The sequence below is a fragment of the Sorex fumeus genome, unplaced genomic scaffold (assembly GCF_029834395.1).
Source record: "Sorex fumeus unplaced genomic scaffold, SorFum_2.1 ptg000007l, whole genome shotgun sequence".
NCBI classification, from domain to species: Eukaryota; Metazoa; Chordata; class Mammalia; order Eulipotyphla; family Soricidae; genus Sorex; species Sorex fumeus.
The window spans coordinates 9865571-10004466 of record NW_026606064.1 but is presented as its reverse complement, the minus strand read 5'-3'; the positions used below and the strand labels follow the sequence as shown (position 1 = coordinate 10004466).

Here is a 138896-nt window from a genome sequence, read left to right as displayed (position 1 = left end):
TCCGTGGACAAAGTTCACTAACAGACACATTCAAGGCAAAGGGGCAAGTGATTGGGGGGTGGGGGGGCTGAGAAAACCTGAGCTGTGCCCCTGAGCTGCTGACAGTCTGTCTGATATTTATAGCAACCCAGAGTCAAGTACCAGGGAAAGTGTGTTCTGGATTGTTGCAGATGTCCTCAGGGGGAAAAGAACACATCTCTATCAAAATTGTGTGGGATGCTTAACTGAAGCAAACCCGGAAGGACAAGTCAATGCATTTACAAAGGAAGCATCAAAGGAGGGCCAGGCAGCCCCTATGGAGAGCAGCATGCTTCAAACACGGATACTGTGGCCACAGAAGGGGCCGTGTCACTGGCTGAATATATCGGTTGCTTCTCTCCCTCTGAACCACTGTGTTTGTGTATTTACTTACTGATTTGGAGGGCTCCAAGCCACTGAGGATTGAGACGTTTCATTGTGAAGGCTATGGAAGGTGGGTTGCATTCACTCACGGTCAGAACAGAAACCTGTGCACCTGTGCCAGAGCGATAGTACAGTGGGCAGAGCACATGACGGCCCAGGTTTGGTCCCCTCATTCCATGTGGTCTCCCAAGCACCTCCAGGAGTGATCCCTGAGTGCAGAGCCAGGAGTATGCCCTGAGCCAGGTGTGGCCCAAAAATAACCCTCCCCCCCAAAAAATAGAATTGCGTGCATCTTCCCAGATCTCTACCATTGGGTAGTTTCGTCCATTTGACTATAATGTTGGACCAAGCTTTGGCCATTGGAGTAGTACCTGCAAATTTGATTTCATGCAATTTGAAAGAGCAGGCACAAGAGTCAGCAGTCAAGGTCATTCTAGACCAGCCAGTCTCTGTTTGTTTTGTATCAGTCTCTGGCCAATTGAGCACGGTAGATTCTAGCACAGACGTGCAGAAAGATCCAAACCAGGGAACCAGGGATATCGAGGCAAGAATAGATGATTGTTTAAAGGCTCTGACTTGGGGGAGCCAAGTTTTTTTTGGGGGGAGCCATGTTGTTATGTGGCAATAACTGATGCTAAAACACGCAATCAATGAGAATCTATTGAGAACCCATCAAAGGTTCAGAGAAATCATGAGATACATAGATAGATATAAAGATAAAGATATGATCCCTACCTGTTTGGAGATCCATGTTATTTATGGCATGACAGAAAAAGAGGGTCATTTTTTTATTTTTTTATTTCTTTTTTTTTTTTTTTTTTTTTTTGCTTTTTAGGTCACACCCAGCAATGCACAGGGGTTAATCCTGGTTCTGAATTCAGGAATTATTCCTGGCAGTGCTCAGGGGACCATATGGGATGCTGGGAGTTGAACCCTAGTCGGCCGAGTACATGCCCTACCTGTGCTATTGCTCCAGCCCCAGGGGGTCAAATTTTTTTTTTAAAGAAGTTTAAAAATCAAGATCTATTTAACCTAAATGGAAACTGTTTAGACCTCATTCCCTTTACAAGGTCAATTTCAAGTACCACCCTTTGCTCTTGTCATTCTAGAAAAATAGCACCAGAACAACTGAATAACAAAGAGGAGCTTTATTGGCAGTGAAATCACTTCAGTTGGGCAGGATGTCCACCAGCACCCACTGGAGAGCAGCTTCGAAGAGTGGGAGTAGGGGGTCTGGTTTGATGTAGACAGAATGACGTAGTGGGTTATACATATTCTAGTAGTACTTCAGGAAACGCATACATATTCATGAGAGAGAACTGCGCACATGTGCAACTGAGGAACGCGCAAAGAATACACATGCCCTGTGCAAAAATGGCAGAGAAATACCATTGGGAGTGTATATTTCAGTATGGTAATGAAGACCAAGAAGGATAGAGGCTGAAATGGGTCTTGCTGTTCAGTATCCACTGACCAGCACTGGTCAGACAGTCAATTATCACTAATTGACTGGCCTGGTCAATTATCACCACAAAGTAGTTTTTTTTTTCTTTTTGGGTCAACACAGCAATTACTCCTGGCTTTGCACTCAGGAGTTGCTCCTGGCGGTGCTCTGGAGACCATATGGGATTCTGGGAATCGAACTCAGGTAGGCCATGTGCAAAGCAAACACCCTACCCTCTGTACTATCGCTCCAGCCCACAAAGTTGTTTTTACGATTCCCTTTGGTCCATCAAAGCCAACATAATGCAAAGGGGTAGCTTCTAAAATAAGAAGCAGACACACCCTGCAAGCTCTAAGCCTCAAGCAAGTATGTTATGGCTTGTCCTAATCCCAAAGAGTTCTACATTTGGGGTGAGGGATGAAGAAAAGAGGCAAAATTGTAAACCACTTTGAAATTCTCGAAAGGCTTTGAAAGTATCTCTTGACCTCATCTCCTCAACCTGGCACTCTTAACTTCCGCTTCCTCTGGCTTATTCAGACCTTTGTTTAAAACTTTCCCATGATGCTTCACATTACATTAGGTGCTACCATTGGATGACAATATGCCACATCTCCCCCTCATAGCAGAGCTTACGATTACAGCCCCCTGGCCTAACATCCGGCTCTGTGGCTTCATTTAATATGAGCAATGTTAATTTGAACTTCAGTGAATGAATGGATCCACAGGGCGGGCTGTGAACTTAGATTTGGGGGGGGGAGGGATTATATCTTTATTTTCACCGATCTCTAACTAAGTCTTAAGATTCCTCAACACCACCCCCATCATAAATAAAAGGTATAAAGGATATATTATACCATTATATACACAGATTATTAAAATATCTCAAAGTATCATTTTTGTCACTCCTTTGAAATGATAGTTACGTAATGAAGGAACTAATAAAGAAGCATAGTATGGGCACATCATAATTTGTCTTTGTATCTTCGTAGCTCCAGAACCAGGCACCACCATGCTGAGACCACTCTCTGCACACATGAAGGTATCGGCAGAGGAACAAAGGCATATGGGTCCCGGGTCTGAGATCTCCAAGCCTGCTCGGATCGGGGCTGAGCATCCTCCACCCAGATCCTCCAAATTCCAATAGGTGGGGGTCACACCCACCAACTGGCCCCCTGGCGCTGTGTAATCCCATCAATGGCCAAGACTCAGAGACTATAAAACCCAGCTCCCAGAACCGCGCCGACATCTTATTATGACATCTTATTATCTCATTCCTACTTTGACAAACTGGCAGGCTAACGAATGTAACCTGCCCACATGGCAGAGTCTGGCAAACTTCCCGTGGCATACCCAATATGCCAAACACCAGTAACAATGATGGGTCTCATTCTCCTAAAGAGCCTTGAATATAGCACTTTCTTAAAAATCTCAGGGCTAGGATGAAGGAGACATTACTGGGGCCTGCTCGAGGCAATCGACGAATAACAGGATGGTCATGATTCGTGATCTTCGTACCTCCACTACAAATGTCCTTTATAATGCCATATCACTTTTACGCCATATTTAAAATCACATTTTTTGGAGAGGCCCGTGCATTTCAGGGGACCACCAAAGGGCTTCGTGGCATGAAAATCACTAAGAGATCTCTGGGTTTGGGTGAAGAGGTCGATTGTGATAAATTAGATGAAAGAGAAGTAAATATCGTGATAGCTGCTGAGTATTAACCAAGGAGACTAGGAAGGTGAGATGCGCAGTAAGATTGCCCCTCCTCATGCTTTAAGAGAAATTGTCCTTGGAAAGATGATGTCCAAAGACAGAGAATTTTTTTAGCATAATAAGGCATCGAGGAAGTGAGGGAATAAATGATTAGTCTTAAGACATGCATGCTCTAAAAATGCAGAAAATTTAAATTCTTTTTGTTTTTTTATACCCAGCAATGCTCAGGGGTTACTCCTATCTCTGAACTTAGGAATTAACTGCTGGTTGTGCACAGGGGATCACAGGGAATGTTGGGGACCAAACCCAGGTTGGTCGCAGGCAAGGCAAATTCACTACCTGCTGTACTATCACTCTGGCCCTGAAAATTTAAATTCTTAAGGGTCAGAGGCCAGAGCAATAGTAGACAGCAAGTAAGTCACTTGCCTTGCACACGACGACCCAGATTCAATTCCTCAGCACCCATATGGTCCCCCAAGCACAGCCAGGAGTAATTTCTGAGTGCAGATCCAGGAGTAACCCTTGAGAATTGCCAGGTGTGCCTCCCCCCCCCCAAAAAAAAATGAACAAAACAAAATTCGCTTATTCTTTGTTTGTTTGTTTGTTTGTTTGTTTTTGCTTTTTGGTCACTCCTGGCGATGCATGGGTGTTACTCCTGGTTCTGCACTCAGGAATTATTCCTGGCGGTGCTCAGGGGACCATATGGGATGCTGGGAATCAAATCCGGGTCGGCCACGCACAAGGCAAACAAACACCCTACCCTCTGTGCTATTGCTCCAGCCCCTGAACAAAACAAAATTCTTAAGGGCTGCATTGCAGGGTGGAACTCAGAATGAGGGAGGAGGCTGAATCCTGGTCCTCCCAGAAACACTCCCCACAAATCTCCATTAGCCAAAGCCCAAGAAGGTCACTGCCTGCCCCTCGGGGATATTTCTCAGCTAGTGATAAGGCCTAGGGTTTTCTGTGGTCAGGGGAGACTGGTGACTAATTCACTGGACAAAGGATGCTTTGTAACCTCCCAGGACCTTGAGTGACTACACAATCAGCTAAGACTTTTTCAGAAGAACTTGTCTGTGATAGCGCGCCCCGTTCCAGGCTCCACGGAGGAGTGACCATGTGTTTGGAGATAGCACAGAGGCTGCCCTGATCAGATCAGATCAAGGAACGATGCTGAATGGCAAGTGTGGGTGGCGTGAAGGAACAAAGATGAGAGAAGCCAAGAACTGGAGGATTTCGAGGGCCTTGGACCAAGGTGGGGAAACGGTAAGGGCACAGATGGCAGGACCTATCTTTTAAGATGAGGGAACTTTCAAGTGTCTCAGGGCAAAGTGCCTGCAGAGCTCCGGGAGTTGAGGGGTGGGATGGAGAGGGACCGGGAAGAAAATCAGAGGTGACTGATGAAGCCCCCAAGAACCAAGGCAATAAAGTAAAAAGAGAGAGACCTGAACGTCACAGGAGCACAGAGCCTGGCATGAAGACAAAGTAGGACAGAAGGCATCAGACGTGATAAGGGGCTCCCTTGGTGCCGGAGGGGGGGGGGGGAGGAGGAGGAGGAGGAGGAGGAGGAGGAGGAGGAGGAGGAGGAGTTTCCAAGAACAGAAAAGTAGGGCTGAGATGCATCCTCAGGCAGGAGCTGTGCAGGATCTCTGCATGTGGCCAGAGGGGAGGTGCCTGGTGATTGTGTGAGAGAGCGGTTCCCACAGCTGCTGAAACCGAGCCAGGGCTGCCGGGGAGGAGCCGGAGCTGGTGGGTGAAAGGGGAGAACAGTAGGGCTAGAGCCAGCAGCCCAGGGAGAGGGAAGCTAGCACCCCTGCAGGGCCAGTTCCCAGCTATTTCATTCCATGTTGTCAGGTTTTTTGTTTTGTTTTGTTTTGTTTTGCTTTCCCAAGATGATCCAGATTTGCATTCAAGAAGCCCAGGGTATTGAAGGGGCGTGTGAAAATTATGGAAACCTTGCCGTTGACTGTTCCCACCTAAAGAACTCCTGTCTGGAAGCCAGGCAAAGCAAGGAAACCCAGCTCCGCCCCCCCCCCCCCCCCAGGACAGACTCAGAGGTCCGTGAAAGCCTTTCTGCTTCCCCCACATCTGCCCACGCCAGCCAGAGTCAGGAACGTTGAGAATGTCCGGCTTCCAGAGCCAGAGCTTCCCGGGGGCACTGTGGGACAGGAATTCGGGGAGTGGGTTTCCAGAAGGAGCTGCTGCCTCTGAAGAGCCTGCGTTATAGGAGACGTAGTTCCCCGCCTGGGCTCGGGGCTAGGCTGCTCCCTTCCTGGCCCTTAACGACCCCACCCGGGGGCTTTTTCTGAGACCCTTTCCACTGACCAGATGTCAAAGCGGGGTTCAGAGAAATGAAGTCACGTGCTGGGTACCACTGGCTCATGAGAGCTGGGAGTCCTATGAGGATCCAACATGTCTATCTCACTCCCAACCTGCTTCCATCCCTGAATTCAACCAGCCTCACCCCAAGGATAGGAGAGGGTTAAAAATACATGTTCCTATCACCTGTAGTCACCAGAAAAAGAAACTAACGTGACATTCCCAAACCTCGCTGAGGGTGTTTTTGTTGTTGTTTGAGGGAGCCTCCCAGCTGGTGTTCAGGATTCTTGGCCAACACAGCTGGTCATTCAACGCAAGGGCCCCGGAGTGATGCGCTGCTTGGGCCCAATAGTGCCAGAAATTAGCCAGGTCACACCAGTGATGCTCCGGGAACCTGTGGTACCAGGGATGGAACTGAAGTCAGTTGTATGCAAGGCAAGCGTCTCAACTCCTGCACATAACTCTCGGGCACCATCTTTGAAGGTGTTTCTTTGGGTTTTACTTGGGGAGAGAGCATTTGTTTTTGTTTTGGGGACACCCTCAGTGGTGCTCCAGGCTCACTCTTCTTTGTCCTCCCGGCTCTGTCTTCAACGATCACTTCTGGTAGGGCTTGAAACCACATGGGGCCCACATCCAAAAGAACAAAAGCAACCAGTGTTGGTGCAGATGTGGCGAGAAAGGGACCCTCCTTCATTGCTGGTGGGAATGCCGACTGGTTCAGCCTTTTTGGAAAACAGTATGGACGATTCTCAAAAAATTAGAAATTGAGCTCCCATTTGACCCAGCAATACCACTCCTGGGAATATATCCCGGAGAAGCAAAAAAGTATAGTTGAAATGACATCTGCACTTCTATGTTCATTGCTACACTGTTCATAATAGCCAAAATCTGGGAAAAAACCGAGTGCCCGAGAACAGATGACTGGTTAAAGAAACTTTGGTACATCTACACAATGGAGTAGTATGCAGCTGTTAGAAATCATGAAATTTACATACAAGTGGTACTACATGTAAAGTATCATGCTAAGCAAAATGAGTCAGAAAGAGAGGGACAGACATAGAAAGATTGAATTCATCTGGGGAACATAAAATAACAAAATAGGAGACTAACACCCAAGAATGGCTGAGATTAGTACCAGAAATTTTGCTCCATGGCTTGGAGGCCAGCCACACATGCTAGGGGAAAAGGCAGCTCAGATAGAGAAGGGAGCACCAAGTAAAGGGTGTTGTGAGGATCCTCCCAGGATGGGAGAAGCATGCTGAAAGTAGACTATAGACCAAACATGATTGCCACTCAATGCCTCTTTTGCAGACCACAACACCCAAAAGGAGAGAGAGAACAAAAGGAAATGCCCTGCCACAGAGGCAGGGTGGGATGGGGGTGATGGGGGGTGGGTGGGATACTGGGACCCGTGGCGGTGGAAAATGGGCACTGGTGGAGGGATGGGTACTCGATCATTGTATAACTGAAACCCAAGCACAAAAATTTGTAAGTTTACAACTGTACCTCATGGTGTTTCACTAATAAAAATTAAAAAAAAAAAGAAACCACATGGGGTGTTGGGGATAAAACAAAGATCTACCTCATGCAAGACAAGTGCTTTACCTGCTCCACTATTTCTCTAGTGTCTGAAGGGGCTTTTAATTTTGAAAAAAAAAAAAAACAGATTTTTAATTTCCTTTCCTTTTTTTTCCCAGTAAGTAAGATACCTTATTTAAACACTGTGGTTTACAAATTTGTTCATAATACAGTCATTACATGCTTTCAATGTCTGAATACTGACCCTACCACCAAAGTGACCTTCCCTCCCCCACTGTCCCCATTTGCCAAACGACCCTCCAAATCTGTCCCCTTAGCAGGCACACAATAATTTATTTTATACTGCTTCTTGCAACTTAAATGGCTTAAAGAAATTATCAAAGATACTTCAGTAAAAGAAAGTACGTGAAAATTGTTATATCTCACCAGGGGGTTGTTAAATCCTTGTCTGAGGATTTACTGAGCTCTTTGTTGCTAATTGAGCCTTCAATGCTACTGTTCTGTTTGTTGAGTTTGGTTGGCTTCTATGTTACATTCCCATATAATTCGGTCTGCTCCTACTGGAACATCAGTATTGATGAATTTGGAGGACACATATGTGGCTGCGTGGTCCAGACCTGGGCCAATGAGTTGAAAAGACCCCTGAGTTCTCAGCCTGGACACCTGGAGTACCTGAAGGAGTACATGAAATTTTTCCCAGTTTGCTGTTTCTGCAGCAGTATTAGTGAGCTGAGCCATTGGCATGGCTGCCAGAGGTGGAGTATGGGTTCAGCTCTGGTGCTTCTGCAGGGCAGGGACTCCGCCCACCACCACCACCCCCCTTCTATGCTTTCCTTGTCTCTTTTTCCTTTGTTTCTTGGGCTTTTGGTTTGGGCCACACCCACCCAGGCTCTGGGGCAGGGAACATGCAGTACAATGGTGGGAATTAACACAGGTCCTCTGCAGGCAAAGCGTCTACTCTAGCCCTTTGAGCTCTCTCTCCAAATATCTTTAAAAACGATTTTTCTCTGTTTTAAGGAACACACTGTCTCACTCCCTCAGAAGCCCTCCTGAGCTCCTGGGAGTTGTCAGTCCAAGGTTGCCCAGGCTTCAGTGGGGAGGTGCTGTCCAGGACTCACCAAGGCATGCAGAAGTCAAACCTGTATTTTCTGCTGACCTTCTTTGCCTTTAGACCAAGTACTGGCATCGGGATTCCAAAGTCCAACAGTGCTGAAGGGTTTATCCTGGATGCCCAATAGCACAGCTCTTCATTGGTGCTCTGAAACGCTTGGCTTGCTTTTTGTTTGGTTGGATGGTTGGTTGGGTTGGGTTGGGTTGGGTTGGGTTGGGTTGAGTTGGGTTGGGTTGGGGGCCACACCAAGCAGTGCTCAGGAGTCACTCTTGGCAGGGCCTGGAGGACCCTATGGGGTGTGTGTGTGCGCACGCGCGTGTGTGTGTGTGTGTGTGTGTGTGTGTGTGTGTGTGTGTGCAAGGCAGGCATCCTACCCTCAAGACCCCTTTGGATCTCTTATTTTCCATCCTGTTTCCAAAGTTTGGAGGGTTTGAATCGTTTCCCCCAGCCCCTTTCCTTCTTTTGCTGCAGTGGTTGCAAAGACTTGGCTGTGCTGTACACGTGGCACCACAGACCCCACAGAAATGGCACTGGGCAGGCAGGGCGGGACGGGTCATGGAATTCAAGCCCGCAACCTCGTTGGCTCCAGCTTGGTGGACAGGTGCTGTCCCCTATCAGCTCCCCCCTGCTTGCCCCCACCAGTTGTAAGGATCGTGCATTTCCCGGTGTCCAGTACTGAGATGGGCAACTTTCTGGAGAAGATGAGGAGTTTCTCTTCTCTCTCTCCACATTTTCCCAAAGCACTTACATCCCAGTTTTACTAACTCCTTGGTCTACCTCTTCACCATTATGAGCACATAAATAGTTTAGATGTCTGGGCCAAATATTAGACAATAGTCTGATTTCTATTTCCTTCTTTTTGTGTTCTTCCCATTAATAATTACCTCATTTTTCATCAACTTAGGTTTGTTTTTTGTTTTGTTTTGTAAAAAAAAAACAACAATTGACTAAAATTTCCCCTGCCTTTAATATAATTTTCCACATGGCCAAGCCTGTCGAATCAGTTGTCAGTATCATTTATTTTCCTGGGGACAAACTCCCTAACCCTCTAGACCTTCCAACTTCCTGTATGGATCGAATCTGGTTGTTCTCTGGACCAACACACAGCGTTCTGACAGTCCCTTGGCCGATATGGGCGGAATTCCCTTCCGTCCTTTCCAGTGTTGGAGTTCCTATTCCTGGATGCCCCTACCCCCTCCTTTTTTGGCTCCCTGGTGTTAATTGAGTGCATCCTGCAGTGTTTTCCTGGGAACAGGTACTGGGAGGAAAGTTATTTTAAGACATTGCATGTCTAGAAAGATCTTTCGCCCTCACATTTAATTGATAGTCTGGGTTGGTATGGGCTGCTTGGTGGAAACACATTTTCAATCACAACGTGTCAGGGTATCGGCTCCATTGTCTTTAAACTTCCCGTGTTGCTTTTTCCATGCCCTAGTTAATGTAGTGCCCAGAGCTGGACCCAGGGTGAGGGGAGGAGAGCCCTCAACTCTGGTGCAAGAATTAAGGGAGCTCCCAGAAGTGCAGTGATTGAAACTTACACTGTGGCGGGCATATTTTTAGTTACATGGGGTGGGGAGGGGATTGCAGCCACTCCCAGCAGGACTCGGGGCTTACTTCTGGCTCAGGGATCACATCTCATGCTGCTTCGGGCACCAGGTGGGATGCCGGGAATCACACCCAAGTCAGACATGTGCAAGGTAAGTGCCTTGCCTGCTGTACTATCTCTTCAATGCCCCCCCAAAGGCTTTTTTAAAGATCAAAATGATGCCCAAAACTAGGATGAACAGTTATCTTAAATAAAGACAGGAACCTCACTTGGGAGCTTGTCACGAGCTAAATTTGGCTATTTGGTTCATCATTAATTATTTGCCATTATTTTTATCTTTGAAGGTGTGGGTTCATTCCTTTTCTCTTAATTGCTGAGGTGTCGGTGCCCCATTGGCTTCTGCACACAAGGTAGGCACTGCCCACCTACACCCTTCCCTGGTCTCCTCCAGGGCCAGCCCTCTCCCCGGAGTGGAAAGAATTGCCTTCTCCTCCTCCAGAAATGTTATAGCTCAGGATGTGGGGTGTAGCTCAGACACTGAGCAGCAAGCTCCACCTTCTAGAAATTCACGTCCTTTCATGATGGAAACTTTCTTGTATTACTTCTTTGACAATTTCTCTCCCTCCTTCCTCTATTTCTGGGGCTCTCGGGAAATGAATGTTAGACAATCCCCCCCCGAGATTGATCCCCTAATTTCTCATTCTTCCACCCATTTCTCTTCCAACCGTCCCTCCCCTCTCCCTCTCCTTCCTCTCCTACTGCTCTCTTCTTCTGTCTTTTTTTTTCTCCTGCCTCACCTCTCTCCTCTTTTCCCTCTCCTTTCTCTATCCTGTCTTTGCGCTTTTCTCCCCCATTCTTCTTTTTCTCTCTTCCTTCTCCTCTCTCCACTTATCTCCAAAGATAGTTCCTCTACTTCATCTTCCAAATGTTTTATCAGGGGCTGGAGCTGGACTATCGTACAGCAGGTAGAGCATTTGCCTTGCACACAGCCAAGCCGGGTTCAATTCCCAGCATCCCATATGGTCCCCCGAGCACCGCCAGGAGTAATTCCTGAGTGCATGAGCCAGGAGTAACCCCTGTGCATCACCGGGTGTGACCCAAAAAAGAAAACAAACAAACAAACAAAAACAAATGTTTTATCTATTTTTCTCTGTCAGCCTCACTTCCCACAGTCCTTTCCTGTCCCCTGATAGAGGTCCGGGGGCCTCTCTTAGCTTCTCTGCAGACTCAACTCTACATTTCATTCGACTCTTTTCCTCTCCCTTTACTACATCTGGCTTCCCTCAGAACAGAGTTTCTGGGCTGTTATGGGGGAAATAGGACCAGTTTCTGACTGGAGGATATGGGTGAAGACTGAAGGTCTCCCTGTTCCTGACAGACGTCCCAGCTGCCCCTGACACCAGCCTCCCCTTGCTTCCCACCCCCTATACCACCTGGTACTTGCACTACCTCTTTCTCCAGGTGGCCACAGAGGAAACTCACCTGCTCCCTGCCCCTTCCCATGTGTAAGTGCAGTACCACTTTCCTCCTCCCCCATCCTCCCTGCTCAGGCATCTCCCTTTCCTCCCCTCCCCCCCCACCCCGACCCGCACATCCCTGAACTGAGATCTGGGACCACAGATGCCTCCAGGTTCCATGGAAGACAGAATCCGAGCCTACTCTCCCTCCAGCCTGGACCATATCAGGCTGGACAGGAGCTGGACAGGCAGAGCAAGCAGGGGAAAGCTGTGCCAGCTGATGGGGGCAATGGGATGGAGAGAGAACTGGCTGGAAAGACATTTCCCAGGAAGAGATGCTGGCCAGGAAAGAAGGAAGTAGACCAAGAAAGGTCTTGAGTGGGCCAGGAAGTCTGGTGTAATCTTGGCACAAAGAGGGAGCAAAGGGAGAATAATCATGTGACCAGATTACACTGGGTGGGGGTAGGGGGTGCAGCATGGCTGCTGGGTGGAAAGAGGGGAGACTCCTCAGCCTACACACACACACAGAGAGAGAGAGAGAGAGAGAGAGAGGACACAGCGTATGTCCTGAGCAATGCAGTTTCTGTGTGAGGGGGGATAAAACTGCACCTGACTTGGGGGGCCCACACAGGACCCCTGACCTATTAAAATGGGGCAGGGGAGTGCTGGAGCAACAGCACAGTGGGTAGGGCATTAGCCTTGCACATGGCTAACCCGGGTTCGATTCCCAGCATCCCATATGGTCCCCTGAGCACCGCCAGGAGTAATTCCTGAGTGCAGAGTCAGTAATTTCTGTGCATCATCAGGTATGACCCAAAAATGCAAAAACAAACAAAAAAAATAGGGCAGGGGACTGAGGGAGGCAAAGAGCTCGAAGCCCAAGTTTCTGCTTTGGACACAGAGCCCACAGCCAGAAGGGAAAGGGACAGGGGAGAAGCCAGGATCACACACTGCTGCCACCACCTTCCTGGGCCAGGCTCTGTGTGGCCTCTAGTTCCAGGGCACTGAAGGCAGGAACCACATAACGCTGAGGGCCCCGCGCTGTCCCCCTGGACTCATTTTCCAGGTCTCAGCAGAGTCCTTGGAGAGCCTCCTCCACCGGGCTGGGGTGCAGTCCATCCACCAAGAGGCTTTTGGTGCTCCCTGTCCTCCGGCCTTTAACGCCGATGACCACAAACTCGCCTGTGTTCTTGACCACTACCGCCCAGGCCTCCTGTGCCCCACCCCAAGACTGGGGACCCCAAAAGATATCTTCAGTGGGGTTGACTCAGTTTCCCACTTGAAACTGGAGACTTGAGGACCAGTGCTCCTTCCTCTGTCCCTCATGATCCCCCAAACCAGCCTGAACTTTATGCTCTGGTTGTTGGGAAAGGGAAGAGCAAGGCGTGGAGCCCCGTCCCCGACTTAGCTCCTCGCTCCTCTCACATCTCCTCCCAAGATAGACCCCCAGGGCCACAAGTCCAGTGGCACCAGGTACCCCAGAGCTCAGAACAGTGGCACCCACATAGAAAGGCTGGAGGCTGCTGGGAGGGGGGAATGAGAGGAGGGGAGGGAAGGGGAGTGGACCAACGGTTGTCATGGCAACCAAGCTCCCAAGATGGAGGGAAGGGGAAAGGCAGCCCAGCTCCACAGTTACCATAGCAACCCAGATCCTTGAGGCCAGTTTCGAAGACAAAAACCCCCGCGCACACTCCTCACTTAGGAAGAAGTAGCCGGGCCTCCTCGTAGCCGGGCCTCCTCGGGATTCTCTAAAGGCCAGAGAGCCCAGTGCCACAGACTTTCAAGGGGCTCCACCTTTCTCTGGGAGGAGGCCCAGGGCTCAGTGACTCACCCATGTGTTCAAGAAGCACCCACTGTGCCAGGCCTGCTTCTCAAAGGAACCAGGCACCGCAGCCTGGTCGGGCAGGTTCACGGTTCAGCTGATTCCAGTCCTCTTGTCCCCAACACCTATCTGCAACCTGCCCTCCACTTCTCCGACTCGCCTCCGGGAGCCCAGGACTGAGGCAACTTGGTGTGCAGCGGGAGACCAGTGGCCTTGGGCACCCCATCTCTGCCCACTGCCCCTGTGAACATGAACACCCAGAGAAATGCTCCAGGAGGAGGGCGGGGTGCAGATCAAAGAAGGGGGAGAGGCTTTTCTACCGTGGGGCCATTTGGAGCTGTTACAAGAATGTGTATTTTCATCATCTAAACATATTAATCCTTTCCACCTGTATACAGGTTCACAGGTTCAACACCCACTACTTTGGGGGCTGGAGCAATAGTCCAGAACGTAAGGTGCTTGTCTTGCATGCAGCTGATCTGGGTTCGATCCTCGGTATCCCATACCGTCCCCCAGCCCCTCCAGGACTGTTCCCTGAGCACAGAGCCAGGAGTAATCTGTGACTTACTGAGCCCGAGTGACAGTACAATGAGTAAGGCACTTACCCTGCATGTGACCGACCTGGGTTCCATGCCCAGCACCCCTTATGGTCCCTCAAGCACCTCAGGAGTAATTCCTAAGCATCGCGGAGTGTGATCCACAATACCGAAAAGTGGAAGAAGAAGGCAAACAAAAAAGAAAAAAACATTGCCAACTGTCCGGGCAATGAGAGCCCGGCAAGCTACCGAGAGTATCTCGCCCACACAGCAGAGCCTGGCAAGCTCCCCGTGACTTATTCGATATGCCAAACACAGTAACAACAAAGTCTCCAATGGAGCCGTTACTGGGCCTGCTCGAGCAAATCAACGAACAACGGGAGGGCCTTTACCTTTTACCTTTACCTAACTGTCCGGGCATCTATAGTACAGGCTCCTGGGGTGCCTGCAGCTGGTGACAAGAGCTCCGAAAGCCAGTGCAGGGGTGAGGCATGGCCTCACATAAGCACGAATCCAGGGAGGAAAGAAGAAAAAGTGGGGGGAGGTGGTGGAGGGTGCACTGAGCAGCCTCAGTTCCCACACAGTTTCTTTCGAGGAGAAGGAGGAGAGCATTAAGGCCGAGAAGACTGCAAGAGCCAGAGCCAGGGAGCGGGAAAGTGGGTGTTGAGAGAATCCAAGACGTCCGTGCCCGTGCCAGGGAGCCGGAGTCCGAGAGCAGGGGGAGAGGAACTGCACACCCCTGGCCCTCCATCCCCGCCCCCGGGGGATTCCGGGGTACTCCAGGGCACTGATGCGGAGGCTGGGCGATCAGAAAGGAACCCTGCAGGGGGGTGGGGGCGGGAAAGGGGAGAGACACAACCCCTCCCCCTAGTGAGCGGGGTAGGTAGGCAGGAGACAGCGAATCACAGGGCGCGGCTACAGGGGCGGGGCGGGAGGGGGCGGGGCGTGCCGGTCCCTGCACTGACGGTCAGTAAGCGCGAGAGGGCGCTCCTCACCTCGCTGCTGGGGGAACCGAGGCCCAGAGAGGGGAACCGTCCCTGTCCCCCGCCCCCCCCCACCCCCCAGTCCCACGCCCCCTACTCATGACTCAATTTTATCTCTGGCCCTCTTGGAGGAGGTGGCGCTGTCCTTCCAGGGCCTCCGCGTTTGACGTGGGGAAAGGCAGGATGGAGAGAAGGAAAGGGGAGAGTCCCCGACGTCTGCCACCAACAAGATCGCAGGCAGAGATCCGGAGTTCCTAAGCGGGAGGGTCTGGGGTGCAGGGGATTGGGGTTTGGGGACGCTGGTAGTAGGCCAGTGTCCCCAAGTGCGACGCAGGAGGCACCTCTGTCGCCTGCCTCCCTGGTGCCCAGCAGGGTGGCCCCGGAGCACTGCGTGCATGAGTTAGAAGCAGCACTTGCCCTCCCCTTGAGCTGACCGCGTGGCCACACCCTGGGAGGGGACTCGCCCCAGAAACATCGTCTCCTTCAGCAGAGGGGGCGGTGGGCAGGACCCCCGTTCAGGTCAGGGTGGAAGGGAAAACAGGTCTAGAGATCGTGTATCCCCAAGGGGCCAGAGCCAGGGGGAGGGAGTTCTGAGGGGCAGAGTCAAGCCAGGGGTGTCCCGGCTCCCACCTGGTCCAGTCCTGAGACTGGAGGTTCCAGACAGGTCCCCCTGAAGAAAGGGACACCCCTCCAAAAGAGCTGGGAAGTGCCACACTTGGCCACTCCCCCTTTAAAGAATCATAGAGCCTCCAGCCTGACCAAAGGAATGGGACACACAGTCCCCAAGCATGACCTGAAACCTCCCCCCCTCCACCACGCTTGGGGGTGGTCTTCAGACCAGGGGGTGCATGAGATGCCTCCTGGCCAAGGCGCTGGGTGGGCCGGCAGAGTAGCCTTGCTCTGCCCTCCCCTGGGCGGGGCGGCACACAACCAGGGCATCTGCTCTGGTCGCGGCTGGCACCGACCATCCCTCCTGGGCTTGTGTGTGGCTGGGACCTGCCTTTGGGGGTGTCCACCACGGCCGGGTCAGGCATCCGGAAGCACTGAGACACAGATGTTCCAGCCTTTCTTGGATCCCGGCCTCGGCTCCTGCCTTCCCTAATTCCAATATTTGGCTGTTGCTCTGCCTAATTCATATTCCAATGTCAACACTGCATAATCTCCCCAAACACCCACAGCAGCAAGCTAGGGAAGGGAGAGCTGAGGAGACCGGGGGGGGGGGGGGGGGCAGGGGAAGAGGAGGTGAGTAGGAGGCAGGAACCGGCCCCATTGCCCCCAGGAAGTGGCTCCCCCATCAGACCCCACCCCATCCCCCTTGGCTCCCAGCCACCCTAGAAAACAAGATGGATGCATTCATCTGGGGAACATAAAGTAACAAAATAGGAGACTAACACCCAAGAATAGCCGAGGTAAGTACCAGGAGGTTCACTCCATGGTTTGGAGGCCAGCCACACATGCTAGGGGGGAAGGCAGCTCAGATAGAGAAGGGAGCACCAAATAAAGGGTGTTGGGAGGTTCCTCTCAGGATGGGAAATGCGTGATGAGAGTAGACTATAGACAGAACATGATGGCCACTCAATGCCTTTTTTATAAATCACAGCACCCAAAAGGAGAGAGAGAACAAAAGGGAATGCCCTGCCACAGAGGCAGGGTGGGATGGGGGGGATGGGAGGTGGGAGGGATACTGGGACCCGTGGTGGTGGAAAATGGGCACTGGTGGAGGGATGGGTACTTGATCATTGTATAATTGAAACCCAAGCACGAAAATTTTTAAGCCTACAACTGTACCTCATGGTGTTTCACTAATAAAAATTTAAAAAAATAAGAAAACAAGATGGATCCCAGAGGCACCCAGACACAGCCGTTGTTTCAAGAGGAGCCCCAGACCTATCAGAGAAGGGGACCCAGACCCCACCATGGTGACCGAACTGGGCTGGGGGTAGATCGGGCCTGGGGTCTTGTAAGAAGAACAGGAAAGGAAGCAAAGCCCACCCAGAGCACTAGTGGCCAGGTTTAGTCCTGCATTAACAGCTGCCCTCTGGCTGGCCGTGCACCTTGTGGGCCGCAGTTAACATCCCATCAGGCTACCGTGGTCTGCAGCACACTAGCACGAGCTCTGAGAGGGGCTCTGTGGGGAGCTGGGCATCCTAGGGAGCTGACCACACCCTCCCCGGGCCTTTTAGCCTCAGAACTGAAGCAGGGCCCCACCCTCCTGAGGCTCTCAGGACTCCCAGAGGCATGTGCCATGGGCACCCTGGTTGGACAGGGAAGGTTCTGAAGCACCCTGGGTACCCACTTCCCCACCCAGCCCCTCACTGTCCCTCCCCTCGCAGGAGCCACCCGCAAGCGCTAGCAACCCAATTTGCAGAGGAGGAAACTGAGACTCAGACTCCCGCCCATAGTCATGCAGCTGTAACTTTGCCAAGGTGGGCCAGATGCCCAAACCAGGCCCCCTCTGGTGTTCTCCTCTTCCCAACATGACTAAAGGTAGATCTGGGGCCCGGGGGCAGCCCTGTCATCTGCCTAACAGAGAGGACAAATCCTGGGGTGCAGCAGAAGGACCACCAGCCACCCCCTTTCGTGATCAGTTTCCCTCGTCCCAATAAACTCCCATATCAGTATGGGCCTCAGGACCCAAGCCCACCCCCAACTCTTCTGCCTCCCACCAATCCCCTCCCCGCCTTCTTTCCAAACCCCATTTCCAGGCTGCCTTCCTCCCAAACCCCTGGATCTCACTAAAAGCTCCCCCAAATTTGCTGACCTCCACCTAAATGTTCCCCAGGGCCTCATTCTTTTCCAACTTCCGGAGGAGCAGGGCAGATAAATATGCGTGGGATTTGCGTGGGGTTTGCATATGCTTAAAAGGGCCTGGAGCCCCGTTTCCCGAGGGCCGTGACCAACGCTGCCGTCCCTTCCTTCCTTCCCAGCTGTTCCTGCCCAAGCCAGAGGACTCCTCTCTCCCAAACAAACAGTGACAGCTCACGTCCCAGCTCTGTGCCGGCACAACCTCTCACAAGAGCCATCAAAGGAGCAGGGGGGGGGCGTGCCCAGGAAGAAGGACCCCACTTCCAGGCCCGCTCCCAAGCAAGGGACCCTGGCAGACGCCCCACCACCTCTGCGCTCGGGGCCAGGCTGATTAGGGAACTGCAGGGCCCCGAGTCCGTGGCCCCAACCCCAGGATGCATTCAGTGCACTCATTCCCAGGGGGTTACAGACAGGTCCCCCAGCCCCCCCCCCCCCCACTCAGTGAGATAGTGCTAGGCCCTGCGGTTCTTGGGGAGCAAGTGGGTTGATCCCAAAGAGAAGGGGAGGAGAGGCAGGGCACATGGAAATGCTGTTCTGATAGGGCCTCTGCAGGATGGAGGACTTGGAGGGCTGAGACAGTCCCTAGTTTAACCGCGATGAAGACTGGGCTCACTTAACAGAGAGGCCGCAGGGATGGCACATGAGAAAAATGTTTGTTTCCCTCCAGGGTCTGTGATTTTGTCCGCCCAACAGGTCACAGCAGGAGCAAGACGCCCAAGAAAGTACAGGCAGTGCACAGACGGAGTCCCCCCAGACCCACGGGGCTCGGGACAGTTGGGACACGTTATTGTCTAGGCCAGAGCAGGGAGGATTCTGGGGGCCCTGCAGTGCCCCAGTTCCATATGCCCGCCCCTCCAGGACTGGGCAGCCTGTAAATGAATGGGCGGGAGGGGGCACAGTAGGGAGTGGTGGGGACTGTGGCAAAGGGAACAGGGCCAGCCTGGTCCTCGAAGCAACTGAAGCCCAGGGGCCTCTGATCACTCCCCTGCTCCTGCAGTCGGGCAGAAACCGGGCAGAAAGGCATGTGGACCCCCCCACACCCCCACCCCACACGTCAGCTTGCCGTTGGAGAGAACGGACTTTGTTGGTAAAACCAGACAAGTGTTGAGGCCGCGTGGCTCCAGTCCACTTGATGCTACAGACCAGCCGCCGGCCTCATCAGGGTGTTCTCCGGGCAGTGAACCCTAGCTGGCACGCCTCAGCACGTGCGTGAGCACGTGGGGCATGGGCACTCCCGAGGCCTTCCTCTGTGCCGTGTTGGGGAGCCAGACCCAGCCAGGGTCACCGCTCAGCAGGGACACCCACAGAGGGCACCGTGGGCACTGCTCAGTGACCTTCAGGGGCGGAGCAGAGACTCCCCCCACGGGCATCAGGCAGGCTGGCCAACCACCTCTGCGCCTTCTGTGTGCCCGGGAGAGAAGCGGCATTGCTGAGTAGCTCACTGCGCAGAATCCAGTCGCTCGAAGGTGCTTTCAGGGGCCGCAGCAGAGGTACAGCGGCTCAGGCAGCGGCCTGGCACGTGGCCAGCCCTGGTTTGTTTCCCAGTCCCCCATAGGGTCCTCCCAGGCCCAGCGGGAGTGATCTCTGAGCACGGGGCCCTCCGGGGCAGCCGTGAGAGGGGCCAAAAGCACAACCCAAAGATGAGTTTACAGCCCTTGGCTGGACAAAGGTGGGGCAGGATGGGAAGGATGGAGGCCAGCAGGCCAGGAGATCTCCAGCAAAGGAGAAGCAGGGCAGGTGGATTTCAGGTCCAGAGGCAAGAGGGCAGGTCGCCTAACTAGACATCTCCAGGCTGACACCTTCGCCTTTCTCTGTTTCTGCAGTTAGAGCTCACACCTTTGGTTTCGCATGTGGTTCCAGCCCTCAGCATGTGGGCAGGTTCCAGGATCAGCCTCCAGGCCTGGTGCTTTAGCCCGGAGCTCTCTTGGGGGTCTTCAAAAGTCTTTCAGAGGCCACCCCCCAGATGGCCTTCAGTCCCTTCCCAGGAAGTAAACTTTTTGCCAAAGGCATATGTGGGGGTGACAGGTAATCGCTCCCCCCAACTCCTTTCGGCATGGTCCAGCTTTTCTCACCGGCCCCCGGCCCAAGCAGCTTCCTAGGAGGGCACACAGGCTGCTCCTACCTTCCTAGCCATCCTCCCCCAGGTGGCCGGAAGTGGCTCTCAAGAATGCCACAACAGGGGCTGAAGCGATAGCACAGTGGGTAGGGCATTTGCCTTGCATGCGGCCAACTCAGGTTCGATTCCCAGCATCCCATATGGTCCCCTGAGCACCGCCAGGAGTGATTCCTGTGTGCAGAGCCAAGAGTAACCCCTGAGCATCACCGGGTGTGACCCAAAAAGCAAAAAAAAAAAAAAAAAGCCACATCAGGTGGGGCCCAAAACCAAAAGAGGTGACAGCCTTCAGAAATTCCTGCCCAAGGAGGTCCCAATAAATACAGGTGCATTCCACGCAAAGCTGGCTGCCACTGAAGGCAAAGGAGTAAATGAGGTACAGCAATTAATTGAGAAATGATTCAGTGATAATCATGGTGTAGTCTTACATGGAAACCTGGGCAAAGCGAGGTATTCATGAGTCTTAATTAGGAAGATGAGTAGGTATTAATCTAGGGAATGTTAAGTGGGTAGCACGAACAGTCTGACTGGGGGAATGTCTTGAAGAAAACATTTCTCGTATTCTTCACAAAAGAGGAACTGTAACTGGGGACCAGGGTGATAGTATGGCACGGAGAGCATTTATTTCCCTTGCATGCAGAGGACCAGGGTTTGATCTCCAGCACATGTGGTCCCCTGAGCATTGCTAGGAGTGACCCCTAAGCACAGAACCAGGAGTAAGCCTTGAGCATTGCCCGGTGTGGCTAAAAATAATAATAATAATAATAATTACAATAAACTCGGGTGGAGCGATAGCACAGCGGTAGGGCGTTTGCCTTGCACACAGTCAACATGGCCGACCTGAGTTCGATTCCTCCGCCCCTCTCGGATAGCCCAGCAAGCTACCGAGAGTATCTCGCCCGCACGGCAGAGCCTGGTAAGCTACCCGTGGCGTACTCGATATGCCAAACACAGTAACAACAAAGTCTCCAAGGGAGACGTTACTGGGCCCGCTCGAGCAAATCGATGAACAATGGGAGAACCGTGACTGTGACAATAAACTCAAGAGTATAAAAGTAGCTCTCCTACGTCAAGAGTTTGGGCAGGCAGGGAAAGAGTGAAGTTATAAAAGAGAAACTGAACCAATGCCCACCTGCCTAAACTCAGAGGTCACAGTTAATATCACCTATATTATGACAGATGAGACCCAGGTTCTGGTGAAGAAAGACAGTACCTCCAGGGCAGCCATACTTTAAAATCACAATGTCAACCTCATCATGACAAAACCCAACACATGATTGGGGCTGGAGCAATTGTACAGAGCACAGGGTGCTTACCTTGTGCACAGTCAATCTGGGTTCAATCTCCGAGCCCCTCCAGGAGTAATTCCTGAGTGCAGAGCCAGGAGGAATCCCTGATTACCGCTGGGTGTGACCCAAACATCCAAAAACCAAAACCCAAAACCACAGATGAATATTCCAGAAAATAAAGGAACATTCCAGAAAAGAAGGGACCGGTGCATGTGAGTATATTCCGATCATGACAGACACACTGAGGCATTGTCCCAGACCAACACGCCCACTCACTCAAGGAAGATTGAATCCTGGACAGGAAATGAATTCTCCCTAGAAAAATCCATTTTTGTGAACTCAGTTTTTGAAAATATATCGTTGAGTTAATAGTATTGTATCAATGTGAATTCCTCTGTGCTAAGGGTTTGATGATGGTTATGCGAGAACTGACACTAGGGAACACTCCGGGAGGGATTTGAAGGGTTTTCTGTACTATTTTGGTAGTTTCTCTGTACATCTAAAATTATTTCAAATTTTTTAAAAAATGTAACAGAATGGCTCCAAAAACCCTATTTTTTTATAGAGAGAATTAGAAACTGCTGAGAATCTGCCACTCGGCTCCTGAGGCAGGTTGAAGAGCGTGACCCCAAACCCAGGCCCATCTGGAACAGGAGGACATGGCTTTGGAAAGAGGCTCTTGGCAGCCGTAAGTGGTCCGACAGGAACCTTGTGGGCCCAAGATCCAGCAGCTCCCTCGCATGTCTTCATAAGCTGGGCCCCTGCAGACACCAGCAGCATAGGAGAAGGACACCAAGACCGGGCAGGTCGGGGTGAGGTTCCTATAAGCTGAGGAAACCCCAGTAAGCTGGGAGGGGGAGCTGGGAGCAGGACGCCACTCAGAAACTCCAGACCGAGGGGGCTGGAGTGATAGCTCAGCAGGTAGGGCGTTTGCCTTGCACGCGGCCGACCCGGGTTCGATTCCCAGCATCCCATATGGTCCCCTGAGCACCTCCAGGAGTGATTCCTGAGTGCAAAGCCAGGAGTAACTCCCTTGCAATTGTCAGGTATGACCCCTACCCTCCCCCCCCAAAAAAGAAACAGAAACTCCAGAAGAGTCCAGCTCCTCAGAACCCTGATTTCAGATTCCAGGCTCCAAATCTACAGAGAGTGAATATCTGTCATTTAAAGCCCCACACTTCTGGCTTGTTCCTGCACCCTTAAGGGATGAAACATTTCCAGCTCCCCCATTCTCCCTCTCTTTCTCCACCTTAAGTCCCCATATTCCCGGAAGGATTCCCGTGGTTCAATGAAGCTGACTTGCTCTCCTCCCACTTGGCTCAAACCAATCAGTACATTCCATCTTCACAGCTTCCAAGTTTTGGCTCTGGAAAAGGTCCTTGGCCCAACCTGAGACAATGAGATGCAGAATATTTGCTGCGAACCCCAGGGAAGGAAACTTCCAGAAGAAATTCTCTCCTATTAGACCTGAATGAGGCAGGCACCTTGTGATAGAAGAGATGGAAGCAACACCCAGATGAAAAGAACCAAAGGGGAGAGTCACAGGTACTAGTCCATGCTTTGGCTGCTGGATCAAGCCTCACCTGAAACCCAGACCTAGACTTTAGGGTCCGGAGAACCACTCACTTCCTTTCCAATGTCAAGTGCTGAGTCTTGCCCACCAAAAGTAAGACCAGTTCCACAGAGACCAAGCAGTATCATGCATTGGGAATTTCATCACCTCTTAGCTCTACTTTCTTCTGGATTGGGTCCACCGTCAAACAGGCTCTGCACCCCGGAAGTCCAAACTCTGTTCTGCAGCCTCATGGTGGGGTTCGGAAGGGAAGCAATACCTGCCAATCAATGGCACCAGACACCCCTTCTCAGGAGTACCCTAAAGAGCTAGGGCAGACTGGCGGAGTGGTGGGAACGGGACGGTGGGTCCCACCCAAACCAGGGGGTTGGAGCGGGGGGGAGGGGGGCACAGTGACAATAGCCAGGGGCAACAAGGCAGGGGGGAAGTTCATGTGAACCAGGGCCCACCCCCACCCCTCAAGCTGCCACACACAGGCAGTCCCCTGAGGATCTCCGTGAAATGTGGCAGGGAGGGGAAGCGCAGTGGGGCAGAGTTCAAATCCTGCCTCTGCGACAGCTCAGACGGTTGCTCACTTTTAAAAGCCTGATTTCCTTGTCAGCTCGAGAAGAAAATTCCCTCCCTCCTTGGCTGCAGGAAAATGAGAGCTTCCATGTTGTTTTAATATAGTTCTTGCACGGGGCTGGAGCGATAGATAGCACAGCAGGTAGGGCGTTTGCCTTGCACGTGGCGGACCTGAATTCGATTCCCAGCATCCCATATGGTCCCCTGAGCACCGCCAGGAGTAATTCCTGAGTGCAGAGCCAGGAATAACCCCTGTGCATTGCCGAGTGTGACCCAAACAGCAAAATATATTAAATATAGTTCTTGCAGGGACCGGTCTCCCTACCAGCCTCCCTTGTCCTCATCTGGAAAATGGGGATAAATCCCACCTCATCTCGATGTAAAGGGCCATCAGGTCGATCGAATGATCTGACACTGTGTGGGGAGACAGAGCGTTTCATTACCTCGCCTCTGTCTCTCCCCACCCGCTGCCAGGCCTTCTGCTCAGTTCTGCAGGGAACAACTTGGTCCAAGTGCCCAGGTATCACCTCTGGAGGTGACCCCATCACAGAGCTATGGGTAAGTCGTCTCACTGAGCCTGGGTGGTTCAATGGTTTGGGTGGGTAGAATAGAGTTATTTCAGGAACACCCAAATGAGCCTCAAGTGACACCCAAGGGGAAAAAATTAGTAAGTGACGGTTGCTAAAACCACGCAGGTGAGAAGTGAGGGCGGGGGAGAGTGAGAGGGAGAGTGAGAGCCCAGAGATGGAGAGCAGGCAGGAGGAAATAGCAAGGCTCCCTGAAAAAGTCAGGGGCTCCCAAGTCCTGCTGCACCCACCACACACTTTCCCACGAACACGTGCGTAGACAGACAGACAAACACATGGAGACACAGATGCAGGCTCAAATACACTCAGGGGCATGCCCACAACCAGCACAAGCGCACGAGGGCATGCAGCTCGCACCCACGCATAAGCACAGAGAGAGGCACGCACACAGACGCATCCATGCACACGGGTGCTTGCACACACGTGCAAATAGAGCCTGCGGAAGTGCAGGCTCCCTCTCCCCACCATACTCCAGCAGAAGTCTGCATCCCCTGCTTCAGGAAAGGCATTCGTGGTTGTCCGGTCCCGGCCGGCAGTGTATGTGGTTCCAACGTCGTCCACAAGAGGGCGCGCAGGAGCTAGAAGTCGAGCATCCTAGAAACCGTTATTTGAAACCTTGCATTGAGAGGGTGTAGGGATCCACCCTGTCTATTAGGGATTTTTTTTGGGGGGGGGACACACAAAGCGGTATTCAAGGCTCACTCCTGGCTCTTCACTCAAGGCTCACTCCTGGCTCTGGGCTCAGGGATGACCCCTGGGGAGACTGGCAACGCTATGGGATGCCAGGGTTTCAAATTCTGGTTGGGCACTTGCAAAGCAAGTGCCCTACCCTCTGTGCTCTCTCCCCGGACCCCACACTTAATAAGCGAGAGACCTGAGGCCCAGAAACTGCGGGTTTTCGGGGGCTGGAGGGTGGGCGGTCGTGTCCAAGACTTGAGTGGGTGGGGGAGTTCTGTCGCTGTTTCTTTCCTGTTTGAAGAAAACAGGCTTGGGAAAATAAGGCTGGCTAAGGTCAGTTCTCACGGGTGCTGTCAGACACGGTCGTGACTAGTTTCCCGTGACCCTGAGTGGATGCTTGGCTGCTTCTCTGCCCCTCATCCAGGGTTCCTGTTCTCTCTGGACCACCCGGATAGAGCCTATCTATATCCAGGTCTTCAGATCTCTGCTCATAACACACACACGCACACATGCACACACCCACACCCTTACCCCCAACATTATTGTGTTGGCCTCATATTATTGCTCCTTGAAATGGCCTCCCTTCTTCCTTTATTAATATACTTGTCTCCTCTAGGAGGGTGAAAATGTCAAGGACCTGGGGTGTCCTGTCTGCCACGGCACCATCGCCAGCACTCCGGGGTGGGTGCCTGGTGCCCCGCGGGCAGCGCTAACAGGGCTGGGTGCCCAGCCCTGGCAGAAGCGATTCAGTTGTGTGCTGGTGCTGCCCTCTGGTGGCCACAGCGTCCCATCGCACCTGGCCTTCTCAGAGTTGCGCCGTCAACTCGCCGTTAGCAGGGGTGACACACCTGTTGGGTGGAGGGGCGGAGGACCTTGTCTCCAGAGTCCATCCCAACTGGAGTCAGACAAATAAGGGGCCCTGTGTGCAAAACCCAGTATGTAAATGGCCAGCTTCACACTTCATCACATGAACTGAGGGCCGGATCGATACAGCGGAGAGGGGCTTGCCTTGCTAGCGGCTCGCCTGGGTTCTATCTCCAGGATCCCATATGGTCCCCTGAGCCCACCGGGAGTGATCCTTGAGTATAAAGGCAGGATGTAATCCCAGAGCATCCTTGCGTGGTCCAACTACACCCCCGCCCAGCCCCGGCCCCGCATATATATATATATATATATATATATATATATATATATATATATATCAGATCATTTAAGTCATCACTGTAAATTCTGAGCAGAACTAGGGTGGCTCTGGAAACAGAGACGGCCGTTCTGAGTGTCCCATTTCACAGATGAAGACTGAGGCCCAGGACAGAGTAGTTCATTATCCCAGCTGGAGAGACCACAGAGTTGGGGACACGGCCCTGAGGACCAGCAGAGACATCCCTATTTTATGCAAAGCATGTGATCCTGGGATCTTGCATGAGGCAGATCGTGCATGAGTTCCCCCTAATTTTGCCATAGAAATGGATGCCAAGCAGATAGAAGGGTCGTGTGAATCCATCATATTGTGGAGATCCGCATTGCCGGCACTGCCTCTCTTTAAGTCTGGGGGGCAGCAGCAGCATTTTCTTGGGGGGCTATTCCTGGGGGGCTGAGGACAGAACCCAGAGTTTCTGCACACAAAACCCCCCTCCTCCAACCCATGGAGCTGCCTCCCCCACCCCTCTGGGCCTTAATTCACTGAGAGCCTGAAGTTCTTTCCCACCCAGTGCACACAAGTTCATCAGCATCTTCCTGCTGCACCTTCCCCCAAACCACAGAGCTGACATCCTGGGTGCCTCCTCGCTGTCCTCAACCCCTGGGCTGGGAGATGAGAAGGCTGACAACCCGTCTTTGATGGTAGAGGTGGGCTTCAGACCCCAAGGCACCTCCTGCTTGTAGGGGATGGAAGCTGGCCCCCAGAGGGCCCGAAGTTTGTGGGACTGACCCCACCCCTCCGCCAGTCCCGTCTCAGTGGACAATGCGTCCTTAGGGATCTGCTGTCCTCGTACCTCTCAAGTCATTTTGGTTTGGTTTTGTTTGGGAGTCAGACTCAGCGACGCTCAGGGGTTACTCCTAACTCTGTGCTCCGAAATTACTCCTGGCAGTGCTGGGGGACCATACAGGATGCCAGGGATCAAACCCAGGTCGGCTGTGTGCAAGGCAAACACCCTTCCCTCTGTACTATGACTCTGGCCCCTCAAGTTGTCATTTCTGATGTATAGACCCCCCTCCCCAGCATAGGTTGCATTGGAGGACGGTTGCCCTCCATGGTGGGGGCACCGAGGGATAAAGGGAAAAAAGGGGGAACTTTGTTTCCTAAGTGCCTGAGCCCATCCAACACCCATGACAATCATCTCTTTGCCCTTCTCTGGGTTTGCCCCAAGCTCTGCCGGAGCCTGGGCCAAGAGGCAGCCCCAGGGCCAGGCCTGGAAACTGGGCCAGCGAGCCAGGATGCGGGAACCTGCCCAGGGTCCCTGCCTGGATTCTGCCCTGGGTGACCTTGACCACGCCCCTCCCTGAGACCTCAGTCCTCAGCAGCTCAGCCACCACCTCTGTCGAATGGGGTCCTGGCACTGGTGCCATGTGAGAAGGAAACTCACCCTCAGGTGCTGGCATGGGGTGGGGGGGACCACCATGGCTTGTGATGGGGCCGCCTGGGGGTCTGGGAAGCCTACCCCAGATAGTTGGGTGCAGTTGGAACAGCGATTGGTGTGAAGGGTGCTGACCAGCCAAGCCCAGGTATCTCCCAGGCAACTCTGATCTCACCCAAGGCAGGAGGAGCTGGGGGTGACCCACCCACCCCACCCCTGCCTGGCACCAAGGACTTGGCCGAGTTGCCTGGTGGGGTCTCGGGAAGACATACCTCCTTCCATCCCTCGGGAGAGAGGGCCTGGTCATCTGTTTTGTTTTGTTTTTTGCTTTTTGGGTCACAGCCGGCAATGCATAGGAATTACTCCTGGTTCGTGCACCCAGGAATTACTCCTGGCGGTGCTCGGGGGACCATATGGGATGCTGGGAATCGAACCCGGGTTGGCCGCGTGCAAGGCAAACACCTACAGGGCCTGGTCATCTGGAATGCCCACTTCCCCTTGCTGAGCACTTCCTCCCCAGACCCTGCTTCTGCCCCTGGCCAGCAGGGGGAGCACTTCCTCCCTGCATCCAAAAGCCCCCAGTTTTGGGGCTGGAGCTATAGCACAGCTGGTAGGGCATTTGCCTTGCACGTGGCCGACCTGGGTTCGATTCCCAGCATCCCATATGGTCCCCTGAGCACCACCAGGAGTAATTCTTGAGTGCAGGGCCAGGAGTAACCTCTGAGCATCACTGAATGTGACCCGAAAAGCAGGGGGAAAAAAAAAACACTTTTTGATGCCACGTTCATGGCATGGTCGCCCCTTCCCAGGAGGAGTCCGTGCCGGTCAGGGCTGCACGCAGCACGTTCTTCTCCGAGCCACTGTGCCCACAGGTGGAGGGGTAGGCGCCCTGCTGGGGTGCTGCCCGCACCAGCTCACACATGGCGCAGATCACTGGGCTCCCTCTGCACCTGAGTGACCCCTCCCCACAGGCCCACAGGCCAGAGGCCTGACCGACACACCACCAGGTCTGAATGTGTCCAAGAAGTTCAGAAAGATTCCGCCCAGTCTCTGCCTAAGCCCATCCTTTTCCAGGTACCAGTCTCGGCTATGGCAACGCCCAGCGCCACGCTCAGCAGAACCTGGGGCCCAAGGACCCAAAAGGCTGACGGTGTGTCCCCGCATGAGGGTGATTACAGTGAGGCACTAACAATAGTGCGTAGCCTGGGTTCGATCCCAGGCACCGGATGCTTCCCCCCTCACGGCCCCCCCGCATCCCCCAAACACCATGAAGTACCACCACTGAGCACAGAGCACAGGAGTAGCCCATGAACACCACAGGGGGTGGCTGGGGGCCCCCCAATCAAAAACTAATAACCATAAAATGATGATAATAACAACCGCAGATGTTTGCAGATGTCTGTTACCTGCCTGGCCCCGGGTCCTTGGCTTGCCCATGAATTACCTCATTGGAGCTCATCTAATTCTGTAATAACCCACAGGGGTAGGTGCTATTATTAGCTCCCACTTTTCAGGTCAGGAAATGAGGCTGAAAAAGGTGAAACTTGCCAAGGTCGTAGCACCCAGCAGAGTCAGGGAACCTGGCAAAAAAAATAAAAAGTAAAAATCCCCTTTGGTGCACTTGGGTCAGGCCAGGTTTGCAATGTTATGGTTCTCTTTCAGAAATGGCGTCTTTTGTTTTTTGTTTTGTTTTGTTTTGTTTTTAATTTAATGCCTTCGTCTCTTTTCTGTTTGTGACACCTGCCCTGTTTGTTTGAAATTATGTCTATAAGCTAACAATTTTGTCTTCCTCTCTGAGACTAGAAATAGGATGTGGAATTTGGGAGCACAGAGTTAAATAGGTAAAGTGGACACGCCTGGCTGAAAATGAATTTTTTTTAATGAAACAACCTAGAAAGCAGGCAAAATTGCTTTCAAAATGTATATGAAAATTGCAAAGCTCCCCAGGGTACAACGACCTTATCGAGACATGAACTAATGACTGTAAACATTCATTTCCCACCAAATTCCTCTCAGCTGATTCACTTGGAACCTAGAAAGAAATAAAAAAAGAACTTTAAAATTTATCATAACTTTGTCAGGTAAACACATAATCGCCAGAGAATTATTTAGGAATTAAAAACCCAGAAATTTGGACGAGAGGAAGGTGTGCAGAGAGACGCCCTCAAGCAGTGCTCCACCTGAAAGACACCCTCAAGCAGTGCTCCACCTGAGAGACATCCTCAAGTAGTGCTCCACCTGAGAGATGCCCTCAAGCAGTGCTCCACCTGAGAGACGCCCTCAAGCAGTGCTCCACCTGAGAGACACCCTCAAGTAGTGCTCCACCTGAGAGACGCCCTCAAGCAGTGCTCCACCTGAGAGACGCCCTCAAGCAGTGCTCCACCTGAGAGACACCCTCAAGCAGTGCTCCACCTGAGAGACACCCTCAAGCAGTGCTCCACCTGAGAGACACCCTCAAGCAGTGCTCCACCTGAAAGACACCCTCAAGCAGTGCTCCACCTGAGAGACACCCTCAAGTAGTGCTCCACCTGAGAGACGCCCTCAAGCAGTGCTCCACCTGAGACACCCTCAAGCAGTGCTCCACCTGAGACACCCTCAAGCAGTGCTCCACCTAAGAAATGCCCTCAAGCAGTGCTCCACCTGAGAGACGCCCCCAAGCAGTGCTCCACCTGTCTGGGGCCCCGAGAGATATACAGCAGGGAGACTCAGTTCGCCTTGCACACAGAAGTCCCCCCACGTCATATCCCTGAGCCCCGCCAGGAGTGATCCCTGAGCTCAGACCCAGGAGTAAGCTCTAAGCACATGCCCGCCAGTGTGGCCCAAACACCAAAAAGAAGAAATACACTTGCCCTGCTTCAGCACCACCTCCTGGTGTACAGAACAGGCAAATACACGGTTAAAAAACAGGTGACAGAAATGCCCTTGTGTGTCTAGGTTGGGTTTTTTGTTTGATTGGGCTTTGGTTTTACTTTTTGTTTGGGGTCACACGCGCTGGTACTCGGGGTCTACTCCTGGTGTGCACTCAGGAATCACTCCTGAAGGGCTGGGGAGGGGGGGGGGCGGCGGCGAGGAACATGTAGGGTACTGGGGATTGGACCCAGGCCTGTCGCATGCAAGGCAAGCGCCCTACTGACCATGCTACCTCTCTGGCTCCAGCCTTCTTGTGTGTTTAATTGAAGTATAATCACAAACCTCTAAAAGCCCAGTTTTCAGGAGGTTTACTCCATAGCTTGGAGGCCAGCCGCACACTCTAGGGGTAAAGGCAGCCCAGTTAGAGAAGAGAACACCAAATAAAGGGTATTGGGAAGATCCACCCAGGATGGAAGATACATGCTGAAAGTAGACTAGAGACCAAACACAATTACCGCTCAATTCCTCTTTTGCAAACCACAGCACCCAAAAGGAGAGAGAGAACAAAAGGGAATCCCCTGCCACAGAGGCAGGGTGGGGCAGGGGGGATGGGGAGTGGGAGGGATACTGGGATTAATGGTGGTGGAGAATGGGCACTAGAGGAGGGATGGGTACTCAATCACTGTATAACTGAAACCCAAGCACAAAAATTTGTAAGTCTACAACTGTACCTCATGGTGTTTCACCAATAAAATTTTTTTTAAAAATCAAAAAATTAAAAAATAAAAGCCCAGTTTTGTTTTGTTTTATTTTCATAAAGTTGTTCACAATAATGGATTCCATTCAATATTTCCACACCAATCCCACCACCATTATTTCAAATTTCCCCACCACCACTCAAGCCTGCCCCACAGGCAGATGCTAGCTAATTTATTTTGTATTGCTTGTGATGAATAGCATGAGATATCACGAGGCCACTTTTGTATCTGCGGGCTCCTGGAATTCTAAAATTTTAAATAATTGGGATCTGGAGAAATCTCTGCAGCAAGCTGCTCAGTTCCAAGATTCATTTGTGAGTCTCTGGATCATGGCTATTAATGCGCTTCAATGATACTGGGAGGCAGTTCGTGGGTGTGACAGCCAGGACTGAGAAGGGGTGGGGAGAAAGGAAGGACTGGCCCATCCCTGATCCCTTGAGGCCTGGAGTTTGCAGTCACTGGTCCCACGTATGTGTGTTTTTCATTGGATTCTGGAGATTTGTGGTCACTGGGATTTGTAAGGGTAAAAGCCCAGTTTTTAAGTTGAGAGTTCACACACACACACACACACACACACACACTCACACACTCACACACATATCCAAATAACAATCAAGATAGCAACCATGACTGGGAGATGGAACATTTTCTTCACATCTCTTGAAAATCCATCCGTCCCTCCCCAGTCCAGCAGGGATCTGGGCTGACCCAGAGGGCTCCAGCACTGAGGATCGAGCATCCTAGGAACGCAGGACTCCACAGAGATGCAAACACTGCCTGCTCATCTTCCTTCACACAGTGAAATGTCAGGGGTGAGGGTGACCTGGCTCTGACATGTCACCCCACTGACCGTCAGGACTGACTCGGCTGACCTGGCTGGCCAGGCGGGTGTCCAGTTCTCCCCTCCGCGCTCCATGTGCATCCCTTGGGAAGCCGCAGGCTTGGTGGACGAGGATGGCCGTCCCCAAGTAGAGCCGAACAGTTGCTGGGTAACAGGTATAGGGTGCCTATGCACCCCTTCTGGAACTTCAGACAAGGTTCTGAATGGGAGGGGGATTGTTTGATTTGTTTAATTTGGGGTTTTTTTTTGTTTGTTTGTTTGTTTGGGGATTTTTGGTAGGGAGGAGCAGGCTGAGGATCACAGCAGCAGTCAGAGCTCAGGGATCATCACTGGCTCTGTGCTCTGGAATGACTGTGGCAGTGCTCAGGGGGCCCTACATGGCATCGGAGACTTGAACCCAAGAGGGCCACGTGCAAGGCAAGCACTTTACCCCCCTGTACTATCGCTCTGGCCCATGAAGTGTTTGTTAGAAGTCATCCACTTTGTTGATGGAACCAATCAGTGCTTTTAACCATATTAAACGACTTCTGTTTATCCATTCATATCTTGGAGACTCTTGGCCAAGTTTGTGTTGACAAGGACACCGACGCCTCCAACACCTCTTTTATCGCATGTTCCGAGGAACAATTCTTCTCCAGTGTCGAAAACGGCATGGTGAGATTCGTGCCTTCTTGTCTCGGTCAGACCAATGATGTCGTACTTGATCATTTGCGCTTGCACCATCAGGTCCTCGATGGATGCATCTGATGCTAGCGTACGTGCATTAAAAGTACAGACGATCATTTTTGTCTTCCTTCGTTGTGGCAGCCTAGCTTGGCCTTGAGATTTTATCGGCCTCTCCTTTCTCATCCTTCTCAGTGCTGCCATGTCGGTGAAGCCTTCAGGGTCAGGTGAATGAGACCAGTTGTAGTTACTGGTTTTGGCATATCGAATATACAACAGATAGCTTGCCAGGCTCTTCCGTGCGGGCGGAATACTCTCAGTAGCTTGCCAGTCTTTCCGAGAGGGATAGAGGCTTTTGGGGCGACCTCTAATCACCCTTGTAGGTGTTACCATATTTGAACCCTATCAAATATGGTACGACAATTCCGGAAGATGGGTATTTAGTGTCTTATGATGTGTCCGGAAAGCATCCTGGACTATGGCGACGGCTGGGTAGTGGAAGTAGTGTCCAAGAGCATTGATTCATTCGAATGCCTAACAACCCGAATCGGACGTTTACATTTGAATAGATGTGACTCACTGCCTGCAGTTTCTATCTTCGTTGTCTACGCACCAACATCTCATTATGATGAAAGAGAAATCGAAAAGTTCTACATGGAGCTAGAGAAGTTCTATAAAGAGACCACACCTTCTACAAGATCATTGTGGGTGATTTTAATGCCAAGATAGGACCGAGAAGATCAGCTGAAGAACTTCACATCGGGACCCATGGCCTAGAATGGAACGAACAGGGTGAGAGACTGTCTGAGTTCATCATGTCGACCAAGACCATTCATGGTAACTCACAGTTCCAGAAGGCAGAATCTAAACGATGGACATGGGAGTCTCCCGGTGGACAATTCCACAACGAAATAGACCACATCATATTCAATCGACGGTTTTGCCTGACTGATGTCGCTGTTGTCCCAAAATTTCGAACGGGATCAGACCACCGTCTCCTTCGTGCAAAATTCTACTTCACAGAGCGGGGAGAAAGGGCTGCAAAGTTCAAAAAGAGAACTCCCAGAATGACCACCAACTGGGAACTCTTTGGTACTATTGCGGCAACATGGGAAGATGCCATTGTTGACAACATTGACGAGGAATACGATCGACTGGTTCAGCACCTCCATGAATGTGCGAGGAACGCCAAGAGAGAGATAGCCACAAAAAAATCGCCTATCTTCGAAAACTCTTGAGCTAATTCGCCAGCGTGGTTTGGCGCATGCCTCAGGCAACCGCAAGCTAACGTCCGAGCTTGCAAAGCAGTGCAGAGATGCGATCAAGGAAGACCTCAAAGAGAGAAGAGCAGAAGTACTGGTAGATGCGGCAGAAGCCGGGAAAAGTATTCATAACGCCCGCCTGTCCTTCGCCAACTATAAGACCAAGATGACTGCCCTCCGACGTCCTGATGGATCCATCACATCCTCCAGACGGCAATGGAGAAGATTATCCATGACTTCTACTCAAATCTCTTCGATAGCCATGTCCACTTGCCGACATACCAAATTCCACAGGATGGGTATGTCGCTCCTAACGTTCTCCCTTCCGAAATCCGACACGCCATTTCGTTGGTAAAGAAGCAAACAGCACCTGGCCCAGACAAGGTCAGACCTGAACACCTGAAGAACCTGCCGTCAGTACTCATCAATACACTGGCTCGGCTCTTCACTCGCTACCTGTCTGAATGCAAGGTTCCGTCCCAATGGAAAACCAGCAGGACCGTACTACTGTTCAAGAAGGGAGACATCCATGACATTGGCAACTATCGCCCAATCTGCCTATTGTCTGTCATCTATAAGCTGTTCACTCGAGTCATCCTGAATAGGATTGGCAGAACACTAGATGAAGGACAACCATGCGAGCAAGCAGGGTTCCGCAAAGGATTCAGCACCATCGACCATATCCACACGGTAACCAAGCTCATTGAGGTTTCTCGGGAGTTCAAGATGCCGCTCTGCTTAACGTTCATTGATTTAAAGAAGGCCTTTGATTCTGTTGAGACGGAAGCGGTCATTGAAGCCCTAGCCAATCAGGGCATTCAAGCCCAATACATCAGGATCCTCCGTGAGCTGTATTGCGGATTCACTACCAGGATCTCACCATTCTACAAAGAAGTGATCGTTGATGTCAAGAGAGGGGTGCGGCAGGGTGATACCATTTCACGAAAACTCTTCAGTGCCACCCTCGAGAACATCATGCGACGACTGGAATGGGAAGGAATGGGAGTGAAGGTAGATGGTCGGCAACTACACCACCTCCGCTTTGCTGATGACATTGTTTTAATAACACCAAACATCAGCCAAGCGGCACAAATGCTGGCCGACTTTGACCGTGAGTGTGGAAAGGTAGGACTACAGCTGAATCTTACGAAGACAATGTTTATGAGAAACAGCCTTGTTCCTGACGTCCCATTCGCTCTCAATGGAACGACCATCTCCGAATGCAACAGCTATGTGTACCTAGGTCGAGAGGTCAACATGACAAATGACCTGGCACCCGAGCTGCGCAGGAGGAAGAGAGCGGCTTGGAACGCCTTCAAGAACGTCGAAGAAATAGCTAAGAGGACGAAGAACCTCCGGCTCCGGGCACATCTCTTTGATTCCACTGTTCTTCCTGCATTAACATATGCCTCAGAGACCTGGGCCCTACGCAAACAAGATGAGAACGCCATTCAGGTCTCCCAAAGAAGAATAGAAAGAGCTATGCTTGGAATATCACGTTTCACTCAAATGAGAGAGAGAATCCGGAGTTCTGACATCCATCGACGATCAAGAATCAGGGACGCTCTCTCATATGCCAAGGTGTCGAAAATCAGATGGGCTGGTCACGTAATGAGATTTAAAGACGACCGCTGGACTAGAGCTGTTACCGACTGGATTCCACGGGATGTCAAAAGACCGCGTGGCCGCCCACCTACCAGATGGTCAGACTTCTTCGTCAAGATCATGAACGATCGGTTTGAGGCCCTTCATGTTCCCGGAGTGAACAGATGCCATTGGGCTACACTAGCACGCAACAGGGACAAATGGAGACATTACTGGCGCCCGCTCGAGCAAATCGACAACTAACGGGAAGTTAAGTGATTAAGTGATTAAGTGATCTTGGAGACTTGGATGGTCCCCAAGACATTTGCTAACATGAACAAAACATCTAGGAAGATGTTTTGCCCATAGGTCTTATGGTATGAATTTTCATCTCTTGGGTAAGTAGCAATGAGATTTTGAGATCATATAGAAAACATATTTAGTGGGCAGAGAGCTAGTACAGCAAGTAGAGTGTTTCCTTTACCTGTGGACAACCTGGGTTCAATCCCTCACATCCCAGATGGTTCCCTGAGCCCTACCAGGAAAGATCCCTGAGTGCAGAGCCAGGAATAATCCCTGAGCACCATAGGTGTGTCTCATCCTGCGTGTGCGTGCGTGTGTGTGTGTGTGTGTGTGTGTGTAAGAAATTGTGAAGCTAGTGTTTCAAGTGTCAGTACTTGAGGGCCAGAGAGATAGTAGAGTGGATAGGGCACTTGCCTTGCACAAGGTCGACCCAGATTCAATTCCTGGCATTCCATTTGGTCCCTGAGCACCGCCGGGAGTGATTCCTGAGTGCATAATCAGGAGTAACCCCTGATGGCCCAGAAACAAAATAAATAAGTAAATAATAATTTTTAAAAATATATAAAGTGCCAGTACCATTTCCTTTTTGGGGGCAGGGTCAAGGGGGGGGGCGTGGGGAAGGGTGTTTGACTACACTCAGTTAGTGCTCAGGGTTTACTCCTGGCTTTGTGCTCAGGGATCACTGCTGGTGGGGTTCAGAGGACTCTATGAAGTTCTGGGGATTGAACGCCAGTGTGCCGCATGCAAGGCAAGCGCCCTGCCCACTGGCCAATCTCTCCAGCCCACCGATACCACTTACTTTCCTGCAGCACTGCACCGGGAATTCCAGTTGCTCCTTAGCCACAGGGACATTTTATTGCATGTTTTCATTTTAGTTTTAGTTCTAGGAGCTCAGAAGGTGTATCTCATCATTAAACCCATTTCTTTTTTCCTAAAGATTTCTGTCTTCTCAAACTCAAGAGTTAACAGCAGACATACTGACACTCTTGTTCTCCTCTGTTCTTCTCTCTCTCTCTCTCTCTCTCTCTCTCTCTCTCTCTCTCTCACACACACACACACACACACACACACACACACACACACCCCCCCTGGCCATGCCTATGTCATGAAGAGTGGCAGGGATGAAGAAATGGGCTGACCTTTAGCTCTTGCCAAAGCATGAATTGGCCCAAGATCTTACCTCAAACCTGAACTCTGCTCAAGAAATACAGATTCGGAAACATTGAAATTGGAAACTTTTGTTTTGAGGGGGGAGGACTTGGCTGGAGTAGTAAAACACGTGACTCTCAAAACGGTCCCTCAAAGCCAATGAAAAACAGGACCTGGAGCAGCTTAGGTGTTTGTTCTACTCACAGCCAAGCTGAGTTTAATCTCCAGCACCATATGCCGTCCCCCAAACCCCATCAGGAGTAATCTCTGAGCACAAAGACAAGAACAAGTTATGAGCACTGGGTGTGGCAGAAAGAAAAAAAGAAAAAGGAAGGAAGGAAGGAAGGAAGGAAGGAAGGAAGGAAGGAAGGAAGGAATTGATTTTTAAAAAGTGCATCCCAAATTTAAAAATCTGAGAGATATTATCACAATAAATGCACAGGAAGTCATTCATTTCAAACTGAAATGCTGAAATGGCAGGAGACTAGATTCAAAGCCATATAAAGAAAATCAGGGCTAGAGTGATAAGACAGCGGGGAAGGTGTTTGCCTTCACGGCAAAATCACGGCCAACCCGGATTCGATTCCTGGCATCCCTTATGGTCCCCTGAGCACTTCCAGGAGTAATTCCTGAGTGCAGAGCCAGGAGTAACCTCTGAGCACCAACGGGTGTAGCCGCCCCCCCGCAAAAAAAAAAATTTTAAAGAAAAAAATAGATGTAACCAAGGACTTAATGTCCCGATGGTGAGATATATAACAATTTTCACAAACTTTCTTTTACTGAAGTATGTATTACTCGATTAGCCATTTAGTTGTATCAAACAATAGCACTGTCCTGTCCTCCAGTTGTTCATCAATTTGCATGATAAACAGTATAAAAATTTTTAACCTGCTGAGGCCAGGAATCAACAAACGTGAGAGAGGTGGGCAATGGGACCCCTCTCCTTTCCCCTGCCTCACACACTGCCTGAGCAGAACCTCTTCTCCTGCCCTCAGTTGTACCATCAGCGCCTCCATCCTCAGACACCCGGACAGGAACTGAGTTGTACCGTCTGCTTTCCCTGGTCTGCCACCTATGACAGCCTACATTTCCCCAACCCTCAGCCAAGGAACCAATTCCTCATAATAAATCTCCCCTCATATCTTCTATGATTGGTTCTGTTTCTCTGGGAAACTCTAGATAATACACAGTTACAGTAGCCAGAGAGAAAGTATAGTGGACAGGACACTTGCCTTGCAAGGTGGCCGACCCAGGTTCGATCCCCAGCATCCCATAGGGTCCCCTGAATACTACCAGGAGCGATCTCTGAGTGCAGAGCCAGAAGTAAACCCTGAGCACTGCTAGTTGTGGCCCCCAAACAAACAAACATAAATTTTGAAAATTGAATGACCAGTGAAAGAAACCAATCACAAAAGACCATGAATCCACTCCATGAAGTGTACAGATGGATGCAGACTGAACGAAGTTAGTTTTCCTCTTTGTCTGAGAATAAGAGGGTTGGGATGTGAGATGTGGAGGTTTTGGCCAGGCAATGAAAATGTTTTAAAATATTTGTGACGGTCACACAACTTTGCAAATATGCAAAAAAAAAAAAAAAACAACCCTTGGATTGTGCACTTAATGGTAGTGAAATGGTGTGGTGTTCAATTTAATCATAATAAAACTTTTTTTAAGAGTTACTAGGGCCTTATCAGTGAGTTTAGCAAAACTGCAGAATATAAGATCAATATACCCCCCCAAAATCAATATTGTTCTATATACAGAAATAAACTAGTGGAAATTGAAAAACTTTTTTCAAGTACCATTTAAAATAACCGTCACTGTCACTGTCCTCCCATTGTTCATAGATTTGCTCAAGCAGGCCCAGTAACGTCTCCATTTTGAGACTTGTTCTTACTGTGTTTGGCATATTGAATACGTCATGGGTAGCTTGCCAGGCTTTGCCGTGCGGGCAAGATACTCTTGGTAGCTTGCTGGGCTCTCTGAGAGGGGTGGAGGAATCGAACCCGGCTCAGCCTTGCTGGCTGAGCTCAAGGCAAACACCCTACCGCTGTACTATCGCTCCAGCCCTGTTTTATCAGATATGAAAATAGTAGTTCCTGATTTTTTTTCAGCATTTCTGGTATGAATCACTCTTTTCAGACTTTTACTCTGAGCTTCTGTTTGTCTTTTTATGTCTGATCTGAGACTTACATGTATAGTATACATGAATATTTTTTCTATCCAACCAATCTGTTTATTTTAATTGGGGTTTTAATATTCACATTTAGAATGATTATCAATTATTTGAAGTTTATTTACTGCCATTCTATCTTTTTCTGTATGGTTGTTTGTATTTTGTTATTCTCCCACTTTTTTTCTTATAGTTTTCTCTGGTGGTTGTCTACATTTCTTTATTTTGTCTTCTACATGATTCTATTTCAGCTTTATTTTTTCATTTTCCAGTTATCATGAGAATTTCTCATAATTTCTATTTATAAAAAAATCTTTTTTGTGTGCTGGTATCAGCTCCTCATTTCTTGACTATGTCAGTCTACCCTTTCCTTACTCCTCTTTTTTTTTTTTAATTTTTATTAGTGAGACACCATGAGGTAGAGTTGTAGACTTACAAATTTTGTGCTTGGGTCTCAATTATACAATGATCAAATACCCATCCCTCCACCAGAGCCCATTTCCCACCCAATATCCCTCCCACCCCCATCCCCCCCATCCCACCCTGCCTCTGTGGCAGGGCATTCCCCTTTGTTCTCTCTTACTCCTCTTTTGTTTTTCCATTGTTATCTCACATTACTATAGTTTTTGTTTTTGTCATTATATTTCTTTTCTTTATCTTATACTCTTTTTCTCTTTTTTCTTCTTTTTTTCCTTTTTTTTTTTTTTTTTTTTTGCCACACCTGGTGGTGCTCAGGGCTTACTCTTGGCTCTACACTCAGGGATCACCCTTGGTGGTAATCAGGGACCATATATTGTGTTGGGGATTGAACTCAGGTTGGCCACATCAAGGGAAATGCCTTACCTTTCTGCTGCATTATCTCGTCATTCCTATATTTCTGTTTATCATTTTTTTAATTGTTGAGACTTAGTGCTATACTCTTTAGCCCTTTCCTTTCTACTTGAATAGTTCTTTAATTTTCCCACCAAAATGTCTTCAGGCTTATTGATTCAGGTGCGACCCAAAAAAAACTATGAAATAATTTAGAGAAATTTTTAGCAAACTGTGTGTCAGGTTGGGATACTAAGAACTGACAAACATTCTGGAGACAGATAGATCTTAATAAATGGAGAGACGTGTGAAGTTTGTGGGTGAGAAGACAAAATGGTGGAGGCTGATTCTCCCCAAAATTGATCTAGATATTAAAATGGATCTCAACAAAACCCCAGCAAGTAGTTTGGTGAAAGTTGGCAAGTTGATTCTTAAACATATTTGGAAAAGCAAAATATATATGCTAGTCACAGCATTGTTTAAAAAGAAAAATCAAGGGCTGAGGAGATAGTGCAGCTGGTAGGTAGGGCACTAACCTTGCATATGGCTGATCCGGGCTTGGTTCCCAGCACCCCACATAGGCCCCCAGCACCGCCATGAGTGAGTGATTCCTGAGTGCAGCGCTAGAAGTAACTCCTGAGCATTGCAGGATGTGGCCCCCATTCATTCATTCATTCATCATCCTGTTATTCGTCGATTGCCTCGAGCAGGCCCCAGTAACGTCTCTTTCATCCTAGCCCTGAGATTATATTCAAGGCTCTTTAGGAGAATGAGACCCATCATTGTTACTGGTATTTGGCATATTGGGTACGCCACGGGGAGTTTGCCAGACTCTGCCCTGTGGGCAGGTTACATTCGATAGCCTGCAAGTTTGTCCAAAGTAGGAGTGAGATAATAAGATGTCATAAAAAGATGTCTTGATAAGATGTCCCGCGGCCGCATTTGCAGCCGCGCAGTTCCAGGAGCTGGAATTTATAGTCTCTGAGTCTGGGCCGCTGATGGGATTACACGGCGCCAGGGGGCCAGGTGGTGGGTGTGACCCCCGCCTACTGGAATTTGGAGAATCTGGGTGGAAGATGCTCGACTCCAATCCGAGTAGGCTTGGAGATCTTGGCCCCGGAACCCGCATGGCTTTGTCCCTCTGCCAGTACCTTCATGTGTGCGGAGAGTGGTCTCGGCATGGTGGTGGCTGGTCCTGGAGGTCTTCTGCTGCCGGAGCCCTGGTCGGGGCGGGGAGGAAAGCTCAACCCGCTCCCCTCCAAGGGACCCCGGCGAGGAACAGCCAGGCGCAGGGGCAGGAGACTGCACTGGTCTCGTCCGGGAGCTGGATTTTATAATCTATAAAATCCAATCCAGTGGCCCCCAAACAAACAAAAATGATACTACTACTAAAAAAAAAAGTCAGGGGGTGGAGAGATAGTAGAAGTGAGTAGACACTTGTCTTGCGTGCAGCCAACCCAGGTTCAATCCCAGCATTCCATGTAGTCCTCATGCCCCACCAGGAGTGATCCTTTAGCACAGAGCCAGAAATAAGCCCTAAGCACTGCCAGGTATGGCCCAGAAACAAGGAAACAGAAACAAAACAAAAAGATTAATGGTCTAAATCCAATTAAATAACTTTTAGCTCAATGCAGCTTTAAAAGTGTTTGGTTCTTGAACATGATTGCCACTCAATGCCTCTTTTGCAAACCACAACACCCAAAAGGAGAAAGAAAACAAAAGGGAATGCCCTGCCACAGAGGCCGGGTGGGATGGGGAGAATGGGGGGTGGGAGGGATACTGGGACCCGTGGTGGTGGAAAATGGGCACTGGTGGAGAGATGGGTATTTGATCATTGTATAATTGAAACCCAAGCACAAAAATTTGTAAGTCTACAACTATACCTCATGGTGTCTCACTAATAAAAATTTAAAAATAAATAAATAAATGAATAAATAAAATAAATCTTTAAAAAAAAGTGTTTGGTTCTTGGCCCAGGTGGTACTTCAGAACTACTCCTGACTCAGTGCTCAGGGATCTTTCCTGGCAGGGCTTAAGGGACCGTAGGCAGTCCTGGGGCATCCACCCTGAGTTGACCACCTGCAAGACAGGTCTTTTACCCGCTGTCCTATCTCTCCAGCCCTAAATTTATTTTCTTTAATGTTAAAAATGCCATTCTTTCTAACAATACCATAAAAATTAGAATATAAAAGATCATTCACTCTCCATTATTCTGCCTAGTACTCATTTAAATTTGCATAAACGTTTCTTGGTTCCAAAAGAATAAAATGGTCTTCCTAAAGTTATCTAGCTCACACACTCTTAAAATGCATATGAACTTTTAGGCCATTTTCCTATTTGCTTAAATACGTGAGACCCAGCAATTACTTTTGCACATAAAATTAATAGCTTCCAATTAGCATTCATTATTGCACCATGTTGGGAAAAATAAATAAGAGCCACCACGTGGCTGAAGTAATTTCCATCTATAACACACAATACATTCTCTAGTTTGTATTGCTTCTGAAACGCTTCCCTATGTTTCTTTGAGCTGGAGGGGGGCGGTTGTGGGGGTCACAGCCAGCTCTGCTCAGCGGCTGTTCCTGGCTCGTGCTCAGGAGTGACCCCTGGTGGCGCTCAGGGGATCACACCCAGTGCCCGGAATAGAACCACAGTTGGTTGGGTGCAAGGCAATCCTTATATTGTGTCTCTGGTGCAGGACTGCTTCCCTAGGTTTGACCGGTACTTTTATTTTTTTTTGCTTTTTGAGTCACACCCGGCGATGCACAGGGGTTACTCCTGGTTCACGCACTCAGGTATTACTCCTGGCGGTGCTCGGGGGACCATATAGGATGCTGGGTATCGAACCCAGGTTGGCCAAGTGCAAGGAAAACACTCTACCCGCTGTGCTATCACTCCGGCCCCTTGACCCGTACATTTGATTTTGAAGCATTCCTCATACAGTCCTGACTGACAGAGACAATAATAGAGAAAATATGGCTGGTGAGGGGAAAACACACACACACACACACACACACACACACACACACACACACGGAATAAAAATAACCAGCAATTGTGCAGGCAACACTACCCAAAGTGACAGCACTCCAGTTCTCTTGCCACCAAGGTGGCTTTTGAGGTAGAGAGGCCGAGGAGCCTGAAACTGGGCAGGGTCACGGGGGAAGAATCTGACTTGTGTCGACCGTAGCTCCAGAAATACAATAGTTCCCTTCCATCATGGAGTTTGTTCTTTGTTCCTAGAACCTGCAAACTGGGCTTCTTTATGCTTATTTAAGACTACTCAAAAGCCCGCTCAGGGCCCAAAGGCCTGAGTGTACTGACCCACTAGCATCTGAACTGGACAGAGAACCCAGTGGGGGGCGAGCGGGGTACAGGCCAGGCCACAGCAAGCAGAAGGGCACCGACCACGATCATAATCATCCTGTTGTTCGTCAATTGCCTCGAGCAGGCACCAGTAACGTCTCCTTCTTCCTAGCCCTGAGATTTTAAAAGAGCCATATTCAGTGCTCTTTCAGGGTTAGGAGAATGAGACCCATTATTGTTACTGGTATTTGGCATATTGAGTTAGACACAAGAAGTTTGCCAGACTCTGCTGTGTGAGCAGGATACTTTCGGTAGCCTGCCAGGTTCTCCAAAGTAAGAACGAGATAGTAAGATGTCACGCAGCCGCGCACTTCCGGGAGCTGGGTTTTATAGTCTCTGAGTCTTGGCCATTGATGGGACCAACCTGGCACCAGCAGCAGCTGGTGGGTGTGACGCCTACTTACTGGAAGATGGGATCTGGGTGGAGAAGGTCCAGTCCCGATCCGAGCAGGTTTGGAGATCTCAGCCCCAGGACCCGCTTGCCTGGGTTCCTCTGCTGGTTCCTTCATGCATGAGGCTTGTCCGGACGTGTGGAGAGTACTCTCAGCATGGCTGTGGCCAGTTCTGGAGGTCTTCAGTTGCTGGGGCTCAGGGAAACTCAACCCGCCCCCCTCCAAGGGGCCCTGGTGAGGACAGTCAGGCGTGGGGGCAGGAGACTCTGCACTGTTCTCTTCCCCTGAGCACCACCAGGAGTAATTCCTAAGTGCAGAGCCAGGAGCAACCAGTGTATCGCCGGGTGTGACCCAAAAAGCAAAAAAAAAAAAAAAAAAAAGCAAACATAGTACAGTGGGTAGGGCTTTGGCCTAGCATGTGGGTGACCCGAGTTCAATCCCTGGCATCCCATAGGATGTCCCCCCCCACCCCCATCCCCCAGCCCACCAGGAGTGACTCTGGAGTACAGAGCCAGGAGTAAGCCCTGAGTACCGCCAGGTGTGGCCCCAAAACAATCATATAAGAAGGCAACCTTTTGCCTCCATCTGCCCTTCTGCAAACATACAGCCCTGTCTACACTTCCGCTGCCTGCTGACCTTTGCCTTTCTCCCACCCTGTCATCCTGTTCCTGGAATGCCAGCCCTTGGGGAGGAAGTAGGGCTGTGGGGGCTGAATTGACTCCCCGAACCGACTCTGGTCAGTCCCAGCCTCAGGAATTCCTTCTTCCTGGGAAACCAGATACCGCCACCCTTGCAGCCAGGACTCTGGGACTGCAACAGACCCAGACACCAGCCACCTGTGTCCAAGGGGGTCGCTGAAGAGTTCAGAGTTGATCTGAGAAGCGGGGTGGGGGGCGGGAGCTGAAGAATAAGGCCGAGTAGGGCGACTCCAGGGTCATTCTAGGCAGGAAGGGTGAAGGGTGAAAGTCCTTCCTGAGAGTGTGGCCGCCACCCGGATTCACGGGGAGACCAAGTCCGGCTTCATTGTTGCTGTGGCTATTTTTTCCTGCTTCACAGCAAAAAAAAAAAAAAATGGAGCCACGGGGCCAGAGAGAGATGCAGGGAATAAGCCACTTGCCTTGCATGCGGTTAGACCCTGTTGGATCCCCGGCACCACATCTGGGCCCCTAAGCACAGAGCCAGGCTTGGCCCAGCCCCACCCCACCTCAAAAGCAGAAAAAAAAAATACATCCTGGGCTCACTGACCTGGCCGAGAATCAGTACCCACCCCTTTGGCTAGAGGAAAGCACCCTCTGGACTGATGCCACCAAAGCCTGCACCAGCAGAGGAAGGAATCCTCTCAAAGGGCTTGAGAGCAGGGCTAACCCAAAACAGAGGACTCACGTGAATGTGTGTGTGTGTGTGTGTGTGTGTGTGTCTGTCTGTCTGTCTGTCTGTCTGTCTGTCCTCTTCCCATCACAGCAGTGAAAAGCTATGGCAGGACACCCAATGGAACAGAGGGGCTCCCCCAAGAAAGTGACGTCCACGCTGAGCACCAAAGGTTCCAGCCACATGCATGGAGGAGGCAGACGTGACCCCTCCCCCCAAGATGCTGATTGGCCAGCCAGCCTGCCTCCCCTTCCTCCGTTTCATCTCCAGGGCTGCCAAGACCCCCTGCCTGGTCCAAGACTGGAGCTGGGACTCCCCCATCCAGTCAGAGACTAGATGTACCTGCCTGATCCTGATTGGCTAAGAGTGGACATAAGACTAGAACTGGGCCAATCAGAGTGAACCTCAAGACGGCAGAAATGGCTTCTCTCCCCCAGTTTACTGAAGTCTGAGTGGCATGAGAGGCAGTGCAATGATTCTGTAGGCTATAGGGCTGCATACACGCTCCTCTACCTGTGTCAAAACCCAGAGCCAGAGCAAACCGTAATGCAAACCGTAACGTCGAAGCATCAGGGCCCCAGAGAGAGGACTGGGAGGGCTGAGTGCAGCCCTTGCGCGCAGAAGCTTGCAAGCCGATCCACCACACTGACTAGCCCCCAGGAGCATCACTGAAGCAGCCACCTGGCTCTAAACTGGGAATCACCCGAAGCTCCCCTGGGTGTGGTCCCCAACCAAAATAAACCCACCAGTATGGATTTGTGTGGCTTCATAGATTCTAACAAAGGGGAGGCTCAGGGAAGCTGGAAGTGGGGAAGAAGGTGTACCTGGAGGTCAGGGTGGCAGGAACATCTCTGCGTCCTTTTGTTCAGCATCACTTTAAACCTAGAAATGCTCTTCTTACAAAATGTTTTTAAAAAACAGTCTGAGTGGTCAAGAGAGAGTAGAGTGGGGAAGGACCTTGTACTGCACGCAGCCAACCTGGTTCGATCCTCAGCATCCCATATGGTCCCCGGAGCACCACTGTAGCACTGTGCTCCCATTGTTCATCGATTTGCTCGAGCGGGCACCAGTAACGTCTCACAATAAATTGTGAGACTTGTTGTTACTGTGTTTGGCATGTACAATACATCATGGGTAGCTTGCTAGGCATTGCCATACTGGCGAGATACTCTCGGTAGCTTGCCAGGCTCTCCGAGAGGGGTGGAGGAATCGAAACCGGGTTGGAATCGAAACCGGGTTGGCCTCGTGCAAGGCAAATGCCTTACCCACTGTTCTATCACTCCAACCCTGCCCTGGAGCACCGCCAAGAGTAATTCTTGGGTGCAGAGCCAGGAGTAACCTCTGAGCATAGCCAGGTATGGCCAAAGAGCAAAACCAAACAGGTATATATAAAAGTGTGTGTGTGTGTGTGTGTGTGTGTGTGTGTGTACACACCAGCCTGAATTATGGACAGTAGGAATGCTGGTAGTCAAGCTGATACTTTAAGAAGATCTCAGTCCCGAAGGAGGCAGGGGCAGAGGAATTGGGGGGGGTGAGGGGGGCACATATCTAAGCCTGTTGGGACAGGCTAGACCTTCAGCCAGGCTTCCCTGGATTCTTCAGGGACTCGAGCCCATAAGTTCTTCTTTTTTTTTTTTTAACCAGTCCCTCCCCTGCCACCTCACTTACCCTCTGAGATAAAAAGCAGAGTTCTGAATCTTAGAGACCTGTGAAACAGACTCACTTCCCAATTGCCTGCAGAGAAAAGCGATCTGAGCTCTTTGGGCTGGAGAGGCCGAACAGAGACGATGGTCAGCAGGGCCCGTGTCCTCAGCCTTCCACTTGGCCTTGACAGCTCACCAGGAGGATTCTGGGCCAAGGGCAAGAAGCTGTGGGTGAGGTACTGGAACATTCTTTGCCCTCCTACATCAGCCGAGATTGAACAAACTGTCCTGTCTCAGGTCCTGCTGGGATTTCTCCACGAAGTGAGTTTTTTCTGTTATTTTCCACACATAGCTATATCCGGTTCAGAGCACCATCACCATCATAACAGGTGATCCCGGAGACCAGAGAAGCAGCACAGCGGGGATCCACTTACCCTGCACGTGGCTGACCCCAGGACACCACAAATACTCCCTAATTCCCCACCAGGATCGACCTCCGAGCAGAGAGCCAGGAGAAAGCCCTAAGCTCTGCCGGGTATGACCCAACACCCCCCAAAAAATAAATAAATTTAAAAATTTTCTGGCCTGAAGCTGCTTCCCCGCCTGTCTGTCTGTCTGTCCTCCCGTTGTTCATTGATTTGCTCAAGCGGGCCCAGTAACATCTCCATTGTGAGACTTCTTGTTACTGTGTTTGGCATATTGAATACTCTCGGTAGCTTGCCAGGCTCTCCGAGAGGGGCGGAGGAATCAAACCCAGCTCGGCCGGGCTGGCTGTGTGCAAGGCAAACGCCCTACCACTGTGCTATCACTCCAGCCCTAGTAATTGTTAGTTATGAGTAATAATCTTCCCCACCCCACCCTCCAAAGAGGGTCTGGCGGTACTTAGCCCCCCTCACCCCCTTCTCCTCAGTGCCTGGAACAAGAGCCTTCAGGCTATTCTAACTCTCAAAAGCTTTGGAGGGATCCCAAGTTGGTGCTCAGCAGTGCACCTCAGATACCCAAACACAAAGCTCAATGACCACAGGAGTGAACCAGGAAACAACACGGATCTCTGACGCAGGCAAATAGGATTTCTCAAGAGGAACCAGGCCGGGGGAGACTCCCAGCCTTCTTCCTACCCGTAGAAAGGCCTGCCCCAGCTGGAAACTTCTTTGGGGGCAATTGGGGAGTGTTGGGTCACACCTGGCAGTGTTCGGGGGCTACTCCTGGCTCTATACTCAGGGGACCATACACTGTGTCACAGATCAAACTGGGGTCAGCCACATGCAGGTCAGAGAACCTTATCCATTCTACCTTCTCTCGTGCCCTGGAAGTTCTTTGTATGTCAAAAGCCTGTGCATCTCATGCTTTGAGATTTACCTGTTAACTCTCCCGACCACCACCTCATCGTTGTCTGGAAAAGGATCCCTCTCCCCTTCCTCCCTCCCTCCCCACCTTCCCCCCCCCCTCTGTCTCTCTCTCTGTCTCTCTCTCTCTCTGTCTGTCTCTCTCTCTCTCATAACCCTGTTGTTTTGTAGCTTGGCTCAGTTTTTTCATCAGGCAAAGGGCTTCCACTGACCATAAAAATAGGTACACAGCATCTAAGGTGGTCAGCACTGTGCTGAATAAGAACAGGACAAATGATATGTGTATGACAGATAGAGATAGAGATAGAGAAAGAGACAGAGATAATAGAGAAATAGATTATAGACTGATAGAAAGAGATAATAGAGAAAAAATGATGGATGAGTGGACAGGTAGATAACCGAGAAAGCACATGAGAGAGACTCTGGAATTACAATGCAAAGTCTGCCTTCATATTGTCTCATGAGCAGTGAACACATACACAAGAAGAAGGGGAGAGAGAGAGCAGAGTGCGTGTGTGTATGTGTGTGTGTGTTAAGGCCTCGCTGCTATACCAAAGACCAGGAAGAGGGAGCCCGGAGGACCACACACCCAGAGTTCAAGGCCTGACCTGGAACACAGCCCCTTCACAGCCACTGACTCGCTATGCTGTGCTGCCATGCAGGAGAGTGGGGAGCCCAGAAAGGGCCCAGCAGCTGGCGAGCATCCGGCCGTTTTCGATCATGTGAGAATACATTGGGTGGACAGTTCACAGTGGCCTTCTAGGAGAATAAGTTTGAGAGTCCTGTTGTCCATGAGCTCCAAGGGTCCTCAAGGCCAACTGATGCCAATTCAGGTTCCACCTGGGAGACTAGTTCTGGGCCACTTAGCCAGGTCAAATTTGCTGCTTCCTGACTTTTTTCTTGACTCCCAAGAAAGACAAGACAAGAAAACAGAAGCCCACCATCCATCAAGGGCTCTGTTTCCCAGCTTGTTACAGCTTCTGCCTGCTCCTCGCCAGCCCAAAATTAAACACCGGGTCTCCTTTCCACATGGTTTAAACAACCATTATTCCTTAAGAAAAGTTCAAAGCAAGGAGTTTGTGCAAAGTAGCTAGACTGAAGTCCCTTAAGAAACATACGAGACTGGAGCAATAGCACAGCAGGTAGAGCGTTTGCCTTGCATTCGAGTTCAACCCAACCAACCCGAGTTTGATTCCCAGCATCCCATATGGTCCCCTGAGCACCTCCAGGGATAATTCCTGAGTGCAGAGCCAGGAGTAACTCCTGTGCATCACCAGGTGCGACCCAAAAAAGCCAAAAAAAAAAAAAGAGAGAGAGAGAGAAAGAAAGAAAGAAATATACTCACCAGGGCTGGAGGGATAGTACATCAGGTAAAGCACTTACCATGCATGCGGTTATCCTGGGTTCGATCCCCACATATGGCCCCCAAGCCCTGCTTGGTAAAGGAAAGGGAGGGTTGGGGAAGGGATGGGGAAGGAAAGAGTTTTGGAAGGAAAGGGAAGAGAAGGGAAGAGTTGGAGAAGGAAGGAAGGAAGGAAGGAAGGAAGGAAGGAAGGAAGGAAGGAAGGAAGGAAGGGTTCAAATCTGGGGAACACACTGCACGGGCCTATTACAACCTGACAGCCCAGAAGGGGAGCTAATGGAGCCTGGGGTTTGCTGGAAGAGGGCAGACTGGAGATAGGGATGCATTTTGGCATCCCAGCAGCAGGGTCTGGTTTTCCCTCACTGATAGAGCCTCCCTAAAAGGGTCTGCCTGTCTCCTGCTCACCCCTGTCTCCGGCTCACAACTGTCTCCCACTCATGCCTGTCTCCCTCTCATACCTATCTCTGGCACGTGCCTCTCCTGCAGTGGCTGCGTATAGAAGCTCAGGAGAGGGTCAGCTCATTCTGCAAAGAAAGCCTTCCTGTTTGCATGCCAGAGAGCTGATCCCACAGGAACTCAGGGCCTCTCACAAACAAGTTTGCCCCGTTTGTCATTAAAGTCATTGTCACAGTGGGACCCAAGAGAGAAAAGACTGAAAGTCATAACCTTCCAAGCGCAACCCCAGGAAGAAACTGTTCTAGTCGGTTCAGACAACCATTCAGCCCCTTCTTTGCATTTTTCCTTCTGCCTCATCACCCCCAAGGGGGTCTGATTCCCCAGGAATTGATGATCTGATAACACAGGCCAGCAGGAGATCTGATCACAACCAGGAGGTATGAAGCTGTCTCAAGGGGGGGGGGGTCATACAGGCCTCACAGAGCAAGAGCCAGAGTGCAGGGAGGAGAGGAAGGGTCTTGCACGAAGTTTGCTCTGAGGCGTCCGCATACATACACACACACACACACGCACACACACACACTACATGCACACACATGTATATATACAGTCTGTGGACACACCTGCACAGGCATGTGTGCTCACATAGGATGTGTATTCATATGATGTGTTATGTGCACATGTGTGCAGTACGTGTATTTTACAGGTATGTGCATGTGTACCTGTATGTGAGCCTATGCATGGTACATGCATGTGTGTACATGTGCACATATGCATACATACATATCATGCATGTGGACATAACACCACATGTGTGTATGTGTGCGCACATAGGCATGTGCACATGTGTATCCATGACACAGCATGTGCACATACACATGTGTACCCACTACGAGCACATGCAAATGCAAATATACACAAGAATATATACATGTATTACACAATGCACACAATGCATATACATACAAGTCCACATATTCACAAATACACGTATGCACATATGCACAAACACACAGCAAAGGTTAACACAGTTACACAGTTAACAAGTGATTTTTTTTTTTAAGTTTTTTGGGTCACACCCGGCAATGCTCTGGCGTTACTTCTGGCTCTGCACTCAGGAATTCCTCCTGGTGGTGCTCAAGGTTATATGGGATACCAGGGATTGAACCCAGGTCAGTAGCGTGCAAGGCAAACGCTCTACCCACTGTACTATCGCTCCAGTCCCAACAAGTGAAATTTTGAGTGTCCTCTATAGTACGCATTTTTAGTTCTGGAGATAATAGACGTCCACAGAAGTCAGTCATCTCCCATAAGTAACCTCCAAGCACCTATGCTCAGCTTCCGCAATTACCTTTTTTGTTTCATTTTCAGTGAACCTTCTGAGGACTGTACAACAAACATCAAACACCTCTCCTTCATCAATGAAATGAGGCTAACAAAACCGTTTCTGAAATATCACGAAAAGATGGCAGTAGTCCCTACTCTCAAGCAAGCCAGGAACAGTTTGGAGCGAGACACGGTCAGTCTAGCCCACTGACCCGCTCCAGTGTGCAGCTGGAGCAGGAAAACGGGGAGCCGCGGGCCCACTAACCCTCAGGGCTGCTTCGTGACTGAGCATCCAGGGTTGCTGGCCGGGAGCGGGGCGCGGCGGAGGAGCCCCTGAGAGCTGGAAGCCTCGGGGCGGTTGTTGTAGGGGCAGCGCTCCGGGGGGTGTCGGGGGCCAGAGATGCAGCCCGGCCTCGGGACCTGCAAACTGCGGTAAGAGAGTTGGGGTGGGAGTGCGCGGCTCCCGGCGAGGGTCGCGAGAGATCTAGGGCTGGAGGAGCGGAGGGCAAGGTCAGGCGGGGGCGGGGTGGGCGCCGGCTGTCCAGCCCCGCGGTCGGGCGCGGCCCAGCAGGTGCAGCGCGGGGTGGGGCGCGCGGGCTGCCAGAGCGGAGGCGGAGGTGAGCGCGGGCGCTGGAGACCCGGACCTGGCGCGGGGCGCCGGGTTTTCCGGATGCGGGAGAGCGATCGGGGAGTGGGGAGGGGGAGGAGTTGCTGAATTCAGCAGTGGGGGGTGGATGTGGGGGGGCCTGGGTCCCGACCCCCGGGAAGGCTCAAACTGGGAAACCAGACGGACGCCGCTGGGCACGGGGGCGGGAGATGACTGGCGGGGTGGGCACGCGGCCTGGTAGAGGGGCACGGGCCGGGGGATCCCGAGTAGGTGCGCAGATCCGGGTGGGGTGACGGGTGCCACAAGAAGGCCTGGGGTGGGGGTGAGCCGAGTGGGCGGAGGCATTCTCAAGGCGGGTGCTTGCAGGAAGGGGTCCGAAGTGCAAGACCCCGCCGCGGCCGCCGACACGCGTCCGAGGCCCGGAGGCCGCCGGGCTGCCCACCCCCCCCCCCCCCCCCGGACCCCCCACCCCCGCGAGCCGGGGCCTTTTCCCGACCGCGGTGGCTTTAAGGGTGCCGCCAGGCGTGCGGGCCCTTTAAGAAGGGCTCGGGGGGCGTGTCAGGAAGTGAGTCGTGGCCCCGCCCCGCCCGGGGCAGCGCGGCCGCCAGAGAGCGGAGGCCGCGGGCGACTGACCGGGGATCCCGGGTGCCCACCGGGGCGGCGCGCGGGGCACGTGCAGGGTCCGCTCCCTGAGCACCGCCGGGCGCCGCCGGCCGCCCCCCGCGCCCCGCCGCGGCCCCCGCGCGCCTCGGCCTCTCCCCGCAGCGGCCTCGCCTGCAGGCCGGCCGCCCCTGCCCGGGTCCTGGCTTTGCGTCCCTCTCTTCCCTCTTGGTCCATGCCTCCGCCGCCCTCCCGGCCCCTTCTCCGCAGGCCATCGCGGTCCCACCCGAACGTGGCCCTTAGCTGGCCCCTCCCCGCTTCTCTGCTGGGAGGGGCAAGGAGGTGGGTCGTGGGGCTCAGCCCAGAAGCAGACCCTCTGGAACCCAGCGGGAGGTGGACAGGCCTCTAGGCTGTGGGGCACCCCCACCCCCTTGATCGACGTTGTAGCAGAAAGCAGAAGTGAGCTCTCTTAACTCCGGGGTGACCACCCCCTCCACCCCGACCCCTCCTCTGCCACCATGAACAGGGCCCCTCTGAAGCGGAGCCGGATCCTGCACATGGCGCTCATGGGGACAGCTGACCCCTCCCGAGAGGCCAGCGAGGCGGCGACGCCCTTTGTGCTGCGGGCCCTGCAGATCGCGCAGGTGGTCTGCCTCTACTGGGTCACCTCCATCTCCATGGTGTTCCTGAACAAGTACCTGCTGGACAGCCCCTCCCTGCAGCTGGACACCCCCATCTTTGTCACCTTCTACCAGTGCCTGGTGACCGCCCTCCTCTGCAAGGGTCTCAGCACCCTGGCCACCTGCTGCCCGGGCGCCGTGGAGTTCCCCACCTTGCACCTGGACCTCCACGTGGCCCGCAGCGTGCTGCCCCTGTCGGTGGTCTTCATCGGCATGATCACCTTCAATAACCTCTGCCTCAAGTACGTGGGCGTGGCCTTCTACAACGTGGGCCGCTCGCTCACCACCGTCTTCAACGTGCTGCTCTCCTACCTGCTGCTCCGCCAGACCACTTCGTTCTACGCCCTGCTCAGCTGCGGAGTCATCATCGGTGAGTGGAAGAGCTGGGGGGGATGCTGGGAGACTCTTATCAAGCCCAGCTTCCTCCTTTCCAGCCCTCAGGAGGCTCAGAGACAGGAAGTCACTTGCTTGAGTTCACTTAGCTTGGGAGTGGAGTGGGGGGGGGTCCACCCCATTATGATCCACAAGGTGGGATCATAATCTGGCTTTCATGCAGGGACAGTCAGCGGCACAAAGAAGTTCGGTGACTTGTCCAAGATCGCACGTGACAAGTGGCTGAGATGGGACCTGATCTCTGGCAGCCAGACTCTTCTCGGTAGCCTCCCAGGAGCTGCAGGCAGGGGCCTTCGCTCCTCCTCCGCCTGTGGTTTCCTCTAACTCATGGAACTCTCTGGCCTTGCAGGATAATGCCTGCGCTGATGGCAAGAGATACACTTTGACAAGTCTTAGTGGTCTCCCCAGACTTGGCCCTCAGAAATTGGCCACTTTTTCTTTTCTTTGTTTGTATTACTTTGGGGCCACACCCAGTGGTGCTCAGGACTCACTCCTGGCTCAGCCCTCAGGAGTCACTCCTGGCAGGGCTCAGGGGATCATAGCGGGTGCTGGGGATCAAACCCAGGCCTACCCCCTTTGTACTATCGCTCTCATCCTCAGAATAATCATTCTTGGTGGGTGACATCTCCTTTACCCCAGGTGGTCCCATCTCCCTGACCCTCCCGTATAGATGAGGCAACTGAGGCAGAAGAAGTTTAGAGAAGTCCAGTGATGTACTGAGGCCCACGCCCCTATGGCAGGCAGCAGGACGCAAAGCCCAGGCTCTGTTCTTGGCCTGTCCACCCGCCAGACTCAGCCTTTGGCCACACTCACCCACGCGAGAGCCTGTATCTGGGGACCCGACCTGGGGTGCAGTGTTGGAAATTCAGTTTTTCAGGCGCCTGCGTTGCCAGTGCTGTAAGCTGATTCCGTGGCTGTATTTCAAGTGCTCGGTAGCCGCCCAAGGCCTGTGGCTGGTGTAGTGGCCCGTGCAGGTTCTCGAATAGCACCATGGAAGCGGATGTCCCCTCGGGGACAGAGACAAAGCTCAGTGGCAGAGGGGGTGCTTTGCACGTTCCGGACTCCGTCCTGGGTAGCATGCCCAGAAGTTTGCGTAGGCAACACCATAGGTCAGAGCCCTCTCCTCACCGCACAGCCTGGTTCCAGGGGTTCTGCCGTGTGGGAGCGGGAACGTGAGCTGTAGATCTGAACCTGGCCAGGTGGTTCCTGCCGAGGTACAGTTGATGCGAGCTGGCCTACATCTGTTTCCATGCTGGCCCCGAGCTCAGGCTGGGATGCTCCAGTTGTGGGGAAGTTGCGTCCCTTGCCGCCTGGCCTAGAAAAGCATTTCCATCATGGGTCCCTTGCTGGGTCCAGGCCCGAGATGGGAGCTGGGCTGCGAGAGGGACCGCGGAGACCCCTGGCGGACCTCCCGCCCACAGGGGAGCAGGACCGGGGGTCCCAGGCCTCAGGCCTCCTGAGCCTGTGGGAGAGGAAGCAGCGGCTCTCACGGGAGAAACTGTGAGTTCCAGAAAGTGGTTGAGAAAATGTTCGGATGGGAATCCAGTCGCTGGCGATGAGATGCTTTCTGACAAGGGGCATCATCAACTACTGTAGGGACCAGGTGCTGAAATTGGGGCTCCCTGAATCCCCCCATTCTGCAGGGTCTCCTCTTCCTTACCCCCATGGGGAAGCCCACCTCCTCCTCCCCCAACCTCTTCCTTCCTTTCCTTCTTCTCCCTCTCCTCCACCTCCTTCTCTTCCCTCCTCCTGGCCACCAGAAAGGAGCTTCTTAGGAATCTCCGATCTCGTCTATCCCACCTTTTTCTTTTTTTTTTTTTTTATTTCTTTTTGGGTCACACCCAGCACTGCTCAGGGGTTACTCCTGGCTCATGCACTCAGGAATTACTCTTGGCGATGCTGGGGGACCATATGGGATGCTGGGGATCGAACCCAAGTCGGCCCCGGGCAAGGCAAACACCCTACCTGCTGTGCTATCACTCCACCTACCCCACCTTAAATCCACCTCCCATTCTCGTGGCCACCCCAGGGACTGCCTCCGTCCAGTCCTCATGCTGAAAAGCCCATCAGTCTGCGGCTGGGCTCAGGAGGAGACTCAAACCGAGGAGGGGCCTGAGTTTGGAGAAGATTCAGAAGGTGGGGTGAGGCAGGCAGGGGGGCCTTAAGGCAGGATGAGCGTGATCCCTGAAGATGCCCGCAGCGCATTCTAGTGGCCAGGTGGAGCAGGGACTGACTGCAGCCAACAGGTAGGGGAGCTCAAGAGGAGTCAGGTGGACTTTACCCCAGCCGACCAGCCTCCAGGTGGCAGACGCCAAATCTCTCTCAGACTCTCCTGGTTTTCCTCCTCCCCAGATGCTGTGGTGGGAGATATAGGAGGGGCACATCCCCTGCTAGTCCTCTGGGAAGGTGGGCTGTGGCTGTGCCATCCCCATGGACAGCCCAGAGCTCACCCAAGTAGAGTTGTGGAGGTTCAGTTTCACCCTTGGCAGAAACCAACGCTCAGCCTGAAATCAGGTGTCCCGGGGCTAAGTCTCCACCATTCAGACATCGCCTTTCCAGAGGCTCCAGGGTTCTCCAAGCTTCCCTATTGGTTTATGACCTCCTTAAAATTGTAATTAAAAAGTAACGGGAATGGCAGGCGCCCTGCTCACCTTGAACTGCAGGTAGACCTGGTGGATCCCCAGGCATCCCATAAGATCCCCCTGGACACTGCCAAGAGTAGTGCCTGAGGGGCTGGAGTGATAGCACAGTGGGTAGGGCGTTTGCCTTGCACAGGCGACTCGGGTTCCATCCCCAGCATCCCATATGGTCCCTCAGCACCGCCAAGAGTAATTCCTGAGTGCATGAGCCAGGAGTAACCCCTGAGCAGTGCTGGGTGTGACCCAAAAAGAAAAAAAAAAAAAGAAAAAGGTGGGATAGACGAGATGGGAGATCCCTAAGAAGCTCCTTTCTGGTTGCCAGGAATAGAAGGAGGTGGAGGAGAGGGAGAAGGAGAAGGTAAGGAAGGAAGAGATTGGGGGAGGAGGAGGTGGGCTTCCCCGTGGGGGTAAGGAAGAGGAGACCCTGCAGAATGGGGGGATTCAGGGAGCCCCGACTTCAGCACCTGGTCCCTATAGTAGTTGATGACGCCTTGCACGAAGCCGATGCCTTGCACGCAGTTCGATTCTCAGTATTCCATATGGTTCCCCACCACAGGAAGCTCTTGAGTGCTTGAGCCAGGAGGAACCCCTGTGCATTGCCGGGTATGACCCAAAGAGAAGAAAAAAATTAAGAAAGGAATAGTGCCTGAGTGCAAAACCAGGTGTGTCCCCAAACAAACAAACAAACAAACAAAAATAACAAGGAAAGAAACCCCCGCCTTCCTGCTATGGAATGGAACTGGGCGGATTCAGGACACGCAGACCCACTCAGCTCTCCCCTTCCCCTTCCTCTCCCCACTCCAGGGGGCTTCTGGCTGGGAGTGGACCAAGAGGGAGCAGAGGGCACCCTGTCTTGGGTGGGCACCCTCTTCGGCGTGCTGGCCAGCCTCTGCGTCTCGCTCAACGCCATCTACACCAAGAAGGTGCTCCCGGCGGTGGACGGCAGCATCTGGCGCCTCACCTTCTACAACAACGTCAACGCCTGCGTCCTCTTCCTGCCGCTGCTCCTGCTCCTGGGCGAGCTGCAGGCGCTGAGCCGCTTCCCGCTGCTGGCCAGCGCCCACTTCTGGGCCATGATGACCCTGGGCGGCCTGTTCGGCTTCGCCATCGGCTACGTGACGGGGCTGCAGATCAAGTTCACCAGCCCCTTGACACACAATGTGTCGGGCACAGCCAAGGCATGTGCCCAGACGGTCCTGGCCGTGCTCCAGTTCGAGGAGACCAAGAGCTTCCTGTGGTGGGGCAGCAACTTGCTGGTGCTGGGCGGCTCCTTCGCCTACACCTGGATCCGAGGCTGGGAGATGAAGCGGACCCAGGAGGAGCCCGGCCCCAAGGAGGAGAAGAGCAGCCTGGGGGTCTGAGTTCACCCTGAGGACCCTGCCCTGCCGGGCACGTGACCCGAGGGGGCCTCCCTGGACTGGACTGAGAGGGCGGGCCCCCAGCCCGCCCTAGGGGGTGACCGGGGGCCTGGTTTACAGAGCTCTTGATCAGAATCTGGCCGCTGAAATGCCTGTCTTGACCCCTTTGTTCCAGGATTTATTTTTGTCCTCCCACCCTGCCCCCAAGGGTGGCGGGACCCCCGCGGGAAGAGCCAGTTAGGTTCTCCAGAAGAGCTTCAGCTCTTAGGGTGGAGGATGGGGGGCAGCACCCCCTGGACACCCCCGTGCCTCGGCCTTCTACCTCCATGTGTCCTTCAGGGTTGGGGTCCATACTGGTGAAGTCGCTGGTCTGCACTTACTCTCAGGGCAGCTGGGGGCACCCCATCACAGGCCACCCCAGGGCATCCAGGGCGGGTGGGCAGCATCACCTGGGCCCTCAGAGCAGCCCCCCTTGGCACAGAATCACAGGCTGGGCCCCGGGAGGAGCCGCACACACATGCCTCTCTCCCATGTGGACCGGCAGGCCCTGTGGAAAGGGGTGAAGGGTCTGGTGTCCCCCTGCTAGCTCTGGTGCCTCCGGGCCCTGCTGGGCAGGAGCCAGGGAGTGGGGTCCACCACGAGCAGGTGCCCTTTTTCCCCATCATCGGCACATAGGAACCACACATGTGCTATGGTTCTGGCTAAGCAAGGGCATGAACCATGCCCCACCCCTCCAGGCACCCCCCACCCCCGGCACTGGTTTTCCTGCCCCCAAGGTGTCAGGGCCCCTCTGCCATCCCTGGCCCCTGCCCAGGACCTGGCTCAGGTGACCGCCTCCTGGAGGTGAAGGTCCAGGAGCTGCTCTGCCTTCTCCCCTCTCCAAATGCTTTAGCCCCCGACAGGGCCGAGGGACCCCGGCCCCCATCCCTGGGGCGGGGGGGCAGGTTCTACAACAGAACCGAACCAGAGCCTTCTCTTCGGAGGTGAGGATGCTTGTTCCCCACCTAACCACGGGCATCTCTCACCAACCTGTCCCTTCTGGGGGCACTATTCTACCCCTCTTGTGAGGGATAACTCCTCATGTTTCAAGCCAAGGCTGGGGAGGAGGGTGGGTTTTCTACCAGGACCCCCCAGAATCCAGCTGGTTTCTAATGAAGTTGGGTGGTAGGGTATGATTTCATTAAAAATCCAAGGAAGATTCTCTTTGTGTGTGTGTGTGTGTGTGTGTGTGTGTGTGTGTGCGCACGCGCGCACAGTGTGTATGTGATCATCAGGTGTTTCTGTGTGTGTGTGTGTGATCCATCAGGTGTCTGTGTGTGTGTGATCAGGTGCCACTGTGTGCATGTGTGTGTCTGTGTGTGTGTGTGATCATCAGGTGTCTGTGTGTGAGTGTGTGTGTGTGTGTGTGTGTGAGATCATCAGGTGTCTGTGTGTGTGATAATCAGTTGCCTGTATATGTTGTGTGTTGTGTGTGTGCACGCGCGCGCATGTGATTATCAGGTGACTGTGGCTGTGTGTGTGTGCGTGTGTGTGTGTGTGTGTGTCATGGCCTGAGAAGTGGAGGCCAAACAGGGCCCTTCTGAGCAGAGGGTGGACAAACCCAGCCCCTTCCAGGGAGACGGCACAGACACACCCACCTCCCCACCCTGCTCTTTTATTGCTGTTGACTTCCGGCTGGAGGCAGGCCTGTGCTGTGCTCACACTGTTACAGCTCCCCCATGATACATTCAGAAGCCTGCCCATGGGCCAGGTTTGGGGATTCTGTGACCCCACGTGCGTGTTTGAGTGGGGGTGCCAGCCACAGTGTAAAAAACTGGGACCTTGCCCAGAGCAGTGGCAGCAGAGATGGATGAGGAAAGGGGGGGCAGGGGGAATCTCCAGACCCTGCAGACCCACATGAGAACCAGGGAGGATGGACCTGTGACAGGCTGTTAGACCAAGGCTGGGGAGAGAGTTTGGGTCTGATAATCCAGATCTGTCAAGTTCAAGCTATGTGGGGGGTGGGACATGCAGAAGCGGGGGGCTGGGGATGTGGTGGGACTGGGAGAACACACCTCCCATGTGCAAGGCTGTCGGTCCCATCCCTGGCAGCACAGGGAACATCCACACACAGGTCTTTCCTGGGTGCCATGCCCCCTACACAGCAAAGCTCCCCAGGTGCCCTTTCTGCAGCCAGACTGGATGTGACCTTGGGGCTTGTGTTTTCAAAAGACTTCCTCTGTCGAAGTCCAAGACCTGAGACCGAGACTGGTAAAGGATAAGCTGTGGGTAAAAATAGCCTCCCCACCCCCACTCTGAGGGTTCGGGAGAAACTGAAGTGGGCAAGGCTTTTGCCCTATATGCGGCTGACTCAACTTTGATCCCCAGCACCCCATGTGGTGCCCTGAGCCCTGCCAGGAGTGATCCCTGAGTGCAAAGTCAGGAGTGAGCCCTGAGCACTGCCAAGTGTCGCCCAAAAAGAAAAGTTAACTTAAAAATAGAGCTGCTAGGAGTGGGTTTAAGACACTTGCTTTGCACAGTGTCAACCCAGGTGCCACATTTAGTCCTCCAGCTCCGCCAGGAGTGACCCTTGAGCACAGAGCCAAGTGTAAATCCTGAGCATTGCTGAATGTTGCTCCCTGCAAAACTCTCTCTCTCTCTCTCTCTCTCTCTCTCTCTCTCTCCACAATAAAAGAACCCCTGCTCACAAAAATCTGTATAACACCGTTGAGACAGCTTCGAATTACAACTTTTAAAATATTAATAACTAAAAATCCAAAAGGGCATTGGCATTCATTCTTCCCAGAAATATTTCTGGCGTGCCTCCCATATGCCAGGTATCCATCAGAGATGCAGAGGAACCACAGCCCCTGTATCCTTGGAGCATAGTCAGAAAAGAGGGACAGTCACAAAGAGATGCAAAATAAATAATGCATAATGCATGCCGCAGAGATAGGGCCTCCTTAGGGGACAGAAAGTGTGGGAATATTAAGTTTAGGGGAGCAGGGAAAAACTGTGTCAAGATATGACTGAAGAATTAAATCCAGGGGCCGGAGCCATCATCCAATAGGGATGATATTTGCCTTGACCTATTGTTCGGCCCCCGGCATCCCATATGGTCCCCCAAGCACCTCCAGGAGTAATTCCTGAGTGCAGAGCCAGGAGTAGTTTCTGAGCATTGCTAGGTGTGACCCGCCCCCTCCCCCCAAAAAAATTAAATCCAGGGACTTACATCAGTAGCACATGACTCTATGTGAGGTCCTGGCTGGGTTCTGATGCTCAGCACTGACAGAGAGGAAAAAAGAAAAAGAAAAGAAACACAGGTGGCAAAGGAGTCATCAGGGATCGGAACGTGCAGGCAGGTGGATCAGTGGGCACCATGCCCCCACCCCAGCGGCTGGAGTGTGGTTGATGGGGGCGGGGGAAGAAAGGGCCAGCAGGGCTGAGGGATGATGAGAAGCAAGATCAGCGGGGGTTGCAGCACTTGGCTTGGCAGTAGAGCCTTGCAGGTGTGAGTCCCTGGGTTCCAATCTCAGTGCCACAAAGACACTGAACAAGAAGTGATGGGCAGTAGGGGGTAAATGACCGTATTGCTTCCACATCTCTGGGCATTGACTGAAAACACGGCTAGAATAGCTAGAATGATGTGTTCCTGTTTTACCACCTTCCATTCTTCCCCGGCCCCTTGGCACTGCCCCCATCTCACCTCCCTTCACCTGGGAACCTGCCCTGACCAAAGAAATACAAGAGAAAGGAACATTCTGAACTTCTAAGGCCAGGACAAAGGACTTCCAAGCTGTGCTGAGAAGTCGGCTCCATCTCTCCCCCTACAATCTCCAGGAAGCTCATGTGAGCCCCTGGGGAAGGCACAGAGAGAGCAAGAAGCCGGGCAGCTGGCCCACGTTCCCGCCTGTTCAGCACTGCCCCCCACAGGGAGACGGGCAGGGGCACCTCCCATCCACCCACAGGATCTGGAGCAAAGGAAGGTCATGTAAACCGCTGCATGGATCCAGGGGGGTTGACTGAGTAAAGAGAGGGGGGCCTTGAGCGCAAGCTGGAGTTTCTTTTGGAATTTCAGGAAGATCAGAGATGCGGCCAGGAGAGCAGGGACCCCAGATCCTGTGTCTATGGGAGCAGGGCCCCCACCTTCCTGCCAGAGGGCCCCCTGAACGTGCCCCAACCGTCTATGGCTCATTGGGGTCTGATTGCTCAAGTTCCTGGGGCAGGATGTGATTGGACCAGTGGCCCCCTGCAGGCCAGGGACAGCCACCCACTGGCTCTGGAAACCAATCTCCCCAAGATACGGGGTCCACCTCCCCAGATGTGCCTTCACTCAGTCCCTGCCCCCACGGCCAGCCCTGACTTCTGTGAAAAAGCTAAATTCAGACCCTGAACTGACAACCCTGACCGCAGAGCCTGCTACCTGATGCCACAGGCGTGCAGGGAGCTTAGTCAGAGGCAGGTGGTATGTGAGTGTGGGGGAAGGAGGAAGGAATGGTGGGGCACCCATGATGGGGGCCCATAGACCATCTCTGAGCACCCAATGGGTATGTATTATCAATCACAACCATCCTGTTATTCGTCACTTGCCTCGAGCAGGCCCCAGTAACGTCTCCTTCGTCTTAGCCCTGAGACTTTTAAATAAAGTGCCATATTCAAGGCTCTTTCAGAGTTAGGAGAATGAGACCCTTTATTGTTACTGGTATTTGGCATATTGGGTACGCCACGGGGAGTTTGCCAGGCTCTGCCATGTGGGTACGTATTTTACATATATATATGGGGGGGGGGGCTAGAGCGATAGCACAGCAGTAGGGCATTTGCCTTGCACGCAGCTGACCTGGCCGAGTCGGGTTCAATTCCTCCGCCCCTCTCGGAGAGCCCGGAAAGCTACTGAGAGTATCTCGCCCACACGGCAAAGCCTGGCAAGCTACCCACAACATATTTGATGTGCCAAACACAGTAACAAGTCTCACAATGGAGACGTTACTGGGCCCACTCGAGCAAATTGATGAACAACGGGAGGACAGTGCTACAGTGCTATCTATGTGTATAGTCTCTTTGGATCATACCCCAGTGAGCTCAGGGGTTGCTTCTGGTTCTGCACTCAGGAATTACACCAGGCAGTGCTCGGGGAACCATACAGGATGCCAGGAATCAAACCCAGTTTGGTTGTGTGGAAGGCAAATGCCTTCCCCACTGTACTATTGCTCCAGCCCCACTAGTCACTTTCTAATCATTTCTATCACTTCCTAGGTTTATCCTAGTCCCTTCCTAGCTGCCCTTTAATCACTTCCTACCCATATCCTGATCACCTCGATATTTCCTAGCCTTCCTGTCACTTCCTATATATTTCTGCGCTCTGTCTCCTGCCCCCGCGCCTGGCTGTCCTCACCGGGTCCCCTTGGAGGGGGGAGGGTTGAGTTTCTCTCCCCCTCCCCGGCCCCGAGCAGAGCCCCAGCAGCTGAGGACCTCCGGAGTCAGCCACGGCCATGCTGGGACCACTCTCCACACGTCCGGACGGGCCTCATGCATGAAAGAACTGGCAGAGGAACCCAGGCATGCGGGTCCTGGGGCTGAAGTCTCCAAGCCTACTTGGATTGGAACTGGGCCTTCTCCACCCAGACCCTCCATCTTCCAGTAGGTAGGTGTCACACCCACCAGCTGCCACCAGCGCCAGGTTGGTCCCATCAACGGCCAAGACGCAGAGACTATAAAACCCAACTCCCAGAAGTGCGTGGCCGCATTTGCAGCCGCATGACATCTTATTATCTTATTTTTCCTTTGGAGAACCTGGCAGGCTACCAAAAGTATCCTGTCCGCATGGCAGAGTCTGGCAAACTTCTCATGTTGTACTCAATATGCCAAATACCAGTAACAATGATTGGTCTTATTCTCCTAATCCTGAAAGAGCATTGAAATGGCTCTTTTAAAATATCAGGGCTAGGAAGAAGGAGACGTTACTGGTGCATGCTCAAGGAAATCGACAAACAACAGGATGATCGTGATCGTGATTGTGTCCTAATCATTTCCCAGGCACTCAGCAGGAGGCTCTGCTCCTCTCAGCCTCAATTTCCTCTTCTGTATATGCCTGCAACACCCCTCTGATCACCACTGAACCGGCATGGTGATATCAGATCTGGCTGAGAGCAGAGTGATAGCACAGTGGGTAGGACATTTGCCTTGCATGCGGCCGACCCGGGTTCGATTCCTCCGTTCCTCTCAGAGAGCCTGGCAAGCTACCGAGAGTATCCCGCCTGCACGTCAGAGCCTGGCAAGCTCCCCGTGGTGTATTCGATATGCCAAAAACAGTAACAAGTCTCACAATGGAGATGTTACTGGTGCCCGCTTGAACAAATCAATGAACAACAGGAGGACAGTGCTACAGTGCTAAGCTCACCATCTGAGTTTGCACACAAGTACTACACTTCTCACATAGCACACAGCAAGGGGAAATGTAAACTGGCTTGCTTCCTTCCCTGCATTAGAAGTTTCTCAAGGGGAAAGCATCATGCCTAATTCAACCCCGGGTCCCCGAGGACTTTCTTGGAGCTGGGCCCAGCAGGCACATGGTCGCTTTTGCTCACTGAATGATTAATACCCTTGCGAGCAAGTGCAGAGTTTCTAAATCATCATTCATGTCTGCTCTGTGACAAGCTCCCATCTCTAAGGCCCTCCTCACGCCTGGTGGGGAGAGGGGTACCCGAGCTCTGTGTTTGAACCACAGGCTCCCCGCTCACTGCCAACTAGCCCAGTGTCCTAAACCAATCACCATCCTCAAATCAGAATTCAAAAGGCACTTGTCCCTGTTAGGAGTAGCCGGAAGTTAGGGAGAAGGAGGCCACATCAGGACATAAACCTGTACAGGGAAAACTAGTGTGTAGAGAAGGAAAAAGAAAAATCGAGAGCCAAAGGCATTTGAGGGGGGTAAGGAACTTGCCGTGTACACTGCAGACCCTGTTTTGATCCCCAGCACCACACAGAATCCCCAGAGCACTGTCAGGAGTGGCCCTTCGAACACATAGCCAGGAGTAGTCTCTGAACACCCCAGGTGGGGCTTAACCCTCATGACCCCAACAGAACAGAGATAAAAATCTCAGGAGCAGCAAACATGGTACATGATCTCACACCAGCCTTGCATGTGACACGCATGGCCCCCCAAACGCCATCAGTAACAACCCCAGTGGGAAGTGGGGGGAAGAGTGGAGAGGAGAGGGGAGGGGAGGGACTAACCCTCTTCTACCCAGTATGTGTTTTCAAGGGCTAGCAATATTAAAGCATCTCAGTTCTTTCTCCTTTCTGGGTTTTTTGGTTCTGTCTTTTGGTCTCACTCAATGATGCTCAGGGCCTACTCCTGGCTCAGTGCTCGGCAGTCACTCCCAACAGTGTTCTTGGAGGACCAAGTGGTGCTGGGGTCAAACCCAGGGCTCCCGCATGCAAAGCCACACTGCGGTTTGTTGTCTCGCCAGCCTTCTTCCTCCCTTTTTAAATTTCCAAGTGGCATTCTATTGTATGGGCACACAACAGTTCTGCTTATGCACTGATCTGGGCATGAACAATTGGGCTGTTTCTATTTCTTCGGCTGTTAATGCCAGATGTTCGCTTTGCTTGGTTCCAAGCTTTACAGCGTGGACTTAGGCATAAAGTTTTCTTTTGTGTCCTGCTGTTGATCGATATTAAATTCATTCCCCCGCCCATTGTTTTCTTTATTTCTTTATTTATTTTTGTTTTGTTTGGGTTCTTGGGTCAGACCCTGCAGTGCTCAGGGCTTGCTCCTGGCAGATTCAAAAGATCATACGGGGTGCTGGGGAATCCAACACGGGTTGGCTGTGTGTCAGGCAAACACTTTACCCACTGGATTGTCGCTCCAGCCCCATCAATATTAAAATTGTTGAGCTTCCTCCAAGTTGTTGCAAGTAGTTGTAGTCATGGGTCACTTAATTGCCAAGACACTTTCTGAGATATGTGTTACTAGATGGTTGTGTTAGAGATGAACACCAGAAAATGTAACTACACAAATCTAGGTGGGACAGCCTCCACCACACCCAGGTAATGCCACGTAAGCTTCTTGGGACCATCAAATGTGGCTAGAACCTATTCATTTTTGTTGGTGCATTCCTTTGTCTGAATACACCACTATTGATTTTTCCACTGATGAACACTGAGTTGTTTCTGGTTTGGTACAATTGCCAATGCTACTTTGTCGGCATTTTTGTACTTGTCCTATAACACCAGTACATGGATTTCTGTTGGGTATGTAGTAGGGGTCCCACTGCTGGATTGTAGTGTAGGTTGTTCATGATTCTTTCTGTGGGGTGGGGTAGAAAGCACCTTTTCAAGTATCCAGCCTTATTTTCACTTGTGTCTTTTCCCGTTTCATGTGTAAAGCTACTTAAATATTCTGAATTTGGGGCATTTTTTTACTTTTTTGATCCCACCAGTGATGCTCAGAGTTACTTCTGGCTCTGCATCCAGAAATTACTCCTGGCAGTACTTGGGAACGATATGGGATGCCAGGGATTAAACCCGGATCGCCCACATGCAAGGCAAAGGACCTATCCGCTGTACTATTGCTCAGACTCCAATGTTCTAGATTTAAAGGCTTTCAGAATTATAAGTAAGGGACCAGAGCATAGTACAGCAGGTAGGTACTTGGTTTGCACCTCAAAAAGACACACACAAAAAATTATAAGTGTGACAGTGATCTCTCCCATTCTGTGTTCTGCTTTTTCATTCTCTAAAGGAATGTTTCTGATTAACAAAAGTTCTGGTTTTACTTTTAGGCTGCAGCGATAGCACAGTAGGTAGGGCGTTTGCCTTGCACGCAGCCGACCTGGTCCGCCCAGGTTCGTTTCCTCCACCCTTCTCGGAGAGCCCAGCAAGCTACTGAGAGTATCTCGCCCGCACGGCAAGCCTGGCAAGCTCCCCGTGACATATTTGATATGCCAAACACAGTAACAAGTCTCTCAATGTTACTGGGCCCGCTCAAGCAAATCGACGAACAACGGAAGGACAGTGACAGTGACAGTTTTTGACCCACAGCTGCACTCAAGGATCACTTCTGGTGGGCTTGGGGGACTATATGGAATGCCAGGTTGACCGTTTTCAAGGCAAGTGCCCTACCCACTGTACAATCTCTCTGGACCGGAAGTTGCCGGTTCTAATGTAATTTGATTTATTGCTCATTCTTTTATGATTAGTGCTTCCCTTAAGAATTTTTTGTCTAGTCCTAAGGTCATCAGGATATTCTCTTAGACCCTAGCTTCTTAAACTGAGGTCACATAATTGAATGTGGGGGTTGTGAAAAATTTGTTCTTAAAATAACCATGATTTAGTCTCAGTAAACATTTGTTTTATAGACCTTTTTTTATATGCCTGAGGTTTCAGGTGGGAAAAGTTTAAGAAATCCTGTCCTGTACAGTGTTTTCAATTTTCCCTTGCTTTTTCTTTCACATTAAACATGTACTCCAGAGACCCGGAGCAGGTAGGTACTGCTGGGTGTGGCCAAAACAAAAACAAAACAAAAACAAAAAAACCAAGACTAAAGCAAACCAACCAAGTACTCTAGCAGGGACGGAATATTTGTGTGGGTGCCCTCAGGAAGGGGTCAAGTTTCAGTTTTGAAATTGGGCTGCCTGACTGATCTATTTTTATTCTAGAAACCACCTTTGCCTCCACTTCCTTGCAAATACCTCTTTGTCACTCAGGAAATATCCAAAGCCTGAGTCTGCAGGGCAAAGCTGGCTGAACCGAAGTCGCTGCTCCGTTTCCCAGTCTCACCACTAGAGGGGGCAGGTAACTCGCCAGGGATGTCACGCCACCCGCCCCCAGTGCTTTGAACCAATCATCAAATATTTACCCAAAGCTTCCTGCAACCAGAATGTGAAAAGTTACTTAATCCAGTTTCCTTGCAGGAGTGTGGCGAAAAGACAAAACAGGGCTGATGTCGTCTCAAATACCTTCAGCCCCGAAAGAAATCTCCCAGCACCTGGCTGATTTGTCTTACTCTCTGTGCTTCCCTTAACGTCAGCCGGATTCCTTTGTTCTACTTAGTGAAAGCCGGAAGCATTCTCACAGTAACCACCCTGCAGATGTGCAGTAAATGATGAGCTCAACAGACCTGAGATCAAACCTCACTCCTTATTTCCCTCATAATAGAGCCTCTCATCCCCTTAGCAATTTGCAGGATTCTTTGGCCTGTGTCTCCAGTTACATTCCTTTTAAGATATAAAAGAAAAAAATCACAAAAGCGAACTTTGCACCCTGATAGTCTATTAAATTCTAAGTTTACTTCCTGATTCTTGAGTGTTAACCCTGTTAATATACCCAAGCAATATATAATAATTTAATAAAACAAATTATTAAATAATTATTAATAATTTAATAAAACGAATCATTCGAATGCCTAACAACCCGAATCAGACGTTTACATTTGAATAGATGTGGCTCACTGCCTGCAGTTTCTATCTTCGTTGTCTACGCACCAACATCTCATTATGATGAAAGAGAAATCGAGAAGTTCTACATGGAGCTAGAGAAATTCTATAAAGAAGACCACACCTTCTACAAGATCATTGTGGGTGGTTTTAATGCCAAGATAGGACCGAGAAGATCAGCTGAAAAACTTCACATCAGGACCCATGGCCTAGAATGGAACGAACAGGGTGAGAGACTGTCTGAGTTCATCATGTCAACCAAGACCATTCATGGTAACTCACAGTTCCAGAAGGCAGAATCTAAACGATGCACATGGGAGTCTCCCAGTGGACGATTCCACAACGAAATAGACCACATCATATTCAATCGACGGTTTTGCCTGACCTATGTCACTGTTGTCCCAAAATTTCGAACGGGATCGGACCACCGTCTCCTTCGTGCAAAATTCTACTTCACAGAGCGGGGAGAAAGGGCTGCAAAGTTCAAAAAGAGAACTCCCAGAATGACCACCAACTGGGAACTCTTTGGTACTATTGCGGCAACATGGGAAGATGCCACTGTTGACAACATTGACGAGGAATACGATCGACTGGTTCAGCACCTCCATGAATGTGCGAGGAACGCCAAGAGAGAGATAGCCACAAAAAATCGCCTATCTTCGAAAACTCTTGAGCTAATTCGCCAGCGTGGTTTGGCGCATGCCTCAGGCAACCGCAAGCTAATGTCCGAGCTCGCAAAGCAGTGCAGAGATGCGATCAAGGAAGACCTCAAAGAGAGAAGAGCAGAAGTACTGGTAGATGCGGCAGAAGCCGGGAAAAGTATTCGTAACGCCCGCCTGTCCTTCGCCAACTACAAGACCAAGATGACTGCCCTCTGACGTCCTGATGGATCCATCACATCCTCCAGAACGGCAATGGAGAAGATTATCCATGACTTCTACTCAAATCTCTTCGATAGTCATGTCCACTTGCCGACATACCAAATTCCACAGGATGGATATGTCGTTCCCAACGTTCTCCCTTCCGAAATTTGACACGCCATTTCCTCGGTAAAGAAACAAACAGCACCTGGCCCAGACAAGGTCAGACCTGAACACCTGAAGAACCTGCCGTCAGTACTCATCAATACACTGGCTCGGCTCTTCACTCGCTACCTGTCTGAATGCAAGGTTCCGTCCCAGTGGAAAACCAGCAGGACCGTACTACTGTTCAAGAAGGGAGACATCCATGACATTGGCAACTATCGCCCGATCTGCCTATTGTCTGTCATCTACAAGTTGTTCACTCGAGTCATCCTAAATAGGATTGGCAGAACACTAGATGAAGGACAACCATGCGAGCAAGCAGGGTTCCGCAAAGGATTCAGCACCATCGACCATATCCACACGATAACCAAGCTCATTGAGGTTTCTCGGGAGTTCAAGATGCCGCTCTGTTTAACGTTCATTGATTTAAAAAAGATTTAAAGAAGGCCTTTGATTCTGTTGAGACGGAAGCGGTCACTGAAGCCCTAGCCAATCAGGGCATTCAAGCCCAATACATCAGGATCCTCCGTGAGCTGTATTGCGGATTCACTACCAGGATCTCACCATTCTACAAAGAAGTGATCGTTGATGTCAAGAGAGGGGTGCGGCAGGGTGATACCATTTCACCGAAACTCTTCAGTGCCACCCTCAAGAACATCATGCGACGACTGGAATGGGAAGGAATGGGAGTGAAGATAGATGGTCGGCAACTACACCACCTCCACTTTGCTGATGACATTGTTTTAATAACACCAAACATCAGCCAAGCGGCACAAATGCTGGCCGACTTTGACCGTGAGTGTGGAAAGGTAGGACTACAGCTGAATCTTACGAAGACAATGTTTATGAGAAACAGCCTCGTTCCTGACGCCCCATTCGCTCTCAATGGAACGACCATCTCCGAATGCAACAGCTATGTGTACCTAGGTCGAGAGGTCAACATGACAAATGACCTGGCACCCGAGCTGCGCAGGAGGAAGAGAGCGGCTTGGAACGCCTTCAAGAACGTCGAAGAAATAGCTAAGAGGACGAAGAACCTCCGGCTCCGGGCACATCTCTTTGATTCCACTGTTCTTCCTGCATTAACATATGCCTCAGAGACCTGGGCCCTACGCAAACAAGATGAGAACGCTATTCAGGTCTCCCAAAGAAGAATAGAAAGAGCTATGCTTGGAATATCACGTTTCACTCAAATGAGAGAGAGAATCCGGAGTTCTGACATCCGTCGAAGATCAAGAATCAGGGACGCTGTCTCATTTGCCAAGGTGTCGAAAATCAGATGGGCTGGTCACGTAATGAGATTTAAAGACGACCGCTGGACTAGAGCTGTTACGGACTGGATTCCACGGGATGTCAAAAGACTGCGTGGCCGCCCACCTGACGAAGGTCAGACTTCTTCGTCAAGATCATGAACGATCGGTTTGAGGCCCTTCATGTTCCCGGAGCGAACAGATGCCATTGGGCTACACTAGCACGCGACAGGGACAAATGGAGACGTTACTGGCGCCCGCTCGAGCAAATCGATGACTAACGGGAAGTTAAGTGATTAAGTGATTAATAAAACAATCTATATTGGGGCTGGAGTAGGCACAGCGGGTAGGGTGTTTGCCTTTCACACGGCCGACCTGGGTTCGGTTCCCAGCATCCCATATGGTCCCCCAAGCACGGCCAGGAGTAATTCCTGAGTGCATGAACCAGGAGTAACCCCTGTGCATCGCTGGGTGTGACCCAAAAAGCAAAAAAAAAACCCAATCTACATTTATCAACTTGAGGAAGGATTATAAAACCTAATGACTGTAATCATTAAAGAAATCAAAATCATTAAAGAAATAAAAAAAAACCAATAACAGTGGCCTGAGCAATAATACAGGGGGTAGGCATTTGCTTTGCACGCTGCTGACCAGGGTTCAATTCCCCACATTTCATATAGTCCCCCTAGCACCACCAGAAGTAACCCCTGAGCATCGCACCCCCAGACTTAGCAGGATTGATCCCTGAGTGCAGAACCAGGAGTAAGCCCTGAGCACTGCTAGGTATAACCCCACCCTACCACCACCACCAAAAAAAAAAGAAGGACGTAGGAATATGGACAGCTCATAGGCATATGAAGACATGTTTATGGTCACTTGTTATCAGGGAAAGGCAAATCAAAACGATATCAACTTACATAAGTGAGAACGTCATATATTAAAAAGTCAGAAATTTTAATATATGACGCAGATGTGGTGAAAAAGGAACCTTCATTCACTGCTAGAAGGATTGTCGTCTAGTTCAGTCTCTATGGACAGTCTGAAGATTTCTCAAAAAGCTAAGTCTGTAGCTTCTGGGTATAGGGAAATAGCACAGGAGTTAAGGCACTTGCCTTGCACACAGCTGACTCCATTTCAATCCCTGTCTCTGCATACAATCCCCTGAGCCCTGTCAGGAATGATTTCTAAGCCCAGTCTGGGGTAAACCCTGAACATTGTCAACTGTGGTCTAAAAGAAAACAAAAAAGTACAGTTTCCATATGACCCCACAATCCCACTTGACACCTATCCAAGACTAAAATGACTTAAATCATTAATTCAAAAAGACATATACACGCCTAGATTCATTGCAGTGCTAAGTACAACTGCCAGGATATAGAACCAACCCAGAAGCCCACTGACCGATGAATGGAGAAAGAAGCTACAGTTGAGGGCCAGAGAGACAGTACAGCAGGGAAGGTAATTGTCTTGCACAAAGTCAATCTGCATTTGCGGCCGCGTGACATCCTATTATGACATCTTATTATCTCATTCCTACTTTGGACAAACTGGCAGGCTACCGAATGTAGCCTGCCCACACGGCAGAGTCTGGCGAACTCCCCGTGGCGTACCCAATATGCCAAATACCAGTAACAATGATGGGTCTCATTCTCCTAAAGAGCCTTGAATATAATCTCAGGGCTAGGATGAAGGAGACATTACTGGGGCCTGCTCGAGGCAATCGACGATTAACAGGATGATTTGTGATTTGTGATTTGTGACAGAGAGGAAAGGCAGTTCCAAAATTTGAATGGAGTCTCTGACTAGAGTGATAGCACAGCGGGGAGGGCGTTTGCCTTGCATGTGGCCAACCCCGGTTCGATTCCCAGCATCCTGTATGGTGCCCTGAGCACAGCCAGGAGTAATTCCTGAGTGCAGAGCCACGACTAACCCTGAGCATCGTCGGGTGTGACCCAAAAGCAAAAAAAAAATTTTTTTTGAATAGAGTCATTGTGAATGTCCCACTGAGTCTAATCTAACCTGAGCCTGAGTCTAACCACTATCTCACATTGCTGCTCCCAAGAGTCGAACAAGAAAGAGATAAATGACATGAGGTCATTTCGCAAACATCAATTGTGCTTCTACTACTTCCATCTGCACTGATGCACAAGAAGAGGGTGGTGCGCTAGGGGAAAAGGCAGCTCAGATAGGGAAGGGAGCATCAAATAAAGGGTGTTGGGAGTTTCCTCTCAGGATGGGAGATGTGTGATGAGAGTAGACTGAACATGATTGCTACTCAATGTCCCTTTTGCAAACCACAGCACTCAAAAGGAGAAAGATAACAAAAGGGAATGCCCTGCCACGGAGGTAGGGCGGGATGGGGAGAGGGTGGGGGGTGGGAGGGATACTGGGATCCGTGGTGGTGGAGTATGGGCACTGGTGGAGGGATGGGTATTCGATCATTGTATAACTGAAACCCAAGCACAAAAATTTGTAAGTCTACAACTGTACCTCATGGTGTTTCACTAATAAAAATTTAAGAAGGGGGGAAAAAAAAGAGGGTGGTGCCACAAAGCTTGCTGGGTGTCAGGAAAGCATCCTGTCACACTTTCAGGGACTGGAAGGGAGATTCATTTCCTTAGCTCGGTCACTTCTGAGCAGAACATCAACCTGTGGAGAAATGGTAGGAGAGAAGGAAGGACGCAAACTCTCCAAGGTAATGCAGCCTCTGTGAACCCAGAAAGCACTGGGAGAGGGGATTTGAAAATAAAGACAGGGCAGGGCAGGTTTGGGCTCGTCCACCAATGTCTCTGCTCACCTGAAACTCGAGTCTTTGTCTGACTTTTAATCACATTTTCCTCCATTATCACACATCAAGCATTGATTTAGACCCAACTATACATAAGCCACAGATGTTGTCTTTTTGATGCTTCTAGTCAAATGGGACAGAGATGATTAAGAAATCCCACCATTGGGCTGGAGCAATAGCACAGCGGGTAGGGCATTTGCCTTGCACATGGCCAACCCGGGTTTGATTCCCTGTGTCCCATATGGTCCCCTGAGCACCGCCAGGGGTGATTCCTGAGTGCAGAGCCAGGAGTATCCCCTGGGCATCGTCAGGTATGACCCAAAAAGAAAAAAAAAGAAAAAAAAAAAAGAAATCCCACCATTGGGCCAGAGCAATAGTATAGTAGGTAGGGCGCTTTCCTTCACTCGGCCAACTGGGGTTCGATCCCTGGTATCTCATATGGTCCCCCAATCACCAGGGGTGATTCCTGAGTGCAGAGTCAGGAGTAAGTCCTGAGCATTGCCGGGTATATCCCAAAAGCCAAAAGAAAATAAAAAGGAAAGAGAAAAAAAATAAAAGAGGGACCAGAGAGAAAGTATAGAGGGTAGTGCGTTTGCTTTGCTGGCATCTTATATCTTATATGGCCCCATGAGCACTACCAGGAGTAATCCCTGAGTGCAAAGGCAGGAGTAACCTTGAGCATTGATTGCCAGGTGTGATAAAAAAAAAAAGACAGAGAGCAAGAGCAAGAGCGAGAGAGCGAGAAAGAGAGAAGAGAGAGAGAGAGAGAGAGAGAGAGAGAGAAGAAATTCCACTGCTTTGCAAAGGCCAGCAATAAGAAACAGCATGTAGTGATAGGGAGCGACTCCACTGGGGACCAGAGGGCAGGAACATGACCTGGATGGATGCTGCAGTAGAAGAGAGGTAGGGTGGGGAGTGGGACAAGCTCAAGGCTGGCTAGTCTAGAATACTTTGCTTCTGCTGCTACTCATTTAGCCTTCCCATCAGCAAGCAGCTGACCAATCAGAGAGCTCCACTGATTGGTCCAAGAACCCAGGGTAGGGTTGGGATGGGGACTTCCCATTCTCTAACCCTCATAGGGAACCCAGAAAGCTGTGTTTTGTGACCAGAGGTACCCCACCACTAGACAAAGAGCTAAAAGAATTCGTGTGGCAACATAATTGCTCCCTCACCTCTTTCCCTTCATTTCCAGCTGCTACTCTCCACCCCTACCCTGCTTTTTTGGCTCCACCATTTGCAAATGCCTAGAACTCAGCACAGATGGAAGAGTTTTTGTGGATAAAAGCATAAGGTTCAACGGCCAGGAGAGAACATTAAGCTTATGTTCGAGCATGTGTAAAGCCCTGAATTTGATCTCCAGCACTGCATGCTCCCCCTTGCTCACCCTCCAGCACCACCAGGTACAGCCCTGGTGGCCCCTAACATTGCTGAGAACGGTACCACAAGTGCCGGCACTTCTACTGGGAGTGGCCTCTATTATAGATCTACTATAGATTATAAGATCTCCCTCCCTTTTTTTTTCTAAAAGCAGAAGCTTCATATTCAAAATAATCTGGCTGGGATTATTTTGGTTTTAAGATCCTGAACTTGTGACAATTTCTTCAGTCTAGTGAGCATAACAGTTCTTTCCCTAAAACTCTTGAACTAAAATGTAACTAGGTTAAGTTGAGCGCAGCAGTAAACGAACAGTGTCCAGAAGGAGACTCTCGTAGGCTGGCATGTGCCACGCACTCAGAACTGGGAGCTGTCGTAGAACGACCACATGACGTTAAGAGCTGGAGGTCAATGAGGAGGCGACTGATAGAGCTGCCAGGTCTCCAAGCCACCGACTCAGAGGAGTGAGCCAACAGCAACTGACGACACTCCAGGGCAGCTTCGTCCAGGGACCGTCCGAGAACAGGACGCACGTCCTAAGTCCGCTGTCCCCTGAGTCTGCCCGCGGCCGGGACCTGGCGTTGCAAAGAGGTCCAGCGCCAGCCCAGGGTCCCCTGAGCCAACACCTGGGGGGAACGTGAGAGGGCGTGGCTACACGCCGCATCCCTCAGCCAATCGCCCGCCGGAGAAGCCCAGCCAATCACCGAGGCTCTCCGTAGCCAGAGGCGTGGCCACGGGCGGAGCGGCTGCGTCATAGGTCACCGGGCGGGCCGGGGGCGGGGCCCGAGCCGCGGGCGGAGTCAGCGGGGCCGCGGCCAGCGGAGTCGGGGCCGCGATGGCGACAGCGGCGGCTGCGGCGGCTGCTGCAGAGGCCGCCCCGGCGCCCGCAGCCCGCGCGGAGGGCGCCTGCTCGGTGCACTGGTTCCGCAAGGGGCTGCGGCTGCACGACAACCCGGCGCTGCTGGCCGCCGTGCGCGGGGCGCGCTGCGTGCGCTGCGTGTACATCCTCGACCCCTGGTTCGCGGCTTCTTCGTCCGTGGGCATCAATCGGTGGAGGTGAGGGCTCCGAGGGGGGTGCAGCCCGATTGCGGGGGGTGGGGGGCAGCGGCCGATCTTGAGTTCAGATGGCATCCTTAGCCCCGGGACACTCGGGCCTAGGGGAGGTGGGGCGGGGAGACGGGGACGTGGGCACCCCAGCCCGGAGATGCAGCCGGGAGACGCCGGGACCCGACCCGGTCAAGCCATTCGTCGGGCTTTAGGGATGAGCCAAAGCTCCACCTCTTGCAAAAGCGATTTCGGATGGTTGCGTCTCTGCTCGGGGCCTCTGACCCACGTGCATCAGAGATTCCGCTCCCCGGTTGCATTGATGCCACGCTGAGCCCTCGGGATGGAGAGTTGACCTGCCAACTGAGAGGCAGGACCGGGACTCGTGTTCCTGGGAGCGTGCAGGGTGTGGGAGAGAGGGTCGGGGCCAGAACTCGCCAAAGCGCCAGAGTTGGACTCCTCCAGGGCCTCTCAGCCTCAGGTTGGTTTGTCTGGCCCTTCCCCGAGCCTGGCTTCCCTTCCTCCACCAAGACCATTGGCATTTGGAGGTTCTAGACCTCTTGACTTAATAGATAAGGTAGGAGTCCCTTGCATCTCTCCTTTGTTCTAGAAAAAGACCCAAAGTGGCCCTTGGTAAGTGTCCTATGGACTTTCTAAGAAAAGAAAGAAAGAAAGAAAGAAAGAAAGAAAGAAAGAAAGAAAGGGCAGAGTCAAAGTCTCCTCCTCATGAAATCAATTTTGTTTTGTGAGGGTTGAGGAGAGTGTTACTGCTTTGTGATTACTGATTTGAAATTCAGCAACGATGAAAGCGCCCGCCACTGTTGGGTTGCTTGGATTGGTTTCATTGGTGATGGTGTCATTTGGTGTTTTTTGGGGGGAGGCCACACACCTGAAGTGATCCGGGGCTACTTCTGGTGGTGCTCAGGGGGCCTGCGCATTACTGGGAATTCTACCCAGGTCTCCACATGCAAACCACGTCCCAACCCTTTTTTGGGTGATTTTGCTTTGCAATTTTTTCCCCTGTATTTTTATGGATTCATCATGATGAGGTGAAATTGTGCAAGGTGGCTGAGCCTTGTGTCCCCTGATGTGCTCAGGAGAGGGGGCACGGACCTGCGATAGGGAGGCCCCTCCGCTGACTCCCAGAAGCTCCAGTGGGCAGGAGCGAGGGGAAGGCCCAACAACTAGGTCACTGATGCTCTCACACCCAGTGTTTCAAGCCTAGGAGTTTGAAACGTGGTGTCCCAGTCGTCGCTCTGAAAAGCACCAGCAGATGTCATGGGATTTGGGTTTGTTTGTGTTCCTCTCGAGGGCGTTTGTTTATGACCTTGTTGCAAGGATTGGCTGGGCCCCTGCCAGCTCCCCAAGGCTTGTGCACCCCATTCTCTCCAGGGTTTGCTGGGAAAGATGCCCGGGGCCTGTTAAATGCCCCCCTGCCCCTTGTATCCAGACAGGGGACAGCTACAGAGAGTCCTGGAGTGAGCATGCCCCTGCAGGGGGCCAGGCTGTGCTATTGCTCCTCTGCTGCTCCAGTTTCTATAGTTAGAAGGTTGGGTCTGACATTCACAATGGACTGTCCGTGACCACCATGGACAGTAAATCAAGCCCTTGCACTCTCCTGAGGACAGAGTGCAGACAGAATCCCGCCACCTGCCCACGTGGCACTGTCTGGAAGGAGATTCTTCTTTTAGTGGGTTGGGGCGGGGGGAGGGGAGGTGGGAGGAGGAACATGGTACAGCATCACCTTCTCCTCTGTGTTTGTGGAGATTTAAGTATCAACAAAGTAAACTCTGTTGCTGATTAAAGTCAGATTTGCTAAGAAGTCCAGGTTTACCCTTTTGTGGTTGTGCTTCTGAGCTAAAGGCGGAGAAAAGGCATTTGGGAGCTCACCCACTGTATTCCACCCAGAAGTCGGAGGTCCATGTGGGATACAGACAGTGAGTGAGTTCAGGAAGCCCCGTGGACCTGCCCGTTGCTGGGTGCTGGTGGTGCTAGGGAGAAGCCGCAAGCCAGCGGGGGTGTTCAGGGCAGTGGTGGAGCGCCGTGGAGACTTTGGTAGGGTAAGGAGTGCCGTCACTCTGTACATCCATGCCATAAACTTTTACTGTATTGTGGCCATGTTCCCTAAACTATAATGAAACACATATTTCTTGCAATAAAAAGAAGTAAGTAAAAGATGCCGGGGCCCCTTCCTCCCCTGATCCTGCTTCTAAGGTCCTGGGTTCTGGCTTCAGCGTTAAGGTGCTCCGGGCTCCTGTGTGCAGCCGAGCCCAGAAGCACAGCGTAGAGAAGGACAGATGTGAGCCCAGTCACGTGGGCTGTGCGGCAGCACATTCACGCAGATGCGAAAGGAGACCCCGAGATCAGTTGTGGTGGCTGTCACCAGGCCAGGGAACTGTGCACCCGCTGGAGCCTTCATCCTGGCCCGCTGTGGAGGGTTGGACCGCGGGCGCATTGCTGACGTGGCATGGCCGGGGGAGTAGACGAGACAGCTTACCCCAGCCTGTGGCAGACCCAGTGGCTGTTTCTGTTGATTTGTTCATCTGTCTGCTTTTTGGCCCCACCTGACTGTGCACAGGGCTCACTCCTGGGGAGCTCCAGGGACAATATTGAGGTGCCAAGGATCTAACTCAGGTCAGCCATGTGCACGGTAAGAACCCCACCTGCTATACTGTCTCTTCAGCCCTGTTTTCTTTTTCTATTTCCTCCCCCCGCCCCCTTTTTTTGGTTGACTGGCTATTTCTGGCTCCAGGAGAAGATGCTGCAGCCCCACGCCCTGGTTCTGCAAATTCTTCCCTCACCGCCACTGAGAATCTTCCTTAGCAGGGTGGGCTCTGGGCCATCTGGTCCATCTGTGCCAGGCTGGGGGGAGGCAGAAGCCCATGGTGATGATTCTCCTGCACTTCCTACATGGCCTCCTACGCGGGGGTTTCTGGCAGAGGAATCCAAAAATAACCCCTGCAATGCGCTTTTTAAGAGAGAACGAGGGCAGGGAGAGGCAGCCAGGAATATATATATGTGTGTGTGTGTGTGTGTGTGTATGTATATATATATATATATATTTTTTTTTTCCCTGTTAGTATAGATGAAAGGCTTCCATCCTCAGTGGTGGGGGGAAGTGTCTGGGCAGTGGTGCCCTGTGAGCCTTTTTGGGTCGTGCACCAGTTAGCTGAATGCTTTAGTATTTTTCCCCAGCCTTACTGCTTTCCCCAAGTTTGATGCATTTAGGAAGCGGTAATGCAGTAGGTATTCACGGTATCACGGTCCTCCCATTGTTCATCGATTTGCTCAAGCGGGCCCAGTAACATCTTCATCATGAGATTTGTTGTTACTATGTTTGGCATATTGAATACGTCACGGGTAGCTTGCCAGGCTGTGCCATGCGGGCGAGATTAAAGGAAGGAAAAAAAGAACTAGAGCAGCTTTTAGAATTTTGGGTTTTTGGTGGTTTTTTTTTTCTTTTTTGGTGTTTTTGTTTTGTTTTTGATGCCAGGGAGGGAACTTGAGGCCCCACCCCATATGAAGTAGGCCCAGCCCCACTGGGCCATATCCCCAGCCCCACGATTTTTGGATTTAAAAATGGGTACTGAGAACTGGAGCGATAGTATAGCAGGTAGGGCAGTTGCCTTGCATGCAGCTGACTTGGGATCGATCCTTCCCTAGCACCCCCATGGTCCCTTGAGCACTGCCAGGAGTGATTTCTGAGTGTAACACCAGAAATAATCCCTGAGCATCACTGTGTGTGCCCGCCCCCCACCCAAAAAAGGAAAAAAACAGAATAATAAGGGTGGGGTGGGACATGGGGTACTGAGACTGGGCCTTTGTATCTGTTAGCAGGTAGGTGTTCGCAAAAGCTTTAAGTCATTTGTTTCAGCCTTTTTTTTTTTTTTTTTTTTTTTGCTTTTTGGGTCACACCCGGCAATGCACAGGGGTTGTTCCTGGCTCTGCACTCAGGAATTACTCCTCCTGGCGGCGCTCAGGGGACCATATGGGATGCTGGGAATCTAACTCAGGCAAACGTCCTACCCGCTATGCTATTGTTCCAGCCCTATCAGCCTTTTTTAAAAGCCTTTTGGTCCTCTGAGTTCAGGTAGTTGGTAGAATAAAATATGAGCTCTCAGTCCCCATTGCTCCGAATGAGTGGATGAGGTGAACAGGTAAGAACAAATGTGTCTCTGGCCTCAAATTCCAGGAGCTAAACCCTGGGATGGGCAAGGTGGGTGGGCGGCTACCCCTGGGTACCAAGGACTAGGGGAGGCCCAGGAAAGACACCGAGTTAGATCCCTGGCACTGCTGGACATTTGAGCATACCCTGGGAGCCCCTAGTAGCACTGGGCCTGAGTACCCCGGCGTGACCAGGCTGGAGCCTTGAACCCTCAGATCCGGCAGGCCAAGAATTGCTGGGAGTACGGGGCTAGAGGGAGGGCAGTGGGGAGGGCATTAGCCTTGCATCCTCGCATCCCTGGGGATCCCCTGAACCCCGCCAGGAGTGATTCCTGAGTGCAGAACTAGGAGTCAGCCCTGAGCACTACTGGGTGTACCCCCTCCCCCCCCCCACATAATTGCTTCAAGTGACCCAGACCCCTGGAAGGCTCCCCTCTCTCAAGAAAAAGAAGGGAATCAGACTGGAGAGGTAGTAACAGGGTGAAGGTGTTTGCCTTACATGCAACCAACCCCAATCCTATCCCCAACATCACTTAGGGTTCCCCGACCCCCACTGGGAGTGATATCTGAGCACAGACCTTGCCCCCACCCCAAACTCAGAGCTCTCCTGGGTGTGTCCCCCCACCTCCCGCCCAGACAAAAATGAAGGGAATTGAGAACTCAGATCTGATAGCAGAGAAACTGGGATGACCGTGAGCTGTTCAAGCTGGTCCCCACACACGTCCTTTTCCTCCGCTGCTGAGGAAATCGCTTCTACTTGCCCCAAAAGACGACAGTCCCCTTCCTCTTCGAAAGAGAAGATCAAATATATTTCTATTTAAGTCTCATATCACATTCAACCAGGAACCATGCGTGTAGGATCTCCTTTTCCATAAAGCTTAAGCGCTCTCCATTACTTAGGATAAATTAATTTCTATTAATAGTTGGTACAGCCAGTCTGAGGCATCATGGTTAGATCATCTTGGCTTTTAGCGAAGAAACTCGATCGGGGCCACATCTGCACCTAGAAAAGGCCTTCTGGTCCTCCTCCTTCCTTGGATGATCAGCACACACGAGCCCCTCAGCCCAGCCTGCTCCAGAAAAGGCCTCCCCTCAGTCTAACGATGCCTTACCATCTACTCTTTTTTTTTCTTTTGGGGTCACACCTGGTGATGCGCAGGGCTAACTCCTGGCTCTGCACTCAGGAATCACTCCTGGTGGTGCTCAGGGGACCATATGGGATGCTGGGAATCGAACCTGGGTCTGCCGCATGCAAGGCAAATGCCCTCCCCGTTATGCTATCGCTCCATCCCCTCTCACCATCTACTCTGACCCCGGCGTGCTGGAGAGAGCTAGAGTACCCTGCCGTCCCGCGGCTGTGGAGTCCTTTATGTTTGAAAATTCCACTATCTCGGCGGCCTGCTGGCTCCAAGGCACCAAAGCCCTGGCACTGGGCTGTGTGTGCGAGTGCTCACAGCTCTGAATTGGGCTCATGTTGCTGAGCTGCCAAGGGGTGGCCTGCCAGCCCCATCCAGCTATCCCTGATGCCCAAGGCCTATCCATGGGCAGGGAGGGCTGGGCTCTCAGACCCTCGGGAGGCTTGGGACTGTCCTTGTCACTGTGTGCACCTCGCCTGGAACACCTTCCAGCACTGTCGCTTCCATGTTCCTTCGAGGGTTTTGTCGGTCGGTCTGTATGTATTTATTGGGCCACACCCGGCAATACTCAGGACTGATTCCTGGCTCTGCACTTGGGGATCATTCCTGGAGGGCTCAGGGGACCCTAGGGGGTGCCAGGGATCAAAGCTGGGTTGGCCGCATGCAAGGCTGATGCCCTCCGCTGTACTGAGCACTCTTCATTACTTAGGATAAATTAATTTCCATTAATAGTTGGTACAGCCGGTCCAGGGCATTATGATTAGATCATCTTTGGCTTTAAGGGAAGAAACTTGATCAGGGTTGACATCTGCACCCAGAAAAGGCCTTCCGGTCCTCTGCCTTCCTTGGATTATCAGCACACACGAGCCCCTCAGCGCAGAATCTTCCAACTCAGGCTCCCCTTTGGGGTTCTTGAAACTGTTACCTGGCACGCCCTGGCCTGTGCTTCTCTCCCTGGGGCTGCTGGGTGGAGGCTGGGGTGACAGCACGGTGACACCAGCGACCCCCCCGCAGTGTTTGACAAAAGGTGGAAGAAGCTGGTGTGTTTGTCATTTGTCGAGGCCATATTGGGGGCTAGTGCTGTGAGCTGGAAGAGAAGAGTTGAGTTGAGGAAGGGCCTCTCGGGAACAAGCCTGGAGGGAAGTTTCATTTTTTAGAGAAGCATTTCTGGAATTGGACCGAGCCAAGGAGCCCGCAGCCACTCGTGTGCACAGGCTGGTGCCTGATGCTCTGCCCGACAACAGCTTTCTGATATCCCAGAGCTGAGTCCCAGACCTGCCTCTGAGGAGCAGGGACCTGGTAGCAGAGGGAACAGTTGGCCGCTTGTTTGGTTAGTTGGTTGGTTTGGGGGCCACACCCAGCGATGCTCAGAGCTTACTCCTAGTTCTGTCTGCACTCAGAGATTACTCTTGGTGGTGCTCAGGGGCTCATCTGGGATACCAGATATCAGATACCGATCCCAGGTTGGTCGTGTGCCGGCAAGTACCCTACTCATTGTACTATCTCTCTGGCCCCTATTGTAGTTGTTTTTTCTTTTCCTCCTGGTTTTGGGCCACACACCCTATGATGCTGGGAGACAGGAGGTTACTCAGCTGTAGGCTCAGGGATTGCTCCTAGCATGATGGGGGCGGGGAGGAGGGAGTTGATGATGGGGTATCAGAGATCAACCCTGGGAATTCTGCCTACAAAGCTCCCGCCCGCTGAACTCTCTGAGTCTGGTTGTTGAGCGGTTGGCCCTGAGACATGCTGAGAGGCAATGAGGTGGGCAGGTAGGGAAATACAGGTGAGCCACGTGTGCCTGACTGGGGCTCAGGTCCCACCTCCCACCCCTCAAGACTCTCAGGGGTGACCAGATGTAGCCCTCAAGGCCCCTGAGCACAGCTGGGGTGGCCCAGGTGGTACCCAGGACCTCGGGGCCTGAGAAGTGTTGCATCCTCTGACCCTGGCCCTGAAACCCCGGCCAGTTGGGCCTCGTCGCTCTAGGAACAGCCCCGGGTAGGCCCCTGAGGACAGCTTGGGAGGTGCCCCCACAAGAAAAGCACTATGAAGGCGAGGGGTGGGGGTGGGGGGTGAGGGTGAGGAAATGGCTCAGAGGACTGGGGCACGTGGTTCGCATGCAGAATCCCCAGCCTCAGCCCCTGTCACTGCCGGATGTGGCCTTAACCCCCCGCCCCCCAATACGATGGGAGCCGGGCTGCCTGGTGTGAATTCTGGCAACTCCGGAGGGGTGCAAACTGGGCAAGTGATGGACTTCTCCTGGTGCCCCTTCCCTCATCTGTCCAGTGGCAGTCATGATGCATGTGCTTCATAGGCCGACTTGAGAATCCACTGAGGTGGTGTCCCTGGGACACAGAGAGTGTCTGGCTCAGTGTCATTTGTTGTCACTGTCCCCCACAGGGTCCGAGCTGGGAGTGGACCTTCCCTCCCTGCTTCCCGGCATCTAAGCAGCTTTGACTAGGGGGCCAGAGCACGCTCTGCCTACCCGAGGCCCCGGCTGTGCTCCTCAGCCCCACCAACCCCAGAAAGGAGCTCGGAGATGCCAGAGAACCTGCCCCTTCTTCAGTCCGTGACTTAGACCAGGGCCTTAGAACCCGCCTCTCTGCTGCCTGATTTATTAGCTTCCCTAAGGCCTGTTGCAGCCCACAACGGGCATGGTAGGACGTGCCTGGGAGCTGCAGATGGAGGATCCCGGTCCAGGGGGCTGGAGGTGGGCACGGCTCCCTCTGACACCTACCTGGCAGGGCCCAGGCCTCAGGTTGCAGGAACCTGTGCGCCTGGCTCTGGAAGTTTCCTCTGGAGAGGCACTGAGAGCCTGGGAGGTCCCCAGCTTTCCTCTGCGGGGCCTCAATAGTTCTCAGCAGCCGAATTCACTGAGGCAGGGGCTTTGGGGTGCACCCAGCTGCATGTGGAAGTGGCCACCCTCAGGAACGTGGTTGCCTATGGGGGAATGGCAGAGGCAGCTGAATGGGGCACAGGTTCCAGTTGGCAGTTGAGAACAGCTCTTTCGGGGGGGTGGGTGTGAGAGCCCTCCCCGCCCCAAGGGACCAAGCCCCGGCAGCCAGAAACCTCCACAACCCAACTGCCGCCATGCTCAAGGCCACTCTCCACACACTCGCGACAAGCCTCGTGCACGAGTGAACCTATTCCTTGACCACGCAGATGCGGCTGGGCAACACATCATAAGATAATCCCTACCCATTTTCCAAGAGCACCACACCACATTTGATGGGGTTCAAATAGTAGGCAACCAATCATAGAGGGGGATATATACACATATATTTTTTTTTAGATATATATACAAAAATTCACATCACTCAACCTTTAACAACGTGTTTGTGATATCCTAAAGAAGGCCTTAATGGCCCCTGCCAAAACAGAACAGTCTTCACACTGTTTCCTTTATGGATACTTTTTTTGTAGCATTTTCAGCAGTTTCTATAACAAACAATACAAAATACATTATTTCGGTTGTGCTTCGGGACAGGGATTTTGGGACTTGGGATGGAAACATCCCAAATATGGTGGTGGGAAGGAGTAATGGTGGTGGGATTGGTGTTGGAATATTAAATGTAATCAAATATCGTGAACTACCTTATAAAATAAAAAAAAATTTAAAAAGAGAGAGGAGAGCTCTTTGAAGCCTCTGGTAATCAGGGAAGGCTGTGGGCTGCCAGAGGTTCGGGGTTTCCGGGGCTCCCCCACCCCCACCCCGTTGTTGCCAGAGAGGGGCGGGAGATGCATCTTGGTGGCTCTGTCCCTGTCCCCAAAGGGTGTTGGGAGAAGGGGTGTCTCTAGGTGTAGGCACCTGACGACAGCTCTGCCCAGAGTAGCGGGTGGCAGTCTGCAGCAGGAGCCCTGGGTTCCGTCCCCTGCCCCCCAAGATCCCCCAGCACTGAGACTCCCAACCACCGGTGACCATAGTCCCCACACAGAACCAAAGAAAAAACCAAACGGGGCACAGAGTAACCGGGCTGTTGAGTGTCTTCCTATCTCGGCTGCCCGTAGACACGTGTTGAGTTACCCAAAAACTGCACTTGAATATCGTAAGCGGGTGCAGAGTAACACCGATGACGTTGGCTGCGTCTGGGGAGGGGATTAAAATTCTTTGGGGATCTTGGGAAATGACTTGCTCTGCACCTTGATTTTTAAACCCCATGAATTAGTCTTCTGTGAGTTGACTATGACTTTATTTCATTTAGAAATAAAGTACTAAAAGCTCTCTGCAATATTCATTTCTTTCTCTTTGTCTTTTTTTTTTTTTCTTTTTGGGTCACACCTGGTGATGCACAGGGGTTACTCCTGGCTCTGCACTCAGGAATTACTCTTGGCGGTGCTTGGGGGGACCAAATGGGATGCTGGGGATCAAACCCAGGTTGGCTGCGTGCAAGGCAAACGCCCTACCCTCTGTGCTATCGCTCCAGCCCTGTCTTTTTTTTTTTTTAATCGGGGGTAGGGGCATACACAGTGGTGCTCAGGTGCTACTCCTGATTCAGTGCTCATGAGTGGCCCTAGTTCCATGTGTGGTACGGGGAGGAGCAGCCAGGGTTGGCTGCATTGCCAGGCCTGCACCTTCACCCCTGTGCCATCTCTCTGGCCCTGCAGTGTTTTCTCTGTCCCTTTATTTGACTCTCGCCCTCTCCCGCCTTACACAGTCTGAAAAGTTAGCTCATGAAGCACCTCTCTCTGGGATTGAGAGCCTGATGGCCAGGGCTTGGTGAGAAGGCGCACCCACCTGTCAAAGAAATCTGAGACCTGGCAACCCAGCCCTGGCTGGACGGGGTGTGATGGTGGGGGTCTGTGCCTGAGCCAAAGCACGGATGCAGACAGGCAGGGCCCTGGGGGGCCCCCCCGGGAGGGAGGATTTTCCAGAGCCACTGAACTCTGTTTCCTCAGTGGCTCTCAGATCCCAGGCCACGGGGCTGCACTTGCTTTACTTCCGACCTGGAATCCGTTCTCCCATTGAATCCCTCCCACCCCCCCAAGTCCCTGTGATGGGTGGGAATTGGCACCCAGGCCTGAGGCTGAGACCAGGAGCAGCCCTTGTTCACCCCAGGTTCTCTCGGTGCCAGGCACTGAGCGTTCCAAATGTTTCCACGTATCACTTCATTCTCCTATTTATTACCTCACCCTATTTATTACGTTTTAGCAACTCAGGTCGGTAGGTCCTGATGTCAGTTGTCCACTGCAGGCACTGAGAGAAAACCAACAAACAAATAACCACACAGCTAATGGGGTTCGATCGTGAGCCTAAAATTATAGTTGGTGCTCATGAGTGGCGAAGTCTGGATTTTCTCTGAGCGGGGGGGGGGGGGGGGGGGGGGCGGGGGGGTGCTGACTCCTGGTACCCATGCAGCTGAGGGGGACTCAGGCCCTTGCACCCTGGCACTCTGGCGTGGTGCTGTTGCTGCTGCTGCCGCTGCTGCCTCTGCCCCAGCAGGCCCAGGCCAGCTGCTGCCGCCTGGCTTCTCACCAGGCCCTGTGCTCCGCAGGTTCCTGCTGCAGTCGCTGGAGGACCTGGACACCAGCCTAAGGAAACTGAACTCCCGCCTGTTTGTGGTCCGGGGCCAGCCAGCCGACGTGTTCCCCAGGCTGTTCAAGGTCAGTGTGCTGAGCCTAGCAGGCTGTGAGGTTGCCCCGCCGGGGTCCCCTGCAGCTCGCAGGATGTGACCATCAGAGACAGGCCGCTGTGACCCAGCAAGTCAGGAGCAGCGGCCAAGCCAGGCAGGGGGCCGGGGCCTATGGAAAAACCTGCCTCTGCTCACCCCTTGGCCCAGTCTCCCTGGGCGCAGCCGCTGGCTTCCTGAGACGTCTCCTTGGCTCATCGTTGCCCTATTTATTACGTTTTTTTTCCCCCCGCTTGCCAAGAATTCAAGGGTGAGGTTTCCTGTCTTGCTCTGCTCTTCTTACCAGCTTCTGGGCACAGGACCCACGCCCCGCAGTGCTCAGGGCTTACTCGTGAAGTGGCTAGGCTGGTCTGGGTCCAGCCCAGCAGCTCCGACACCATTGCTGGGTCCTTGACTCCTGAGCATGGAGATGTGTCACCCCCCGCCTCGGCCTCTGCAGTGTCCTCCTCTCCCTGCTCTTGGACAGTTCCATCATTCAGTCATTCGACACGTGTGTTGACTGAGCTGCTGTTCTGTACGGGACCCCAAGCTAAGTCCCAAGGGGAAGGGTGAGCAGAGAAAACAGTTTCTGCTCCCTGCTGCGGAAACCCGCAGGGGGTGGGGATGGAGGGGGCATCAGAACATCAGCTTCGTTGCCAGATGATACATGCTGGGATGGAAAAAGGCCGGTTGCAGGAGACTCTTCACTGAAGGAAAAAGTCAAGGAAGACTTCTTGGAGGAGGTCTTATACCAACATCTTTAGATTGCCCCATGCAAGTGAGCATTTGTCCCTGTCATCTGTTTGGCAGCTAAGCTCTGTGGTTGGCTTGATAGTGATGAGTGGGATGGCTCTTGGGCAAGAAGTGACCAGCCCTGCCGAGAGCCCCAAGCAGGGCAGAGTGAGGACCAGTCCATCATGTGTGTGGCCAGGCCGTGGACCCCCAGGGACTCAGGATGAAGGAGCCATAAGCAGAGACCAGCTGGAATATGGTTTTTCTCGTGCTCACGGCATGCCCCATGGCTTCCACGGTGCAACCTTCCATGGGGTCCCCGCTCCTCCCAGCAGCCCTGGGCAGTCTCCAAATGTCCACCAGAAGCCGCTAGATTTGGGAAAGGATCCTCTTCTTTTTGGCCCCACGGCCTCTCTCTGATCTCTCTCACCCCCGGCATAACCATTGCTCCTCCTTCCCCGGTTCTGGAGGGCTGTAGCCGGCCTATCAGCTCTGTTTGCTGCTGGCCTCTGTGTTGCCCTCAAAACCGCCTGGCCACTTCCCAGTGCCATGGAGAGCTGGGCAAAAGCCTGCAGAACCCTGGGGGCTCTGGCCGAGCCGCAGGAAGTGGCAGACCTGCTCCTCCAAGGGTCGGAGCTTCTCTGTGGGACTGCGACACCCCTGAGTGCTGGATCGTAGGTCCCCCGCTGCCCGCCACCCACTCTTGGCACAGGGCCACAGCAGGCTCATGGGAGCACTCAGAGGTTCCTGCCTCGTCCACCACTGGGAGGCTCCTCTGGTCCTCACCTCGCTTTCCCACCTCCTCCTACCTCTGAATTTCAAACCGTCCCTTTCCCCTGCCCACCACTGGAGGGTCTGCAATGCAGCCCTTCTTTGGGGGAGGGGGCCACACCTGGTGATGCTCAGGGGTTACTCCTGGCTCTGCGCTCAGGAATCACTCCAGGCGGGGCTCGGGAGACCATATGGGATATCGGGCATCAAACCTGGTCAGCCAGTGCGAGACAAGCACCCTCCCTGCTGTGCTGTCGCTCTGGGCCCTGTCACCCATCAGGCCCTCTTCGACCCACTGCTCCCTTCCAGCTCGGCCCTGGAATGCACCAGCTCACGTTCTCTCCCCGCAGGAATGGGGGGTGACCCGCTTGACCTTCGAGTATGACTCTGAGCCCTTTGGGAAGGAGCGGGATGCAGCCATCATGAAGATGGCCAAGGAGGCTGGCGTGGAGGTGGTGACCGAGAACTCGCACACGCTCTATGACCTGGACAGGTGGGACATGAGGCCCCAGGGCCACCTGATGACATCGGGGAGGAGGGGAACCCTATGGAGCTGGCACATGGGGTGTGGCGTTTCCTCGTGCTGGAAGAGAGTGGAATGGGTCAGAGTTGGGGGACTTCTTAATCAGTCGCCGGATTTGACAGTAAAAGAGGCTTTTCTGTTTATTTTGTTTGGTTTGGGGACCACACCTTAAGGGGCTGGAGCGATAGCCCAGTGGGTAGGGCATTTGCCTTGCACTCAGCGGACCTGGGTGACCCAGGTTCGATTCCTCCACCCCTCTCAGAGAGCCCGGGAAGCTACTGAGAGTATCTCGCCCGCATGGCAAAGCCTGGCAAGCTACCCGTGACGTATTCGATATGCCGAACACAGTAACAAGTCTCACAATGTTACTGGGCCCACTGGAGCAAATTGATGAACAACAGGAGGACAGTGCTACAGTGCTACAGGGGGCCACACCTTAAGATGCTCAGGGTTACTCCTGACTGCACTCAGGGATCTTTCCTGGTGGGGCTCAGGGGACCACATGGGATCCTAGAGATGGAACCTGGGTCAGCTGTGAACAAAACAAGCACCTTGTACTTTCTCTCCAGCCCCAGAGGCTTACTAGGCCTCACAGTCTGCTGCTAACCTGCTCACCCCTCTCCTACCCCCCTCCAGCTTTTGCTCCCTCCAATTACTCCTGCGCCCCTCTCCCACCCCTCTTGGGCTTTCACGTGTCCACCATTTCTTGCCCCCAACTCTTTTTTTTTTCTTTTGCTTTTTGGGTCACATCGGCGATGCACAGGGGTTGTCACTCCTGGCTGTGCACTCAGGAATTACTCCTGGTGGTGCTCGGGGGACCATATAGGATGCTGAGAATCGAAGCTGGGTTGACCGCGTGCAAGGCAAATGCCCTACCTGCTATGCTATCGCTCCAACCCTTTTAAATATATATATATATATATATATATTTATTTATTTTTCAGTTCTTTCTAGTAAACAGGGACCCCAAGGGTTGGTGTGTTTCCCAGAGAGGAGCTTGGTTGCATCTCCTTAGGCGAGGCTTGTCTTGGGATCGAACGGGGGTCCGCAGGGCGTCCTGAGACCCAGCAGACAGGCCCAGGTGCCTCGTGGTGCCTTCGGGCAGCTCCAGGGAAGCCAGGGTCTAGGTTTATCCCTGGCGCTGCCCCGTGCCAGCCCGCAAGGCATCTGCACCCGCTCGCTGGGCATCGTTTTCTCTCTCGGAAGGATGGAGGTGTGTCCTTCCCCTGGGCGGAGGAGAGGGGGCCTGAGAGCGTGAGGGCTGCTGACCACACTTCTGGCTTCCCAGGATCATCGAGCTGAACGGGCAGAAGCCGCCGCTCACCTACAAGCGCTTCCAGGCCATCATCGGCCGCATGGAGCTGCCCAGGAAGCCCGTGGGCTCAGTGAGCCGCCAGCAGATGGAGAGCTGCCGTGCGGAGATCCAGGAGAACCACGACGAGACCTACGGCGTGCCGTCCCTAGAGGGGCTGGGTGCGTGAACCCCCTCCGCGCCCCCCTGGGTCTCTGCCCCAGAACTAGCAGGGACAGGGCCCGCCGCCAGCCGCGTGTGCTGTGCTCCCCAGTTTGGCATCTGGGCCAGCTGCCGGAGGAATTCTCTCCTGCTTCGCGCCTCTATTTTTGTGCTTTCCCTCTGCGTGTGTGGGCACTGTCTGGTGCTGGCATCAGCGGGCTTCTTAGCACCAGGAGCTGAGCACCAGCCCCTGCTGCTTTTGTCACCCGCTCTGGTTATGGGGTGCCCCCTTTCTCTGCTTCCCCGCTCCCCACCTGTACTACCCCATCTCCCCTGACCCCGGGAGGGACCTGCATCCTTCTGGGTCTTTTGTCGGAACAGAGTGGGCCTTTCTCTATTTTTTTTTAATTAAAAAAATTTTTTTAGTATTTCTAAAAAAAATTTTTTTTAACTGAATCACCAGAAAATAGTTACAAAGCTTTCATGATTTTCAGTCATACAGTGATCGAACACCCATCCCTTCACCAGTGCGCATTTTCCACCATCAGTGTCCCCAATATCCCTCCCGCCAGCCCCACCCCATCCCACCCCCTGCCTCTGTGGCAGGCACCTTCCTTTTTACTCTCTCTTTGGGCATTTTTGTTTGCAGTACAGATGCTGAGAGGCCATTGTATTAGGTCCTTTATCGACTTTAGCACATATTTCTGGAGTGATCCCGCCAACCATCATTGACTTAGTGGTCCCTTCTCCATCCCAACTGCCTTCTCCCCGGCACATGAGTTGGGCTTCCAAACCATGGAGCCATCAGAGTGGGCCTTTCTCACCTGGAAACCGTAGCCATAAGAAGTCCAGGCTGAACGGGAGGGGAAAGTCCATCCCAGCTGGGCACGAGAGAGCTCGGGTGATCCTGACGATATGCAGATGTCAGCGTTTGATCCTGAAGATGTGCAGATGTCAGGCATCAGCTGGGCCCCGGTTACTCCAGGCACTGTGCTCGGAAGGATGGCAGTGTGGGGTGCCTGGCTGTGACCAGCTTCTCCCATCGCAGGCTTCCCCACCGAAGGCCTTGGCCCTGCCGTCTGGCAAGGAGGAGAGACAGAGGCATTGGCCCGTCTGGACAAGCACTTGGAACGGAAGGTAGGCCCCTGTACTCGTATCGTGGGTCTGGGGGTGGGGCAGGGTAAAGGGGCCAGGACCGGTCGTTTTCACATCACGGAGGATGGAAACTGCCTGCTGGTGACAGGGGTCAGTCACTTCAGCTGTCATGTGGGACGAGCGGGCATCACTGGCTGCACCTTTGCAGCCTCCCTCCCGGAGGCTGGAGCCATAGTACAGCTGGGAGGCATTTGCCTTGCATGCAGCAGAACCCGGTTCCATCCCCAGCATCCCATATGTTCCCCCAAGCACCACCAGGTGTGACCCCTGAGTGCAGAGCCAGGAGTAAGCGCTGAGCACCGCCAGTTGTGGCCCCCAAACAAAACCAACAACAGGAAAACCAACCTGCCTACCCAGTAGAGACTAAGATCTCCACGTGTGTTTTTTTTGGGGGGGGTTGTGGGGGTTGGGGAACGTACCCAATTCTGCATCAGGGGTCACTCCTGGAGGGGCTCAGGGCACATATAGGGCCCGGGGATCGAGCCCAGGTCAGCCATGTGCAAAACAAACTCTCTACCCACTCGGCCCCTCCCAGCCCACTTTTAGTTTCTGTTTTATTTTGTTTGAGTGCCACACCTGGCAATGCCCAGGACTTACTCCTGACTCTGCACTCAGGAATTTGTCCTGGTGGGGCTCCGGGACCGTAGGGGCTGCTGGGTTCAGACCCAGCTTGGCCCTACCTGCTGTACTATAACTGGGTGGGGGGGGTTCATCCCCAGAACTGCCAGATGTGACCTAAAGACAGAAGGCGGGGTGGGAGTGGGGGATCGGATGAGAGTCTGTGGTCCCAACTGTCTGCTGAATGTTTGCCCCAGTTTGCGGAAGGTAGGTGGTTTCTCCTCTACCAGATAAGGGGCAGAGGGGTCAGAGCACCTGGGGGTCCGGCTCAGGAGAGGACCTTTGGGCTCCCCTTTTGCGCTGCCAAGCGCGGTCCTTAGTCCTGGCTTCCGGGCTTGTTCTGTGGCCTTGGCCGAGCCCTGCCCGCCAGCCTTGGCATCTCCCTTCACTGACACCCAGGCCTCTCCTCTGTCCCTTGTTCCCACCGCCACAGGCCTGGGTCGCCAACTACGAGAGGCCCCGGATGAACGCCAACTCCCTGCTGGCCAGCCCCACGGGCCTCAGCCCCTACCTGCGCTTCGGCTGCCTCTCCTGCCGCCTCTTCTACTACTCCCTGTGGGACCTGTACAAGAAGGTGAGGCTGGAGAGGGGGCAGCACCCCCATCCCAGGTCGATGCCGAGTAGACTGCACCTGGGCCAGTGAGTCGCTGTAAGAAGGGGCTTTTCCATCTGACTGAGCCGGGCACTGGGGACAAGGCTGCAGATCCTGAGATGTCTGGAGGTGGGCCCCGTCCAGAGAGGCTGCCGGGAAGCCAACATCTGGGAGATGGAGGTGCTGAGGACACCCCCAGATTGTGGGTCTGAATCCAGTGCCAGGTTATTGGGGAGGGCAGAAAAGCAATCCAGGGGCTGGAGCGATAGGACAGTCAGTAGGGCGGTTGCCTTGCATGCAACCAATCTGGGTTTGATCCCTGGCACCCCATGTGGTCCCCTGCATGAACTGCCAGGTGTGATCCCTGATGGTTGAGACAGGAGTAAGCCCCGATCAGCGCAGGGCATGGCCCATAAACCAAATGAAAAAGAAAGAAAGGAAGGGAAGGAGGGAGGGAGGGAGGGAGGGAGGGAGGAGGGAAGGAGGGAAGGAGGGAAGGAAGGAAGGAAGGAAGGAAGGAAGGAAGGAAGGAAGGAAGGAAGAAGAAAAGTAAAGAAGGGAGGGAGGAAGGAAGGAAGGAAGGAAGGAAGGGAGGGAGGCAGGGAGGGAGGGAGGGAGGAGAAAAAAGAAGGGAGGAAGGAAGAAGGAAGGAAGGAATGAAGAAAGGAAGGAAGAAAAGAGAAAGGAAAGAAGGGAGGAAGGAAAGAAGGAAGGATGGAAGGAAGGAAAGAAAAGGATGGAAGAAAGGAAAGAAAAGGAAGGTAGGAATGGTGGAAGGAAAGATGGAAGGAAGAAAAGAAGGAAGGAAGGAAAGAAGGAAGGAGAAGGGAGAAAGGGAGAGGAAGGGAGGAAGAGAGGAGGGCACGGGGCCACCCAGGAGGTGCCAGCTGCTGGCTGAGCGGGAGGACTGGGGTGAGGACCAGGGGTGGGGACCAGGCCTGAGCCGAGCAGGAGTGCACAGCGGCCTTGCTGGGTAGGGAAGCTGGAAAGGGGACAGCACCCCCGGACTGGCTGCTGGCCACACTCTGCTCATGCCTGCGAGACTCCCCGCACCCAGGAGGGGCCACTCGGCCGCTTGCTGCCTACACACAGCACATCCATGTTGATGCTGTCCTGCGGCCACCTCTTGCTTTGGGGGGCAGGATTTAGTAGGTTTCTGGAGATTCGGGGAAAACCCTGATTCGCTAACACCTGATCTCTCCACTGCCCCTGGCTTCACAGCCCGCTGACCGCTCGGGACTCTCAAAGCAGTGAGCTGGGCCTGGCGCTGGGTGTTGCTTTTGGGGGAAAGGCCCTTGGCGGTTCTCGAACAGTGCCCTTCAATCTGGCCACGCCGGGGTAGGAGCCCGCAGGCCGAGGCTGTAAATAACCCAGTCGGTGGAGAGGTGGGTTCCAACCTCTCTGCCCCCATGCTGCCTGGAGAGCTTCAGGGGAAAGTGGAGCCAGGGGGCCAGCTGCCCGCAGGACCCTGCCGCAGTGCGCCCGCCAGGCCTGGGCTTCTCACCTGCCGGCTCTCGTTCCCCCGCCACAGGCCTGGTCGCGATGTGTCACCCCCACCACGGGAGGGACTTGCCGGGCAACCAGCCTTTCCCGGATGCTGTGGCTCAGACACCCCCCCACCCCCACCCCCGCCCCCGCAGGTGAAGCGGAGCAGCACCCCGCCGCTCTCGCTGTTCGGCCAGCTCCTGTGGCGGGAGTTCTTCTACACGGCAGCCACCAACAACCCCAGGTTCGACCGCATGGAGGGGAACCCCATCTGCATCCAGATCCCCTGGGACCGCAACCCCGAGGCGCTGGCCAAGTGGGCCGAGGGCAAGACGGGCTTCCCTTGGATCGATGCCATCATGACGCAGCTGCGGCAGGAGGGCTGGATCCACCACCTGGCCCGGCACGCCGTGGCCTGCTTCCTCACCCGCGGGGACCTCTGGGTCAGCTGGGAGAGCGGGGTCCGGGTGAGTGCGCACCCCTCGGGGGGCCCCAGGGTGCACGCCGGGCGGGCGGGCAGAGGCGCAGAGGTGGGAACCGGGCACCAAGTGGGACCCCCCACCCCGCCCCTGCTCAAGGTCCCTCATCCCCGCCGCAGGTGTTTGACGAGCTGCTCCTGGACGCCGACTTCAGCGTGAACGCGGGCAGCTGGATGTGGCTGTCCTGCAGCGCTTTCTTCCAGCAGTTCTTCCACTGCTACTGCCCAGTGGGCTTCGGCCGCCGCACGGACCCCAGCGGGGACTACATCAGGTGAGCGCGCGGATGGACCCCAGAGGGGACTTGCATCCGGGAGGGCGCGGAGGGATCCCAGCAGGGACTGCAGCTGGGGAGGGCAGGTACAGACCCCAGCGGGGACTGCATCAGGTGAGGGCACAGACGGAACCCAGTGGGGACTGCATCCCAGCAGGGAGCGGAAGGACCCCAGTGGGGACTATATCCGGGGAGGGCGTGCACGAACCCCAGGGGGACTGCATCCGGGGAGGGCACGGATGGACCCCAGCGGGGACTGCAGTCGTGAGGGCAGCGACAGACCCCAGCAGGGACTGCCTCCAGGGAGGGCGCAGACGGCCCCTTACTCTGGCTTCTGACCACCCCTGGGGGCTACCTCCTACCCCCAGGCCCTGGAAAGAGGTCTCCACCCACCCGGGGGTGCTGATGGCCGATCCCCTTATTGCAGGCGGTATCTGCCCAAATTGAAAGGCTTTCCCTCCCGCTACATCTATGAGCCCTGGAACGCACCCGAGGCGGTGCAGAAGGCAGCCAAGTGCATAGTCGGGGTGGACTACCCCCGACCCATGGTCAACCACGCTGAGACCAGCCGGCTCAACATTGAGCGTATGAAGCAGATCTACCAGCAGCTCTCCCGCTACAGGGGACTCTGTAAGCACCATCCCCCCGTCCCATTCCCCACCACCACCCCCAGGGCCTCCGGGGAAGTGGGGAAGCCTGCCCAGGTACTGCCCCTGGCTGCCCTGAGGGCCAATGTGTAGCCCTGGCTCTGCAGGACCGCATGAGTGAGACGGCCGCTCTGGGGCTCCGGGCCTGCAGGAAGCGATGCCCCCTCCGCGGTCCAGTACCTGCCCAATGCCATGAGTCCCTCTGTCTGTCTCCCAGGTCTGCTGGCCTCCGTTCCATCCTGCGTGGAAGAGCTCAGCAACCCCATGGCAGAGCCCAGCGGCAGCCAGGCCAGCAGCAGTGCAGGTGAGAAGCAGTTGATGTCTTGTGTGGTGCCTCCCCGGGTGCCACAGCTCTCCACCCTGGGGGTGGTGGGGGCGTCACAGAACCTCATGGGAACACGGAGCCACCTAGGCATCAGGCAGCAGCCCTGGGCAGGACAGAGTAAAGATCTGGAAGCAACGTGCTGGGGAAGTTTTTTCAGGTTCCTTGGCTTGGGGTGGTCAGTAACGCCTCACTGAGCCGGGACCGCCTTTCCCAGCACTGGGGGCACAGTCAGGAGAGGCCCAGAGGTGGGGAGGAGCCGAGCCCAGGTGGGGCCTCTGGGGTTCACCCCCCCAGGGAAGTGTATTGAAAGGGAGGGTCTGGCCTTGGGTTATTTGGAAGCTTATCCTGCATACTTGAGGGGCGGGTGGATGAGAGTGAACACAGGCATCCAGAGAGGCTGCACGCAAGAATATAGGCACAGGGAACACCGGGCAAGTCTGGCAGCAGCTCGGGCATTCTACTTGCCCACCCGCCTGACTGGCCAGCTCCACACTTATGCACTCCACTCGGATCTATCTCCAGACGCTGGCGGGCACCCCAGAGGGAACCGTCTGTCCTCAGATCCTGGACCACAGCCAGGCCGGAGCTCCCCTGGGCTGGAGCCCCCTGGGGTAGGACTGGAGGGTGGGAGGGCTAGCGCAAGTCTGGCCCTGCTCTCTAGACCCCTCCGGGGCGTAACTCAGGACCCCCCCTCAGCACCCTGGCGTGGCACTTACAGGTCATCTTGGTGCTGCATGCGGGGCAGGTGACCCCCTGACCTGCTTCTCTACAGGCCCGAGAGCAGTGCCTGGAGGCCCTGCATCCCCCAAACGTAAGCTGGAAGCAGCCGAGGAGCCCCCTGGAGAAGAGCTCAGCAAACGGGCCCGGGTGGCCGGGTCGTCCACCCCCGAGCCAACCAGCTCTGGCGCGGCTGTGTGAGAGTGAGTGAGGGTGGTTGGGGGGGGGGGGGCGGGAAGGGGCAATGCCGGAAGGCGTCAGCCGGCAGGGACGGGCACAGCATCTCCTGGCCAGCCACTGTGGCCAACCGGGAGGAAAGCTGATGGGCGCTGTGGGCTTATTGCAGAGTTTCATCTCAGAGACTCTCCATTCGCACCTCCCCGTCTCCCCAGATGCAAACGAGAGCTCCCAGGTTTAAAGAAATCCCAGATTTTATTTATTTATTTGTTTGTTTGTTTATTTATTTATTTATTTATTTATTTTACAGCGGTAGGGCGCGTTTGCCTTGTGAGAGGCTGGCCCGGCCGACTCAGGTTCGATTCCTCCGCCCCTCTCGGAGAGCCCGGCAAGCTACCGAGAGTATCTCGCCTGCACGGCAAAGCCTGGCAAGCTCCCTGTGACATACTCTATCTGCCAAACACAGTAACAACAAGTAACAACAAGTCTCACAATGGAGACATTACTGGGCCTGCTGGAGCAAATTGATGCTGTAGCAAAGGGAGGACAGTGCTACAGTGTTACAATGTAGGAGTATTGCTATTTATTCAGCCATTGATTAGGCTGATTGAATTGGGCATGAACGCCACAAATTCCCAGATTTTAAAGACAATTCCCGGATTAAAAGAGATCTCCTTGGGGGCTGGAGTGATAGCACAGTGGATAGGGCATTTGCCTTGCCTGCGGCCAACCCGGGTTCGATTCCCAGCGTCCCATAGGGTCCCCTGAGCACCGCCAGGAGTAATTCCTGAGTGCAGAACCAGGAGTAACCCCTGAGCATCGCCAGGTGTGACCCAATAAGCAAAAAAAAAAAAAAAAAAAAAAAAAAGAGAGAGAGATTTCCCAGGTTTTGAACAGACGGCCAATCCTCCCCTTTTGCCTTTTGCAGCTGTTCTTGCTGGCCATGGCCTCTGCCGTTTTATTTCTAGTTTCTTTGAGGCGCTTCTCTTTGTAGGACGGAAAGAATTTTCCAGTCAAGCCCTCTTCTTTCTTTGCCAGCTCCAGGGGACAGAGGAAGGTCGGGGTGTGGGCCCAGCAGACCTTGCCTGAGTCTGATCCCCAGCATGGCATGTACCCCCACATGCTGTAGCCTGGGTGGCCCCTGAGCTCCACCAAGCCTGAGCACTGGGTTGTTGAGCCCCCCAACTCCAGGCTTAGCATAGCCAGAAGTGTGACAGTGTGTTATTGTTTCGCCCTTTCTTTAAAAAAAAAAAAAACACCTTTTTATGTCAGTCACCACGATCCATAATACCATCAATAATGGGTCTCTGGGGCTGGAGCGATAGTGCAGTGGGTAGGACATTTGCCTTGCACGTGACCGACCTGGGTTCAATTTCCAGCATCCCATATGGTCCCCCCAGCACTGCCAGGAGTGATTCCTGAGGCATGAGCCAGGAGTAACCCCTGTGCAATGCCGGGTGTGACCCAAAAAAGAAAAAAAAAATAATGGGGAGTGCATCTAGTCTTCCAATATCACACCCTCCACCAGAGCAACTTCCCTCCAGTTACTTCAGATCTGTACCGGTCCCCCACCACACACAACCTCCACACGCCACCCCAGTCTCCCACCATATGACCTGAGTTCTGGAGATCAGTCCTGGAGCTCCCTGAGCTTCGGCACACCCCACGCACAAGAGAGGTCCCGTCTCTGCATCCCCGCCCTGTCTGACCCCACGGTTCTGTCCACGCAGCAGCAAGTCATTGATTTCATCTCAGGGACGGGTCGTGTTCCGTCGTTCACTGTCACCATGTTCTGCTCTTCCCGGGGAATCCCGGGAATTTCCCGGGGAATCCCATCCTGCAGAGGGAAAGTGGGCCTGAATGTGGCACTGTGGGACGAGAGGCCCAGGGGCTGTGGGGGAGCTCAGGCCGGGCTCCCTGCGGGGGTGACTGGCTTCGTGGGGGCCAGAGGAGACTGACACTTTCCTTAGGCTGCTTGTTCAACCCAGCCCAGCCTAGCCCAGCCCACCCTAGCACCACCCAGCCCATCGGAGTGCAACCCAACCCAGCCCAGCCTAGCACCCCCACCCAGCTGCCCCCCCCCCACCTGATCTTCCCTTTTGCAGCTGCTCTTGCTGGTGGTGGCCTCTGCCTTCCCCTCTCCTCTCGGCTGGCTTCTCTCCAGCCCTGTCTGGGCAGCTGCAGAGGACTGTCCTCTTGAGACCTCATTCCAGGCTGTCCCTTCTGAGCCCTGTCTGCGTCGTAATTGACACCAAAGAGCTGCTGGCGTCTTTCCCCACTCCAGGGCCCCGTGAGGTCACCCAGTGTGAGTGTCTGGCATTGAGGGTCTGGAGGCGGCCAGGCCAGGTGCCCGTGCCCTTCCCGCCTTCTTGTCATCGAGGCCCTGACAGGCAGGTTTGTGCCCTCTGGGAGCCTCATTGACCCGAACTCTTAGATCTGTAAGTTCTTCCTGTTTAACAAATCCATTGGCTGGCCCCTGACTCTTAGCTGAGAGGGCCCAAGGACAGAGAGGTTAAGTGTCTGCATTGGGGTTCTCCAGTAAGATTTTTTTCCCCTTGATTTCATGTATTTTGACGTGATCTTTGTGCTTGTTTACTGTGGTTTCTCTTTTATTTTCTTCCTTTTTTGTGTGTGTGGGGGTTGGACCATACCCAGCGCTGTTCAGGGATTACTCCTCGTGGTGCTTGGGAGACCACACAGAATACTAGGGACCAAACCCATGTTGACTGCATGCAAGGCAAGTGCCCTACCCACTGTCCTGCTGCTACTGTCCCTATGGGCTGTGACCATACAGTATTCTTACCACCCCACCCTCCCGCCCCTCCACTGCTGATTGGACTCTTGACTGTTCCTTTGTCATTGATTTTTTTGTTTTGTTTTGTTTGGGGGCTGTTCCCAGAGGTGCTCAGGACTAAATCCTGGCTCTGTGCTCAGGAACCACTCCTGGTGATGCTTGGAGGACCATATGGGATGCTGGGATCCAATTTCCATCATCACACACAAAACAAATGCCCTCCCTGCTGTACTATTGCTCCAGCCCCTTGACAGTTCTATTTTAAGTTTAAATTGTAGTGTGGGTCTGAGGCTTACTGTTCAGTTAGTCAGTGACCTCCAGTTCATCAGAAAATTGTTGCCTGAGGGAGGGGAGTATAAAACATGTGAAATGTGGGGCCTGAGCGATAGCACAGTGGGTAGGGCGTTGGCCTTGCACACGGCTGACCCGGGTTCGATCCCTGGCATCCCATATGGTCCCCCAAGCACTGCCAGGAGTAATTCCTGATCACAGAGCCAGGAGTAACCCCTGAGCATTGCTGGTGTGATGCAAAAAGCAAAAAAATAAAATAAAATAAAAAAAAACATGTAAAATGAGATAGCACAGTGGGTGGGGCCCTTACCTTGTGTGTGGCCACGCCCTGTCCAGTCCTGATCAATGAGGTGATCCCCCAGCACCCCCATACACAGACAGTGAGATCTGATGCCCAGCCGTGGGGATTTTAACAGTCAGCTCAGAAGGCAGGAGACAAATAACCTCTTAATCCCTAGACAGGGCCTGGGCTTGTCGCAGATGCTCGTGCGATCAGGAAACACGGCACTTGGGACCTGAAAGATGAGTCGGATGGAAGCAGCAGGGAGGCAGTTTCAGACCAGGAAAGTCTCTCGACAGTGATGTGGTCTTGTTCAAATGGGTGAACTGCTTCGTGCTTCCTCCCGTGTAAGCCAGGGGGGTGGTTGCAGAGATGAAATGATGGAGGCCGTGAGTCAGGAGTGTGTGGGACTGCCAGGGCGACCTCCGTGGGCTTTCTCACCTAGGAGACCCCGAGAGGCTCTGGCTTCGTGCGCCTCACGGAGGCGGCTGCAGATCTCGCCAACCTTTCCCTGAGCAGCACCGAGAGGGAGGGAGAGACCCCCTCACTCACCCCTAAATGCAGGTGTGCCTGGCACCGTCTGGCCTGGGGATTGGGTGGGGATGAGGCTGAAAAAGACCTGTTCCCTCCTCAGTGTGTTGGAGCAGGGGCAGGTGGGGGCGTAACCTCCGAAACCGCTAGTGCACCCAGGGCCTGTGCAAGGAAAGTTGGCTGTGGAGGGAGAACGTGAAGGGTGGGCAGGGTGGGGTTGGAATGCTGTGTTTTCTGGCAAGCAGGGCTACGCCTCTTGGCTTGTATCAGGAAAGCAGTCTGTCTCCGAGTACCCCCACACCAGCTCACCAGCTCACATCGTCTCCCAAGCCAGAGCGGAGGCACAAAGCCCGCTCCATGGAACGTGGGGGAGGAAGAATCTGATTGTCTGCTTGTCCTGACTTGAGTGAGTGACAGAATTCCCTAGCTTCGATGAGTCACAGATTACTGGAGTTTTTGACTGGGGGTGGTGGTGGATTGGCGGCGGGGAGGGGCGGGGGGGCTGAGAACCTGCATTTCTTTCTTTTTATTTTTTTGATTTTTCTTTTTTGGGTCCCACCCGGCAATGCACAGGAGTTACCTTGGCTCTGCACTCAGAAATTACTCCTGGTTGTAATTTCCAGGACCATATGGGATGCTGGAAATTGAACCCGGGTCAGCTGCGTACAAGGCAAACGCCCTACCTGCTGTGCTATCGCTCTAGCCCCAGAACCTACATTTCTAACTGGTCCCCTCTTCTCAGCTCATGCCACCCATTCGGAGACTGCCCTTTGAGAATCACTGACTTTATCACTCAATGGGTCAGGCCCCTGACCCCCTAAACAAAATGGGGGCTAGCAGTGTCCATGTAGTACACAGGGCACTCAGCCTGGCCTGGCTTATAAATAGCCAATAACCAGGGGTGATTTTATTATTGCTATTAGTTTTTAGTGGCTTTGGAGCCACACCTGGCAATGCTCGGGGGGTTACTCCTGGCTCTGCACTCAGGAATTACTCCTGGTGGTGCCCAGGGCACCATATGGGATGCTGGGGATTGAACCTGGGCCAGCCGTGCGCAAGGCAAACCAAACACCCTCCCCGCTTGCTTATCACTCCAGCCCCTGGTTCGTGTTATTATTAGCATTTTAAAATTTATGGTTATTATTTTTTGTTTTGTTATTTTGGGGTCACCCCCAGCAGTGCTCAGGGGCTACTCCTGGCCAAGTGCTCAGTGGTCATTACTGGTGGTGGTCATTACTGGTGGTGCTCAGGGGAACCACATGGTACCAGGGGTTGAACCTGGGCCTGAGCTCAGCCGATGAGACCCTAGAAGAACATCAAGTTCCAGTTGAGTCAGATCCCGGAGGGTCTTAAAGGTTAGGCAGGTGAGTCCTTTGGTGTCTTTCCGGTAAGGGGCATGGGGAAGCAGAAGGGTGAAATGACCTGGTGGGCATGTTTGGGGGAGTAAGGGAAGGAGGGGGCACCCAGGTGGCTGCAGCAGCGTGTCCAGTGGGGGCCAGGTCAGTGATCAGAAGGCCTGATGCCCAGGTTCCCTCTGCTCTCCTGGGGTTCACTAAACGCCGGGTTATAAGTGGGCCTTCGTCAGAGGGCTGGGCAGTTACAGACCCCCCTGCACGACCGACTTGGGGTGTGCACCCTGGTCTCTGGGAACCGGAAGGATAGTTAGACCTGTGTATTGTGCTGTGCATCTCCCGGGCCTAAAGGTGTCGCGCCTCACCTGTGGAACGGTGAAAAGAGTGTCTCATCCCCCAGTTCCGCCTTCACAGCAGAGCATCAGGGGAGGAAAACGAAACCCCCTGTGTGAAAAGTCTTCTGTGAACCGCAATGCACAGAGGAGCTCACCAGACTCTCTCGCCCCTGCTGCTCAGGGCCTGTGGGACTGGCAAATCCGTGACTTGAGTCAGAGCTAGCACACATGGCGAAACGGGCCGCAGAGCCATGACTGGGTGGCCTCATTCCAGCTAGTGTCCTGTCGAGGGACTGGGACTTGCTCCTTTCTCCCCTCTGCCCGCTTGCTGCAGTGATTTGACCCAGGCCAGCATGGGTGTGACTCGCATTCTTTAGTGGCCAGTGCACCAGTTTGAACCTTTGGCTGTTGAGTGCCAGCTCCGAGCTCTGTTTCTTTCTACTGGCAGTTCCAGGGGCAAATGCCGATGTGCAGATTAAAGACCTTTTTTTTTTTTTTCCTTTTTGGGTCACACCCAGCAATGCTCAAGGGTTTACTCCTGGCTCTGCACTCAGGAATTACTCCTGGTGGTGCTTGGGGGACCACATGGGATGCCGGGGATTGAAGATTGAATCCAGGTCGGCCACATGTAAGCTCTATCCACTATACTATTGCCCTGGTCTCCTGCAGGTTAAAGAGAACTGATGGGCAGGCCTGGTCTCTTTCCACACTTCCCGCCTCCCCACGCGAGCATCTGTCCTGCGCTGAACTTTACTGACCAGGGCTTGCCAGAGCACGGACCAGCCCCCACGTAGCTCTTGTTTCTTCTGCTACCCACAGTCCTCTAAGTTGCTGACGGCTCAGTATTCCACTGGGCTGGAATTGTGTACGGAGTTTTCTCTTTGGTCCAATTGTTCTGCCCTGCAGGGTGGGGTGAGGGCGGCTGGTACATAGTGCTCTGCAGGGAGAAAGTCAGAGGTCAGCTCTCCGCACCCACAGTTCAGCCGTTCCCGGGAGGCTGGGCTCTAGGGAGGGCCCGGAGGGGGCTTCATTGGTCAAGACCTGACTTCCGGCATCTCTGCCTGTCCCTTGACACTGTCGGCGTAGTACGTTCCTCCTTGATAAAACGCACCAGCGGACCAGTCTGGGAAGCGCCGAGCAGATATGAACCTTCGGCTGCTGCTTAGTTCTGGCCAGTAAAGGAGAAGCTGGGGGTCCTAAGAGATGGACCAGGGGTTCAGGCACATGCCTGAGGTGCGGCCAACTCTGGTTTGATCCCCAAACATCACCAAGTGCAGACCTGGAGGTCCCCAGCAAGACGGGGTGAGTGGGGGAGAAGAGAAGGGGCAGGTGATCCAGCACCCCAGGGCCTGAGAAGCACCGCTTGGATGTATCACCCCCTCAACTCCCTGATATTAGGAAAGATGAGGGGGCTGGAGCAATAGCACAGTGGGTTGCATGTTTGCCTTGCACGCAGCCGACCTGGGTTCGATCCCCAGCATCCCATATGGTCCCCCGAGCACCCCCAGGAGTAGTAATTCCTGAGTGCAGAACCAGGAATAACCCCTGAGCATCGCTGGGTGTGACTCCCCCAAAAAAAGAAAAAGAAAAGATGAAATTCGGGGTCCGTGTGTGCCCTCTGCACTTGCTAAGCATCCCTCCCTTGTTCTGTGTAATTGTCGGGTACAGGAAGGGAAGTGTGGCACTACCCAAGGAAATGGTCCCAAGCCTAGAGCTTGGTCCTGCCCCCACTCCCCTCCCACCTAGACACACACCTGACTGTCCCTCTGTACTTCCTTGCTGCTCACCTGGGAGCTGGCAGATGCTGGCGACCTCTGAGACTCGTCACAGGATCCAAGTTCCCTCCAGGCCTGTGCCGTAGGTGCCCCTTGGTGGGCTAGAGCCTGTTGCAGGTGCCCTGGTCACACACACCTGCAGGGTGGCCTTACAGAGCTAGTCTGCCTGTTAGCAGCTAAGGGATGGGTGTGTGAGGGTACCAGGCACATGGAGGGAGCATCCCGGCACTCGGGACAGCTGATATTCCATTAGCGGCTGGCCGAGAGTGGACCCCGAGATGGCTTTCTTCCAGTGCATGTTTTTGGAGCTGATTTCCCCGCCGGCACCTCTCTCCCCGGGATGCGCTTCCCTTTCCTTCCCTGCTGCTGTCATCACTTTCCTGCAAAGGCTTCCTTTGATTTCCCCAGACCCCTTTCCCTGCAGGCTTCAAGCCCTCGCTTGAGAACAAGGCCGGCTCCTTAGCTGCTGACAGGGCAGCTTGAACTGCTAGTTGAACAGCCGTTTGGCTCACCTTGTGGACAAGGACAAACTGGTTCTTCCAGACCTGGGGGTTCTGGGTCTGTGCTTTTGCATCCTTTATGCAGAGACTCGGATCCTAGGGCTTTGCTGAGGTCAGTCCCTGCCACCCCCGTCACAGGTCTTTTGCTCGGCTCCACGCTGCCAGTTCCTCTCCCCACCCCAGGCAGAAGTGCCAACGGCAGTAGGTGCCAACCACTGGCTTTAGTTTCTGTTTCTGTGGCGCCAAGGATCAAACCTGTGTCTCGTACGTGCCAGGCACTTACCACTGATCCGCAGGGCATTGGTTTCTGGTCTTTGGTTTGGGTTGGGGGCTGCATCTTGTGGTGCTCAGGGCTTACTCCTGGCTCTGTGCTGACCCCTGAGCATTGTTCAGGGGATCATTTGGGGTGTCAGGGATCTAATCCCATAGGATCAACTGGGTTGACCAGGTACAAAACCAGCGCCTTCCCTACTGTGCTGTCTCTCTCTAACCCAAGGTGTGGGTTCTTAAACCCTTTTTTGCAGTTATCCACATTTTGGGGAGCCTGGCAAGGGTTGAGCCTCCCCTTTGAAAATGACACCTATTTGGGGAGACTGGAGCGATAGCACAGTGGATAGGGCATTTTGCCTTGCATGCGGCTGACCCAGGTTCGATTCCCAGCATCCCATATGGTCCCCTGAGCACCGCCAGGAGTCATTCCTGAGTGCATGAGCCAGGAGTAACCCCTAAGCATTTTTGGGTGTGACCCAAAAAGCAAAAGCAAAAAGAAAGAAAGAAAGAAAGAAAGAAAGAAAGAAAGAAAGAAAGAAAATAACACCTGTTTACACACAGACAGAAAGGCGTATGCAGAAACTTCGTCTCCACAGACTGGCCTTTACACCTCTCCTTGGAACCCGTAAGGTTCAGAACTATTGTTCTGAGGGCATTTCTGTCCTCTCCCCATCTTGAGAGGGAGGGAAAGTAGAGAATATCTGGTGGAGGGATTCTCCCCACCCTCCCGCCATTTTGTTGAGGTTTGGCTTAATACCAGAGTCCTGAAAGAGACCCATATACAAAGTCTTAGTAATAGTTTGATGTATGTGCAGTAGAATGAGTGTGATTTGACGAATGACCATCAAAGTTGCTGGAAACAGTCATTGTGGGCACACATTAGAGTCTGGAGCGCCACATACTGATGGCATAGGTCCACCTGTCCCTTCTCACACTTGCTCGTGGTTTTACCCTGGGTCTAGATAAACACTTATCCAGATGAAACCTGTAGATTCCAGAGTTGTAGGTGCTGAGAGATGATTTTGGATTTTTTTTTGGGGGGGGGTTGGGGGTGGGGAGGGTGGTTAGGCCATAACTGGTGGTGCTCAGGGCTCACTCCTGGCTCTACACTCAAGGCTCACTCCTGGTAGGTCCCCAGGGGACCATATGGGGTGCCAGTGCCAGGGATCAAACCTGGATCAGCTATGTGCAAGGCAAAGAGCCCTGTTTGCTGTACTGTCACTGTTCAGTAATCACTTTAAAATCCCGCTTTCCAAATGCTGTCAAAGCCTAAGGCACTAGTAGGCGCCAGCATAGGACTTGGAGGTGAGGGAGTCAGAGGAGCACAATTCTGCCCTCACACGAGTATCTGACCCTAGGTAGGTTCAGTCGGCTGCCTTTACGGGGCGCACACTGGAGGCTGCTTGAAACTCTACACTCAAGAATCACTCCCAGAAGTGCTTGCGGGCGGGGGGCGGGGGGGACGGGGGGCAGGGCACATGCGGTGCCAGAGATTGAACCTGGGTTGGCCACATGCAAGGCCGGAGCCTATCCCCAGCTCTAGCTTTCTGGCCCAGTAAACGGCTTCTTGCTATTGTGTCTGCCTCCCAGCACTCTGCAAACAGGTCCCGGACCCTGCACTCTTTACTCTCGGACATGCCGGACCTCCATAGACAGGCCCAGCTTGGCCTCCCCATCCTCAGCAAACAAGGAGTTCGTGTCTTCCCTCTGCCCCACATTCAGGATATTAAAACCCTTGAATCGCATCATCCTTGTGTCTCTTCTCCCCTGTCTCCCAGCACTGTGCCAGCATTCTGTTCCCAGCCTGGGGAAACGTGCTTCTCTAAACCTCACCTCTGCCTTGCAGGTTGCCCTCCACTTCTCCATCTCTGACCGCAGCCACTGTGCATTGACCGGTCCAGGGCCAAGGTCTCGCAGGCCGAGTGAGCCTCAGGGAGGTCTTCTGCATCCTTTGTGACCCATAGCCCTGGATCAGTACCCAGAGGGCCTTGCAGGAGAGAGTTTGCTTGAGGCCAGCCGGCAGGCAGAGTTCAAGCTCCTGGGCACTCCCGGCATTGAGTTGGCATCAAGTCCCTCTTGGACTCTTCTCGCCCCAGGCAGACCCAGCCTCCCGGGGACGCCACTGTGGGAGGCATCTGCGGACAACTGAGCATCTCCCGAATGCTCCTTTTTTGGTTTGTTTTGGGGCTACACTCAGCGATGCTCAGAGGAATTAGCGTGGCAGTGCTCTGGGGACTCTGGGATGCTGGGCAGTGCACCCGGCTCGGCTGTGTGCAAGGCCAGAGCCCTACCCACTCTCCTATCTATCACTCCGGTCTCCTGAAAGCTCCTTCTTGTGCTTGTTCTCTTCCAGCTGCAGTGCTGAGGCGCCAGGAGCCCAGCTTGGATGCCCGCCCGAGCAGCTGCCACTGCCACGCACAACCGGCCACCATCGGGAGCACTGACAGAGGGAGCGAGCGCGTGTGCATGGGAGCGGGTGTGTGGAGGAGAGGGCTGCCCCTGTGCGTCTTTCCACCTGGGGGTTCTGGACGCCCCCTGGTCTGCTGGGGTACCTGACTCCACTGGCCTCCGGGCACCCTCCCCCCCATCCCAGGCTAGAGGTTCCGCCAGTGACCCAGGCTCTGGTCTCAAGAGTGTTGTCTCTTCCAGGGCCTGAGGTTCCAGAGGCAGCCAGAGCCATGCCCATTTTTCTGTTGGGCATCCTGGAGGCCGGGCATGCCAGCATGGGCGAATATGAGTGTGTGTGTGTGTGTGTGTGTGTGTGTGTGTGTGTGTGTGTGTGTGTGCATCTTTGTGTGCATTCCAGGCCTTACCACAAGGCCTAGTTTTTCTCATAGTTGGAAATTCCCCGGCCCCGCTCCTCCGACCCCTCCCTGGGGATGAGCACAGGCTGTGGGCAGATCCACACAGCCCCCCACCTCCACAGAGCCCCTCAGAGTAACTGTCCTGCTTGCAGGTGTGACAGATGCACCCCAGTCTTTCTGGGTGAGGCCCTGAGGTCAGGAGCAGAATCCCAGGTGGGGTGGAGGGTAGAGGGAGCAAGCTGTCTGGGATCTGAGTCCTCCCACCTCCGGCCACACGCCAGGACCCCATCTGCATGCTGGCTGGGCTAGTGGCTGGTTGCTGGGGACCAGGGGATCATGGGAACAGCCTGAAATGGACAGTGTGTCAGCCTGGGCAAGTCTTCCTTCCACCCTGTGGCCTGCAGTTGAGCCACCAAGTGACTTGTGTGTGTGCATGTGTGTGTTTGTGTGTGTGTATGTCTCTGTGTGTGTGCATGTGTGTGTTTGTGTGTGTGTATGTCTCTGTGTGTGTCTATCTGTCCATCTGTCCATCTGTCCATCCACTGGGGACAAATGTAATCAGATGACTCATTCCTCCCTGGACAGTCTCCTCCCATGTGACAGGGAGCTGACCTTGGGTGACCACCTCCCTGCCTCCCCGGGGACCTGTCTTAGCCACAGACAGGTCTGTGACTTGCTCAGACCCAGCCTGCCCCTTCACCATCTTCAGTCCAGAGTCCTGCAGGCAGCATTTTCTGAGCTGCCCTGCTCCTAGCTAGAAATCCCAGAGGACCTTGGGATTTCTAAGCCTTGACCAACACCGTCCTCTGTCCTCTCACGGACCATATCCTGGAGCCTGGGGCCAGGGGGCAGGGCATGTGGGCTGGGGACTACCCAGTTCCTTTACCGCCATCCAGGAGGAATGAGAACAGGGGGAACTTCTGCCAGGGGTGGGGGGGAGATAGAGGAAGCCTATCTGGCTAGGCTGGCATGAGAGGTGAGGCCACGTGGGGCTCAGGCCGAATCAGCATTGATGTAGTAGCACTCTCGGGTACCAGGATGGTTCCCTTCTGCCTTCCCAGTTGGCTCCTCTCCAAGGTACGGGGAACGAGAACACCCCATTTCTCTGGCACCCTGGCCCATTCCTAGTGGAGCAGCACTGAGAGAGGTTGGGGAGAGGACACGGCCTGTGGCCTTCAGCCCACACCAACTTCACGCCCCCCTCTGCTGGGGGTGCTCCTACCCCCCACACCCCAGCTCCAGGGGCCAGCATGGAGGTGAGAGGGTCGCCAGCAAAATGCACTTCATCCAGAGGGGTTCTCCCCAGTGCGTGAGCATTCACTCCAGCATAAACATCTGATTCTCTCCATCAAAGCTGTGCTGTCCTCATTTCGTGGGCTGGCTGGGGGCTGGGAAAGTTCAGGGTGAAATGGGGCCAAGTCTGGGGTCGGACACCCTATTTCTGCGGTGCCAGCAGCCTCTTGCCCTTGATTGGATTGGAAGTGCAGGGAGCAAGGCTGGGTGCCCCAGGAGTTCTTGGGAGCTGGCTCAGCTGCGCCTGAGCTGGGTGGCCCCTGAGAGACCCACACTGGAGATCAGTAAGTGGCTGTGCACTCTCTCCAGCCCCATGAGTCTCCCTCAGCCTCATATCAACCCCTTAGGTCTGCAGGTATGGAGTGTGGGGCCCCTGGCAAATGTGGCCCTGGCAGGTGTTCGGCCTCTGCCCGCAGTCCAGCCCAGGACCTGTAGACTGGCTGGAGAATCTGCCCTGGGTGCAGGCTACACAGATGCTGAGGGCCGGCTCCGACCTTAGCTGGCACTTCAGCTCTGGGTAGGGTAATCCTCGGGCATGCCTAGAGGAAGAGGCAGAGAAGGGAGAATTTTTTTTTTAAGTGACCTACATTTTTTTTAAATTTTTTATTAGTGAAACACCATGAGGTACAGTTGTAGACTTACACATTTTTGTGCTTGGATTTCAATTATACAATGATCAAATACCCATCCCTCCACCAGTGCCCATTGAGAAGGAAGAATCTTGAGCCTGAGATTCACATGACTCCGCCCTGAAGTTTCTTTGGGTGCCTCCCACTGAGAAGACCTGGGTCTCTTTCCTTTCTCCCTCTGGCTGCTTTGGGATGTGCCTTTGGCTTGGTCTTAGGAGGAAAAGAAAAATGCCTTTGTTCTTGAGCAAAAGGTTTGGGAAGGTTGGGGTTGTCACACACACACACACACACACACACACACACACACACACACACACACACACACACCCCCCTAGGATGCTCTCTAGTTGAAACACATTTTGAGGGATGCTTACTAGCTGCTCTTACTAGCTTACTAGCTTACTTACTAGCTGTTCTAGCAAGACTTTCTCTCTGGAAGGAAAAGCCAGAGGCCAAAGGTGTAGGTGCTGCTGTTGGTGCTGAGAGAAAGGAACCTGGATAGTAGAATGATGAGTGGCCGTTCCCTGGGTGCAGGGCAGGGAGAAAGGGGCAGCCCACGCCTCCCAGGGGCTGGAGCTGAAGTGGCTTCCTACTGCGCACGTGCAACAAGCTCCTGGATGGAGCTCCAATGAAGGAAAGGCAGAGCCCTGACCTGTTGGTAGCTCAGAGCTGCAGACAGGACTCCACCAGCTGAGGATTGGTTTCCTCTGTCCTTTCTTTCTTCAGAGGGAGGACAGAGCCTCTGCAGTTCTCAGGTGGAGGGAAAACGATGTTAGGTTTGCCCAGGGACTCAGTGACCCACCAAGTTTGCCTAGCCTTTGCTGGCAGCCTGAAGCATCCGGAAGAGTCTGTCAAAGGAGTTAAGTGAGCAATATGGAGTTTCCAGGGCCAGAGGTCCAGGTTTTGTCCTCTGCGAGGAGGATGGCCAGCTGGGAAGCCCAGAGGTCCTGGAGGGAACAGAAAAGCAACAACAACAGAAAGAAACCGGGGCTGGAGTGATAGCACAGCGGGTAGGGCGTTTGCCTTGCACGCGGCCAACCCAAGTTTGATTCCCAGCATCCCATATGGTCCCCTGAGTACTGCCAGGAGTGATTCCTGAGTGCAAAGCCAGGAGTAACCCCTGAGCATTGCCAGGTGTACCCAAAAAGAAAAAAAAAGAAATCAAATCTGGGGACAGGACCCAAGCAAGGCTTCCCTGGGGGATGTGGGGAGTGTGAGTGCAAAAGGGGTGCTGTGCAGAAAATGCAACTGAGGGGCCAGGTAAGGAGAGAGAGCTAGGCCGGAACGATAGGGCATTGGGGACAGAACTTGGCCTTGTGCACAGCTGACCCAGATTCAATCCCATATAGCTTCCCATATAGATTCTTGAGCACTGCTGGGAGTAATTCCTGAGCGCAGAGCCAAGAGTAACCCCTGAGCATCACCAGGTGTGGCCCCCAAACCAAAAACCAGAGAGCTGTGGGAAAGTCCAGACGGGAGGGAGAAGCTGAGAGGGTGGCCAAGAGGGAAGGTTGGGTTCAATCCCTGGAGGCCTTGGGGTCCAAGGGGACCTGGGAGCTTCTGAAGAGACCCTCTAAGAAGTACTTGGGAGAGTCCCCTCCAGGATGGGGACAGGCTGGGGTGAGGCCCGGATCTCCCCAGGAGGTAGGATGGTCCTGCTCACCCTCGCCACCTGAGAAGGACCTGTTTCTAGCCGCGTGTAAAACACCTACATAGATCTGGGGCGGCAGCTAGATGGGAGCCAGGACTGTGACCTCAGAAACCCCAGCGTCCAGGCAGCTGTGCCCCGAGCCCCGATCCACACCCACGCTTCCTGCTGGAATCCTCCATCACCTCCTTCCCCCAAATAGCTTTGCCTCACTTTGTCTTTTGGGGAAGAAGGAGGTCAATCCGCGCCCCTGGGAGAGGTCCCACCACGGGTTAGCCGATACCTGGGCGCAACACCCACCCTGAGGGGCACCCTCCACGCGTGCCACCCGTGGTGCGCTGTACAGGGGGACTAGGCGGGAGCCGGGAAGGGTCGGAGAGGCCCGCGGGGGAGTGGGCTGCACGGGACCCCGGCCCGCGGGAGCCCCGGCTCCAGCACCACGGACAGCGCCGGGGCGGGGCCGGGGGCGGGGCGGGGCGGGGCGCGGGGACCCCGGCGAGGGCCCGGGGGCGCGCGCGGGGGCGCTCCCGCCAGTGGCGAGCGCGGCGCGCGGTCCGGAAGCCGCACCCTACCCTGCGCAGGTGCCCGCGCCCCGCGCCCCGCGCCCCGCGCCCGGCCGCCGCCGCCTCTGCGCCGCGCTCCGCCCGGATGGCCAGGGCTGGGCCGGAGAATGGCCGAGCGAGACAGCGGCGGCCTGTCCCCGCCCGCCGCCTCCCCGTTCCTGGGGCTGCACATCGCGTCGCCGCCCAATTTCAGGTGAGCAACCCCCTCCTGCAGCCTGACCCGCCCGCCCGCGGACCCCACCCGGGCCGCCCCCGGCGGGGGTCTCCTCGCCGCAGAGCCCCCCCTTGGCCCCCCGCCGCCCTTCCGAGTGCGGGACCCGGAGGGGCCGCGCGGAATTGGAGGAGGGGGGCTCCGGGGCTTCTCTCCCACGCGTGGCCAGGCATCCGGGTTAAGGTCCCAGGACCACAGCGGCAGGCTGGGGGCTTGCCGTCCGGATCGGGTGGCGAGAAGGCGGGGTGGTCCCGCGGGTCCCAGTTTTTTTTTGGGGGGGGGGTTGGGGAGTCGACAGCCCTGAGGCTGGGGGCGTCCCGGGCCCCTCCCCCCAGCCCTGCCGAATCTGACTGCAGCCCCGCGTGCGCGACCCTCTGGACCAGCGCACCTGCTGGTCAGGTGAGCACAGGTGCAGGCCGGCCTTAGCCCTGGGCGGGGATCTGGTTTTGGAGATGCGGGGGTGGTGTAGCCGGGGAGATGGTGGCAGGAAGCATCGATCCGGCCTTCAATACCAGGACCCCCGACTCTGGCTCCCCTTCAAGCGCACTTGGTGCCCCCCATACCCAAACTGGTGTTTGACCATTGGAGGTGGAGCGCAGAAAAGTGGACAGTGGAGGTGTGTGTGGGGGAAATGCTTCCGCCACCCCCATACTCCTGCATTGAAGAAAAGACCCCTGATCCCCTCCTCCCTCCCCTCCTTCCCCCCCCTCCACCCAGGAGGCCCAGACACCCCATTGTTTCTCCATTTGAAGCTGGCTTTTTTTTTCTCCTCTCCTGGGGCCCCCACCAGCCAGACCCCAGCTGGGCTCAGCGCCAGCCCCTCTTCTGACCAAGGACCCCTGTTCCCTGCATCTCTGTCCCTCTGTCCCTGGGGGATTGCTAATGGGTTATGAGGACCAGACACTCCCCCAGGGCTCTGCTTGTCTGGAGACCAAGACAGGGCGGCAGATGGAGGAGGCCAAGCCTGAGGCTGCAAGGCCCCGGCCTTTGTGGTTCGTGCCACCTGCCTGTCACAGATGGGTCCCCACACACGCCTTCCTCTCAGGGAACCTCCTGCCCAGTGGAAGGGACCCGGGTTTGAATCCTAGCCCCAGCTCATCCTAGCCACAGGTCCTGCTTCATCCACCAGAACCTCAGTTGGTTCCAGAAGCTGACGAATCCAGGTTCCCCTGGAAGCAAGCGCTGTCCTCAGCGAGGGCGCACCCTGCCCCTTCCCTTCCCTGAGCGTCTGGAAAGCCCGGGGCTTGCTGGGGGACTCCCCAGCTGGACTTCCCTGGTGTGTGGGTTTGGGCAGCCAGCCGGTCTGAATTCTGCTGCAGATTTCAGCACCCATACCGCCCACTCCGACACCCGGCTCCGGCTCTCTTGTCTTAGGAGCTGCAGGGGGGCACCTGCCAGGGACCAGGTGCATGTCCAGCCCTGCCCAGGGTGTCCTCCACACTGAGGAGCGAGCTGGCACAGAGAATAAGGGAGACCGTGTCTCCAGCTGCCCCGGCCACCCCCTCTCCTTTCTCTGCTCCTGCTGGTTTAACGCTTCCTCAGGACAGGGGTCCTGAGTTCGAATCCTTGCTTGGCCTTCTTAGCAATGGACACCCCCAGACTGGGCACACAGACCCCTGAGCCTTGCTGCTCTGTATTGTCAGCTTTGCCCCTGATGAGACTCAGGCTGGATGAATGGGCCCAGGTGGAGTGTTCTGAGGCCCCAGTGATGGTGATGGGGGCCACCACCTTCCTCACTGTGTGTTACCACCAGCAACGTCAGGGGCTCCCCGGCCCCCAGCTCCCTCCCTCCCCCCCACACCTCCCTGTGCCCACCACACAGCAGTGCTCTTTCACTCTCCTGGGCTTGTTCTCAGGGCGACGCCATGCAGAGCCAGACTCGAACCCGGGGCCTCACATACCCAAGACCTGTGTTACGCCACTTGAGCTGTCTCCCTGAACCTCCTCCTGGTTGTCATTTATGAGTAAACGGGGGTGCTGGCCTCCAAGAGCTGTGGGTGCAACAACCAGGCTGAACCCTGGCAGGCACCATGCTAAGCCCCACTGGGTGTCCGGGCCCAGGTGCTCTCCCCATCATAAAGCTAGAGCAATGGGTTGGCAGAGCGCCAGTGCCCGTGGCTAAGCTGGCGGGACCGGAGGCCAGACCATGTGATGTCCAAGCCCCCCAGGAAAGAGAGCACCCCAACTGGGGAGAGGTGGAGGGCATGCGTGGGTCCTGCAGTGGTGGGGCGTGTGTGTCGTGGGCTTCAGTGAGGTGGTTTCTGCCCCAAGTTGCAGATGAGTTCTAGCCAGTTAACAGCCAGAGTCTGCTGTGAGCCGGGGTCTCTGCCCTCACTTCACTCTCCTGTTTTGTGTATTTGTTTTGGGGGTCACACCCATTGGTGATCAATCCCAGGCTTTCTTTTCGGTTTTGTTTGTTTTGGGGCCACACCCAGCAGCGCTCAGGACTTTCAGGGGGTCACCCATGGCTCTGCACTCAGAAATCACTCCTGGTGGGCTCGGGGGATCTTGTGGGGTGCCAGGCATAGAATTTGGGTCGGCCGCGTGCAAGGCAAATGCCATACCTGCGGTGCCATCACCAAACCCAGGCTTCCCAGACACAAAGCAAATACTCAGTGCTTTGAACTGTCTCTCCGGCTCACTTCTGTTTTGTTTGACTCTAGCAAGCTTAGAAACTCTCTGTAACTTACAAAATACATATTTAGGGGGTTATTGGCCATAGCTGGGCGTGTTCAGGGGCTACTGGTGGCTCTGTGCTCAGGTGTCACACCTGGTGGTGCTTGGGACACCTTAGGTGGTGACGGAGATCAAACCAGGGCTGGCCCCAAGCAAGGCAAATGTCTTAGCCCCTACACATAATATATCTTCGGCACTAATATACAAAGTAATTTGTAGCATTATAGCAACACTGTGTTCCCATCCTTCATGGATTTGCTCCAGCGGGCACTAGTAACATCTTCATTGTGAGACTTGTTACTATTTTTGGCATATGGAATACATCATGGGAAGCTTGTCAGGCTCTGTGTGTGGGTGGGATACTCTCGCTAGCTTGCCCGCTCTCTGAGAGGAATGGAAGAATCGAACCCTGGTCCGCCGCATGCAAGGCAGACGCCCCACCCGTTGTGTTATCGCTCCAGCCCTTTTTGTAAAATAATAAATTAATGAAAACTACACATTCATGGTAAAGGAAGCTTTCCATGGCGGATTCTGACGCGATAATGCATTGAACTGGTGGGGGTGGGAGCGTTGAGGGCTGGGACGGGGGCAAGGGAGGGCCAGAGGCCAAGCATGACAGTGAGGTGAGCGGCTCTCCCCGGGAGAGGCAGAAATCGGTTGCTGCAACCCCCTGTTCCCCTTGGACTTGCCAGGACATGAAAGAGGGTGCATGGCATCCCCGAGGACACACTGCAAGCAAGGGCGGACCTTGAGGTTCAGACATGGGGCATATGAACAGCAGTTGGGGCCACCGAGAGGCACAGGGGCCTTCTCACCTAGCTCCTCCCAACCCCCTTCATTCCTGGCCCTTCCCTGGTTCAGCCCACGAACTGTCACATGTTCCGGACCCACCTGGGTGTCACTCCCAGGGCAGAGATGTGGGCTGGTGATCCTGTGGGCAGCCCCGTGGATGGGAGACAGACAGACAGACACACCGGGCCTTCCCAGACAGGCTGCTGGGTGTGATGGTGACCCAGGCTCAGCAGATGGGGACAGTTCAGTTCAGTTTAGGCGGAAAAGTATCACCCAAGAGAATATGGGTGTGGAGGCAGTGCAGCCGGGGTGCGGTGGATGAGAAGAGCAGCAGCGCAGGTGTGCGGGGGGAGGGGGACTTTGCTGACCACAGCGAGCAGGGGTGGCTCCCCGGGCCAGGTGCGGGCAGGGTTTGCATGCAGAGCTAGCATCCGTGTTGCACCTGTTCCCCAACAAGCCCTGGGACCCAACAAGAGGGGCAGCAGGAGGGCAGCACCCAAAGGTCCTGATCGTGGGGGGATGGGCCGCTGGGTGGAGTGGATGGGAAGCCTGGGGCCCCTGGGAACCTGGCCATCCACCCAGGTAGGAGAGAGAAGAGGCTGGAGAGGAAGGTGTGATGGTAGGAGCCCACTGGGTGAGGGACTGGAGAGCCAAAGGAGAGGCAGGAGGCCAGTATGGGGATCAGGCACTCCAGAAATCAGGAGCTTTGCTGGGCAGGGCAGGGTGGGGGGATAACGAGGGGACCAGCTGCAGCTGAGGTTAGTGGTTGTGCAGGCAAGTGGGGAGAAAGCAACCTGGGGACTGAAGTGGGGGTTCCTGCTGCCAATAGGTTTGGGGTCCAGGACACAGAGGAGAGGGTTGGGCGCAACAGGAAGGGAGGGAGAAAGACAGAGACAGAGACACAGAGAGGGGAAGAGAGAGAAGAGAGGAGAGAGACATACAGAGAAGGAGAGAGGGAGAAGAGAGAGAGAGAGAGAGACCCAGGGAAACAAATAGCAGAGGGAAGGAAATGATGGCCGGGTACCAGGCGGGTACCAATGCCAGCCCTGCCACCTGTCCCACTAGCCCTGTCTTGGCGGGGACAGGATGGAAGAAGCTGTTGCTGCAGGAGCCGCTCCCCCCCCTCAGCCCCCTGCAGCTCCCCTCGGCCCAGCTCAAGTTTTTGATGAACCTCCAGAGTAAGGTCAGTGTGAGCCCAGAGTGATGGTGAGTTGTCCACACAGCTGGACATGGCCAGGGCAAGATTCCCACCTGATTTCTTGGGTGACCAGATCTTAAGCTGGTTGCTGGATTCTTTTTTTTTTTTTGCTTTTTGGGTCACACCCGGCGATGCACAGGAGTTACACCTGGTTCATGCACTCAGGAATCTCTCCTGGCGGTACTCGGGGGACCATGTGGGATGCTGGGAATTGAACCTAGGTCGGTTGCGTGCAAGGCAAACGCCCTACCTGCTATGCTATTGCTCCAGCCCCTGGTTTCTGGATCCTTAAGGCTTTGTCACAGTCCAGTGGAGCCCACACACCAGGTCGCTGCCACCACCCCCACTTTGGGTCTCTTCCCATTCTGAAAGGCCTTCTCTGTCTCCTGGTGCCAACTCTCGTGTCCATTTCTTCATTCTCAGCATCTCTAGGAACACCGACTGTGGGCCTTGCCTGGTTCTGGCATCAGACATGCACGCGACACTCACTGATGACCGTCAGCCAGGATGTCCGTACTTGTCAGTGTTCGGTGCCCGCGGCTCTTGGGGTCCTGGGCGTGGTACAAGGGTTGTGACAAAGGTGGAGGGTCCATACCAGGGTGACCTTGGTGGTGCCTGTTGTTGGTGAACAGCACTGCATGGGGGTGCCAAGCTCAGAACAGGACCCAGAGTGCGTGGCTGGTCTGTGGGATCCGGGAGAGAGTCGGGTGCAGAGAGCCGAGGAGAACCGTCTCCAGACTCACCGCCTCACACTGTACCCACAGTGGCACCTCTGTTGTTGTTGGGGGGCCACACCGCAGAGCTTACTGGCTTTGGACTCAGGGACTGCTTCTGACAGTGTTCAGGGACCATACAGAGGGATCGAACTCAGGTCAGCCGTCGGCAAGGCAAGCACCTTACCCGCTGTGCCATCCCTCCAGCACAGCATTTTCCCCTGACCCTGTGACTATTTTGAGACCCGATCGAGCTCAGGCTGCCCTCGGGCTCTTCCTGTGAGCTGCCGTTTCCCACGCGGCTCCCCAGATTCTCTAATGCTCATCCACAGGATGTAGGGCTTCCCAGATCCCGGGGTGGGGTAGTCACTCAGGTGTGCTGTGAGGAGGAACGCGTGTCTCTGGGGAGAGAGGCTTTCCCACACCCGGGTCCTTCCTTGGGAGACGACCCCACGCAGCGTACCCCAGATCCTTAGTCCTCGCTCCGTGCTGGCGTCCGGGTGCACGCCAGAGCAGACGCATCCGGGCCTCAAGCAGGGGTTACCTTTGGGGATGGATGTGTGAGTTGGACTCCAGCATGGACATGATCGGGAAGGGAATTCCAGGACAGAGGGACAGACGAGTCTACTTGGGGTGAGATAGAGTGAGCATTGGAGGGGGCCCAACTGGGCCTGCCCCCACCATGTTTCTGTCAGAACACCCCCGCCCCAGGGCCTCCACGTTCTACCTCAGAATCTACTTCAGAACGCCTCAGTTGGGCGTCAGGGGAGATACCCAAGAAGCTGAGTTGAGTTGCAAAGGGAACTGACGCAGCGACTTCCAAGGGAAGGCTTGGGGCGTTATTCTCTTCTTTTTTGCTTTTGGTTTTTGGGTCACATCCGGCTGTACTCAGGGTTTACTCCTGTCTCTGTGCTCAGAGATCACTTCTGGTGGGGCTCAGGAGACCATATGTGGTGCCAGGGATTGAACCCGGCTTGGCCATGTGCAAGGCAGATGCCCTACCTGCTGTCCTATTTCTCGCCCCGTTTCTTTTTTTTAATTTTAATTTTTTTTCTTTTTGGGTCACACCCGGCAATGCTCAGGGGTTACTCCTGTCTTTGCACTCAGCAATTACTCCTGGCAGTGCTCAGGGGACCATATGGGATGCTGGGACCCTAACCCAGGTCAGCTGCATGCAAGGAAAACGCCCTACCCGCTGTGCTATCGCTCCAGCCCCACCCACTGTCCATTTCTGAAGTTCCCTTCAGGCACCAAAGACACTGATGAAGAGAGACACGATTCCTCTCTCTTGTGGTTCGCCTCCAAGGGCAGCCCCTTGAACTGGTCCTTCTGGTCCTTGAACCCCAGAGTAGAATTACAGGAGTTTGGAACGAGTATCAGGACAAGAAAGACGAGAGCCAGTGGCCAGGCATTTGGGCCTCATCTAGAAGGCCAGGGCCTGCTGAGGTGGGGTATGGGGGCTCCAGGTGGGGTATAGGGGCTCTGGGCAGGGAAGTTTGGTTTCCCCAGAAGAACGTCTGAGAGGCTCTGAGTGGGGTGGAAGTAACAGGCAAGTACCAGGAAGAAACAGGAAGTTTCACTTTCTTTCCTTTCCTTTTCGTTTCCTTTCCCCTGTTTTCTTTTTGTTTGTTTGTTTGTTTGTTTTTGGCTTTTTGGGTCACACCCGGCGATGCACAGGAGTTACACCTGGCTCTGCACTCAGGAGTTACTCCTGGCGGTGCTCAGGGGATCATATGGGATGCTGGGAATCGAACCCGGGTCAGCCACGTGCAAGGCAAACACCCTACCTGCTGTGCTATCTCTCCAGTCCCTCCTTTCCCCTGTTTTGATTTTTTGAACCATACCTAGCAGTGCTCAGGGCTTAATCCTGACTCTGTGCTCAGAAACCACTCTGGTGGGGTTGAGGACACCATATGGGATTCCAGGGATCGAACCCAGGTCAGTCGTGTGCAAGGCAGGTGCCCTACCTGCTGCAGTATTTCTCTGGTCCCCTGGTTGGCTTGGGTGGAGTGGAGTATGGCATGTAGAGGGGCTGTTTGCTCATCTCGTGGACTGTGGCACAGGCTGACCTGGGAGCCACAGATGCTCTCTCAAGAGGGCCCGGGGGCAGCATGGCCAGAACCCAAGATCCCTCGATGGTGGCCGCCTCCCACAGGCGCAGTGAGGCCTTAGAGGTTCCCAGTGGCCTCTGGACGGGCCTCAGCTGGCTCAGATTTGGCCTCACTCAGCAAAAGCCTGAGCACCCCACCACTTACCTCTCCTCAGCATTAGCTTGGAGAAGTCAGTCTGCCCAGAGTGGGCCCGAGTGCTGACGGGCAAGGCTGGGGCATCCCTGGAACACTGACTGGCTTGTTCCCTGAGGAGGGTTGGGCGGGGGAGTGGGAGGGGGTGCAGCACAGAGGATGGCCGGGTCAGAATGCAGAGGGTTGGCTGGGAGCGCCAAATGTAGGCATTGCCGGAAGAAGGCCCTTGTCCTCTCTGCCAGGAGTGGCCCAGACCCCTGGCGCCCCCATGGAAGAGAGAATGCAGGGAGGAGCCAGCTTAGCTTGGATGAAACACAGCGGGACAGTTGGGTCCTCCTGCAGGACAGAATTGCCAAAATTCGGGGACACCTGCTCTTGGCCCGGGGACCACGATTAGTGGTCACTTGGGTGAGAGCCCTGGAAATGTCTCCCGGGGAGCCAGCGGGTCCTGCTGCGGTGGGAAGGGGCCTTACTGGGGTTTCAGGATTGGGAAATTAGGGCCACCTGTCAGGAGTCCTGTGATTCAGCTTGGGGGAGCCCCTTGGGTGAGGGGCTCTGTCCTCCCTCCTCCCCTGCTGATTGGGAGATGGAGGAGCCAGAATGGGACCTCGGGCCTCCTGCCTCGCTGGTGAGGGGCACCCCAGAAGTGCAAACTGGGGCGGCCTCCACTTGCCCTGTTGTAGTCAGGGTAGTCATATTCCTTGTGGCTGCATCCAGCAAACCTGGGTCTACCAGGATGTCATGCCTGCTCCTGCCCAGCTCCCCCCTTCCCCGCCGGACCCTACCTGGACCGAGGAATTAGGAGCCGGGGCCAGTGCCCAGGGTGCAGAGAAGACCCAGGGAGACCCTGTGGACCTGCCCCAGATTCCCTGAACCCCCAGACTGGGGGGAGGGGTAGGCTTAGGATGACCCCTGTCAGTTTGGTCTCTGGGAGAACACAGCTGGGAATATGGGGGGGGCCTTCTGGGAACTGGGGAAACCCAGGTGACCTTCACCCACCCTTGGAGCAACCTTGCTGGTTTCTGCGGAATCCTAGTTCTGCCTTGCAGCAATACAGCCGCCACCCCTAGCCTGAGGTAGGATCAGTGAGTGGGCCTGGAGGACTTCCTGGAAGGAGGGGTCTTTTTTTTTTTTAATTATTTTTAATTTATTGAATCACTGTTAGATACACCATTCCCAAAGCTTTTCATGATTGGGTTTCAGTCATACAGTGTTTCAACACCCATCCCTCCACCAGTGTCCATTTAGGACCACCAATGTCCCCAGTTTCCCTCCCCCCAGCCCCCTCAAGGCTACCTCTAATGGCAGTCACTTTCTTCTTTCTCTCTCCTTTTGATCAATATGTTTGAGCAATACAGATACTGCGAGGTCTTGGTGTTTGTCCCTTTGCTTACTTACAGCACACAGTGGATCTAGAGTGCCCCTGGTGGGGAGACTATGTGGGGAGACTGAGGCAGGCAGGCCTACATCCGCAGATCAGGGTGTGGCAGACACGCCCCAGAGCCTCTGCAGAGCAGGAGCTAGACACCCACAGGCCCTGCAGTTCCCCAAGTGTGGCCCAGCTCATGGCAGCTCTCGGTGATGATGCGGCTGTACTTTTAGCTGAGAATTGTTGGTTGGTCTCTGGACGCTCCTCGGGTCACCACTGCCCGCTGCAGCCCCCCACCCCCCTCCACCTACACCCTCCTAAAGGTCAGGGCTGGGTAGAAGAAGAGGCTTAGTGAGCACTGTCCACACCCCTGCCTGGCAGGCTCCCGGTCCTGGGCCCCACACTGCACTGACCACTGCTCCTCTTGCTGTGTTGTACAGGCTGGGACCGGGAGGGACTGGAAGGGGTGGGGGCAGGCCCCTCTGGCGCCCAGGTCAGCCCCAAAGGCTGCCCTAAATGGTGTCAGCCCTGCGCCCACAGCCGCCTCCCAGATTGAGCGGTGAGGGGGTGCAGAGGCGGCTCCGTGAATGGGCAATTTCTGATCAGCCCCCCGCATCTCCGCCAGGAACCCAGAGTGGATGCTGGCCCTTTAAAGCCGATCAGGGGCTGGCTTTTGGGGGGGAAACATCCCAGATTTCTGCCATCTGCTCGCAAGCCTGGGCCGGGGCGGGGGACACCCCCCCTCCAGCCCCCCGCCCCCCGTCAGGGCATCGGAAGGGCAGGTGGAGCCGAAGGCATCGAGCGCAGTAACCTGATCCTGCGGGGGAGGATCCGGCGGCCCCGCTCGGCGGCTCTGCGCGGCGTGCCGCGGCCCTGGCCGGGGAGGAAGCTGCCTGCAGCCGAGGGCTGGGCCCGGGAGCGCGGGGCCCGGCCGCAGCGCTGCCTCCTCTCCCGGCCCATCTATTTTTAATGAGGCGCCCGGGCCTCCGCATCGGGCAGGCAGGCCGCAGAGAGGCAGGCCCAGGCGGTGGAGGCCGGAGGCCCCAGCCCTGCCCCGAGGCCCGGGCCCCCGCACCCGTGTGGGCATGAGAGGGCGGCCCTGGGGCCCCGCAGCCCCCCAGCCGGGCTGGGCTCTCCATGCAGCTGGTGCTGAAGATGGATTCGAGCCCAGACAGTGACAGCTGGTTGGAGGATCAGTGGGAGCGCTGGTAGGGGGAGTGTGGGGCTGGGGTGGGGGGAGGGGAAGCGTTGTGGGGGCTGCTTCTTAGAGCTCGGGGATTCTGGGGACTCTGTTGGGTCTGACTGAAGCCTGCGGCAGTGAGAGGGTGGGCCTCCTGGGCTCCCCAGGGCGCCGCCCACCCTCTCTCCTGCATGACCTTGGACTAATGGGTGGGTGCTTGGACTAATCTCCTGGGCTCGTTTGAGAGAAGGTTTAGATTTTCCCAAACCTTGTAGGCTGGGGGAGGGGGGGGTGCAGGGGAGGGAGGTACCCAGAGCTGGATGGTGTGGGGGTGGGGGGCTGGAGCCCATAGGAGCAGCTTAGAGCTGGAAGAAACTGAAATATTTCCTCTGCCTCCTGAGCTTCCTGCCCCTCCAGAGCCCCAACCTGGGGCCTCCCGGGAGTCCTTTGTAAACCTGTGATTGGAGAGAGTGAGGATGCAGGATGGGGGGAGTGGGGAACGTCTCTCCGAGGAGAGGCTGATAGTCCTCCAGGAACCCCAGATTTCCCTTCTGATGCTCCTCGGCCTCTGGAGAAGCCCAGTGCACTGCTCTGAGGCTGGTGAACCCTGGCCGCAGGGACTGCACCTCTGCCTGGGATTGTCAGGGCAAAGCAGGCCTTGGCACCCGCCCTGACCCGGGAAGGCATTTCTCTGGCAGAGCGGCGGCTCTGACCAGCTGGGCCTTCTAGGCACGGCTTCCCGCTTGGCAGCCGGGTGGCAGATCCCAGCCGGGAGCAGCTGGAGCACCAGCCAGCCGAGGACCGTTCCTGGGCATGGAAACCCAGCTCTTTGCCCTGGCACTGGCCTGGCTGGCCTCTAGGTTTCCATCTACTGGGTGCTGTGAGCTGCCTGTCCCCCGAGCAGGCAACGGGACTGTAATTTGACTTCCTGTGCCCACAGGCTCACGCATGACATCAGCCTAGAAGAGTTTGAGGATGAAGACCTGTCGGAGATCACCGATGAGTGTGGCATCAGCCTGCAGTGCAAGGACGCACTGTCCTTACGGGTAAGGACCTGGGAGGGGGGGCTCGGGACGGAGGGCATCCAGGTCTGTCAGGGGAATCGGGGGATGCAGGAAGTGAAGGACAGGAGGGGAGACAGTCCACAGCACACCTTGGTGCAGCTTCAGGATGCTTGTTTGGTTTGGGCCCAAGCTGCTCCTCCCGCCAGCCTGGCCTCACCGCGGGAGAGGGCCGGAAGGGTTTCCAGATCCAGGACAGGCGCCCGGAGGCGCTGAGCTGGGGCAGCGCAGGCTGCCCTCCAGCCTTTGGGGAGTGGCCCTGGCAGAGGGCCTGGGCAGGGTGGAGTCTGGTGGACTCTGCAGCACTTTGGGGGCAGGGAGGAAAAACCTGGGCGCTCCTGTGGCTGCCACTGCCCCAGACCACGCCAGTCGCCTGGACCCTCCCGGGCACCTAGTGGAGGCTGAACCTGCATTGCGGCTGCCTCTGGCACCTGGTTGTGTCATAGCCGGGACACCGGGACCTCATCTGCCCGGAGGTGCCAGATCCCGGGGAGCCTGGGCCCCCGTGGTCTTCTAGAACTGATAGAAGGGGCAGCCAGCCAGGAAATAGAAGCCAAGCTTTGGCCTCTCAGCGCCCGCAGAAAGGAAGAAGGGCCGGTAGATGTGCCCACTTAGCTAGGAGACACTGCGGTGTGTGTGTGGGGGGGGGGCAGGTGCGTCTCCCTGTTAACCTCCCCTTCCCCTCCCCCCCAGAGATTCATTAAACTCTGCCAGGCAAAAGGAAACCAAAGGGTGAGGCTAACCCTCTAGTGCCCAGGACCCCTGCGTGCCACCCCAGCCAGGCCAAGAAGGGACCAGGAGAGGCAACCCCGGGCTTGGAGCCCCTGCACCAGCTGCAGATCCCCCGCCCCCCACGCACACGCAGAGCCTTGGAGAGGGGGGGTCCCTGCCACCTCTCAGCCCCGGGATGGTGGGATCATGACCAGAGCCAGGGGGTTTGCAGGGACTCCTCCTCTGGGGGAGCGGGGAGGCAGGTAAGGGAGAGGGGCCGCGGGCAGGACCTGGCCAAGGTGCCAGGAGTAGGCGGCAGAACTGGGGCGGAACCTGGGTTTCCAGCAGGCAAAGGTGGGCTGGCCTGAGGGGGGGGCGGGGCAAGAAAATCTCTTGTTGATGGGGAAGGCGGTCAGTCACCGCTGGGTTCAGGGCGCCCCACGTGACCCTCCCCTCCCGCGCGCCCTGTCCAGCGCCTTGCACAGGCGTTCCTGTCCCTTCGCAGCAGCTCCCTTCAAATACTCCCCCACTTCCATCCCTTGTGGGCCCCCGATTCCCTGGCGACCCTGCGTCCCCATGGCAACAGCGGTGACCTCACTCGGTGCTTGGCTTACACCCCGGGTGAGGTCACCGGCCGTTGCCAAGGGAACGGGAGGGGGCAGAGTCAGGAAAGGGGGTGTGATGGGGGAGAGGTGTGGACGGTCCGCGGCGCCTGCGGCAGCAGGGATGCAGGCGTTCGCCAGACGCTGCCGCGCGGGGCTGGGGGAGGCGGGGAGCAGCGGCCGCCGCTCTCCCCGCGCGCGGTCGCGGGATGGACTCGCCCGGCGGGGGCGGGGCGCGCCGAGGCCACGCCCCTCGAGGGTCCGCCCCTCGCGAGGCCCCGCCCCCTGACGCCCCTCCGTCGGCGCCGCGCAGCCCCCGCGCTCTGGGCTGCTGTCTGGGGGCGGCGCGGGGAGCCGGCTGCAGGCCGAGATGCTGCAGATGGACCTGATCGACGCGGCGGGGGACACTCCCGGCGCCGAGGACGACGAGGAGGAGGATGAGGAGGAGCGCGCGGCGCTGCGGCCGGGAGCTGGGCCGCCCGAGGCCGCGCCCCGCCAGGAGCCGGCGCCCCGCGGCCAAGGCCAGGGCCAGGGCCAGGGCCAGGGTCCGGGCGGCGGGGACACCTACCGGCCCAAGCGACCCACCACGCTCAACCTCTTTCCGCAGGTGCCGCGGTCTCAGGTGAGGGGCGAGGGGCGTGCAGCGGGACTGGGGGTAGGGTGGGTGGACCCCCGGGAGGTGTTCGCGGGCGTGGAGGATTTGGGACCCCAGATGGAGCAAGGAGAGGCCGTGGGAGAGGGACTTGCAGGGACCGAAGCTTCCCGAAGGGGAGGACCCTGGGAGGTCTGGGGCCTTCTCCAAGGGACGGGAGCCAGGTCCAGCTTGCAGGGCTGGTTGGGGGTGCGGTGTTGGGGATGCCGGAGGAAGGGGTGAGATCTGAGTTAGGAGAGGTGAAGGGAGGGGTCTGGTCTGGAGCCTGAAACCTCAGGCCGCAGCTGCATTTTCTTCTGGAACGTAGGCTTCCTGGCTGATGCAGGGCCTGCAGTGATTAGTGGGTGGTGGGGGATCTGGGCTAGTTGGAGATGGGGCGGTTCAGGAGGCAGTGGCAGTGGGCTACTGGCCACAGATGCCGGAAGGCAGACATGGGTTGGCGGGGAGGGCTGTGCTACTGAGTTGGGGGCGTAGGGCCCCAGGGCTGGTGGCTGCATGCCAGGGAGGGTTGAATAGCAAGGGGGACAGCCGGCTGTGGCCTTTTGTCTCTGGGCAGGGCAGGAGAAGGCTTGGGGGCAGCTCCGGGAGGCGGGCAGTGGCCAGCGGTGTTGGGGCTCCACGGAAAAGTCTGGTCCTTTCCCAGCATCCTCTGGAGAGGGTTTTGGCAGCCAAATATGTGAATTTTTCGGGTGTTCTTAGGGAGCGGGGTTCCCAGGGGGCTGAGACCCAGTGAGGGGAGGACCGGAATTTCCCGGAAGAGCCACTGACAGTGACAGATGTGACATCTGTCCTTCCTGTCATGTGCTACTGGGGGAGGGGGCCCGTGTTCTGGATCTGTCAGCCGAGTGATTCATCCAAGTTCTCCTGGCCAGTTGCTCAGTAGCCCCATCCTTGTCCTCTTCTCGGGCCCTGCCAGGATGCCCCCGACCATCCCGGGGCTCGAGGGAGCAGGCGCTCACTGTGGACACCAGGGTCCGGACTGGGGCTCAGGCGCTGTCCCCGATGTCTCCTGCTCCTCCTCACACTCCCACAGCCTCCCAGGCACGCAACCCCGTGTGCCAGCATTCCTAGGAACATCTCTCTGCCGCCCGAGGAGGGGCTCAGTGAGGCCTTGGCCATCAGGGGTGGCCCGCTGGGGGCAGGGCTGGGGCGTCCTGGTGCCGGGCACCGTGAGCCGCCCCACCACAAGAGCCCTTTGTTCCTGCCCAGGACACGCTGAACAACAATTCTCTGGGCAAGAAGCACAGCTGGCAGGACCGCGTGTCTCGTTCCTCGTCACCCCTGAAGACAGGTAAATGGGGACCCTCTCCGGGGCCACCTCGTCCCAGCCAGGGAGTCATCCCCACAGTGTGGGGCTCTTGTCTGTGGGTCCTGCTCCTGAGCAGGCCCAGCAGGGCCGGGGATGACCCTGGGAGAGAGGCCCAGCCCCAGAGGGTGCGCCTGGGCTTGGCACTGGTGTGACCCGCGGAATGGAAGGTCACCCAGAGCCAGGCCTGTGGGCACCGGTCATGCCCCCTGACTTCTTGCTGTCCTCTAGGGGAGCAGACCCCTCCGCACGACCACATCTGCCTGAGTGATGAGCTGCCCCCGCAGGGCAGCCCTGTGCCCACCAAGGACCGCGGCACGTCCACCGACAGCCCCTGCCGCCGCAGTGCCGCCACCCAGATGGCACCCCCAAGCGGTGCCCCCGCCGCACCCGCGGGGGGCCGGGGCCATGCACACCGAGACCGCATCCACTACCAGGCGGACGTGCGGCTCGAGGCCACCGAGGAGATCTACCTGACCCCAGTGCAGCGGCCCCCCGACCCCGCAGAACCCGCCTCCGCCTTCCTGCCGCCCGCCGAGAGTCGCATGTCCATCAGCTCCGACCCCGACCCCGCCGCTTACCCCTCCACCACGGGGCGGCCTCACCCCTCCATCAGCGAAGAGGACGAGGGCTTTGACTGCTTGTCGTCCCCCGAGCGGGCCGAGCCGCCGGCCGGAAGCTGGCGGGGGAGCCTGGGGGAGCCACCGCCACCCCCCCGGGCCTCCCTGAGCTCGGACACCAGCGCCCTGTCGTACGACTCGGTCAAGTACACGCTGGTGGTGGACGAGCACGCCCAGCTGGAGCTGGTGAGCCTGCGGCCGTGCTTCGGAGACTACAGCGACGAGAGCGACTCGGCCACCGTCTACGACAACTGCGCCTCCGCCTCCTCGCCTTACGAGTCGGCCATCGGCGAGGAGTACGAGGAGGCGCCCCGGCCGCGGCCCTCTGCCTGCCTCTCCGAGGACTCCACCCCCGATGAGCCCGATGTTCACTTCTCCAAGAAGTTCCTCAACGTCTTCATGAGCGGCCGCTCGCGCTCCTCCAGTGAGTCGGCCCTGGGGGCCTGGGTGGAAGCACCCCGGGGATGGGGGAGCCCCATGTGGTTTGGGGTATCTGGTTCAGGGACCAGAGTGATAGGACAGCGGCTAGGGCGTTGGCCCTGCATGTGACCGACCCAGGTTCGATCCCTGGCACCCCATATGGTCCCCTGAGCCTGCCAGGGGTGATCCCTGAGTGCTGAGCCAGGAGTAAGCCCTGAGCATCGGCAGTGAGGTCTCCAAACAGAAGAAACTGGCTTAGTGCCTAGTTCATTCTGAGTTCACCCCCCTGCCCCCACACCGCCACCAGAGCTGGGCTCCCCTGCTCCAGCCTGCACCCCCACCCCCAGGTGCCGAGTCCTTTGGGCTCTTCTCCTGCGTCATCAACGGCCAGGAACAGGAGCAGACCCACCGGGCCATCTTCAGGTAAGGACCTCCCTGCCTCAGCCACACCCGGGCTGGCTCAGGCACTGTACCTGTCCGCTCTGACCCCGGGGAAGGGGGTGGGGGGCGGAGGGCACCCTCACTGGCATGGTCTCTGGGGCAGAGCTGCTGGTCACTGCCCGAGGGGCCTGGGGTGCCTCATTCCCCACCACACCCAGCTCCCACGTCCCTGTGGAGGAAGGTGTCCCTGGCCATTTCCATCAGCTTATCAGGGGGCAACTGCCAGTCTGATGGCACTAAAGGGCACTCAGAGGCATTGTGTGTGTGTGTGTGTGTGTGTGTGTGTGTGTGTGTGTGTGTGTGTGTGTGTCTCCCCGGAGCACAGGGAAGGGGAGGGCCTGCTGGCGGGGAGGACCTGGGAACCACATGCTCCTCACATGTCCCTGCGGGGACAGGTTTGTTCCTCGGCACGAGGACGAGCTGGAGCTGGAAGTGGATGACCCGCTGCTGGTGGAGCTGCAGGCCGAGGACTACTGGTACGAGGCCTACAACATGCGCACCGGCGCGCGGGGCATCTTCCCGGCCTACTATGCCATCGAGGTCACCAAGGAGCCCGAACACATGGCAGGTGCGTCCCTTCCCCACCACCCGGTTTCCCCCAGACCACCTCCCCCGCTGCCCACCCCACACCCCTTCAGCCGGGTCGGGATGCCAACGTGACGGCCCTTACGGACGCCGCCTCCCCTCGCCTTGTGCTTGCTTTCCAGCCCTGAGCAAAAGCAGCGACTGGGTGGACCAGTTCCGGGTGAAGTTCCTGGGCTCCGTGCAGGTGCCCTACCACAAGGGCAATGACGTCCTCTGCGCCGCTATGCAAAAGGTACCTGCGCGCCCTCCCGCTCTCTCGCCTCCTGCTCCCCGGGATTAGGGGAGTCCCCCGCAGCCCCTGACGTTCGGGTCCTTTCCCCCACCACCCTCCAGATCGCCACCACCCGCCGGCTGACCGTGCACTTTAACCCGCCCTCCAGCTGCGTCCTCGAGATCAGCGTGCGGGGGGTGAAGATCGGCGTCAAGGCCGACGACTCCCAGGAGGCCCAGGTCTGGTCCCGGCCCGGGTCCCCCTGCCCTCCCTCCCTCCCACTGGCCCCAGCCGCTGGCCCCACTGCAGGCTGGTGACCACGCTTGTCGCCCCTCCCTGCTTCCTCCACAGGGGAATAAATGTAGCCACTTTTTCCAGTTGAAAAACATCTCTTTCTGTGGATATCATCCAAAGAACAACAAGTAAGGGGGACGGGATGCAGGTAGCACGTGCTTGGGGGGGGGTGGGAGCGGGGGATGGGGAGAGGCAAGAGCCACTGCAGCAGGATGTAGTCCCTAGAGGTGCTGGATGCACGAGTCTCCCCCCCCTTTTTTTTTTGCTTTTTGGGTCACACCTGATGATGCTAAGGGGTCACTCCTGGCTCTGTACACAAGAATCACTCCTGGTGGTGCTCAGGGGACCATATGGGATGCTGGGAATCGAACCCGGGTCGGCCGCGTGCAAGGCAAACGCCCTACCCACTGTGCTATCGCTCCAGCCCCAGAATCTGTCCCCCTTGTTGACTGCTGTTCTCTCGCAGGTACTTTGGGTTCATCACCAAGCACCCCGCCGACCACCGGTTTGCCTGTCATGTCTTCGTGGCGGAGGAGTCCACCAAAGCCCTGGCAGAATCCGTGGGGTACGTGTGTGTATGGACTGCCCAAGGCCCTCCGCCCGTGATCCCCTGGGTCCTGCCCGCGGAGCAGGAAGCTGGGCAGCCCCTCATGGAGCTGGCACCTGGCTCCAGGGATTGGGTCTAAGTGATGGGAGCGGGGCCTCTCTGGCTGGGGCTGGGGGCTGTGGACCCCTGGGGGTACCGCCCCGGCTGACTCCGTGTGTGTTTGCAGGAAAGCCTTCCAGCAGTTCTACAAGCAGTTTGTGGAATACACCTGCCCCACAGAGGACATCTACCTGGAGTAGGGGCATGGCCCACTCGCCCACCCCCTCCCCAAACCCCGCACCACACCCGGTGCTGCTGGAGGCAGAGGAGGGGTGCCCACCACCGCTGCTGTGGAAGTGGAAAATGGGGGGGCCACTGGCTGAGGGTGGGGGAGGGCGGGGTTGGGGGAGAGGCACACGCAGTTTATTGTAATATATGGGAGTAGATTCATCTATGGAGGACCGAGCGGGCTGCTCGGGGGTTGAGGGGCACGGAGTTGTGGGGGAGGGGTGGGCCATGAAGGACGCGCCCGTCCAAGCCACCCAGGGGCCTGCCCCATCCCGGGCCTCGGGGCTATCTGGCTGTTGGCTCCTGCCCTGGAGAAGCCTTGACATGCCACCTAGGGTGCCCCCACCCCGCCCCCAACTCCCAGTCTCACCCCTTGGGCTCCTGGGCTCAGGGAGAACCCAGCCCACCCCCCCCTCCCACCTCCCCTAGGCCTCTGCCAGAAGGAAACACTGGCAGGTGGAGGCCAGGCCTGGTTCCCAGCGCTGGCACCCGGGTGCCCGCTGGGGGCTCCCCTGCAGCCTTCCTGGCATGCTGACCCTGGCAGGTGGAGCCTCACGGGGAGGGCGCGCTGCCCAGCAGGAAACGGCAGCTTCTGGACTGGCCCGGACCCATCATCCTGGTCCCGCCCCTGGCGACAGCTATTAAAGTGCCATTTCCTGTCTGGACCCCAGCAGTTGTGTGCGTGCTCATTCGCGGGCCCGGGAGCAACCAAGCGCCTGCTGCACAAAATAACTTTATGGTGGGGGCAGGGGGGATGCATCTCGTCACAGGTTTGCATAGTAGTAATAGTCGGCCATGTTCGGCCCGTCCCGCTTGCGCTGCTGGGCCCGTGAGAGGAGGGGTCGAGGCCCTCGGGGCCAAGGGTGCTTGGGCCGAACCCCGTAGTCTAGAGGAAGGAGAGAGGTCACCTGGGGAGGAGGTTGGGCATCCCTTGAGGTGCCCTTGAACAGTGGGGGCTGGGGTGGCAGGCCCCTGAGGCTGGAGCTGGGTACCCTCCCCCAGGACCTGTGGGGTGGGAGTGGGGACCGGGGCTCGATACTACCGTCCACCAGGCCGGAAAGTGGGTCTGAGAGCTGCAGGGGGGCTGCCAGTTCCTCGGGTTCGTCCTGCTGAGGCCTGTGGGAGATGTTGGGAGTGCTTAGCCCTGGGTCTGAGGCCACTGCCACCTGGTAAGGGGGCGGGGGGGGGGCCCAGGTGGGCCTCTGGGGAGGTGGCCACACCCCTACCCTGTGGGTCCCCAGGAATTACATCAGCGGCTGGGGGCGGAAGAGCGCAGCCGCCAGGACAAGGTACAGGAGGAAGAGACTCAGCCCGGCCCTGGGGTACAGAGCCCCCAGCACGGGGAGAACCATCTCCCGCTCTGTCTCTGACCCAATGGAAGCGGAATCTGTTGTGGGCCCCCCCACCACCTCAGAGCACCTCACAAAGGGGGTCCATTCCGTCCTCTCCTCGGGAGCTGCGGGGCAGGGCAACCCGCGTTGTGGGTCACCGGATTCCAAGCTTGTTCTGAGGCCACTTCACCCTGGGACTCCTGGAGCCGCGGCACGAGCCCAGCCCGACATGCGGGCCCTCTGTGAGGGAGTCTTTTTTTTTCTTTTTTTTTGCTTTTTGGGTCACAGCTGGCGATGCACAGGGGTTACTCCTGGCTCTGCTCTCAGGAATTACCCCTGGCGGTACTCGGTGGATCCTATGGGATGCTGGAGATCGAACCCGGGTTGGCCGCGTGCAAGGCAAATAAATGCCCTACCCGCTGTGCTATCACTCCAGCCTGAGGGACAGTCTTGACCCTTCCTGAGGCCTAGCTGTCCCCTCCTTAGGCTGCCTTCCTATTCCGTTCCCCACGCCCCCTCCCCAGGTTCTGATTCTGTAGGCAGGCCTGGGTGTTTCAAGCCCCTGGTTCGTGAATCAGAACCCAGGGAGGGGAGTGCACTTCGGGACCCCCCCTCCTAGAGCCCCCCAGCCCTCACGATCTCCGATTGGCTGCCCTGGTCCTGACTGACCTCCAGGACTGTTGTTACTCCTAGTGTGTCCAGTCCACCACCCCCTTCTAAAGCTCCAGGAGACCTTCTCATGATCACTCCCCTTCTAGGTTCTGAACAGCTGTCCCCCCAAAGCTGCCAGCACCAAGCACCCCAAGTGGCTCACCTCCAACCCCCTAACTCGGCCCCCTCTTCACTGTCCACACCCAGTATCCAGGGCCTTGTGGGTTCTGCTGAGTCAGCGCCCCAGTTTCTCCCACTGTGAGATCGACACAGCATATCGGACCCCTGATCCCTACTGCTGACCCCTTGCCGTGGCCTCGAGCCTGTGCTGCTGGCCAGTGGCCAGTGCTGAGCCTCACTGGGCTCCTCCTGGTGTGCCTGGCAAGAGGCTGTGTGGGTTTCCCCACTGGACGCCTGCCTGCACAAGGGTCTGCTGCCGTCCCTGGCAGGAAGCACCCTTCCGGCCCTCCCCTCCCCCCACCTTCGGGCCCACGAGACCACGCAAGTTAGACCTGGGTGTTGGGGGGCCGGGGTGTGCCCTCACCCTGGGGCCTGAAGGTGAGGCTGGCTGGACATCACTGCAGACAGCCCCTGGGGGTTCGCAGGGGTGTGAGGGACCCCGGCTTGTACTCTGCACCTACACCTTTCTCCCACTCAGGCTCCAGCCCTCAGGACTGGCCCTGGCTGGCTGATAGTGACTTTCAACCCACTGAGACCCTTTCACTCTCAACTAGAGGTCAGGGCTGGAGCAGCAGTACAGCGGGGGGTGAGTGTCTTGCACATGGCACGGCAACCCAGGTTTGATCCCTGGCATGCCATATGGTCCCCTGAGCACCGCCTGCGTGGTCCCTGAGTGCAGAGTCAGCAATAACCTGAGCATTGCTGGGTGTGGCCCCCAAACAAGACCAAAAAAAAAAAAAAAAAAAAAAAAAAGCAAAACCAAACATCAACTAGAGGTGGGGCTGGAGTGACAGCACAGCGGATAGGGCGTTTGTCTTGCACGCGACCAACCCAGACTCGATTCCCAGCATCCCATATGGTTCCGCAGCACCACCAGGAGTAATTCGTGAGTGCAGAGCCAGTAGTGATCCCTGTGCATCACTGCGTGTGACCCCCCAAAAAAAAATCAACTAGAGGTGACTGTCTCTCAGCACAGTCTCCCGTATACCCCATTCTTCAGGTTCCACGGTGAGGCCCAGATACCACCGGTCACAGCCATGAGCAGCAGCTTCTCCCTCACTAAGGAACTGCACCCACAGCCAGGACAGACTGAGGCCCAAGGACAGGCTATTGGGGACATCAGCAGAGTTTGGGCACAGGGCAGAGAAGCCACGTGGTTGGATGCTGCCAGAGTCAGTTTTATTAGGGAAGAAGGGCCCAGGAGTGGGCCCGAAGGATCCAGACACACCCTGCCCAGAGCAGAAGAGCATGTCACCGCTCCCTCCCTGTACCCGTCCCCCAAGATGTCCGTTAGCCCCAACTGTAGAAATAAATTTTCTGCCAGGTGGGCAAGTATTCCATGAGCGGCCCTGCAGGGAGAGATCAAGAGGGACACATTCAGGGTGGAGGGCGGATTCCAAAGCCCTGCCGAGCTGCTGACAGCCTGGCCGAGGGGAGCCCTGAGGAGGCCGATCCTGCACCCCGGAAGTGGTCTTCTGGCTCTGGCCTTCGAGGCCGCAGAAATGCTGACAGCCCAGCGGGGTCTGACGCTTCCGCTTCCGTGTGGACTCCCTCCGTCTCACTCGCCCCGGGCCACTCACCCACCCGCCCGGCCTCCGGGCTCCCCCAATGCTGCCTGGGCTCCTGATGACAAGGAGACATAGACGGGCAGGGACGAGGGTCACGCATGAGACAGGCACTCAGGCTCATCATCACCCCCACCCCACACTTACTTGCAACCAGGCCAACGCCCGGGACGTGGTTGGTCAGCAGCCGGAGCAGGAGGAGGATTCTGGCCCTGAAAGTGGGAAGAGGGCAGGCTGAGTGTGTGTGTGTGTGTGTGTGTGTGTGTGTATGTGTCTATTCTGGGCAGGCTGAAAGTGTGTGTGTGCGTGTATTGTGTGTGTGGATTCTGACCCTGAAAGGGGAACAGCAGGCTGAGTGTTTGTGTTTGTATATGTGTTGTGTGTGTGGATTCTGGCCCTGAAAGGGGGGACAGAGCAGGCTGAGTGTTTGTGTGTGTGGATTCTGGGCAGGCTGAGAGAGAGAGAGAGAGAGAGAGAGAGAGAGAGAGAGAGTGTGTGTGTGTGTGTGTGTGTGTATTCTGGCCCTGAAAGGAGGAACAGAGCAGGCTGTGTATGTGTGTATGTGTGTGTGTGTGTGTGTGTGTGTGTGTGTATTCTGGTGTATTCTGGGCAGGCTGGGAGTGTGTGTGTATTCTGGCCCTGAACGGGGAAATACAGCAAGCAGAGAGAGAGAGAGAGAGAGAGAGAGAGAGAGAGAGAGAGAGAGAGAGAGAGAGAGAGAGAGAGAGAGACTGCAAATGGAGGTGCCTGCTACAAAGCTGTCCTGATCTGCCACAGAAGACCAAAAGTGGCTGGTGTGAAGCCAGGTGCAGGGCAGCCTCCCGCCCTGCCTTGCTCTGAGCCCCATGTTGGTAAGACCAGAGGAGCTGCAGGTGGGAGGGCTCCTGGAGGTGGGCAGACCTGCCTTTGAGGAGCCTCTGAGGCAGCTGGGAAGGCTGGTGGGGGCAGTCTGGGGGTGCTGTCGGCTCAGATGAGGCAGAGGCTGAGCAATGCTATCCCAGTAGTAGCTGGTGAGGAAGGACGACACAGGACAAGAGAGAAGTGCTTGCACATAGCAGGCCTGCCCGTCTGGAGAGAGTGGTTTAGGTCCCCAGGACCACTGTCAGTGGGGGATGGGTTCTGTGACCCCCAGTTCATAGCTGAGGAGATGGGTGCAGCATTCAGTAACTGGCCCATGGTCACCCGGGAGGCTACAAAGGCCCCAGTGACAGCAAGAAATGAGAGACACACACCTTCCTTGGATGCCCTCAAATCCTCCTCCTCCTCCCCAGCCCCGTCCCGTCTTCTGGGGAAACGGCTCTGGGGTGGTTGGCGATCAGTCCCCGCTACTCATGTGGGCTCATATGCACCAAATTCAGCCTCTGAGACACTTCCTCAAGCGCATGCCACAGGACCTGGCTTTTCTACCCCAGGCAGGGCTGACAGTTGCTAAGGTGGCACTAAGGTGGTGGGAACGGGGACGCCTCATCCTTGGAAGTACAGGTGGTGAGGCGGCTCGTGCAGAGCAACCCGACCCCAGCCCAGCCTCTCGGCATGCTCAGACCCAAACACAGGTTGCAAGGGGGCCTGTTAGCCTGTGGCCTCTCCCTCTGGCCCTCTGCAGCCCGTCTGCCCTGAGTCACCCTCGGCGGAAGTCTCTGAGAGACTCGGCCCCCAGCAGGCCTCTCTGTGGCTGGTGGAGTCGGGGAGCGCCGGACCTCACAGGCTGAATGAGAACCTAGATGAGGAGGCTGGAGCCATAGCAGAACGGGTAGGACGTTTGCCTTGCACGGGGCCGACCCGGGTTCGATCCCCAGCATCCCATATGGTCCCCCGAGCACCGTCAGGAGTAATTCCTGAGTGCGTGAGCCAGGAGTAACCCATGAGCATCATCGGGTGTGACCCCCCCCCCAAAAAAAAAAAAAGCCAGATGAGGGCTCAGGGTCTGCCCCATGCTCCCTGGGGTCCTAGAAGCTTCCCGGCCTCGCCGGACCACCTCCGATATCTCCCCTCTGATGAGGATGCAACTGGAAGGCAGTGACAGGAAGGGCTTTGGTGGTGGCCCCAGCCTCCCGCCCACCCCCGCCATGGGGCCCTGTGCTGCTCGCTCACTCGGAGAAGCGGTCATAGAAGGGCGAGCGCAGGAGGTAGTAGAGCAGGAGGATGGTGCGACGCCGCAGTTCCTGCCGCTCCCGCCGTGTCAGGGTCTTCCTGTCACTCAGGAGGCTCAGGCTGTGGGAGGCAGGGGCAGAGTCAGGGTCAGACACAGGGTGGAGTTGCGTTTGGGGGTGGGGGGGCCGAGGTGGACCCAGGCTCACCTGGTCACATCCACGACCCCAGACAGGAGCCAGGGCGTCCACGACCGCTGACCGCAGAGGCCCAGGCTAATCACTGACGACCAAGGCGTCAAGGATGTCTCGGGCACAGGGTCTGCCCGTCCCCAGCCGGCCCGTCCCCGCCCGCCCCGCGGTGCCAGGCGAGGATACAGTGCAGCAGGGGCCGGGTGATGTACAAGGACTCGGCGATTGTCTCCTGCAGCCCCAGCGGGGTGGGGTTGACGCTCAGCTCCTCTGGGGGCGGCTTCTTCGGCACCTCCCGCTGCTGGGGGGCCCCCCAGTGCCTTGAGTGCAGGGATGGGGCTAGAACACAGGGCAGCAGGTGAGGGGTCCCTCCCCAGCCCCGGGGAGTGGGGCGGGTGCCCAGGTGAGCGGCGCCCGGCACTTACTGTTGTGGAGGGTGCGCACCACGCGGCTCGACCGTTTCCCCACGTACGACTGCTCCGGGCTGTTGGGGCTGTGGTCATTATCTGCAGGAACAGAGCAGAAGGCCATTGCGTCAGAAAGCTTCCCACTGGGCAAGCCCTGGATGAAGGGACAACGAATGGGCAGGTACGAGGCAGCGGCCTGGCCTGGGGAAGGGGCACATGGCCTCTGGCATGGCCTGGGAGGAGAAGGGCGGAAGGGGGTCCCGGGCACAGAGGGCTGTGTCTCCTCAGCCCCTGCTTGACCTCCAACATGTCAGCGAGGAGAAGGCCGAACATGGTCCCATGGGGGCTGGAGCGATAGCACAGCGGGTAGGGTTTGCCTTGCACACGGCTGACCCGGGTTCGATTCCCAGCATCCCATATGCTCCCCTGAGCACCGCCAGGAGTAATTCCTGAGTGCATGGGCCAGGAGTAACCCCTGAGCATCGCCAGGTGTGACCCAAAAAGGAAAAAAAAAAAAAGATCACACCCAGAAAGTGTGGGCCTGTGACCCTCTTTCCCTCTTGGGCCCTGGGGGCACCTGACTGCATGTGTTATGGCTCCTGACACAGTCTGGGTCGAGGCTGGTCGGACCCCAGCTCCTGTGGGGTTCCCTTTCTCATTCTGCAGCCCACCATGGACTCTGAGGCCCCCTGGTCTCCAACTTAAGTTCTCATTCACCCCTAACCGAGTCTTCCTTTTTCATCCCTCTAAAAGTTGAGGTGGGGGGCCAGAGCGATAGCACAGCCGGGTAGGGCGTTTGCCTTGCATGCGGCCGACCCAGGTTCAATCCCCGCATCCCATATGGTCCGCCGGCACCGCCAGGAGTAATTCCTGAGTGCAGAGCCAACAGTAACACCTGATGATCGCCAGGTGTGACCCAAAAAGCAAATAAACAAGTAAAAAACAAAAAAATGAAAGTTGAGATGGGGGCTGGGGATGTGGCTACTGGTACAGTTGTGGGGGAGTCCTCAAATGTGAGACGTTGCACCAGACAGCACCTTCCACCACCACCATCACAAATACATAGGGGGAAGGGAACTAAATGAGACAAATGAAGCTGTGTATGTGCCTACAGGCATTCTACCCCCCTGACCCCCTCCCCACCCCAGCAGAAGGAGGAAGCAGCTTACCCAGGGACTGCGCTTGGGCCTCCCTGTCCAGTGGGACAATGGGTGGCGAGGTCTGGAGGCCAGCCTTGAACCAGATCAGCAGGAACATCCGCAGCACCGCCCTGGGTGGGAGGAGGGCAGGGCTGACGGCGAGGTGGCCAGTGGCTGGGGGACAGGGCAGGGGCATTGGCTGCACACCCTCCACGCAACTGGCCCCGAAGGGGGGGGGTGCCCCCAACCAGGGCCTGCTCCCCCTCCCCCACCACCGCTGAGGTCCCCACATACTTGGCCAGCTGGATGAGGGCAATGACCAGCCAACGGCCCACTTCTCCCCACACCTTGGCGGCCCCCATCTCCATGAAGACCTCCACACACTCCAGCACGCTTAGCCATGTCAGCAGTTTCTGTTGCGACAGTGGCTGCAAGAACCCAGGTCAAGAGGTTGGTGGTGGGGAAGGGGGGGCTGAGGGTGGGAGTCCCCTGCATTACAGACCCCTCACCCTGAAGTTGGGGGGGGACCCGCTGGAAGCAGGTAGGGGCAGACCTCTTTTCCATGCCTAAGTGATCACAATGCCGGAGAGTGGGCCACTCTGACTCTTCATCCCAGCTGGGGGACATGAGTCCAGAGAGGCCAGCCCCAGGCCTGCCCCCCACCCCGGGACGACCGCAGGGGCGCACCCCCCTCCCTCCCCGGCCGGCTGCTCACCACGGGCAGGTTCTTGCGCAGCTCCTTGCGGAGGATGCCGTCGTTGAGCAGCACCAGCAGGTTGGAGGCCGAGTAGACTGCGGGCGGAGTGGGGTGTCAGCGCCCCCGCCCCTTTCCCAGCCTGGTGGAAGGCAGCCTGCACCCTACTAGAAAGGGAGCCCCGACGCGGGGCTGGCTGTCGCGGCCTGCCCTGAACTGCCCACCGGGATCCAAACCGTCAACCACGTGGGGTGCCGCCCCCTGGTCTTTGCTCCTTCTGCAGCCTGTCCCCGTGGGAACCCAGCCTGCTTGGCTGGATGGTCACCTCTGTACTCAGTGGGCAAAGACATAGCCAGCCGCCCACGGTCTGCTCCTGCAACGTGGGGGATGGGGCTCTGCCTATTCCAGTCCAGGGCATCCTGGGTGGCAGTTCCCCACCCTTCACTGAACCTCGGCTCCCGGTAACTGGACACTGGGGACAGTCTCAGTCCCCACTTCCTCTGTCTTGAGGGAGAACACCTGGGCCAAGGCGGGCAAAGCACTGAGCCCTGTCACCTGAGCCCGGCAAGGTCCCAGCCTGGAGGGTGGGGGTGGCTGGCTGGGGCACTGCATCTTAACACCTTAATCCCATTCCGCACCCTGGCAGGATACCCTCACGGGCCCCCTCCTTCCTCCCGCCCGTCCCTCCCCCACCTCCCCGCGATCTGGCTGCCCCTGCCCCTGTCCCCAGAGCTCACCCAGCTCGGACAGCTCGTGGGAATCCGCGAAGCGACCTGGGGAGAAGGCACAAAGGGAGGCAGCGGGTGAGCCTGCTGTCTCCCCCCCTCCTGGGGCTCCCGTCCCGTCCCGTGCGTCCCCCGCCCCACGCCCGACGGGAACTTGGAAGGAACGTGTCAAACACAGCCACCACTCCCCTGACTCCGCAGGGAAAGGGGGGGGGTCTAGTGAGGTCAGAGCCCCGAAGGAATGGGTCAGAGGTCAGGCGGCACCTGCCAGCAGGTAACTGAGGCCCCGCACTGCCGTCTCCAGCTGGGCCGTGGCGGCCGGGTGACGAGTCACGTACTCCTGGTAGCGGAGACCCAGGAGCCGCAGCTTCTCCATCCTGCCCTCCCGACCGGCCAGACCCGCGCACCGACGGCCGGTCCCTGGCTGCGGGCCCTGCTTCCTGCGCCCTCCTTCCTGCTTCCGGCCGTAGGCCCGCCCCTCGGTGGCGAGACTTCCGCAGGCCAAGGGAGAGCCAGTGAGTCTCCCTCCCCCCCGTTTCTTGAATCTCCGCCCACTCTGGGTGGAGCTTTAGCCACCGCCAACCTAATCCCGCCTCCCCAGCGGCTCCGTCCAGCCATTGGTTTAAAGCGCTCTCCGCCCCGCCCCCTTCCTTTCCCGGCTCCCAGTTGGCTGCCCTCGCGCCTGCACAGTCACAGCTTTAGGCGCGCTCCCGCCGCCGGCTCATAGGTTCGGTCCAGGGCAGGCAGCGGGCGGCCGCGAAGGGTTCCAGCGTAACGCGGAAAGGCTCGAACGGGAGCAGCAGCTTTTCAGAGACGGGGCGGGAGTGCGCGGCCTGGAGACCCGGGGAGACGCGGGGTGGCCCACGTTTGGTTTGGCTACTGGCCTCGTCTCTCCTCCCCCCTTCAGAGGCAATGCTGAAGAAACTGAGGCAACCTCTGGCGTCCAGTCCTCCCACGCCCCGGTCCCACCTCCAGCCTCTGTGTGTCTCCCATTTTTCTCGAAGGAAACCCTGCCCGGGCTTCTGCCCTCGGC

The 138896-nt window shown here is 55.1% G+C and overlaps 5 protein-coding genes across 9 annotated transcripts; 3 read left to right on the top strand and 2 right to left on the bottom strand.

The window, feature by feature from the left end:
• Window positions 1–50959: 50959 nt before the first annotated feature.
• On the top strand, window positions 50960–58048 carry SLC35C1 (solute carrier family 35 member C1). Of its 2 annotated transcripts, none has more exons than XM_056132680.1 (3): window positions 50960–51082; window positions 52384–52907; window positions 56374–58048. In XM_056132680.1, the coding sequence occupies exons 1-3, from the start codon at window positions 51051–51053 to the stop codon at window positions 56928–56930; spliced, it is 1113 nt and encodes a 370-aa protein (XP_055988655.1). In that variant the 5' UTR covers window positions 50960–51050; the 3' UTR covers window positions 56931–58048. The 2 variants fall into 2 exon arrangements, with proteins under 2 accessions (XP_055988655.1, XP_055988664.1); XM_056132689.1 differs by lacking the exon at window positions 50960–51082 and adding an exon at window positions 51213–51267.
• Window positions 58049–74562: 16514 nt separating this feature from the next.
• CRY2 (cryptochrome circadian regulator 2) lies at window positions 74563–107475 on the top strand. The gene is made up of 12 exons (XM_056135775.1): window positions 74563–74832; window positions 85610–85718; window positions 87577–87719; window positions 89038–89222; window positions 90251–90339; window positions 91409–91549; window positions 93208–93519; window positions 93651–93802; window positions 94230–94432; window positions 94667–94753; window positions 95547–95694; window positions 106150–107475. Exons 1-11 carry the CDS (start codon window positions 74612–74614, stop codon window positions 95690–95692), a joined length of 1788 nt encoding a protein of 595 aa, XP_055991750.1. The 5' UTR covers window positions 74563–74611; the 3' UTR covers window positions 95693–95694; window positions 106150–107475.
• A 3234-nt stretch (window positions 107476–110709) lies between these two features.
• Window positions 110710–129557, top strand: MAPK8IP1 (mitogen-activated protein kinase 8 interacting protein 1). 4 transcript variants are annotated; one of them, XM_056131871.1, is made up of 13 exons: window positions 110710–110926; window positions 122056–122161; window positions 122870–122908; window positions 123803–124111; window positions 125351–125432; window positions 125679–126491; window positions 126835–126910; window positions 127324–127496; window positions 127636–127745; window positions 127847–127963; window positions 128076–128146; window positions 128485–128583; window positions 128792–129557. In XM_056131871.1, the coding sequence occupies exons 1-13, from the start codon at window positions 110841–110843 to the stop codon at window positions 128862–128864; spliced, it is 2154 nt and encodes a 717-aa protein (XP_055987846.1). In that variant the 5' UTR covers window positions 110710–110840; the 3' UTR covers window positions 128865–129557. The 4 variants fall into 4 exon arrangements, with proteins under 4 accessions (XP_055987846.1, XP_055987865.1, XP_055987855.1 ...); XM_056131880.1 differs by lacking the exon at window positions 110710–110926 and adding an exon at window positions 120607–121143; XM_056131890.1 differs by lacking the exon at window positions 122870–122908 and having other exon boundaries at window positions 110711–110926.
• Window positions 129558–129656: 99 nt separating this feature from the next.
• FREY1 (Frey regulator of sperm-oocyte fusion 1) lies at window positions 129657–130244 on the bottom strand. The gene is made up of 3 exons (XM_056107430.1): window positions 130141–130244; window positions 129935–130008; window positions 129657–129778 (listed from the first exon to the last, which is right to left on the bottom strand). The coding sequence occupies exons 1-3, from the start codon at window positions 130242–130244 to the stop codon at window positions 129657–129659; spliced, it is 300 nt and encodes a 99-aa protein (XP_055963405.1).
• Window positions 130245–132299: 2055 nt separating this feature from the next.
• PEX16 (peroxisomal biogenesis factor 16) lies at window positions 132300–138399 on the bottom strand. Its single transcript, XM_056135489.1, has 11 exons — window positions 138128–138399; window positions 137876–137911; window positions 137160–137236; window positions 136739–136872; window positions 136475–136575; window positions 135324–135404; window positions 135085–135237; window positions 134917–134989; window positions 134711–134830; window positions 132767–132831; window positions 132300–132403 (listed from the first exon to the last, which is right to left on the bottom strand). Exons 1-11 carry the CDS (start codon window positions 138237–138239, stop codon window positions 132345–132347), a joined length of 1011 nt encoding a protein of 336 aa, XP_055991464.1. The 5' UTR covers window positions 138240–138399; the 3' UTR covers window positions 132300–132344.
• Window positions 138400–138896: the final 497 nt, after the last annotated feature.

What these genes read in the sequence shown, in the direction of transcription:
- SLC35C1 (XM_056132680.1), top strand. Translation starts at nt 51,051, where the DNA reads ATGCAGCCCGGCCTCGGGACCTGCAAACTGCG. An exon ending in CTCGGGACCTGCAAACTGCG is followed by an intron (nt 51,083 to 52,383) that starts GTAAGAGAGTTG and finishes CACCATGAACAG; the next exon opens with GGCCCCTCTGAAGCGGAGCC. An exon ending in CAGCTGCGGAGTCATCATCG is followed by an intron (nt 52,908 to 56,373) that starts GTGAGTGGAAGA and finishes TCCCCACTCCAG; the next exon opens with GGGGCTTCTGGCTGGGAGTG.
- CRY2 (XM_056135775.1), top strand. Translation starts at nt 74,612, where the DNA reads ATGGCGACAGCGGCGGCTGCGGCGGCTGCTGCAGAGGCCGCCCCGGCG. An exon ending in ACGCTCTATGACCTGGACAG is followed by an intron (nt 87,720 to 89,037) that starts GTGGGACATGAG and finishes CTGGCTTCCCAG; the next exon opens with GATCATCGAGCTGAACGGGC. An exon ending in GCCGTCCCTAGAGGGGCTGG is followed by an intron (nt 89,223 to 90,250) that starts GTGCGTGAACCC and finishes CTCCCATCGCAG; the next exon opens with GCTTCCCCACCGAAGGCCTT.
- MAPK8IP1 (XM_056131871.1), top strand. Translation starts at nt 110,841, where the DNA reads ATGGCCGAGCGAGACAGCGGCGGCCTGTCCCCGCCCGCCGCCTCCCCG. An exon ending in CTCGTCACCCCTGAAGACAG is followed by an intron (nt 125,433 to 125,678) that starts GTAAATGGGGAC and finishes GCTGTCCTCTAG; the next exon opens with GGGAGCAGACCCCTCCGCAC. An exon ending in GCCCTGGCAGAATCCGTGGG is followed by an intron (nt 128,584 to 128,791) that starts GTACGTGTGTGT and finishes GTGTGTTTGCAG; the next exon opens with GAAAGCCTTCCAGCAGTTCT.
- FREY1 (XM_056107430.1), bottom strand. Translation starts at nt 130,244, where the DNA reads ATGGTTCTCCCCGTGCTGGGGGCTCTGTACCCCAGGGCCGGGCTGAGT. An exon ending in TTCCGCCCCCAGCCGCTGAT is followed by an intron (nt 130,009 to 130,140) that starts GTAATTCCTGGG and finishes CATCTCCCACAG; the next exon opens with GCCTCAGCAGGACGAACCCG. An exon ending in ACTTTCCGGCCTGGTGGACG is followed by an intron (nt 129,779 to 129,934) that starts GTAGTATCGAGC and finishes TCCTTCCTCTAG; the next exon opens with ACTACGGGGTTCGGCCCAAG.
- PEX16 (XM_056135489.1), bottom strand. Translation starts at nt 138,239, where the DNA reads ATGGAGAAGCTGCGGCTCCTGGGTCTCCGCTACCAGGAGTACGTGACT. An exon ending in GGCCCAAGCGCAGTCCCTGG is followed by an intron (nt 135,405 to 136,474) that starts GTAAGCTGCTTC and finishes CTGTTCCTGCAG; the next exon opens with ATAATGACCACAGCCCCAAC. An exon ending in CACCCGGCCCCTGCTGCACT is followed by an intron (nt 134,990 to 135,084) that starts GTATCCTCGCCT and finishes CTTGGTCGTCAG; the next exon opens with TGATTAGCCTGGGCCTCTGC.